We start from the raw sequence: 117087 nt of genomic DNA, 5'->3' as shown, positions 1-117087 counted from the left end.
CCTGGGGATCTACCGAAGAGCGAAGCAACGGATGGGAGAGCGCGGGAAGGACCCCGACCTATCCGGGGTCTCCCGCCTCGGGAACTGCCCGGGAGGAGCCGCCTCGCGGGGCCGGCGGGTCGTGGCTGCCCCGCCGTCCGGGAGGCTGTCCCCGCGCAGGTGGCCACCGCGTCGCCCCCCCGGGCGTCCGGCAGGGCCGCGCCCTCGGGCCCGGATCCTCCCTGCAGGTCCCGGGCGGCCGCTCCTACACCTGCTTGGGTCTGTGGCTTTAACGTGGTCCTAATCGTGAGCCAGATTCTTACGATTTAAATCCACTGTAATCCTGGCACGCCCCTTCGGGTGCCTTATTCAAGTCTAACTCAGTGCCTCGAGCCGGACCCTGCCCTGGGGCCAGCTTCCCGGGGCATTCCGCACTCCCCTGCCCCCCGACCTGGCGGCCCTGTCCCCTTCGGGACGCGACAGGGGACACCCTGCCTGGGCTGCCAGCGGGGCCACTGCGGGCAGGGGAGTTGGCACAGTCCCCTCCCTGGGCCTGCCGCTGTCGCTCACCGATGTCCTGAGGGTTCACTCGTATTGTGGCTTCTACAGAAGGCGTGCTTTTGAGCACCTTCATCTACCTGAACTTGCCCACACTGGTCTCAATAACCCGGAGGACCTGGCTTTTCAAAAACCATTTCTTCACCAAAATAATTCTTAGATGTCTTGGAACTATCCAGAAACTTGGTAAAAAGAAAACCTGGTTAGCAAACCCTGCTCAGACTAAATATTTCTTAGTCTTTTTAAAAGTTATTCCCGCCCGGCTGGGCATGGCTCAGTGGTTGAGCGTCAACCTAAGATCCAGGCGATCGGGGTTCGATTCCTGGTCAGGGCACAGGCCCGGGTTGTGGGCTGCAGCCGATCAATGACTCTCTCATCATTGATATTTCTGTCTCTCTCTCTCCATCTCCTTTCCTCTCTCTGAAATCAATAAAGATATATTTAAAAATAAAATAAAAGTTATTCCCACTTGATGACGTTTCACCTAAAAATTTCAGCATCACAAGATTGGGTTTCCTTCTTTGGACAGGTTTATAACTTGCTACAAGTATATACATACCTCATTTCTCGCATTCACCAAAAATTGATGTAATGTTTTTCATGCTCACGGCTCCCTTTGTAGCAAGAGCTACAAAGATGCAGAAGACAGTCCCTGCTCTCAAGTACCTACCAAACTAATTAGGGGAAAATGCAGAACAGTTCTTCATGTGTTTAAAAAAAAAAAGGCCAACTCCCCATGTCTTGAATCTTGGTTCAGTGGTGATATTTCTGAGGGAGCTAAGGTGATAGCCAAGTGTGTGACATCCTAAGCTAATTCAGAGTAAGAATAGAATTTTGGGAACGGAGACAAGAGTGTCTAACGTGCCCCTTAGTCTTTCTCAAACACTTCTCTCACCTGTCTTGACAGGACTCAAATAGCACGCAGTTCGTGGAAGGGTCTCACATAGGTGTCATCTGTGCAGCTGATGGAAAAGGCAGCTTTTAGATTCCAGATGGCCTGTGGCAGTGTTAACAGTGTTAGGAAATTTAAAAAGCCAGATATGTATTTATATCCTGTCCCATTCCACAAAGGATTTGTGGAGTGTCACAGTTTAAAAACCGATGAATGAATGAATGAATGAATGAATGAATGAATGAATGAATAATAAATAAATAAAGCAAGCTTTCATTTTGGTCCTCTGAGAAGCCTACAGAGAGGTGGGCTAAAAGAGCGGTTATTCCCCTGGAAGGTGTGTTGGCTCCAGTTTGTGTGGATACTGAGATGGGAAAGCTGTGTGCCTCTTTCTCTCCTCATGCCACATGTAGTCAGGGTAAGGCTTGTGCAGCCCACTGACTGGAAAAATATCCTGCCCGGGGGGGCTCAGCCTCCCCAGGGTTCAGGGCTCAGGATCTTAGCTCACCTCTAACACATCCACAAGTAATGTGTCAGCAGGCCTTGGCTTGGTTGGAAAGCTTGAACACGCAGCACTGAAAGGATAAATTTGCCCTATAAAATAAAGGTCAGGGGTTGCGAGCTGTTCACTTTGACCTTAAAGAATTCTGTGTGGCTCCTCTCATTCTAGTAAAGATCTGACTTGGAGTGTGAATCAGCAAATGTACTGACGAGGTCCTCACCACGAGTCCGTCACTGAGTCAATGTAGGGGATGCTCCTCCTACCCTCCACAAGCTCACTGTGTGGTCTGCACGTCACAATAATTGCGTCCCACTAAGCCAGCAAGGACTGGGAACTAAACAAGTTCCAAGTAGCTTAATGCATCAGTCTTCACTACTTAATGTTGGCCCCTTACACACTGAACTTGGTCCTCTATATTACTCGACCTGATAAGGTAACAGTCAGCCATGCAGAGGAGAATGCTTTTCTTTTTAATTTTCACCCGAGGATATGTTTTTATCGATTTAAGGGAGAGGGAGGGAGAGAAACATCAATCGGTTGCCTCCCATATGCACCTCTACCAGGAATCAAACACGAAACCTGTTGGTGGTCTAGAGGATGCTCCAGCCAACTGAACCACCTGGCAAGGGCAAGAATGCTTCATTTTTTATTAACCATAAGAGAAGGGCTTTCATGCTTAAAAACTGAATCTGGCTGTTTAGATGGAAGGGAAAGCAAGTCTAAGATACACTGCCCTGTTTTGTGTGTGTTTTTTTTTTTGTGTTTTTTTTTTAATGTAGGACCGGATGCTCTGTGAAGGCAAGGATGCTCAGTAAATATAAATGGATAAATTAAAGAGTGAATGAGTGATTTGTTGTATGCAACAGGAGACCAAGCCTGTTCCTTCCTGGCTTTGAGGAAGAGGCAGAGCAGTCCCAAGCAAGTGCCAGCAGCACACTGTGTGAGTCATCAGTACATGTCCTCTGGCTGAGGAGTTGTGGCACCCTCCCATCTTTCTTACTAACACAGCTCAGGCTGTGTCCTTGGTGTCAATGCTCCCAGTTACCATGCCCGCTGTGAGGAGGCCACATGAGAGGGTTCTAGCCAACTGCCTCTAAGTAGAAAACTTTGGGGAGCTTCTGGAAAGATGAACAGGGCCAGACTCCTCTGTAATGTTTCCCTTTGTTCCTACTTGGGATGCAGGCACTGTTATTAGAGCTACAGCAGCCACCTTGCAACCATGAGGGTGACTTTCATAGTCGGAGACAATGGAGAAGAAAGATAAGAGTCAGATCCTTCTCGGCGTTGTGGAAGAGCTGCCTGGCTCTGCCTTTGTCTGGACTTCTTGTTATGTGAGAAAAATAAGTCCCTTTATGCCACTGTAGTTGGGTATTTTGTTACCTGTAGCCTCTAAACCAACTATTACAAATCTGATTCAGGAACCAAAAGCAAAAGATCTTACATTGTTCCAAACTGTTTCTCAATAAGCACAAAGAACGTTTTGTTGATCAACAGTGGAACAGTTATGCCTACATCTCGCTTCCTCCCCCCCGAGAAAAAATACTAAATTATGACTAAAGATGGGATAGATTCTTGAGGAGATATCTATTAAAGGAACACATCTGAAATGGAAGGAAAATAAGAGCTTATCCTTTGGAAAATAGTATAAATGGCACTTTGAGGCTATTCCAAGGGATCCTTGTCAGTGTTAATTAGGGTAAGGGGCCTGCCATTCAACCAAGAGCTTTTGTGGGCAAAATATCTTTTCCCAGAACCTTTTTGAGCCCGAGGGCTCTTATCAAAAGTGTTGTAAATGAGGTCAGTGGAGCCCAGCTGGGGAGAGCGCAGAGAGCCACAGAATGCTGGGCAGCAGCGATAAGGGCTGGCGGAAAGAAAACACCCGCCACCCACAGATACGTTTTCCAGTCCCACCCACAGCACGGATGGTTTTGTCCTCAAACCTGCATTTTCTTCCGCGTCTCATCCTATCACCGATTCATGGATTCTGAACAGGAGGCCCAGCGTCCCTGAAACCGATCCCAGGTTTTGGGTTTGGTCAGCGACTTGAAAACAGGGACTGTGTCCACCTTGCGTTCCCCTGTGTCATCAGCACCCAACACTATGTCCTAGCACAAAATAACAGGAACGCAAGACGTAGTCGTCAATTGATTGAAGTTCAGTTTTTGATCATTTCTAACGTGTGGTTTTTTTTAAATGTGCAAAGACGTGGTTAAATAGGTAATCTTAAAAGTAGAAAGTGGGAAGAAACAGTCTCTTATATGCTGAGCTTGCAAAACTAATTTTAAGGTGGTAACAATCTCATGGCATGAATTTTAAGGTGTTTTTTTGTTTCTTTTTTTAGAATTTTGGATATCTGCACCTTTCAATAGTGCACATGAATGATTCCTCCATAATGTTATTCCAGAGCATTTATAATAACAAATATTAAACACATACTCCCAAAAAACAGTAATACCAGCATGAGACCAGCTAGCTGTGTGTACTTCAGAGATGCCCATGCTGATGTTTCCAATCAGTAGGGACACCATTCGACTCCCTACCTGGGTGTAGAATACGGTTTAGAGAAATTTGGTGAAGAGAAGAGAAATATGGCTATATTTTGTTTTCAGGGGAGGGCGCTGCTTTTATAAGATACAGATGTGGTATTCTGCAGGCAGGGGGAAAGACACAGGGAGAAGCAATTGGAGATTCGGGAGGGATGGGAGGAGGGCGGTAGAGAATTAAAAGCACCAAGGAAGGGCCAGGCTTGACCGCAGCTTCAGCGGGTCGGTAATGGTGTGGAGGGAGAAAGATCGAGATGAGTTATCAAGGAACGCGGAGGTCTGGAAGACTGCCTGGGAGCGTGTGACCATGTGCCACCAGGCGGCGAGGACCCTGCGGAGGTTCCGGAAAGACATTCCCCAAAAAACAACTTTGCCAAGTACCAAGTGACATTTGCCAAACCAGCCTGCCCGAGCTGAACTTCAGGGAATCTCGGGACAGGTTATCCTTTACAATTACTCATCTAATTAAGGCAAGCAAAAGCTAAGGATCACGCTCACCACGGAAATCAGAGGGAGGAAAAACCACCTCTGGCCACACAATGTAACACTCACCTGGTTTCCCACGCAGTGCAAAAAAACCATTCCTAACAAACCCGGCTCCGTTTTCAAATAACTTCTAGATCTACAAACTTGGGGACGAGATTTACGGTTTACAGTGAAACAAAGAAATGCTGGCGAGCTGGGAGGGGCAGCGGTGTCGTCTGTGGGTCAGAGACGGAATGACGGGGGGATTCCATCTCCACGCGGAGCCTGCCACTGACTCAGGGGGCGACAGGGCGAAGGAAGTCACGTACACACACGCACGTAACTACGCACTCCAAACGGGCCGGGCCTGAGCGAGCTGCCTGCTGTGATTCTATCAGTATTTCTTTGGGGCTGCTGCAAATCGGAATGGAGACACTTTCCATTCACATACAGATATACTTTGTCACAAGCTCTCCAGTCAGGGTCTGGGCTCGAGCTCTGGGGGGATCAGAGAGCTGCTGGGGTTCTGTGTTCAGTATCTCAGATCCAGACAACCCTCCCTTCCCTGCCCAAGCTCCACTGTCCAGCCAGGAGAGGCGAGAAAAAGGTGAGACACAGGGAAGAAGGAGAAGCCCCGCGGCCACTCTTGGTGGATAGAAGGGTGGCGGCCAGGACTCCAGGTTTCAGAGGCTCCACTGATCTGAACAGTCAAGTCCAGTCCTCAGACCTTGGAACCAAAGACTGTGTCTTCTTGCCCACAGTCCAGGGTCTCAGTGTCCCGTCAACCTACGCAAGCTTATCCTGCAGGCCTTTGCTTCGGTATGAAAGGTTAACCACGGCCGGCTTGCCCGAGTGACCTCTGGCTGTCACGCCCAGGCGCTCTCACTGGACACGGCTTGTTTCTCCATTTTCGAGATCTGGTATCCCATGTATGTCGAAAGACCAGGAGTAAGGCAGCCCGCATATAATATGAATAAAGAGCACTGTAAAAATGTCAGATGCTATAAATATAATATCATGATAGCTGAGCAGCAGCTTGGAAGCCCGGGCCCTTCTCTCTTCCCTCGTGGCACCTGGATCCTGAGTGTCACATGTTTCCAGAAGAATTCCAATCATGGGGGACTTAGAAACTCCATTTATTGATTGGGGGGGGGAGAGAAACATCGATTTGTTGCTCCACTTACTGATGCAGCCCTGGTTGATTCCTGTATGTGCCAGACCGGGGATCAAACCCTCAACCTCGGCGTATCAGGACGAAGCTGCAACCAACTGCACTACCTGGTCAGGGTCAAAACTCCATTTTATTTTGAAAATAACACCTCAAGTACTTTTTGAAACTCTAACGAGGTAAAGCTTATTTTGTTCTCTCACATAATCCCTACTGAAGGAATCACTAATCTATCAAATTTTAAGCCACATGTTATCAGGAAAATACTGTGAAAAGTATCTTGCCTTTTGCCACGTCAAATAAAGAGGAGATTGTTGTTTTTTTTTAAAATCCTCACCTGACGATATTTTTTTCTGCTGCTTTTCAGAGAGAGAGGAAAGGAGGCAGGGAGGGGGGGAGAGAGAGAAACACTGGTGCGAGAGACACGTCGACTGGCTGCCTCCCGCATGCACCCCGACCGGGGGCAGGGAGCAAACCTGCGACCCAGGTACGTGCCCTTGACGGGGAATCGAACCTGAGACCCTGCGGCGTGAGGGCCGATGCTCTAACCACTGAGAACATCGGCCAGGGCAAGGAGGAGAGATTTAAAAAAAATATATCCACAAATTCCGAGATTGTGAGCAAATTCACTTTAGATGCTGAAGTCTTTCAGGAACAAGGGGACCCACCGAGCTGATGGTGTAAAGACGACAGACGGTACAACTGGACGGAAAGGACTCCGAGAGGCTGTCTTCTCCGTGACCTTTCACGACCCCAGCTTGCCCCTCCCAGCCCAGGACCAACGCAAGCTCCTCTCTCCTTTGTTCCTCGGCACCTTATTAAGGGACGTGATGTGCGCCCTCAGCCCACTCATGATTCTTCTCGCTCGTGCCCCGATCGTGCGCTGTCCCCAGTGTGACCGCACCTGCATGCAGCCAAGAGCCACGCATCCGGAGAGCCGGGGACAGGCCGAGGCACGCTCGGAGGCTTAGCCACTCGACCTGCCCCCTGAGGAATGCCTGAATGTTTGGCGTGGCGTCTGAAGGGCAGGAGAGTGGACTTCAGAAGCCTGATGGCCCTTCAGGAGGCTCCAAGGAACGGAATTTGAGTGAACAGGCAGGAGCTAGGCAGCCGAACTCGAGGGCCACTAAGGAGCTGACCCTCTCCAAAAATAAAGAGCTCTCCCAGAGTCAAACGGGTTGTGTCCTGAGACAGTTCCCTTTCCTGAGAGCGGGTCGTGCCCAAGTCTGGTCCCCAGTAGGTGGCTCGACGAGAGCTCGGGACCGCTTATCATCAAGAGAGCCGATCCTGTGTTGTGGCTTTCAAGTTCATGAGGACATTCGCTCGTCACCGCAGGCGCAGGGGGAGCTGGGGTTCAGTGTGCGGGATCAGGAGCACCCTTCGAGCAGGAGAAGTCAGAGGAGGTTTCAGTCCAGGGGGTGGGCTCTAAGCGCAGCCTGGGAGCATCCAGGCCAAGTGTTCACACAGGAGCAGCAGCGTGTGCAGAACTAGGGGGAATAAATGTACAAACGGCAAGTGGCTGCAGCAGCCGGTCCAAGGCCCGACTCTGAAGGGCCCTAGGACCGCACAGCGGACCCGGGACAGCGCAGCACCGCGTGACTCCGTTGCATTGGTGTTGCAGACCCCCGTGACGTGAGACAGTGTGGGCTTCGGGGCGATGGAGGCTGCGAGAATCTGAATTGGGACAGTGGGACAGTGAGCTGAGAAGGGGGACAATGGGAGGGAGGAGAAAATTATTTTACAGGCAGAATCCACCAAGCGGAGATATGGGAAGCAGGATCCGTTCAATAGGACTCAGAAATTTGTTTGGAGTAACTGAGCGGGGGAGGAATATGTTGCAGAAACAAGAGACGATTGAGAGTTTCATTTTAGCCCGGCTGGCGTGGCTCAGCAGCCGAGCAGAGGCCTAGGACCCAGGAGATCGTGGTTCGATTCCTGGTCAGGGCACAGGCCGGGTTGCTGGCTCGATCCCCAGCAGGGGGAGTGCAGGAGGCAGCCGATCAATGACTCTCTCATCATTGATGTTTCTCTCTCTCTCCCTCTCCCTTCCTCTCTGAAATCAATAAAAACATATTAAAAAAAAAAAAATTTGATTTTAAAGAGTTTGATCTTGAACATACAGACTTAGAGGTAAACGCAAGGACATCCAGTGGGGACAGTCTGAAAATCCCCAGAAACATGGGGCTGGAGCCCAGGGGAGAGAGAGAGGCTGGTAATAAAAAAGCCAGGAGTCAGCCTGGACTGGAGCCTCTCCACCCAGGATCCCTCTTTTTCCTTCCTACCCCACTGTCCCAACCATGAAGTTCTCAAGAGAGCCCCTGATCACTGTTGCTTGATCCATAGACAAGAGCAAGACAGGCTAGCTTACCTTGTTCCTAGTTTTTTTTTTTTTTTTTTTTTTAATTTAAAGACAACTTCCAACATATATAAAAGCAGACACACACAATAGCATAAGGACCCCCCACACTTGAACAATGATCAGTTCAAGGCCAATGTTGTTTCAACTCTAGCTTTATCTATGTCCTTCCCTCCCATTTTTTTTAATCCTTACCTGATGATATGTTTTTATTGATTTTTAAAGAGAGAAGAAGGGGAAGGTGGGGAGAGACAGGGAGAGAGAGAGACGTCGATGTGAGAAACATCAATCGGTTGCCTCGTGTACGCCCGCCGACTGGGGGTGGAACCTGCAACCTAGGTTTGTGCGCTGACTGGGAATTGAACCTGCAACCTTTTGGTGCACGGGACGGTGCTCCAACCAACTGAGCCACTCGGCCAGGGCCAAGCAGGTGGTTTTTTATTCTCCATCTCACCTCCCAACATCACACACAGTGTAAGTTCTCGGGAAGTCTGCTGATGGAATGAATTTTGTTACAAAGAGAGTCAGTACCATTTAAAACATAAGAGAAATGGATGGACAGAGAATCAGGGTGGTTTCTGTAGAGCCTTTTCAAGTCAAATCTGTGCAAAATCTGAGACGGATTTCATAAAAGTAATTCAGAAATGTGGTCATAATCAAGCCGAGAAAACTGCATTTCAGTTACCTAATATTAATGGGATGAGAGATGAAGGCTGCCAGCTTGAAGCCGCAGCTATGGCCCTTTTCAATAAACGCTATGATGAAAATGTACTGGCCTGTGCTTTCTTTCATCTCAAAGCAGAGCGGCATGCTTTCGAGAAGCCCTTCGCAGATTTTAGGGGCACTGGCCTCGCCTGGGGAACCTCTTACAGGTAGCTAGTGGTGGCCAAGGTCTGACAGGACACAGTGCCGATGCTCCTGCTTGCAGCATGCAAGCTGTGCACTGGTGGTGCCCAAACACGGCTTCCCACCGGAACCCCGGGAGATGAAAACACTACTGATGCCAGTGTCCTGTCCCCAGATACTTTAACTCTTCTGGGGTGTGGCCAAGGTGTCTGGAATTTTAAAAGACCCTCAATGGACCTGGATGTGCAGGCCAGTTGGGGAACAACTAAGGCAAACTCAATACAGAATTAGAGTCCAGCCCTGGCTGGGCAGCTCAGCTGGTTAGAGCATCGTCCTGGGAGGCCACGGTTTCGGGTTCGACCCCCAGTCAGGGCACACACAAGAAGCAACCAATGAATGCACCAAAAAGTGGAACAACAAATCTATGTCTTTCTCTCTCAACTCAATAAATTTTTAAAAATTAGAAGGGATTAAGCAAAAATAATAATAAAAACGTCATAGACACAGACAATAGTGTGGCGATCACCAGAGGGGAACGGGAGTGAGGGGAGGCAGGGGAGGGCGAAGAGGGGATAAATGGTGGTGGAAAGAGACTTGACTTTGAGTGGTGAACACACAATACAACATACAGATGGTGTATTAGAGAACTGTACACCTTAAACCTGTGTAATTTACCAAGGTCACCCCAATAAATTCAATAAAAAATTAATAAAGGAATACCTTACACTATTAAAAAAAATTAGATTCAAAAAGCTGGATCTGAGTTCTGCCTCTGCTACTTTTTGGCCGGCTGGGTTACCTTGGGCAAATCGGTTCCCCATCCATTGGTTTCTGAAACTTGCGAGACCCAGGCCCAGATCTCCAGCAGTCCCCCTGGAGTCCATTGTCCTGGGTTTGCAGTGAGAAGCAGGCTCCCCAACCACCCCCATTCTCTGCAGACATTGTGAAGGCCGGAGGTGAGTGGTCACCTAAGTGTCACAAAGTGTTTTCACAAGTCCAGGTGGAGATTTCCCACCTCACTCTGGGTCGTCTGAGGGCTCACGTGGCCGGCTTAGGATGCTCAGCCCCTGCACATTCCACAGAAAGGGCTGGTCCTGAGCAGGCTCCTGGGAGATAAGCTCCTAGCTCTGGAACTCTCTGCCTGATAAAGGTCTTTGAATACCAGGGACCTTGGACTTCACCAGATAGCTTAGGTTGACAGTGTGTGTATGACAAGGGCTCTGGGTCACCCTGGGTCTCTCTGACCCCTGAGAGGCCGAGACCATGTTGCTAAGGTCGGTCCTGTAGGTGCTCTGTGCCCACCGGACTGACTCTCGACGGAACCCGGACGCCAAGACTCAGAGGAGCTCCCCTGTTTGGAGGCACCGTTTTTGCACTTCCACTGAGGGGGACACCTGGAAGCTGGTGCCTGGTCTCCCAGACTCTGCCCTACACACCATTCCCTCTGCTGATTTTCATCTCCATCCTTTCGCTGCACTGTGCTGTAACTGTAAACATGACAGCTTTTCTGAGTTCTGAGTCCTTCTGCCACACCTTGGAACCCAAGAGTGGCACTGGGAACCCCCAGCAGTGGGGCCAAGAAGGAAACGAAAATAGCTACTTTTGGCCTTGGATGGGTAGCTCAGTTGGTTAGAGCATCATCCTGACATGCCAAGGTTGCGGGTTCGATCCCCAGTCAGGGCACATGCAAGAATCAACCAATGAATGCACAGATGAGTGGAACAATAAACTGATGTTTCTCTCTCTCTTCCTCCCCTCTCACTGAAACCAATAAATAAAAAAATTAGTTACTTTTGCAACTCATGGTTACAGTATTACTTAAAAAACCTCACACCTCCAGAAAATTAGGTCAAGATAACAAACACCCATCACACAGAATAAATAAATGCACTTTGTGATATTTGCTCCTTGATTTCCTTTTTTGGGTTAATAAAACATAATAGACGCAAATCAAGTTTTTTTACAGCCTGCCCCAGTCGTGGTCCCTGTGGCAGTCACTACGCCGAGGCTGGTGCAGTTTCTCGTCTTCAGGTTTTTATATTGTTTTATTCTCTACAGATCTGCAGGTCACCCTAGCACGGGGGCCTTGCTAGCCTCTCTGCATCACTCCAATTTTAACAAACAAGTTGGTGTGTACTTAAATTTCAGCTCCAAAACTGTGTGTTGGGTGGTACTTACTGGGCGCCAGGCATGAGTGGACACTGTGGGGTCAGTCGGCTACTCTCATGGGCCTTCTAACCTAAGGAAAGAACAAAGGCCTGCTGAGTTCAGCCAGTGCTTTCCGAAAGATCCTTTCTGAATATTCCCTGTTCCCTCCCCGGGGAGGGAATTAGGACCAGGCCAAGGGCTTCTCAGGGCTTCTGGCCCCCTGTTCAGAGCATCAGTGTCCTGGGCTGGTTCAGACTCCCTGAGGGGTGAGTCTGCAGCTCCACGGTGGGGAGAAGCGATGGCTTCCTCCCAAACTCGGTCATGAAGGTGTAAGTCACCTGCTCCCTGAGCATCAGGCTCAATGATCGAATCTACTGTGTCTGCATAGAGGTTACGTAGGGGCCCGCTGACCTGCCTTGATAAATTAGTGTCTTCTAGGGCTCGCGTTTTCTTTTCTTTTCTTTTTTTAAAAAAAAATATATCTTTATTGATTTGAGAGGAAAGGAGAGGGAGAGACAGAAACATCCATGATGAGAGTCACTGATCGGCTAGCCCGCAACCCGGGCCTGTGCCCTGACCGGGAATCGAACCCCAATCGCCTGGATCCTAGGTCGACGCTCATCCGCTGAGCCATGCCCGGCCGGGCTAGTGCTCGCTTTTTCCATCTACAAGAGGAGGTGGCTTGAAAACAACAGATAACCTCTCACAGGACTAGCTGGCTCAAAAAGACCAGATAACCTTTCGAGTTCGACTCTCACATTCTAGGCCTGAAATTCCACGGACCTCAAAACAGCAGCAACTCTAACAAATCTTGTGAATCTCTACAGCCTGTGGAAGATGAAGATTCTCCCCAGAAAGGTGATGGGGTCACCAAATTAATGCCCTGTCTGTATTCTTAAAAATATTGTCTTTAGAATGTAAGGGGGGGAGGGGGAATGGGTCTGATACGTGGACTATTTTAGTGATTCTGTCCATGCTGCTGTGAGCAAATTTCGTCCCGTTTGCAACTGACCTGCATTCAATGAGCAGCACTTCCTGAGCACTTCCTAAGCCCAAGGCAGTGTGCAGGTGGAAAGGAAACTGAGAAAGGGGTGAGGGGTGAAAGAGAGGCACAGAGAGCGAGCAAAGGGAGCCACAGGGGAAATGCCTTCCAGGGTGGAAAGATCAGGAGGTCTTCATGGAGCAAGTGGCATAGCAAACTGATTCTTTACAAATTAATATGTTTGTACTGAGCCTTGACTCTGTGCCATGCACTGTACATCGGAGGCCCCGGGGCACAGTGGTGAGTGACAAACGAAGCCAGGGTCCTCATGCGAAAGGGGACCCCAAGCAAGCACCCATTACGATCGCCTGCGACAGAGGTGAATGGAGTCACAAAATCTTTTACAACCTGATGGCAGAGGAGATTTATGTCACTAAAATAAAATAAATGGGTTAAAACAACAGGCAAAGATACCACAGGAACTGCGGAGGCGAGGGATACGGGAAGCTTCGTATTTCTCGCAGGAGGAGCGAGAAATGTTCAATGTGTGATTGAACAACTGGTCTGTGGCAAAAGGACAGGGCAGGATTTGTCACGTATGGAACAATTGGATTTTCCATTTTCTTGCAAAGCGGAATTTACTTCCTTCCCTGAAAAACCATAATCCACAGGGGAGTAGAGTAAACGAGACATAAACATAAACATATCCCCCCCGAAGGGCAGTTGGCAGACAAGGCCTCCTTTAGGAGACGCGCCAGCCAACGTCAGTGAAGTCAGATGACGTGACTCACCGCCTTTCCGTTCACGAAAGAAAAAGGGGGAAACCCGGGGATGGTCGTGGAAACTCTGTAATGGCAAAGGATCCACAGGCAAAGCCACTGACCCAGAACCTTTTTCTTAAGCTCCAGTCCGTAAACAAAGACTGTCTTCTGGGAACTGTCCTTTCTTTCCTCCCCTGAGCTCCCCGTGGGTCACGGATTCCATCGATGAGATCCTCAGCCGAGCCCAGAGTCACAGAGCAGAACAGGGTGGGTCTGGCTCAGTCCCCTCTGCTCTACCAGAGGAAGCCAACCCGTCAGCTGCATCTTTAATCTAATTCCAGTGCCACGAGTCTGGCCCCCATCCACACAGCCCTCACCTCTATTTTCTTGAGGACGAAATGCTCGCCCAAAGAAATCAGTTGAGAGCCACTTACAAAAATAGCACTTTACTCTGGGTGCGAGGGGGAGAGGGTCTAGGACAGGGTAGGATGGGCTTAGAGCAGGTAATTCCATCCCTGACTGCTCAGGATAATCACCTGAGGTGCTTTAGAAACTACTGGGGCTTGGTTTCCCCCCAATAAATGATGATGATGATGATTTCACTGGTTTGGGGTATGGTCTGGGCATTAGGACTTCAAAACACTTCCTTCCTTTCATATGTATCGGGGCTAGGCATATCGACTTCTGACATCCTAAGGGCCACTGTGGGGAAGACGGTTCTGTGAGGCCCCAAGGGTGAAAACTAGTGCTAGGTTTGAGCTCAGCATGGGGAAGACCTGCTCGTGAGTTTTGCTGAGCTGATGCCTCACAAGGCAACGAGCTTTGCAGCTTTAGCAGAAATGCTGTGGGGAGTCAGAAAGGTGGGGCTTGTCCCAATCTCTGGGTGCTAGGAGTATGGGAATCAGAGAACTCCCAGGCCAAGGGGCAGAGTTAGAGATCAGATACACAGTATCGACGAAGAGGATGGACTTTGACATCAGAGCTAAGTTCACATCACGGCTCCGTCCCTTCCTAGCCACTTACGTGGTCACCTTAGTCAAGACAAGCACCAGCTTCCATGTCTGTGACGTGCAGAGCAGCGTCCTTGCCTCATCGAGATACTGTGAGGGATGAATCATAGCACATTTAGCGTCAGCAAGTGGTACCTGTTGAATTTATTACAAGAAGTCTTTGGCCCGGGCTGGGTCGCACAGTGGGTTAGAGCGTCATCCCGATACACCAAAGGCTGCAGGTTTGATTCCCGGTCCGGGCACATACAAGAACCAACCAGTGAATGCATAACTACGTGGAACAATATATCAATGTCTGTCTGTCTGTCTGCCTCTCTTCCTTCCCCTCTCTCTCTCTTGTCAATAAAATATAAAAGAAAAAAAATCTTCACCGGTTGCTGACTGCCTTGTACTCAGCTGACTCTCAAACTTGGTAGAAAATTTTCTCTTCCTCTCTTTTCAAAAACTCCCTCAATTTCAAAGGCATTTGAGGGCAAGGAATAGAGGAAATGAAGAAATAAATAAAATAGCTCTCTTGGATTAAACATCAGCCTCAAGGCAGGAAGGAAATGGTGACTGTCCTGTGTGTCCTCCCGGGGTCAGTGACTTCATGCGCACTGGAAAGATTGCCTCAAATTGGGTTGCTGGATTTCTCCCCATGACCCAAAAGAGTTGGGCAAAGAGAAGAGCTACTCGTCGATGCCAAGATGGCAAATATGTCACAGATGATGGCTTGCAAGGCTCTGGGAATCAGACAACAGCACGTTAGTTTTTATATTTCTTTCCCCCAAATATTTGACAAAACTGTTCATCAAGAAGCCGTCAGGTTGAAACACAGATGTTGGTGGTAAGGAATCCCGGCTGCCGTCACATCTGCTCCTTCCTGGGAGTTTCTGAAGTTCAGGGCTGGCTGGCTCAGTGAAGCTACCGCCCGGGGAGGGGGGTTTTATACGCCGCAGGGTCTACAGGTTGCTGTGTAGACGCCAGGGGGCCGAGCCCACCTTCAGGAGAGCAGAGGACAGGTTTTCTTCCCATCGCCTGGGTGCAAATGTCTTCAGTCCATTTTTAATGCAGGTCTCCCACTGGGTGTTAAGTAGGAGTCGGTCAGGGCCCTGAAGGGACCACTCTGTCAGAAACGGAGCAGGAACGGCTCGCCCAGGTGGGGGCCAGAGAAGGCTTCCCACAGGGGTCATTTTGAAGGGTCATTAGCCAAGGGGTGGGTGTCAGAAGCTAATTGCTGCAATGGTCAAAGGCATGAAAGAGACAGGGCAGTGCCTGTGGGTGTTTCCCAGCTACACAGGTGGGCGAGCACGAAGCAGAGTGACTGGTGGGGCTGTAAAGAAGGCTTTGAATGCCAAGTAAGACAGCAGGGACTCTCCTGAAGGGGGACCATGAAAGGTTTTAGGGAGAGACAGGGTCAATCAGATGTACATTTTTAAAGATACTTTGTGAGGGCCTTGGCCGGGTAGCTCGGTTGGTTAGAGTGTTGTCCCAAAATGCCAAGGTTATGGGTTCAATCCCCGGTCAGGACACATACAAGGATCAACCAATGATGCATAGGTAAGCAGAACAGCAAATCGAGGGGTTTCTTTCTCCTTTCCTCTCTGTCTCTAAAATCAATCAATAATGACAAAAAAAAAGATGTGGAGCAGAGAACGCGCTGGAGGCGTACATACCACGATGAGCCAGACCGTTGGGGTCTGCGCACTCCCACCGAGCCTGTGGTGAGGACACTGTGAGGCTGACCCACTGCAATGCAGCCGGGACTTCGATGAGCACAGCCCTTCCGACTGATGAGACTGTGGTCCTCTGGGCAGGTGTGGTGGCTGAACAATGGCCCCCACAGATGTCCACCCGCTGATCCCTGGAACCTGTGACTATGTTACCTTACATGAAAAAAAAGACGCTCTTGCAGGTGTGATTTTAGTTAAGGATCTTGAGATGGGAGAGTCTCCTGGTTTATCTCAGTGGACCTGATGGAATGACAGAGTCCTACAGAAGGGAGGAGGGAGGTCAGAATTAGTAGTAGCAGCAGTGACATCGGAAACAAGATGACAAAGGATGCAAGGAAGGGGCCAAGAGCCAAGGATGAAGGTGGTTTCTGGAAGCCGAAAAGGCCAGGAACAGACTCTCCCCACAAGGACTCCCTGACGGAGCCAGCTTGCCGACACCTTGGCTTTAGCCCCGAGATGGGTTTTGGCCTTCTGACCTTCAGAACTGCAAGAGAATAATTGTTAACAGCCTTCAGCCACTCTGTTTGTGGTGATGTATTACGACAGCCCTAGGAAACTCCTACGTATTAGGTGCATTTTCCAACATCGCTCCACAGGCTCAAAGGATCTCGGAAAAATTTACTGAGGAATGGCCAGTGGAACCGACGATCCGTCCACTCTTTTGAACAAACATCCTCAAGTAATAGCATGCTTCCCTTTTCGATTAATCAGGCAAATATTTATTGCAGCGACAAGCATCAGGCACTGTGATGGTTAAAATGTGGAAAAACGTGTGCTTTTTTGCAGGTAGCTCCCAGGTGAGGAATGAAGCCCAAGTGAGCCCACAAACCTCAGGAACTAAGGCAGAAAGTGAACATCCTCAGAGGCTCCCAGTGCAATGGTGGGTAAAAGGGGGACGGCACCTGTGGGAGGAACATCAGGGAGTTGGTGGAAATCTGCCTGGGTTTTGGCTGCTAGAGAGCGGGGGTGGGACCGAGGGGGCCCTGGTGGAGGCCTGGAACGAGTGAAGGCACAGATGCAGAAATGCATTTAGTGTTGTGGATTGAATGGTGCCTTGTATCTACTATGTATAGGAAGGAACAAAATATCTACAGGGGTCTGCGCTATCATTTTCAGGCATCCACCTGGGGTCTTGGAACAGCCCCTGCGGATAAAGAGGGACGAATGTAGCCCTGGCCAGTGTCGCTCAGTGGATTGGGCATCGTCCTGTGCACTAAAAGGTCTCTGGTTTGATTCCTGGTCAGGGCACAGGCCCAGGTCGAGGAATCGATCCCTGGGTGGGGGTGTGCAGGAGGCAGCTGATCTATGTTTCTCTCTCTCTCTCCCTCTCCCTTTTTTTCCTCTCTCTCTCAAAAACAAACAAAAAAAAAACTATTAAATAAAGGGCTCATGGGAAATAGAGTTGAACTTGAAAAGGGGGGTGGGGAGGGACAACTGTACTACAAACAGCACGCGCGTCTCCTCTTACCTGTCTTCTCGCGCACGAGCAGGAAGCTCTCGGGCAGGTGCTCGGAGCAGCGACCGCTGAGTCACAGGTCTGTTTGTTCATCGCTGACGTGCGGAGATGTTGCCTCACTCTCCAGAGCCGCTGTCCCGCGTCCAACAGCAAGAGGAGTTCCTGTTTCCTCTCATCCTCAATCGCAGCTGTGTCACCAGACTCAGTAAATCTGAATTACACAGTTATATCCTGTTTGAATGACTAGTGAGGCTCGGCCTCTCCTGACACACCTCGTGCCGTGAGTTCCTATGAACTGACAAATCAAACCCTTCGGTTATGTAGCCAAGGAGCCGTGTTTCTCATATTGATTTTTATGAAAGCTTCATATATTCTGAACACTCCCCGAATATACTACTTTGTTGGGAATCTATATTGCAAACACTTTCTGCCACTTTAGGGGTTGTCTTTTCTGTTTCTTTAAGCCAGTTTTTTTTTTAGTGAGTTTGAACATATCGGTATTGTATTTCATCTTTTGTGCTCTGGGTGCCTCGTTTAAGAAATTCCTCCCTAACTTGATTTCATGAATCCATTTTCCTAGGTTTTTTTTTTCTAAATGTTTTACAGATACGGCTTTTTAACATTCAGCTGTTTCCATCCACATGGGATTTTCCCCTCTCGTATATTGTATTCTGCATATTGTGTAAGTTCAGGACAAAGTTGCTTTTTTTCCTATGTGCTTTCCCCTGGCACCAAGTAACAATCTCCTTTCTGAAGGTGTATTTCTAGGGTCTCTGCTGTCGCTGGTCCTACATGTAGGCCTACTTCCCTCTCGCTGCACTTTTAATTGTATGGCTCCCAAGTGCCTGCCGGGCCGAATGCTCCACTTTTCTCCAAGACCTACCCCAACTCCAAAGGTAGGGCCCATTCAGTTACAAAGTTGGCCTGGGCTAGTCACTGTTCAAAGCAAAGTCATTTTTACTGCAATGAAGTTTTAAAAGGCCGTTACATTCATTACACATATACACAACCGACTTAATAACCGTTAGTCATCGAGAACATTCAAGAAATACAAACGAGGATTGATCCACGGCACAGTTCACAAGCAGGGGAAGAAAACTGAGCAGAGAGATGATTAAGAGCCGAGACCGTCCACTGAAGCTCGTCCGTGGAATCTCGAGTCTCAGGAGGAAAATGAGATTGTTACAAGAAGCAGTCGTCCTGTTACGGCCACCTTCCCAGTCAGCACCCAGCTCTGGCCACGAGCCCCAGGCACATGTGACAGGGACCCCTTCACGCTGCCAGGGACCCAGGCAGTGGAGGAAGTGAGGACAGCAGGAGGCCCCTTCGGACACTAGACCGAGTTTGGGTAGAAGAAGGGGAGGGGGGAAGACCCCCGGCCAGTCAGGACACAGTGACCTAATGACAAACCCATATTACTTGGTAAAACAAACAGTGTTTCTACCATGACCTGTTACTGCCTACAGCTGTTAAGTAACCGGCTTGGCCTTGCTAATGGGACAGGTCCTCGCTGTCACTGTTAGCGAGCAGGTGGGTGAGAATCCACTGTCCTGTCCCAGCCCGAGTGCTGACATGAACAAGCACATCACTCGATGCCCGGGGCCTCCTCTCTTGGCCAAGGCGAACAGGAGCTCTGAGAGTGGCAGGGGTGCTAATCTGGGGAACACACAGCCTCTTTATGGTCACAAATAAAGACGCCTGGCTTTCAGTCGCCCACAAACCTTCACCTCCCAGGACCAGTGCTTGAGTTGGGCTGAGTTTCAGTGAGAGGAAGAGGCGAAAGGTCCCGGGAGCAGACCGTCTCCTCTTCACTTCGCCGCCCCCAGTGCCCAGCACAGACACAGGCACACGGCAGCCCATGGCCAACGGGTCAACCTCATGAGCCACCTCAGAAAACCCCCAAGTACCCTCCAAAAAACAGAAGGAAAAACAAATGCAAAAGCCCCTGAACTTCCCAACTTACAAGCTAAAGGCCACAGTCTGGTTTCGTGCCTTTTTTGGAAATAATTACGCCCACTTGGCTGGGCCAGCTGCAGGAGGTGAGGCAGAGGGGGCCCAGCCGGGCGGCACAGGGAAGCTCTCCTGGGTCTGGTACTGCCAGGGTGGGTGGAATTTCTGCCTCCTGCCACCTCCCCCCAAGCCAAAGGCTACTGAGGGAGATGGGACGCCACCTACATCTGAACTAGGACCACTTAGCCCCATTTACAAAGGATGAAAGCCAAGACGCCCTGCAAACTAAAGTCAGGGTTAATTCTGAGTCACGCAAAGGTGCTGCTGACCGAGGGCATCCCACCCACCAATGGTGGACTTTACAGGTGCAGCTCCCCAAGCAAGCTGGGCCCAGGGGTTGCCGGACAGGGCTGGCATGGGGCTCACCCCCTAGACTATCTCCAGAGCCACTGAGCAGAATGCACTGCACCCCCCCACCCCCAGGCTGGTCCTGGAAGCCACCAGCAGCACAGGACAAGAGGCCTCAACACCCCCCTTCCCACTCACAGCTCCATACAAGGGCCTCTGTGACTCCTAGGCAAGCCTCCTGCAGGCTCTGGGCTGCATAAGGTCCACTCTCACCAATGGAGGAAGGAGAAACACAAGCCCTTCAGCCTGGTGCCCAGACCCTTGGCCAAGCTTCCTGAAGTCAGGGTGCTGCTGGGCAGGAGGGGGTGGGGGCCACACATTGGGGCTCACAACATACCCTGGACTGGAGATACTCACCCTGTCCACACACAGCAGACATGGGCACAACACAGCCCACGTCACACTGCACACAGTACACGTCCCACATACGTGAGGCACACAGGCCTGCTGAGCTGAGGCAAAGGGTCTGCGTCCACCCGTTCCCATGCCCCTCGCCTCCAGCTCACAGGACACAGGCTGTGCTTCCTGCTCCCCTCTGAGCCCCACCCACAAAAGACAAAGGCGAGAAAAAACCTGGTCCCAGCTTCCTGGGCAGGCCTGGGGTGGGGGTGCTTGGGCACTCTGGGCTGTAACTGAACATTTTATAAGTGAAAATTGTCTATGATGAGATTATACACAACCAGGTTTTAAGGACGCAGTGGCCTCGCCTCCCAAGGACACACAGATACGACACAATAAATACAACTGACCCCCAACGTCTACCAGGGCTCCAGTCTGCGGCTGAGCAGCCGTGGCTGCGGGTTAGAGCTGAGCGATGCTGTGCCTGGGGGCGTGTGGGGGGTGAGGCGCTCTCTGCTGGGCAGTCCTGCGGCAGGGCGCGTGGGGCGAGGCTCAGCCCCACTCACGTGGGCATCCTTGTCACAGCCTGGGTGGCTCTGTGCTGCGGAAGCCTCGCTCTGCCTGAGGCTACTCAGAAAACGGCGGGAACATGCCCAGGTCGGCGAAATCTTCGATGTTGTAGTTGCCGGTCCCCTGGGTCGGGTCTCCTGGCATGGGCAGCATGTCCTGCAGGGAACATACAAGGAAGCCGCAGGGGAGGTGGGCACCTGCACGTCCCGCTTACCCTCCCGGTCACGTCTCTAATGGGGGAGGCCGGGAGTATCCCCACCCCAGGGACACTCCGCAGGGCTCCTCAGTGTCTGAGACCCTGGGAAGCTGCTCTCTCCTGGGGGCTGTCATTCCCACAGGTAAACACGACTGTAGGTTACAACCTTTGTCTGTTTAAGGCTGAGCCAGGACACAGAGTAGACAAGGGCCTCACTGGAGGGAGAGCCCAGCCTGGCTCCGACCAAGTAAGCACGGTCCATGGTCAAAATGCAGGAGGAATACAGCAAAGGGGGGGGCAGAGGAGGCCTTTGGGGGTCAAGGCCCTGTGTATGGGGACGGTGGGGCCAAAGTCCAACAGGGTTAGACTTCCCTTTTAACAAGTCCTTCAAGTTCTCTAGGCCTCAGACTACCCATCGAGACAATGGGAGTGGCTACATTTTAACCCCTTATGGCAAATTATCCAAAGCAAGTTCTGTTGACTTCTCAGGCCATACTCTAGGAGAAAAGAATTCTATGGACAAATAAGTTTTGGAAACAAGGCATACTTTACGTTCCTCCTAAAAATCCTCAGTCCTCATTAGTATAAAGGCTCTGATAAGTCCTGCAGTCCAGAAACTGAGTCACTGTTTAACCAGTGTTTCACAAACTTACTGGACCAAGAATTCCTTTTAGCATCATGACCATGAAGAGCCAGGTCTGGGAATTCCGTCCTGCACGGCTACTGGGAGGCAGTAAGGATGGGCAAGGCTGAGCTTTACAGAGGGAGGAAAGGGGCGACCACTGCAGGCCAGGGGAGGCCAGACTCAGGCCCAGGCAAAGTGCTTCTCTGCATATTTAAAAGGATTCTGTCCTTTGGAGATCTGGCATGACATCTGGGTTCTAGACCTTTGTCTATGAAGATACTGCTTGACCTGGTGGAAAGAGCGTGGGATCAAGGTGGGGTTGATCAACAGCTGGACCTTGAGAAAGGGGATTAGGATCCTGGGCATCTCAACCCCTCCCACCATGTGCCTCCTGCCCCATCCCTGCTTTACAGGGCAGGCCTGGGGCTCTGGGCATGGCAGGGGCACCTGGCCTGCTAGGAGGTGCTTCTCCCTCAGGCAGACTTGGCTAGGGGCAGACAGTGGATTCAGGCCCCCATTTGGAGCCTTGTCCCTTTGGGAGCTTTTCTGGCTAAACATGGAGTCAAGAAGACCCCACGGGGGCGGGGTCCTGCTCTGCAGGCTGCTGGCCATGTCCACTGCAGGTGTACAGCGCCTGCCTGACACCAGGGGCGGGCCAGGAACATCTTAAACAACGGAGGCTGCAAGGTGCCCAGGTTTCCTCAACCGGGAAGACCTGAGCCTTCAGCCCTCGACCCTCTCGTCAGGGCCACGACTGGGGCGAGAACTCAGGGCGGCCACAGCAGCAGTGCCCCGGGGGAAAGGAAGCAGAGAGAAGGCGCGGGTACCTACGAGAAGGCGGCGGTCGCTGGATTTACCTGGAACACTTCAGTCTGACCGGGCTGCTGGTGCGCGTGCTGCTCACCGCTCTGCTGGCCGTGGTGCTGGCTCTGCCACTGGGACCAGACTTCCGAGGGCCGCCCCTGGAACTGCCCGCTACCTTGTCCACTTTCAGCTAGAAGAGCCGAGGGACAGGACACCATCACCACCGTGGGGGAGCTTCCTAAGCCCCTCCCTTCCTGCTGGGGCCTGGATTGTGCCCCCCAGATTCACATGCTGAAGCCGTAACCCCCAGGATGTCAGAATGTAACTATATTTGGGGTTAGGAATTTTATTTTATTTTATTTTTTATTATTTTATTTTTTAAAATATATCTTTATTGATTTCAGAGAGGAAGGGAGAGGGAGAGAGAGAGAGAAACATCAATGATGAGAGAGTCATGGATCGGCTGCCTCCTGCACGCCCCCGACTGGGGATGGAGCCCGCAACCCGGGCATGTGCCCTGACCAGGAATCGAACCCTGGTCTCCTGGATCCTAGGTCGATGCTCAACCGCTGAGCCACGCCCCGCCAGGCTGGGGTTAGGGATTTTAAAAAGGTGATTAAGGTAAAATGAGGTAACAAGGGTGGACTCTAAGCCAATAGGACGTCCTTAAAAGAAGAGATTAGGACACAGACAGACACAGAGGGACAACCATGTGAGGACACAGAGAGAGAACAGCCATCTACCCGCCAAGGAGAGAGGCCTCAGGAGGCCCCCACCCTGCCGACACCCTGATCTCGGACTTCCAGCCTCCAGGACTGTGGGGAAGTAGTGCTGGCTGTTTAGGTATCCAGTCTGTGCAGTCCCAGCAAACTAATGCAGTCCCCTCGAGCTCCATGTCCATCTCTGCCTCCCTTTCCCATCAAGCGTGTAAAGCCATCGAACACAGCAATTTCTTGCCTTTCAACCTTCCCTGCCATCACTCCACAGCCCAGCCTGCATGTCCAAGCCCAGCCCAGCAGGTATCCGGGGCTCTCATCCTAATTTCTCCTGGGCATCCGCACTGCTGACCACCGTCTCTTTGCAACTGCCCTGACTTCTAGAATGACATCTGAGGTTGTGGCCCCACAACCTCCTCGGCTGCCCCCTGGTTCTTGTGTGTGTCTTTGAACCTGCACATACGCTAAAAGCAGGGCTCAGAGCCAGGCCTTGCCTTTTATCAGCAGATAAGACATGGAGGCAACAAACACACACATTCTCTCATCTGTCTTCCTCTGTGGCAGCAGGGACAGGGGCTGAGATCAGAGGAAACTCAGCCCTCTATTTTACTCTGGGGGGGGTCCCTGAGTCTATTAATTACAGATACAAAATTGCAGAGTAAGAATTCTTAAATGCCTGGGAAGGAAAATGCTCTTTTTCCATGTGTGCAATTAACTGGGTGGCTTTAGAAATGGCATAAACTAGTCAAGGAAGGAGGAAAGGCCTTAGTACTTTTGAGCACTATGTGCGGGCACCATGCTAGCTTCTTTCTATATATTATTTCATTTTCTCTTCACTCCGACTCTAAGAGATGGGTCCATTGCCCACTTTTCAGACGAGGAAACTTGGGCTCAAATATCTCAAGAAATCTACACATAAATGTGTGTGTGTGAAATTGCCATTTCAATTTTTTTTTTTAAGGAATAGTTCACTGATTTTGTAGAGAGAGAGGGAGGGAGAGAGAGAAACATTGATTGGCTGCCTCCTGCATGCCCCCTACCAGGGATCAAGTCCACAGCCTGGGCCTGGGAAGACTGGGCAACAGGACCTAACTGAAGTCTCCTGGAAGAAGTTATGCCCAATGACAGGTGAGTTCACTGGCTGCTCGATGGAAGAGTGCCAGGGGAAAGCCCTCCTTCCAGCCCCTGCGACTGAGCTACTTTCTTTCTGACCTGCATTCGTGACCTCTCTGACTAAATAGTGGGCCATCAGCACAACATAATCTCTCCTGGATGCAGAGCATTGTGGGTCCTCAGGCGAAACCTCGGCCCGGACTGACCTGCACCGAACAGGGGATGCGGGTGGCCTACCCCACAAGCTGCACCCACAAGCCTCTTTCTGGAAAAAGCCCCAGTGGATGCTGGAGGGATAGCTGAGTCCTATGGAGGGACAGACAGGGGTCAGAAAATGCTGCAGCCCAGGACCTCGGGTTGAGGGGGCAGAATGCTGCTCTGGGGTTGGGGGGAGCTTGGGTGTTTGGGCTCAGCTCCCTACTCCCCAGGATATGCCCCCTGAGCCCCACTCTTGGATGTCACCTGGTGTTAGCCCTCGGAGAAGGTGGAACCAGCTCAGGCTTCTTGCCAGAGAACAGGTCCCTCAGCCTCTCCTATGTGGAATGGACCCTCGGCAGGGAGATGTGCTCAAGGGTCTCATGAAACAAGAGGAGTGAGCAATAGCCCTGGCCGGGGAGCTCAGCTGCTTAGAGCTTTGTCCTGATACGCCAGGGTTGTGGGTTCAATCCCCGGTCAGGGCACATACAAGAATCAACCAATGATGCATAACTAAGTGGAACAGCAAATCGATGTTTCTGTCTCTGTCTCTCTCTCTCCTTCCCTCCCTCCCCCTTCCTTTCTCTCTGTAAAATTAATTTTTTTTTAAAAGAGGAGTGAAACAGCAAGGGCTCCTGCTCCTGGGACACGAAGCAGAAGGTGGTTACTTAGCCCTTTATGGCCTGAGGTTTTTTTAACAGAGTTAGAAAAGATGAACTTACACGGGACAGGATCCCTCTTTTAATATTAAAAAGAGAGAGAGCTCTAGAATATTTACTATTTACACAACTATTCTCTAGTTTTTCAAAATAAGACTATAGGATTTGTGACCTGGGGGTCCTGAAAGTCCTCGTGAAGGGCCACAAGGGTTAAAGTAGAATTTAGATGACATCAATGCAAGGCCTTGAACCTGGTAGCCTCAACCCACAAAGCCCAGGTCTAAGCAGCCAGTCTCTTAGGCAACCACGGGGCTCCTCAGAGCCAGAGAGAACAGGTGTTTAGAAACCTTCAGATCCGGTGCCAGGATGCTGGGAGCGTGGGCTCAGCTCTCCAAACTCGGGATGTTCAGAAGACATTTTTGCGCACTCTCCCAGAAATTCTTGCCCCCATTTGCCACCTACCGAACCCTGGAGTCCTGTTGGCCAGACTGGAGTAGGCATTCCCACTGGGCGAGGAGGTGGCCGGGCTGGAGAGCGGGCTGTAGGAGGAGGGGTCAGCTGGGTAGGTGTGGCTCGTTCCAATCCCAAAGGGGGACGACTGCGTCTTGCTGGACTGAGAGGGCATTTGCTACAATCAGGACAAAGCGAAGAGATGGGGCGCATCGATGGCAGGTCCCCGCCCTGTGCCCCAGGTTAGTCACTACCACCTGAAGATATGGTAGCAGTGGCAAGTACCTGTTCTGGGATGACGGGACCCCCATGGCTCTCTGGCCAGCTGGGCATAAGCCCGGGATCAGACCAACAAGTACGGGCCCAAGAACTGCAGGACTTGAGCCCTGGATCTTTGGGGCAGGTCAAAGTCACCCCCAGTACTACAGACACCTGGGTCCTCTGGCTTCTGGTTCCAGGGCCTCAACTCCTTGAATACTGCCTTGGCTCGTGGTCCTGGGCAGCCGGCTGTGCTCAGAATGGTCAGCTCCAGCTCAGAGCCAGGACGTGAAGACACCACATGCAGGTGCTCTGCCCTCCTGGCAGCCGTTAGCAGCGCCCTCACCGAGGCCCGTACCTGTCCGGGAAAGGGTGGCCGACTCCCTGTCCATGGCACCTGACTCTGGTTTAGCTGCCGGGAGATTTGGGACATGTTCTGGCCCGTCGAAGAGGATGACTGTATATCGTTCACTCCGGGCACATGAACCACTGAAGAGCTGGAAGAAAATACATTTGCCCTGAGACCCTGCCCAGCACATACCCCGCCTGGAACACCTCCTTCTCTGCCTCCCCCCCCCCCCCCCCATGACACCCAGAAACTGAGAAGCCTCTTAGAATAAAAATCAGCCCCGGTTCTAACTCGCTGCTTTGTGCTCTGGTTAATCTGTTCCTTTGGGACGCCTGCAGGGCTTAAGGATTCAGGAAATAGGCCGAGGGCTGTCAGTCTGTTCACTTTAAACAGAAAGACAAGCCTGTGAATAGAAGACGGACGGGCCTAAACCTAAGCACACCGCTGGTCACCTCTTTGCCTCCCTTCTGTGGACTTTCGATTTAATCCAATGAGTCTTTATTAGGCACCCAAAGTGTGTCACCAGTGCTCCCTGCACGTCCTCTGGCAGGCTCAGCCTCGAGCCGCTGTCTTGCCCCTGGGCACACAGCATCTGCCCCTGGGCACATCCTGCCTGAGATTTCCCAGCTATGCTCACTGTATTAACAAGCTCATCACAGATGGGATGGTGGGGGAAGGCTTCTGTGTTGGCTCAGGCCGTCCCTCCCACCTCCCTGACAGCCCTACAGGGCAGCGTGGGGGGCGCCTGTGAGCCAGGCAAGTGGGAGGGGGAGGGGGCCAGTCACGGAAGGTGCTGGAGGTGGTGGGTCTTCAGCCAGGTTTGAAGAAAGGCAGGTTACTGACCCCAGAGGAGAGCGGGCACAGTGTTATTCATTGTACTACAATATTTTTTTCTATCTATGGATTCATATTAAAATAGGGAGGACCCAAAACGTCACGACATCATAACCATCTCTTGGACTTTGCTCAGCCTTCTGGTGACCTCTCCAGGCCATGCTCCTGTTTCCTCAGCGGGTCTGGGAGCCAGGCTTCCTCAGTGACCTAAAGAGGCCCTGGAGGCCAAGAACCAAGCCTGGGAAATCCGACACCCTGTCTGTGCCCAAGTGGCCCTTCAGGCTGAGACCCCAGGCATGACGGGCCAGTTGTCCTCTCTTCCTAGGACGAGGCTGTGACTTCTGGGAACCAGGGGACAGGGCACTTCCTGCTGCCTTGTCAGGTGTTGACAGCTCCGACCCATCCAGCTCTTGGCTGGAGGCCAACTCAGTCCCTTCTCCCTGGCGCCTTTCACACCCAAGAGAGTAACTGACACCACATATCCATGGCGACCCACGGAGGGTGCAGGGCAGAACCAGAGTCACCAGAGTCCTCAGCCCAGGGCCTGCAGTCAGGAACTGTGGACCGCACACAGAGCCCAGCTCTGAGATGGGAGGGGGCATCCTTGGCCCCTTGGCCCCTGCCTGGCACGTACCTGAAGGCCTTGCCCGAGTGTCCGGCGGGGAACGGGCTTCCTTGGGAGTAGATCTGCTGGCTTCCTGCTGCAGAGGCCGAGCTCATCATCTTCTTCTCCGCTGGGGAGAGCAGAGCAAGGGTCACATGATGCAAGGGTTCCCCACCCTGCAGACCACATAGGTGGTGGGCGCACCTAGGCAGGCACCAGCAGGGGGCACTCGGCTGAGCACTCATCCCTGGGGCCTTCCTGCACCTGACAGCTTCAAGCTGTCCACCCCCCTGGGCCAGGACACGGGCCATCACCCGGGCCAGGACACGGGCCATCACCCGGGCCAGGACACAGGCACTGGCCTGAGCCAGGACAAAAACTCCCGGGAAGGCAGGCCCTTTTGGGAATTGGGGAGATGAAAAGAATTAATGAAGTTCTTCCTCAGACACTATTCTGCCAAATCCTTCCCACCCCGAGGAGGGGGAGCCCCGTGCAGAGCAGTGATGAGGACCGTGGGCTCTGACGCTCAGCTCCTGGGCTTGAAGCCTGCTTGCCAGGGGTGTAGCTAAGGATGTATAAAAATGAATCTTTCACATCTTTATTACTTTGATTTCACTTCGCTCTGTTTGGGTTCCATCCCATTCGGGCTGTTATCAATCAGGAGTCCTTGAACATCAACTTACTTGATCGCTCTCGATAGCTCACTTCTCCTTCTGAATACTTTGCAATTTGCTAACAATTTCCTTGTCTTTTCTTGGAAGTGACTTGGAAGGCAGACTACTCTCCTTTTCTCTTACCCTTTAGTGGTTATGCTTAAACACCCTGGAGGTGATATTTCTCTGCAAACGTCAGAGATACATCAGTGTACACTGATGATGAAAAATTTTGGTTTAGTAGCATGAGTCCAAAATGTGCCTGGGTCTTGTTGAATTGATTGGATTGTGGCTTTTTTATTTATTGATTTGAGAGACACACTTTTAAAAACGATTCTATGCAGGTGGTGGGGTAGTGGATCATTTTTATTTCCCTTTTTAATGCATATTTTTGTTTCAAAATGTGGTCTTCTCTATGTTAGGGATTAAGTAGAGATTTTATTGTTATTTTTTTGCACAAGGGCATGCCTTCTGCTTAACGAAATGAAAGTGTGCTATGGGAGCTCGTTTATCCCAAAAGTTCCAGTTTTGATGATGAGATGTCAGAGGCCCCAGGTGACTGATAAGGACAAGGCCAGGCCAGGGGTAAACAGGACCCGCCCCCTTAACCCCACCCTGCAGCAGTTAGTGAGCACTTACTGTCCTTGGCCCTGTCCCCACAGGTGGCTATCTTTCAAGGGCCAGACAGTGACTGTTAACCCCACATGCACCACCTCGGCTCATCCAGACACTTACATGCTCCGATCCCTGCAAACATCTCAGCAAACCGGGGGTCCCTCTCCTGGGAAAAGATTGCATCTGCCTTTTCCACAGACTTCCCAGCCTCGTGCACACCAGCGGGCAGGTTGGGGACAGGAACCTGTTTGCACATTAAGATGCAACAGCACCCCACGTGTGAGGCTCTGACCATATGCCTGCAGCAGCCCCCCCCCACTCCTTTCTCCCTCCCTCTGGAACCGCTGGCCTGGCAGGCTGACCAGAGTGTGGGGTGGGGAGCTTTTCTACACACGAAAACCAGGAACGAACAGGGTGGGGTGTGAGCCAGAGATCACAGAAACAGAGTCACACAGATGACTCACAGAAATAAAATAATCAACATACTCTAAATATTGGGAAACGTGAACTTAGAGTTTAATTTTTCTCATTGATTTGAGAGGAAGGGAAAGGAGGAGAGAGAGAAACATTGATTTGTTGTTCCACTCATTTATGCATAACTGGTTGATTCTTGTATGTGCCCTGACCAGGGATCAAACCTGCAACCCTGTCATATCGGGACGATGCTCTAACCACTGTGGCTCAGCTGTGCATGAAGGAGTGACAGGTCCCTGGGGGACCCAAATCTCTGCACAGTGTGGGTGAATGGAGTGATTGTACCTGCTGGGCTGAGGGGCTCAAGCTAATGGCCTGATTTAGTCCCCAGTCCCCTGGGTTGGAGACAGTTCCAGAAACTCACCTGTGATAAGTCGTATGAAGACAGCCCGTCTCTCTGGTGCACTTCCAACTCAGCCTGCTGCTGCTGGAGCTGCCTGTGGGACACGAAGTCAACAGTCACCATGAGAGGGCCGAACCAGACCTGCTGTCCCCAAACACGGTGGGCAACCCCTGTGGGTCTCTGCGTTGTTTTCAATTTTTATTTATTTAATTTAATTTTTCATTGAAATGCTCCGAATCAAGACTACACACCCTGAATTGTAAGTTTAGGCTGCTGCTACATAGGAAATAAGTTCTGAGTTACGACTTTGTTTTATGCAGGGCAGAAAGACACTTTAAAAAAGGGGAAAAGAGCTCAGGCAAAATGCAGAAAGGCAGTTGGGTTTAATGCTGAGCGAACATTTGCCTGTAAATTGCTAGTTTACATGAGCTCATCTGACCTCCCCATGGAGCTCCGCCGTGGTGACTTCCACCCACATTAAAACTAAGAGGTGCTTCTGCTGTGAGGCAGGTGTGGTAAAGGCTGGAGCCGTCGGGGCGGGAGTCTGCTCTCATCCAGCAGACGAAGCGCCTTCCGTCGGGGAGCAGAAAACAGGTCACGGGCTCCGCTGCAAACCCTGTGTCTGACACCAGCATCTCCATCCCACAGCCCTCGGTTCCGTGGCCGTGATGAGCGCATGTGAGCAAGTGCTGACCTGCGGCCACCCTGTTCTGGGAAGAGGCCAGAAGAGGTTTCTCGGGCATTTCATGGCAACCGAATAAAAATAAACCTTGGTGGGCTTGCAAATTCCACTGAGGGAGAAACACGCAGCTCGGGAGAAAGCTGACCGACAAGGGAACCTGGTTCCCACCGCAGTCAAGTGCTGCCCCCCATGAGCTGGGACAAGGGAGCTGAGAGTGACAAACCCGACGTGTCCAGCCCGGCACAGAGCACAGCCCTCAGGTGGGGCCAGTGTAAAAATGCTGTTCCTGTCAGGAACAGCCCACCGTTTTATCCCTTTAAGGGTACAGACCCCCCAATATGGGCACACTTCAAAGCCAGCATGGGACACGGGAGTCTGTTGTTTCCTGGGCTTCGTCCCACCTCCCTGCTCTGGTCACTCAGACTTGAAGAATCCTTCCACTCAGCAGCTTCCCACAAATGCCAACCACTAAACATTTCACTTCTTCGGACGTTTCCTTCAGTTGACTGAATGCGGGGTGGGGGTGGGGGTGGGGGCTTGAATTACCTCCCCCACTTTCCATAAGGAGGCTGCCTACTGCTGGGGAAGGTCAGTCACGGCTGAGAAAGGGCCGGAGCGCAGCACTCGCGCTGTGACTGCCCTCTGCTGTCCGCAGCGAACACCTCCCATCTTCCCAGCCAGGAGCCCTTTGGGAACAGGGCGCAGGCTGTCCCCAGGACACCCTGAGCACTTCTCTCCTGTGGGGCATCAGGCACAGGTTCAGGAGCATGGACGGGAGGGAGGAAGTGAGGTGGGTGGGTGCACAGGAGAAAACGGGCAGGATCATGAGAGGAGGCAGCTCTCACTAACACCCAAATTGCGGGCATCAAAGAGGGAAAGTTCTAGAACAGTGCCCATGGCTATGAATGTGAGACGATGTGCTTGCCCATTTCCACGGCTCTGGCACGGGCAACTGCCGTGGCCACCCAGGGGCTGTGACAGATGGCACGAGCCTGGGGACACGCTGTGGCCTGAACAGGTGCTCAGCACATGGACCAGCCCTTCCCCCTTCTCTCTGTGGCCTCCCTCCTGGGGCCCCCTCCCCACACCTGGCTCCACAGGTCAGTGAGCACCCGAAGCCCCGGAGGGAGCGGCCCTGCCCCTGCAAGGGGTCATGGCAAAGGAGGAGAGGAGGGGACTGAGATGGACACTCTCATGAACAGGAGGAGGTCCACACCGGCTTCTCAGTTCACTGGACCCACCCAGAGTTAGAAGAAAGCTGGGCAGTGCACTTCGGGAGCTCAAGAGAGACCTGGGGCAGCCTGTAAGGGACTACTCAACCAAGACACTACCCAGCAGCTGTGGCGGGTGGCAAGTGCCACTGTGCCAGCACTGACCCGACAGACCCTCCTTCCTACGCACCATCCACCCACGGTATATGAAGGCAAGGCTCTGTCTCTCCATGGTCACAGGGGAGGTGGTGAGGCTGAGAAAGGGAAGGGGTCTTGCCCAGCAGGAAGCTGGGACTGACACCCAGGTCACCTGTAGTCTGAGAGACCCCATGTGGACCTGTCCGTCCAGTCTATGCTCTGAGGCCAGGACCAGGGCCAAGGTCAAAACTCAGAGGGTGGGAAGGAGGTTGCTTTGTGGGGCCCAGAGGGAAGCTTGCCACCCAAGGGGCTGGGCTATGGCAGCCAGGAGGCAGAGCGACCACCTGCAGACTCCAGGCTCCAGTTACAGGGACACTGCCTGCAGATATGAGGGGCATGTGGCGGGTGAGAAAAGACCAGTCTCTGGGAACACGGAAGATGGCGGTGCCAATGACCAGGACGGGGGGTCAGGACAGTTCTCAGGCCCCCACAGGCTGCAGCCCCCAACACCCTGGGCTCAGGTCCAAATGCTCTGCGCACTTGAGCATCACTTTGACTTTGTTTGTGCTGCTCCTTGGGCCTGTATTTCCTCAAGAATAACTGCAGACAGGAGGCATGACCAGCCCGTGGCTACGAGTGGACCTATTTCATCTTCCCAGCAGCCCTACACGGGAGGCCTCACCCCATTCCACAGCCAGGACATAGGAGCCAAGGCTGAGCCTGGTCTGTGCTCATGGCTGGCCATGGGAAGCAGCAGGGACCCGGGGAGGAATGTGTCAGCCACTGGGCAGTGGAGAGACCACATGTCCTCGAGGTGCCCACCCCCAGGCCCTAGACTCTCACTCCTCTGCCCGGGCTTAGTGGGACCAAGAACCCAGGCACAAAACTCAGGACATGGGAGGAGGAACGGGAACCAGGGCACCTGGGGCCAACTGTGCTGAGGGGTCTTCACCCGGCCCAGGGTCTATGGACCAGGTGATGAGGAGGGGGACGGGAGGGAGCAGTGAGGGGACCACAGTCCCTGCTCAGTGCCTGCCGGGGGAGCGGCTGTGGGGAAGAAGGCACGTACTTGACGTTGGTGTTGGTGCAGATGAGGTACTCGATCTCGTCCGAGTAGGGGTTCTGGAAGGTGAAGCTGCTGGTGCGGATCAGCAGCCACTCCCGGTTCTTGGTGCGGAACCGATACATGACCGACAGCACCTGGCCTTTCAGCTTCACCACCTGCGAAAATATCCAGAGACAGAAGTCAGCAGGAGGAAGGATGGTGCCAGACAGAAGGCCCGAGGCCACCCCAGGTGGGTGGTCGCTGCGAAGGTCAGCAGGAGCTCAGGACCAGGCATCGCTGAGACACTGCACATGGGTCCTTCTGCCACCACTGGGAAGCCAAGACAATGTCTGTTTTATATCAGGGCTTTTTAGCTTTTACCAATCAGATCAGGAAAACTGTAAGTCGGACACAGCCTGTCCTTGGGATATAGAGGGGGTCCTTGAGGGAGGTGGGGTCTGGACATGCAGTAGACCAGGCGGGTAAGATGCCGTCACATGAGATGTGGTAAAAAGCTTTATTTGCGCAGAGTTACATTCCTCAGGTTGCAAAGTTTCCTGCCCCTTAAATCAGTCTTGAAAAAGTGCAGCTGGGGTTCCAGTAGAGCCAAAAGGAAGGCCAGTGTTCAGAGCTTCTGTTCCATATTGCGGCTGGGTCCAGTTCAGTGGTCAGGCTAATTAAAGTCCATCAGCCCATTGGGTGGGTCCCACATGGCTGTGGGCCATGTGGCCAAATGCAGGGGATGCACTCATGAGAGCCCCAAGAGAGCCAGAGGGCCAAAGGCCAAGAGCCGAGAGAGTAAAAACCAGGAGAGGAAACTTCCTTTCTTTAAAAGTTTAAACATTTAGGCTTTGCACCCTTGCAGTGACCATGCCTATTCTGGCCACTGACTTGCTCCCAGGTGTGACCGACTGACAGACAGGTAGGCACCTTCCCATGTCACTCAGACCTTACTGGGCATTCGTCCACATTGCCTTTGTCCAGTTCCTTCCCCCACTGATCAGCAGGGAATAGACCTAAGAGTGTTAAATTAGCAAATCTGTAAAAATGGCACGCCTATATTATTTAGTCTCCCTTTTACTCCTTTCCTGTCAATAAGGAGCAGGTTATTACACTGGTATCACAGGCATCACATCCAGGCCTCAAGAGCAGGCTGGAGCTAGTTCAGGGGCGACATAAGACCTGAGACAGCAAAGGCGAGGCTGAAGCCTGGCCTCGCACGCTCTCCACGGTGACGGAAGGCATCTGAGCACAAAGGGATGGGAGGGACCCTCTTCCGTCTGACTTCTAGGTAAACCGTGACGGGGATCTGGAAGTTGGACTCAGGTTTCCGGGTCCCAGGCGGGCGTGTGGTCACCACCAAACTCACATTCCGCACGCACTTGATCTGGGCCATTCAGTGCTTTTGTTTACATCCAGAGTTCAAGGGCCGACCCAATTCCCTCCGCGATTTTGTAAAAATAAGCCACTTCCCTTTATCAACATTGTTGCCCACCCTGCTGCCGGTGGCTGGAGCCCAGAGAACACAGGCTCGGGGCCCAGGCCAGCGCACTCCGGGATGTCCCACGGCTGCTGGGCCGCGGCCCGCTGATCCTGCGACACCAGCCAGATCTCGGCTCTGGGGAGTTTCTGCTTGGCCTTCGCCTCCCACCTGAGGGATGGGGTGGCCGCTCACAGCGCAGGAGTTACTGAAGCTGGATGCCAGGAGAGATCAGATGTCAAATTCCTTCCTTTCCTTTTCAAAACCAACCAGGTTCTGACGGCATCGGTTCTTTTCTTTCCTGGGGCCAAGGGGGACGCCGGGGCCCTCTGAGGAATCTGCTGTCTCTCTCATCACAGTTGACCTGGGCTCGGGAGGTACCAGGTGCTCCGAAGATCCAGGGCAGTTTATGCAGAAGGGTTTTCCATCGTGCTGACACATAGTAGGTGCTCAGTAAACAGCAGCTAATAATAACGACGATCACAATGCAGTCACGGGGGAAGGGTTTCCGCTGAGACTTTCACCGTCACCCTCAATTCTCTCCCCAAAGCATCGCTAGCACAACAACGGCCTCCTCACGCTCCCTTCTCCTGCGATGACCCCGCTTCTGCCAACCTCCGGCCTCAGCACCCCTCACTGCGCAATCAGAACAACCGCCAATATGTCTTTTGTTCCTGTGACCTCCCACATTTATCTCTTCTGCACACCTGGGCGGCCAAAATTGTTTCTCGAAAACACTGCTCCACTTAAACTCAAGGGATCCTCACTGAAGTGACTCAGGAGAGAATTTAAACTCTTTGGCATCTGAGGTCCATGAGAGCCCGGCCACAGCAGTTCCACTTGACCACCACCGATACCCTCCCCACGAGCTGGCCATCAGCAAACACTTATCACTCTCCCAACACACCACGTTCTTTTGTGTGTGGTGCTGCCCTTCAGTCCAGATGTCCTATGATTTCTTCCACACTCATTCATCAGGAACCATCCCCACCCCCCCACCCCGCCCCCAGGAGACTGGCCTGCCTCTATGTGACCCCCCTCCATCCCCTGTTCTTCTCTATGACTTTGTAATTCCTTCCTCACGGGTCTGTTCTCCCCACAAGGCTTCAAGCTCTTTCACAGCAACGCCCTGACTGCCCGGCACATCGTGGGGCCGACACCCTGCTGGCCACATCCACGCGGACCCAGCTCCTACACACCCCGTCAATGGCATCGGCGGTACCTGCTGAAAGCTCTCGCGAAGATGGCTCTGATCCTCGGAGTGGCAGAATTCCAAAATGTCCTTCCCTAGAAGATCCTACAGAAAGAAAGGCGCTTTAATAATCCCACACCCCACTTTCATAATTTACATATTGCTGTTAGACAACATTGTTCATTTCCACTCTCGTCTCTAGCTCACCCCATCCTAAGAGGGGAAAAAGTAGATGAAAACTTCCCCCTGGCGCCACCATGGAGCTGGCGGCTGGACTGAAGCCCAAGCCCCTTTGGCATCGTCAGCTCCAACGTCTAACTCTGGTAAGGCCCAGGTCTGCAGCGTCAGAATGAGATTTTATTTTTCTTTGCCTTGGAGACGCAAATGGCAATGAAGATATGTCAATAAACACAGGAACGAGGCAATAGCAAGAGAGCAGATGTGTGGCCCAGGAAAACCAAAATTGTTTAAACGTGGAAACTGTAGCCCTCCTGCGGCTGGAGAGACGCTGCAGTCATAAAATAACTGTGCTGGTTAAATGCCTGTTTACTATCTCCCTTCACTGGCCGTCTGTGTTTTATTCAAAGGACCTCGCATTAACCCAAAACAAAAGTGTCTTTCGAAAGGACACCAACCACAATAAGATAAACCACCAAAAGGAAACTTCTAATGTTTCTGGAAAGTGGTCCAGTTGGAAGTGTCTGAAACAGGCCAAGGACCTAAACTAACTCCTTGATCTGGACCCAATCGGCAAGTGACCCGGGGGTGGGCGGGTGGGGCTGACAGTGACTGTGGGCAGGAAGTCTCATCTCTGTGCCAAGAACCATCTAGATGCTTGTGGGAGGTGCCAGTGGGTAGACAGATCGGGCTGGACAAGCACCACCATCAAAGGTCATGGCAAATTTTTAAACAGAGTCGTCTCTGTCATTCCATCCAAGACCCTCATGAATCTAGAGATCTTAGAACTACACGAATGGTTCCACTATTTCAGCTTGGACGGTTTCTAGTTCTAAAATATACATGTAATTAAAAGACCCCGATGGATGTGTCCTACACTTTGCTCCTCAGAACAAAGACCTTTTTCTTTCTCTTTTGTTTAAATGCTTTTTATTGGGAATTTTAAATTGAGACAGAAAAGCATGTATCTCATAAAAGTGAGATTATCTTACAAAACCATAATATGCTATGTTATACCTAGAGTTTCAATAAAATCACCCAATGGTCCACGCACATGAACGTCTCCTCAGTTGCCTCCCACATGTGGGTGACACCCACTTGTCTCCATGCTGAGGACCAATGAGGGCTCTCCCATCGCATATTGTTACTTTACATCTTTGCTTTATCTTAATCTGGAACAATCTCTCCTGTCTTTTGTGTTTCTCATGACACCGACTTTTTTTCTTCTTTTTTTTGAAAGGTCTAGAACAAAGACCTGAGAACATGCCCCCTATAAAATCGGGTTCCAGCCTGGCCGGCGTGGCCGATCCAGGAGATCACAGTTCAATTCCCAGTCAGGGCACATGCCCAGGTTGCGGGCTTGATCCCCAGTCGGGGGCGTGCAGGAGGCAGCCCATTAATGACTCTCTCATCACTGATGCTTCTGTCTCTGTCTCCCCCTCTCTCTTCCTCTCTCTGAAATCAATAAAGATATATTTTTAAAAAAAAAGAAAAAAAAAGCAGGCTCTAAATGCCTGTGAGAAACAGGGGCTTAGGCAGAATAAAGTGGAACCTTGACCTCAAGACCTTTCAGTCTTTCACGTTCATATGCGTTGTCAGCTTCCAAGAAGGAAATTTCCTGTGTGGTGTTGATCGCAACGAACCCCTGTGCACGGAGCACCGTCACTCTGCTTTGTGGGAATCGGGTAGATGAAGAGAGTGGCCAGAGCAAAGAGTGGGGGATCAGCTTTAAGGGGAGCAGCTGCCTCCGACATCCGGCCCTGCTTTGGAAGAACGATGCTCCATCCAGGCAGGGACACGGGCTTCTGTGCCGTGCGCTCTACACCGTGACCGTGTCGTATGTCCAACAAAGGAAATGAGGACTTTTTGAGGAAGTTCGATCTTTTACCAACGGCCGTGAGCTCAGAAGGACCTACCTGGGGTTGGTAGCCGATCACACTGATGCATCTTGGATCCACAAAGGTGATGATCCCGTCCGCGTTGTGCCGGGACAGGAATTCCGTGGGTACCGACATCCCGCTCATGTCCATGCACACGGGAGAGCTGGTCACCTGGAGGGAAACCCATGCAGAACAGGTTGTGACAGAGACAGAGAATGGGTGTAGTCCACATGGACTGAGGTTCACAGATCCTTCCACGGAGTTAGCACCATGAATCTAAAATGTGCCAATAGCCCGGATCACCCTTAGACGAACGGTGACAGAGGCCACGACGCCCCTTCCATCTCTAAGCCTCAGTTTCCTGATCATTCCGTGGGAACAAGGGAGCCTGTACTCTCACCGGGTGGTTGTGAGGCTCCAAAGAGCCTGCACGTTAAACACCAGCACACGGCCTGTGCTGAGAAACGTCAACACTCTCCCCTCTTCCCACCTGCCCTTTACCAAGGGTGGCAAAGGAGTCCAAGCAACTGGTCAAAATATTTAGAAAGTCAACATCTGCGGACGGAATTTATCCAAGTAGCCTTTCTTCACCCGTCTGCAAGGAATAACCCATGTTTATCATACGTGATCGACACGGCTTATTCATCTGTCTGAAAACGCTGAGACCTGGGGAACTGGGACATGAACAGCGAGGGTCCTGTGCACCGCGCCCCCCTCCCATAAGGGGAGGCGCTCAGTGTCACGGGGACAGCGAGAGCTGCGCTGACGGAGCCGTGACTGTGAGCCAGACACTGAGTCAGGGCCCTTCAGACATATTATTCAGCATATTTAGTGTTTCTACAAGATTAAAAAGACACACTCGCTGCCCTTTAGGAGCTGTGGGAAGGGGCAGGCACTTGGAACTGACTCTCAGTAAACAACCATGGAGAATGAACCCTATGCCAGGAGTGCAGGGGGAGAGAATGTGAATTTTGACTGAAACAGCGGAGTCATTTTAGCTGGATTTCAAAGGAGTAAACAGGAAGTAAAAAGGATTTTGAAAGAAGAAAGGGAACAGGAGAGGCGGGGCAGAAGAGCTTGTGCACGGGGGCAGAGGTGGGGATGTGCACCCTGGGCTGTGAGAGGGGGCCGTGTGGCCTGGGAACAGGGCAGGGCGGGGGCGGGGATGGGAGTGGTGAGGTGGTACGAGGAGCTCGTTTTGTCCTGCAGACCACGAGGAAACATCCAAGGTGACTCAACAGGTATGATGTCAGCAGGGTTCAACTTTGCAGTAAGTGGCACAAGAATGGGGGACAGACTGATTGGGGCTGCGGCGAGGAGAGAAGTCTGCAGCTCCCAGCTCCCAGCTCCCAGCCCCATCTCTGCTCCCAGATCCAGCCTCACCTTATCCCAGAGTGAGACACGGAACCTGCAGCAAGCGCACAGGTGCGCAGAAGAGGTGCCCAAACCTGCAGGCTGCTCGTGGTCATGCTGAGACCTCGCTGAGACTGAAAAGGCCACGAGGTTTCTCACCTGCAGTCTCCCGATCGCCACCAGGCAGTATTTACTGCCTTGTCCCACATCGGCGTCCTCTTCGGGTATAGTCATTCCTGAAATGAGAAATGCCAGTGTCACGCACAGCATGCCCACGATGAGTGGAAAAGGGGTGAAGGTGCCCGTGATCTTACTCAGGTGATCGGAAAAACAGATCCACCGTTGACCCCTTGGGTCTGGGATGTGGGCCAAGGAACCAGCCCCCCTCCTACCCCTCTCTCTGCCGGATGTCCTTTGATAATTTCATGGTGCATTAGTCACTTGCATGTGTGGGCGAGGCAGAGGAATTTAGGGAAGACGAAATGTAAATGATTCGGTCATGCATTTGTAAAATGTGGCCAAAAGATTTCATTGTAAAAGAAATTTCAGTAAGAACTGTGGGTGGGCATTGCAGGTTATGTACATATTGCACTCACCTGTCAACAAAGAGACAAATAAAGACCATAACAATCACTGTGCTGTTACCAACTGGTTCTTGGAGACAGGACTGGGGTAGGAAGGGACCCTTGCCTTTTTTAGTTCATCACAATATACTTCAAAATTTTTAAAAATGGGTTTATGGGCCCTGGCTGGGTGGCTCCGTTGGTTAGAGCATCATCCCGATATGGCAAGGTTGCGGGTTCGATCTCCAGTCAGGGCACATAAAAGCAGCAGCCAAGGAATGCCCAACTAAGTGGAACAACAGATCAATGTGCCCCTCCCCCCACGTCTCAAATCAATCAATAAATTTTAAAAACATGAATAATGGGTTCATGGGTTAATCTTATTTCATTTTTCAAGATTGTATAGGTCTTCCACATTTCTGAGGATGGATTTTGTGTAACAATGATGATGATGATAAAAAGGGGTGCACGATGCTGTGGCACTTATAAAAGGTGGGCTCCCCGCACCTGGGGAATTGTCTCAGGATGCCAGGGACACGCTGGCATTGCTGGACAACTCAGGCTTCAGAACTCTGCCCCGAGCTCCAAACGGAGAGAAAATGCACCCGATGGCAAGAGAGGCTGGATCCTAAAATGTCTGGCAGGGATGCAACAAGCCTTTCCAAATAAACAGCCACTAAATCACGAAAATTAACATGCGCCTCCTCTTTCCTGAAGTTGTAAATGAGCATTTTCTGTGTAAACTTGGACTTGGAAGATAGCGCTTCGTTTCCAGTAAATCGTCATCGGTACACAGAGTCGGCGAAGGGGCTGTAACAGGAGAGCCGCACCGAGGAGCAGACGGATGTCGGGAAGGACCGAGGGAGTGGGACAGCCCCCCCTCACCCTGGTGACGAGAGGAGGGGGCCACTGCCGGGCTGAGGCCGAGTCACCTTCCCTGACAGGGGCGGGTGCCTCTCCATGGAAAGCCGCGGGCGGCTCTCCAAGGGAAACAACAGAACACAGATCCTCTAACCCTCTCTGTGCCTTAGCTATTGCATTGCTATTTTCAGCTTTCAGGGACAAAAAGTCCAGAGATACAATGACATGCCCCATTGCCTGGTTTCACATCCCCCCCACCCCCGTTTCCAGCTTCTAGAAGCCAAATCCTCACCTGTGCACAGCGGGCACCCAGAAGGTGGGCTGCGTCTGGAGATCCACCTATCACCTACCCCTGCTTTGGGGCTTTGGGGCGACACCATTACTTCCAACTTCCCATCACAGTACTTTTGCCTGGGACACCTGGGGACTTAGGAGCACCTGGGGGCACCTGGGGCGCCTGCGGGCTGGCTGGCACCTATAACTCCTCCAGGACTTCCCGTGTCACTCGTCACTCACCATAGCCTGGCCCTGGGTGGCCCTGGGCTCTCACCAGCATCGCATCTGGCTCCTCTCCGCTCTGCTCTTCAGGGTGCGCCTCCACCTGCCCTCGCCACCTCAGGCTGACCAGTTCCCAGCTGAGCTCCTTCTACTCAGCCCTTGGGAACTGCACTGTTTGCAGACGAAGACCCACGCCCTTGGCCATCAGCTACCTCTTGTGGGCTCTGTGTTCCGGCTGCTCCTGTCTCGAAGGCCCCTGGTCACCGACCCCTGGTCCCCTCCCCAGTGCCGCCTCTGCACAGCCTGCTGCTCCTGGCGCTCACGGTGTCACCTCCCCACGCCCACGCCCACGCCCACCACTCTTTCCCCTCCTCGGACCAGCATTCTACATTGTCACTGCTTTCATCTCGCCAAAGCACGGCCTTGGCCACATTTGAGCCCCTTTTGAAAAAAACCTCAAAGGCTCCCCCCGGTCACCAACTTCAGGGCCGTTCATTCTATCTGAGACTAGTGAATTCTTGCTGCGAAGCGCATCTCAGAACCCATTTTGGTGAGCAGCTCATCCAGTGAGGAAGGGATACAGGACACAAAGAATGCGTGTGGATACAAGAATAAAACAACTTTCTGTTCCAGGTCCCCGAGCACTCCCGCCCATCTCTCCCTACAGCACACTGACGGCCACGGGGCCCTTTTAAAACATGGCTTGTGGCCTAACCACACGGAGCCACGGAGAGGATTTTCCTGAGCACGCCAGCTGAGCGCTGTGGGCACCTCACAGAGGACTTTTCTTTCTATTGGAAACAGCGGTGACAAGATTTCTCCAGTTCCAGGAAAGAGTGCTTTCCAGGGGAAGCATTATCATGTCTGAAACCAGCACTGAGAGAGGACAGTCTGTGGGGACAGGGTGGCTGGACAGTGACAAAGGGGCTCGGCTGTGAAATGACCAGAGGAGGCCCGACTGAGAAATCCCGACGCCACCACCGACCGACCGCAAAGCCTCAGCCTCCGTGAGCTTCGGGAGACGGGAATCAGGACAGTGTTGAGCTGTGACATGGGAACAGCGGTCGCCCCACCCCGTAGGGCTGCACGAGACAAGAAAGTATCTGCTAGGCCTCCAGCACGGGCCTGGCACGTGGGGCTGTGTTCACCGTGATGCTAAAAGTGCGTCCAGGGCCCTGGTTGAGACAGGTGGCGTCACTGCACTGCCGAGTTGGCCTCCTGTGGCTGCAGAGCTCCACCTGGCCACAGGCTGCTGTGCGGGGTCTGGGCTGTGGTCCAGGGCAGGGGTCGGCGAGATGCGGAGTCCTATAGGGCTCAGGTTGTCCTCTACGGAGAGGAGGGGCTGGCCCGAAGGAAGGCGCCATGCTCTCTCACTCTGACATTCCGAGGGTCCCAGCACCAGGTCAGAGCCTGGCTGTGAGATCGGCCAAGTGGGACATAGTTTCTGAGCACCTACTAAGCGCCTGACTTCCTGACAGGGACCAGGCTGCTTCTCTCACGGTGTTCGCAGCTGGTGGGGGAAGGACTGTCATAGTGCCATATGGTTAGTGTTAGGGCCGGGGAGGGGCACTCGGCCAGGGCTGGACGCCAGGGCCGGGAGGGGACGCTTCCTGGCAGGGACAGCAACATTTATCGAAGTGATTTTTAATAGGGACAGGATAATTCCAGCCATTCTAGCAAGATTTCAACAATTCCCTGACCGGTTTCACAAGCTCATTGGCCCTTCCTTCAATTACCTTTTCTTTGGGAGCACTCTTCCCAGCCGGGTCTGAAGAAACCCGAGTAACAGAAACAACACGCACACCAAGTGCAACTAGAAACTGCTGTTTGGGAGGAAGCTCAGTACTGGCTGGAAATGCTTCTTCGTGCTTCATGGCGGGGGGCAGGAGGAGGGGGGTTCACGTTCACCCTGCACAAACCCGCAGGGAAGGTCCTGGTCCAGCCGTGCTGGGTGGAGTCTGACCTGGGACTCACATCCTCACATGTGAATGAAGATATATTTTTCTGCATTCCGCCAAATGTAGGCGGAGAGGGGAAAAAAACACCGCCTTCTGCTACGAGGGATTCGGGCCACTCGTTCACAGCACACTTCCAAAGCCCTCCCCGAGGAATACTAATAAGTTTTAGGCACCAAAATATATATATATTTCTTTGGCCAAACACATTTGGGAAACGTAGGTAAAACAAAGATAAAGAGGTTTCATCGCCAGAGGTCTCTGCAGAGAATTAACTGAACTTGTGACTTGGGAGCAGGGTTCTCCAGCAGGGGAATCCAGACGGCAACATTCCCCACATTGCTGACCGTGGGATCCTCCTCATGGTGCATCTCTGGGGAGCTGTGATCTCGGGAGATATTTGGGGAAATGCTGCCTGCAGGTATCTTGCATTGCAGGGTTTCTGCGGGTGACTCCAGAAGAAACGGGTCCCCAAAGCAGAGCTCTGAAGTACAAAAGGTTCTTTTGGCTCAAAAGAGCCTACGGAGACCACCTGAGTAAGTACCTGTCCCCATGAATCACTGCAGCAATGATGGCCTGAGAGAAGTACAGGTGAGTCCCAGAGCAGGATGGGTTACCACTAACAGGCCAGCAACGGCGAGGAAATACTCAGGTGTAGGGTTTGGGCAACATGGGATCGAGGAAAAGCCGCTGGGCCGCAACTCCGTGTGTCTGAAGGAAGGGGACCTGTGTGGAAGGGTCCCCAGCAGGACCTCCTGATGAGCTTAGAGCTACTGTGGCCTGAGATTAGCACAGAATGTGGGCAAGTCACCAGGCAGAGCAAAACTCCATTGCCCAGGAGGGGTTTGGTGGCAGAATGCCTGTGCATCCCATCGAGTTCCTTGTGACCTCAGTCACCTCCCCACCTCACCCCTGGCCCTTGTGTCCAGGCAGGTGAATGTTGCCTTGCTCAGGTAACAGTAAAGCCAAACACTCCGCTTCTGCCCTGTTATGGCCTGAAAGACCTTACAAGAACCCAAGTGGTCAATGATGAAACCGTCCTCAACTCTCGACAAGGGACAGCCACAGGGTGACCTCTCTAAGGTGAACCATGGGGAAAAATCACGAGCATGTGAGAAAGAGACGAGTGAGTTAAGGAATCATAGCAACCTTCCCTGTTCAAAAAAGCTAAAAAGAAAAAAATTGGCTAAATTCAACTACTTAGCGTGGAGACAATATTTACGAAAAAGGCACAACCTTAATCCAGCAAGGAATGAGTCCGGATGAAAAGTGTCATTGCCAAAAGAATGACATCGGGACTGTGATGAGAAGATTGGGATTGAGAATCTCCCCAAGGATTTGGAAGAAATTAAGAGACAAACTCTCCGGGGCAGGGAGAACAGGTCCAAGAAACTGAGATGGAGCTTCCCGGGTGTCAGCGGAGCGGGCTGGGAAGCAGCTGCCACTTGGAAAAATCTGGACAAATTCCCCCCCCCCCCCCCCCGGGGCGGAGAAAGCCTCGAGCCTGCACCCTGAGGGGGCCCGGCCGGCACCAGGTAAAATGCATGGGGACAGACCCAGCCTCGACGTACCTGAGTGAGCATCTGAATCCCACGGCTAAACCCAAACCGACCTACATGAGTCACAGTGGGAGAAAAGGAGGAAAGCTGGTCTCGGCTCGCTCCACCGCACCGGCTCCTGGCGGCAGCGGAGCTGTGTCCCCGCAGCCCGGCGGAGAAGCCCTGGCCCGAGGGGTCTCCTGCAGCTGCACGAGTGCCGCAGGGGGAGCCCGTCACACGTTCAGGGGACATGAGGTCAGCACCCACTCACCCTTCCCGAAAGGGATTATTCAAGGGGTCACCCTGGTGCTGAGACATGAGCTAAGATGTGGAGGACGCGTGGGGCTACGGCCAGTGCCTGCACCTCATTAGGGCTGAGGACCCTACAGCGGGAGGCGCGTGAAGGACCTGTGGCGGAGCCCACGCAGGGCGAACAGGCACAAATGAAGCCCAGTCACTCTCACGCCTCCCTTGTTCCCCTCACACCATTCCCTATGCCTCCGAAGCATTTTTTCAACCAAAATTCCTGCCTCTTTTTTTTTGGTTAATCCTTACTCGAGGGTATTTTTTCCATTGACTTTTAGAGAGAGACGGAGGGAGGGACAGAGAGAGAAACGTTGGCCGGCTGCCTCCACACTGGAGGCCCTACTGGAGCCGGGGATCAAACCTGCAACCCAGGTACGCGCCCTTGGCCCAGAATCGAACCCATGACCCTCTGGTATGTGGGTCAACGCTCTAACCCCTGAGCCACACCGGCCAGGCTTCCTTCCTCTTTTCTACATTTACGTTTCAGCTCGAATGTTACTCTCAGTGCCTGTTAGGCTGTCAGTGAGGGTTGGCCAGAGTGAGCGATACGGACGCCAATCTTGACACTCCCAGCAGCTGGAGTCTCCCTCCTACGTGCTCCCCGAGTGTGTGCCTCTGTTATGACCTCTGACCCGGGGCTCGGCAACGACCCGCACATCTACCTGTCCCCTCCAGTGATCGGTGAGCTCACGGGCAGGCACCAGGCGGGACTCGCCCTAGGATCCCTAGAGCCCAGCAAAGTACCTGGGCCGTGGCAGGTGCTCAGAGGTGTTGACTGAAGGGAACATCAGAATGGCGTCACCCTGCCCCAGACCAAGGAGGCCGGAACCCTGCCCACCTCCCTTCTCCACCTCAGAAGCTAAGGTCATGATTTCGGTGTCTCCCCAGGACATCGCAGCGGGGCCCTGAGCGGGAAACGAGGCCTGCTGTGCACAGGCATTGTGGGCCAAGGGCTGGAGACAGCAGGGCTCCAGGCACGGCTTGTGGGTTGGTGGCCTCCACACAGACAAGCAGCTTTTGGAGATTTTCAGATGAAGGAAAAACAAACACACGATGTTCGACAAGCCACTCTGGATGAGCTCATGGCAGGACTGAGCTGTCTGGTGAATTAGGAGTGCTGGCTTGGCCACTGCCGATTCTAGCCCAAACCCCGCAGTTTGGCCTCTGGCGCACTGGAGCAGCAAAGGGAAGAAAAGCAGCAGGCTCACCAACGAGAAGGGACACGAGGGCGCCACCAACCGGGCCCCTTCCTGACCCAGATGGTGCCCGTGGGAGGTAACATGCTCCTGGCTCAGTGCCACTCCCCTGGGTCAGCTGCTGGCTGTCCTGGGCAGACCCATCGCCAGTTAACCAGAGATTTTCCACGGATGTTTAGCGGATGATCCAAGCAGATCAGATTGTGGTTACTTGAAAAGAGGCCTCTGTCATGGGAGCGACTTCCGGCTCGAAGCTGAACGTCAGCCTGTGAAGTGCAAGGTGCTGGGCAATGACTATGGGCCGGAGGCCACTAACATCTTCAGAACATCAGAGTCTCCTGGGGACTGAACACACACCTCACGAAGTATAAAACACAGCCGGTCACGGGTGATGTCTTCTCTAGTATGCTAAACATAAGGTATTTATTTCTTCAAACTAAACCCATTAAGGGTTAGACAAGGGAATGAACTCTCCTTGGGGCTCCTCTTTTACTCACACCCCCCACATGCTTAGAAGGAAACCTATGTAATGAACCCCATAAAATGCTGTGAGGCTGCCCTGGCTGGTGTGGCTCAGTTGGCTGAGCGGCATCCCATGCACCGTGAGGTCAAGGGTTCGATTCCCGGTCGGGGCACATGCCCAGGCTGTGGGCTCAATCTCCAGTGGGGGGCGTGCAGGAGGAAGCTCACCGATGTTTCTCTCTCATTGACGGTTATCTCTCCCTCTCCCTTCCCCTCTCTATAAAATCAATAAAAAAATATTTAAAAATAAAATAAAATAAAATGCTGTGAGGCTAACTGGGAGGCCACAGTGTGACAGGACGGGCTTCTGGACTATATCGGAATACTCCGTGATGTTTACTTTTAATGTGCAGTCCGCTCTGCTATCAGACTCAGGAATGCGCACGCGTGCTGCAGGTGGGTTGTCAAATAATCTTTTTACAAGGCCCTTGCTTGCTCCATAAAGCCTGCCTCTTTTAGTCACCTTTAGAAATGTCCAAGGTCGCCTGCAGATATTTTTAGCAACTCTGGTGCTTGGGAAACTTCATGCTTCCTAAGCAAGTCATTGTTTATAATTAAGGATCCTGAGCTCATGAGCAAGCCGGGATGGCATTCCTCATGGACTTTTACAAGCCTTCGTTGAGGCATTAAGGGAGTTACGGCCCCAGTGCTCCAAATCCCATGACCTTATGGTAGGGCAAGAGTGCCAATGACCTCATTTCAGCCCCCGCATTGCGGCCGGAGGACGGTCTCTCTACCATCCTAAAAGATCTCCGGGAAAGTGGATCCTATAAATGCCTTTGGAGATTCTGGCAAGAAATTCTTTCACTGATCTATCCCCCTAGGTCAACTGTTTCTTCTGTCTAGGCAAGAGCCCCTTCCTTCTTTCCTTTATTTCACCCCTCCATCCGTCCATCCCTCCGGTCTTCATAAAACACATACTAGGTGCCGGGTCAAGCTAAGCACTGGGCCGAGAAAATTCACGAAGCACGAAGGTCTATATGATCAGCACAGAGAGTGTTCCGTGTGCGAAGAACGCACTTGCCAATCAAGAAACAGAATTAACAGGGAGCCTGAGCTCCGACCCTGCCAGAGGCATCCTGTGTGGAGACAGGCTTGTTTTCCAGAACCTCCACCTTTATAAAACACAACAACTAAACGCAACAAAATGAAACCAAGAAACAAACAACTCGTCCCCCAACCACAATTTCTAAATTCAGGGCAAACCTCTCCATCCAATTGTCTGGAATGCTCTCCAGAAAACTTAGGTTGATTTCACACAAATGTCATTGTCTCTGACTATGAAACTCATGTAAGAATTTGGAAAACGCAGGAATAATCTAGAAAAAAGGAACCAATAATCTACTACACAGAAATAACAATGATGAATATTCTATATACAATGTTAGTGTGTAGACCCACTATTCATTTATAATTTAAAAATAAAATTGGTGTCCGGCTGGGCCTGGCTCAGCGGTTGAGCATTGACCTAGGATCCAGGAGATCGGGGTTCGATTCCTAGTCAGGGCACATGCCCGGTTTGCGGGTTCCTCAATCCCCAGTAGGGGACGAGCAGGAGGCAGCCGATCAATGACTCTCTCATCGTTGATGTTTCTGTCTCTCTCTGTCCCCCTCCTTTCCTCTCTCTGAAATTAATAAAGATATGTTTAAAAAAATAAAAAATAAATAAATAAAAAAATAAAATTGGTGTCCTGGTGTTTATGTTGTATAGCCTGCTACTGTTTTTAACACTTCTTGGTACTTTGCCTCATTCCTAAGTGGGCGCTGAAGCAAGCTTATCTAATGGTTGTCCGGAGTTCTAGAAATAGATGGTTCCAGGCTACTTCGAACCAGTTTTCTATCATTAAAGCTTAGGTGAATTCAGTTTTCCTTAGAATAAATTCCTAGAAATGGAATTCCTGTATATTAAGGAATGCACATCTTAAGGCATTTAATACACACAAGAAAACTATTTGACAGAAGGTTGATGCTGACTTACAGTCAGTCCCACCAACAGTACATAAAAGTGTCCATTTTTCTGAGCCTTACCAACACCGTGTATTTTGTCTTTTTACTTTTTGCTTTTGGATAGGTAAGAGGAGATGGCATCAAATTATTTTAATTTGTAGTTATGCGTAATAGGAGACTGGGTTGTTCCCAAATGCTTAGTGTGTGTGTTTATATACAGGGTGTCCCAAAAAATCTATATACACTTTAACAGCTGATAGCTCTTACATTTTGAAAACGAAATATATTTTAATAAACGCTGCCTTTAAAATTATTCAAGTGTGTACACATTTTTTTGGGACACCCTGTATGTGTGTGTGTATTATAATATACATACACACACACTTTAATACCCTTTTCATATCCTTTGCTTAATTTTCCCCATGGAGTTAAAATCTATGTTTTGGCCACTTTCCTCTTTTGGTTCAAATTGTCCAAATTGTGCCTCCTGGAGTTAACCTAAGTAAGATGAATTCCTCCTTCATGTGACACCCCCTCAAATACTTAAAGACAGAACTCATGTCTCTCTTTCTCCAAGATAAACACCCCCGGCTCTTTCTACCATTCCTCTTGAGGCCAAGTTTCCAGGGCGGCTGTTGAAGACCTAATGCGTAATAAGTCCCACGGCCCTGCCGCCCTGTCCACGCGACAGTGTGCAGAACCCCGTGCGACTTCCGGAGACCTTCCCCGAGCCACCTCTGCAGACTCTGTGGATGTCGCCCCTGCCTGCACCCTGGGCCCGGCCTCCTCCTGCTCACCCACAGGACGCTATGACTTAGTCTTACCATGATCGCAGAATTGCTCGTGGGATGTTCTAGGCGTGGAGCCCAAATAAAGTGGTAAGAAAGAGAGCACATCAAGGCCAGAAGCAGGAAGAGGAACTTGCGTGGTGTAATGACAGTGATTAATTCGAATGAGGAAAACATTAAGAAGGAGACGGTTATCTTGGAACGGGGTCCCAACAGGCAGTGCCGATGCAGCCTGGTCGGGGGCCTCCTTGGACCTGGGGGCAGGTAGGGACTCTTCCCTCTGTCCCCAGTGCTGACTGCCTCATACACTCCTGCAGTCACCTGTGTACCTGCTGGTGCCCCACCCACACGCCCTTGTGAACACAAGGGATTGGCCTACATCTGGTGCCCGGCAGCCTTGCCCAACACCTGGCAACTGTGGCTTGGCGGGGACAACGCTCTAACCAACTGAGCTACCCAGCCAGGGCAAAATCTGCCATCTTAATGTGTACAGTTCAGTGGTTTTTAGTTGCAGAGTTGTGCAAGTATCATCACCAACAAATTTTAGAACATTTCTGTCACCTCAAAAAGAAACACAGTCCATATGAGCAGTCATACTCCATTTTTCACCTGGAAACCACAAACCTACTTTCTGTCTCGGTGGATTTCCCTATTCTGGATGTTTTGACAAATAAAGTCAAATAATGTGGCCTTTTGAGTCTGGTTTCCTTCACGTAGGGTGTTTTCAAGGTTCACCCACATGATAACACGAAACAATACTTCACTCCTTTTTATTGCTGAGCCGTGTTTCATTGCAGGGAGAGATGACGTTTCATTTATCCATTCATCAGTTGATGGGCACATCTGGGCTGTTTCCATTTTTGGCCAATACGAATAATGCTGTTATGAACATCCACATACATATTTCTTCTTGTGTTTTCGACTTTCTTAGGTACATATCTAGGAGTGAAGCTGCTGGGTCCATCATATGGTCACTCTGTGCTTAACATTTGGAGCAACTCAGACTGTTTTCCAAAGCAGCTGCACCACTTTACATTCCCACCAGCAACATATGAGGGTTCCAATCACTCCAGGTCCTCGCCAACACTTGCTATGGTCTATTTTGACCATCCAAGTGAATATAAGAGGTACCTTGTTGAGGTTCTGATTTGCGTTTTCTCTAATGACCTGGACAAAACTATCATTTTAAATGTCAGCTGGATTCTGCAGAGTGCTGTGGGTGACAGACCACAGAAACGGCTCACAGGGGTGTTCAGTTCCCTGGAACACACACGTACACAGGTTCTGCTTACCTGCTGGAGGCCAGGCCTTGATATATCCCGTGCAGTGGACCACAGCATACTGGGCTTCCCCTTCTTTCACAGGGCCAAGGCCATTCCTACAGGAAGAACATCTGTGAAATTGCTTTCAGCCCCTGAGGTGAGGCAAGGACACCGACGGCTCCTTCCATATCTAAGCTACTAGGGTCACTTGTTCGCCTGGTGGTTTCAAATCTTGACTTCCCACTACCCTGTTTCTCCTCTTTCCACATGGTCTGAAAGTCCAAAATAAATTCCACCCAACTCCCTTTCTCATCTCAGCTCTGGAAACCTGATGTATGGGGTCTCCTGGTCCTCTCTACACTCAGCCCCTCTACAAGTTCAGCTACTCCTCAGCTCAGTGCATTCAGCTACCTGCCAGCACAGCCCAGAAACACCCATTGGAAAGCCCTACTGACCTGAACCTTTTCCTCATGGTGGTTAATCTGCTCAGAGGGAGGTGGTCCAACGGAGCATTTCCACACCTAAGAGTCGACAAATACATTAGAGTAAGTGAAGGCCACTGGTGAATTAATAAAACATACAGGCTACAGACCAGGAGACGGGCCTTATCTGATGCTAACACATGTATCTGGGCGGGCCCTAAGCCGATTTCCTTCCAAAGTGCAGAAGCAGGCGCGCATGGCTCTGAGGTCACACGGTCACTGCAGGAAAGGAGAGTGGGACCCCGTTGGCAAGGTGCATGGAAATGGTTTCAGGGCCCAGCCCAGAAGCTAGGGACCTACAGAAAGACTCATGGAGATGCTGGGCAAACTCGGTCCTGCCGTGAAGCCGGGTGGCTTTCAGGAAGCAGGGGGAGGGGGGTGATGACAGCAGCGGTGTCTCTTCAGGCCTGAGCAGACACATCTGTGCAAAGCAGATGCTGCCAGCTGATGAACAGAAGCATCTTCCTGGGCTTTAGTTCACAGCTGGGGAAACACCCGTCGCCTGCAACGTCCTGGCACCAGGACTAATCAGACAGCCGCAAGCCTGCTCACGGCAGAAGACAGAGTGGGGACACAGGGAGCGACCGGAACAGAATCAGATTTTCCTGTGGACCCTCCTCGGGGATGCGGGGGTGTCTCACCGCCCGCTCTGCTAGGACCCTTTCTGCCTCGCTTCTCAATGACCCGCTCAGCATCCCGGCTCTGATGGCTGCTCGGTGTGGCCACAGGGTACGTGCCTTTCCACGTCCCAACTATATGACGAGTGGTGCCCTGGCCGTCTTAATGTTCAACACAGCAAAGAGACGAGTTAATTATGCTCTGAGACCTGGGACAGCTGCCAGCACTAGTGTGGTGGTCACGGATGGCAGGGGCCATCTATGACCTGCTGCCCAGGATGCTGGCGTGGCCCTCTGCCCGACTGTGCCCAGCGTCTTGCTGACACTGAGCTGCTTCAGTTGCAGGGGAAGGTCGTGCCCCCAGCAGACGGCAGTGCTGCTCACTTCACAGGTAAATCCAGGAATGTGGGGAATGAGACAGCTTAAAATGGGAGAAGGAAGGAGGTGGTCCTTCCAGGACAGACCAAGGAGTCGCAGGCTCATGTGCTGCAGTCAAGAAGAGAAAGTCACCCGGGTGAACCCGAGGTGGCGTGAGTGACCGTAGCTGAGCCCACTGAGAGTCTCCCTGGCAGACAGAAGGGGGTAAGCCCACCACAGCCACCGGGTGGCCCACCGCTCGCCCAGACAGACCTCATCCTGCAGATGAAGGACCTCCGCGAGCCCATGCACATCCGCATGGACGACTGCTGCCCTTCCTTCTTGACCGTCCCGGTCTTCAGGTCCAAGATCCGGCCTAAGAGAGAAAGCAGGACACACACATAAGCCTCTGCCTCTGACTGGGGGGGGAGGGTGCAGGTGCGGGGGGGGGGGAGCTTTCTGCAAATGCTCAGCAGATAAGCCCAAGCAGGGCCGCGCAAACTGCTTGTTCCTTGGAATTCCCAACATTCTTTGGCAGGAAACACCCGGGGCGATGAAATCTGTACAATCCTAAACGCCTGTTTCCTTCAAAGGGCAGTCTACACTCGCCGCCTCACCTCAAGCCCCTTCGATGGCCTTCTCCCCGCTACTTCACGGCATGCCGGAGACCGCCAAGGTCACCAACAACTTCCTCAGCGCTAAATCTGAAACACGTTGCCCCTCTGTCTTCCCTGACGGCTTTGCCGAGCCTCCCATCTACCCCTCATGCCCCAGAGCCTCGCTCGGCCAACTTCTCGTCTCATCCTCAGCGTCTCCTATGTGACTTTATCCACGTAAGGTTTCGAGGGTCACCTCTGAGTGCTAAGGACCCTCCATCTTCACCTCTAGCACCAACCCCTCCACCTCCTCAGGCCCAGACCTAACCTGCCAGCCACTGACTGTACACCCCAACGGCTCCTCCCGGGTACCAGCAGAGGTAGTTTCATCCTCAGGGAGCCGGGGCCAGAATTCCAGATGTCATCTCAGAGCCGTCCTCTCCCTCACCTCCTGCACACTCAGTCTCTGTCTCCCCATCTCTCCTGTCTCGGTCATCGCTGCCCACTTGTCTCTCCCCAACGGGGACCCGCCAGCTCTCAACCTCCAGCATCCCTTACCTTCAGTCCACAGCTCATCTTTCCCCGGGGGCCGCTCTTGCCTCCTCCCCCGCAGCTCCCTCTGCCTTGGGAAACCCTTCCCTCTGCCTGAATAACTCCTTATTGTCACAAGGGACCCAAGGTGTCACCTTGCCATCGTTTCATAAATATTTATTAAGCACCCACAATATGCTCGCCACTGATCTAAGCACAAAAAGCTAAAAAGGCACCAAAGGCCATTATATTCCAGCTGGTGAGCAGGTAACAAGAACCAAAGGCTGGGAGAGAATGCATGGTCAGGTGGATGCATGGTCAGGTGGATGTGTGGTCAGGCGGATGCGTGGTCAGGCGGATGGGTGGTCAGGCGGATGCGTGGTCAGGTGGAGGTACGTTCCAGGCACAAAAATAAAGCAGATGAAGACAGTGGCCAGAGACCCGCCCCTTTGCAATAAGTAGTTGAATGGGTTTCTATCATTTGAAATGCAAAGGGTCTTGAAGACCTGTTCCCAAGCCCCAGCTCCTAGGGCTCCAAATGCAGGGGAGGGAGCAGAGAGAGCAGGTGTGCAGCGCAGGTGGCCACCTCCCTGCCTCCACTCCTGCAGCTCCCTGCTTCCTGAGCCTGGCTCTCTCTGCACCCACTGCCCTTCCAGCTGTCGCCTCAGCAACCACAGCAGCAGCCTTCCCCTCCCACGTCGTGGCCCAGGGCTCTGCAGGGCGCTGTACAAACAACAGAGCCACCATCATGCTCACGACATCTTTAACCAGGACGTGCTCACGACTGATCGCACGCCTTTAAAAAAGACATGTGCACCAGGATCAACTCCACCGAGAGGCCCAATGCTCGGTCTGCAGGGAGCTCGGCATGGGTGGGCTGAGGGGGAGGAGCCCTGCTGCCCCAGCTTTGACACCTGTCTGTCTCTCTCACAGACGGCTCCCTTTCACAGCCCCTTTAGTGTAAACTGTCACTTGCTTTATCCTTGATAGGATGGCAAAGGGTTTCAGCTACGACGGGGCAGAGTTCGTCAAATTCACAGCGTGCCCTGAAGATAAAGTCCTAACTGTGGAGCACATGAGCTGCAGAACATGGACATGGAAAAGCAGGTTTCTGCCATCTGTGGCTGTGACCCCAGGGGCCAGGGCTTCAGCTTCCCTTCTCCGAGTGCTCCTCCAGTTTCCTTGGGCTGAGTGAACCCCTTCCAGGCTCCTCGGGAAGGAAGGCACGCTTAGCTTTCTACAGCACGTGTGCTCCCAGAAGGCTGTGTGCAAACTGGATTTCTGACAAATTTGGCAGCAGCAGAATGTGTGAAGGCCCCGGCGGTGAGTCCCGGTATGATTGGCCAGGAGTCACTCTCTATCCACTGGGTGTTGGGTGTACTTACGATGGGGCTTCGGGTAGAGAAGTACAGAGGTGTTGTTACTGACACCACAGAGCCTGGGGTCTGGGTTCCTAGGGCTGGTTCCTAGGGCACTCCGAGACGCACCATCGACTGAGGCCGATGCAGACTCCTCCAGAGACTCCCCACACCCACCTTGTCTGCTGGGTTGAGGGGATGCATTCGCCTCCAGTTCTGTCACTGGACTGGTCCCACCACGAATTCCATCCTGCTCTTTTTGGCTAGGGCCAAAACGAGTGCCACCCTGGTCACCTCTGCTCTGTCCTCTTAGCCCCCCGCTCCTGTCCTTCCTAGTGTGCCCTCTGGAACGTCCACTCTGGGATAAACAAACTCCTCCACCCTCAGCTCCTTACAGGAATTCCCTGAGCTAACACACCAGCCAGACCTACAGCTCTTCGGGGAGGAAGCTCTTCCTCCCACATCCCACGTGCCAGGGTCAGGGGCCCACGGTCCTCACCCCAGGGCCCTTCCCGGCCAGTCCCTCTCTCATATACCCCAGCTCCTTCCACGCTCACAGCATCTGCACTATTATTCTGAGCAGACAATTTACTGTTGATGGCTGGCTCTTCCCAGGTTTTCAGATGGCAAATAATGCGGAGGCAAATAACGGTGTAGAAAAAAATATCCACACCATCTTAGGATAGATTCCCCAAAATGGAATTACTGCATCCAACGAGAATAACATTCTTAAGTGGCACTCAACACACTGACCAATATTCAGTGTTTCCGCTCCACGAAAGGGACAGAATTGTAACACATCTTCAAGGGTTTTAACTACACCTTTTGGAAGACCGCTGAGAAGCATGAAATGCTTTAGAACAGGAATTGGCAAAAGATGACAGATGGGCCTGGCCTGGCTCACTAAGTTCTTTAAATATGTGTATGGAACGCAACTCTGGCCATTCGTTTACTTACTGTCTGTGGCTACTCTCACACCACAGAGCTGGGTCAGTGTGCAGAAGAAGGTACAGTCCCCAAAGCCAAAGGCATTTACTATCTGGCCCTTTACAGAAAGCTTCTGCTGACTCATACATTAGACGAATGATTATAAAGATTCCGATAGTGACAGAGCATATCTAGAGGGTCCCCCTGTAACTGCTCTCAGTAAGGTGGGGGTTTTTGTTTTGTTTTTAATATTTCTATTGATTTCAGAGAGAGGAAGGGAGAGGGAGAGAGAGAGAGAGAAACATCAGTGATGAGAGTCACTGACTGGCTGCCTCCTGCGCGCCCCCTGCTGGGGATCAAGGAGCCTGCAACCCGGGCATGTGCCCTGACTGGGAATCGAACCGCGACCTCCTGGATCCTAGGTTGACACTCTGGCCTGGCAGTAAGCTGGTTTTTAAGTATTATTTTGGTACTAATTTTTTTTTTTTTAAAGAAGAATCAGAAGTTTGTCTTGGATAAAATCATCAAGGAAGGCTTTGTGCTCCTAAAACGGCTCCCCAGGCTACCACAGAAATACAAATAGAAATTAGAATTATTTCATCAAAGGAATCCTTGAGAAAACAGGAAACATTTTATCTTGGTTTTAAAAAGGAGGAAAAACAAGATAGCAAGGGATGAAAACAGGAGAAAATGATTAACAACAAAAGCCAAGCGATGGTCCCAGAGATGGACAATATCTGATGTTGTTCCAAAAATGTGTGGCCCCCCGAAACGCGGGCCCAGAGGTGGGAAGAGACTCTGGTTGCTGTTCCAGTGACAAAGTGTTCTCATTTCCCAAAGGCTGACCCCAGCCATTTGAACAGCTGTGCACACAGGAACACCCACCCCCCACGGCACAGGAATCCACGCCGTGCACACGAGGCCCACGGCTGAACAAAGTCCAGAGCTCGCGCTGCGTCCACAGAGCCTGGGAGAGAACAGGCCTTCAGCTGGGGAGGGTAGGCGCATGCTCTCCAGGTTCCCTTATCTCTGGCAGGCGTTTGGACATGGCTAAGGTACGAGTACACCAATTCTCAAATTGTAGCCCATTTTGTTCTCAAACCAGAAGAGGAGGGCCCTGGATGGGCAGTAGAGTTCCCTAGGGATGTCTGTTGCTCTGCCTGCCCAGAACCTCCCCTCCCCACCACATGCTCCTGTATTTCTTTTTGATGAAAGTCAAAAAAGGGGCTGCCACCTTCTTACAAGGTCCCCCCCTCCCAGGCCGTAGTGATTGGCTGAGGGTTGGGCGCCTGGCACAAGCTGGGCAAATCGTAGTGCCTCATCTCCCCTCCGTCCACAGTGACTGGGTCTCTGTGCTTTGAATCTCTCTGACTTTCCCTTCCATCACCAGATGAAATTCTTTGCTTTTAAATGGATTATCTGATCGGGTCAGACCTACTTGGATAATATCAAAATTTTAAGGTCAACTGACTTGGGACTTTAATCACATTAGTAAAATCCCTTCCCAGAAGAACCTAGATTCTTGTTTGACTGAGTAATGAGGGGGGGACCTTGAAATATATTGACCACATGGTCCCTGACATTGCTGCCACCTGAGCAGGTGACCTGCCTCTCTTCCAAGATTACAAATTCTGTGCACACAGCTGGCTGTGGCTTGAGCCCGCCCATGTACCCCAGGCCAGGGTGCCTCCCACACAGGGGGTGTCCAACAGCTCTGCCCTGAATCCCAACCACCTGCTGTGGAGGTTAAGCTGTCAGGACTGCGTGGTGGCCAAATTACAATGACAATGTAGGACTAGGGCTTCTCTCCGTAAGCACCCCTTGCCCCCTGCAGCCTTGAGCCTAACAGAGCATCTTCCCTGGGCAGCAGGAACCCTGAGCAGCTACCGGAAGCCAACCTCCTGACGTCTTCTCAACAACCGAGAGGCAGTACATGCACGTCTCCTCTAGCAGCCTGGGCCCCAATCCACTAACATATCTCTTTCCCGGTTCTGTATGGTTATCCAGGCAAGAAAAGGCTGGTGACAGCCAGGCAATAACAAAAGAAACCAAAGGCTCATGGCCCCTGACTAGGGCTGGCAGGAGGCACTGAGCAGGATGGCCAACTGCCCAACAGACACTCAGAAGGAGCCTTTCTACCTAGCAGTCTGGTTTGCATGTCAACCCTTTGTCTCCCCACCCTGCCATCTGGGGAAGGTGCTAATGAGAAGCTAACGAGGCGAGGAGGAGCCCGAAGCTGCACAGAGCATCGGAGATAATCATCTCAGGTGCGATTACAAGACCAAGACTGGGACGTGTGGGGGGAAGCCAAGGGCAGAGAGCCCAACATGGGTGACAGGCGGCATCACCCTTCCCACCCCAACTACTGGGCCCCCACCGCTCGCCACAGCTCTCTCCAGCACTCACATTCCAAACGTGACACAGAGTCACGGGAGCGCCGCGTGCCGAGCCTGCTGCTCTGCTATTCATTAAAAAGTCGTCACCCCACAGTCGTTCCCCGCCCCCAGGCCGGCACCTCTCCTGCTATTTAATCTGTAGACAAAAGTACAAATTCTCCATCCTGTTTAGAATATGTTGGAGTGTGATTTAAAGAAATACATTCCTCTTCGGGGATCATGCTACAAGAATGCAAGCAATGCAGGCCTGAGGGCTTTCAGTTTAACGGTAACCGATTAACCTTCCTCCCCCCACTCCCCCTTCTAATGGAAAGGGGCCAGACGGACATGGAGTTCAAGAAGGCAATCTGGGGCCATGCCTTGCCTCGCCTGCAAACAGGTAATGAAATGACCAAAAAATACAAAAGTAGCAGGAATAATCTACATCCATGCAGAAAAATAGTGGAAGGGGCTTGCACAGATCAGAAATACTGAGGGATTTCTGCAAGAAACAGTGCATCGGGGGTTGGATGCAAGTGTATATGAGCTGTCCTACGGTTCAGCAAATACACAGGAATGGCCTGCCTGGGAAGGAAGTGACAGGATCCCTAACAGAAGCCTCCAGAACTGCAAGCAAGAAGGAGACCAGGGAGTCAGGAAGCAGAGAAGTGGCCCAAGGTCTGGATACGCAGAGGCCAGAGGCACAGCTCTCAGGTCACTTTGACTTACAGCAGCCAACCTGCCGGCTGAAGGAGAAAGGCTGCTTCTGGGGGTGGGGGGTAGGGTTCCAGTTAGAGCAGTGGATCATGTCCCTGCCAACCTAAGGCTGCCATGCCCAGTGCACAGGCCCAGTGCGGCCTGCAGCAACCTCACAGCTCCCCCCAGGCAACTGGGCCCCCAATCTAAAAAAAAAAAAATTACATTTCAAAGAAATTACACTTGGACCCAAACCATCTCAAATCTTTATAAAATGTTAGGGACTCAGATTGAATAAAAAAGTGAGGGAGGGGGGAGGTTAGCTTAGTGCACCAGGAGATTCAGTTTACATCAGAAGAAAGTCACCTGAAACATCAGAACAGATACCACCCCACTCCGTGAAACACATTCCGAGAAAGACGGCGATATCTGAAATACCCCATCTCAGCGATATTTGAGAGGATCTTTCATAAGTGAAAACAGAATCACCTGAGACCAGGAAAGATTGCTTTTAGATGAAAAACATGACTTCGGAATTGAAAACCCAGCGAAGGCAGTAAATAGTGACGCCGCTGAAAGCTCCGTCGCCGAGTCAGGAGAAACCCTGAAGAAATTATCCCAGAAATCACAGAAAAAGAGCAAGGAGGTGAGTGTGATAAGCACATAGCTCACATTCCAGGAGAACGGAGCCAGGGGATCCATCACGGGGGCTGCAGAACAGAGCGGACAGAGGAGACGCGGGACAGGCGGGCACAGAAATGCTACAGGGACGTCTGCTCCCAACCAAGAAGGAGCAGCAGGGGCCAGACTTCAAGTCCCTTCTTAAATAATCAAATCAACCCACAAAGGATATGGAACAATAGTGCTCACAACACTGGACATCAGACAGTGAAGGACAATGATTCCTGAGATGGGAAACAAACCAGATGAGCTCCCGCAGCCCCCCCCCCCCCCCCCCCCCGTATGACCTGGTAGAACACAGCTGCAGCCTCAGGTGCCTGCACAGCGACATGCGCTGAGTGCACAGCGGCTGGATCAGGCGAAGCCGTGCAATCTGCCTCCATGGAGACTTGGTGGTCAAAGCCCTGGAGCTGCCTCAGTCATGGGCCAGGCTGCTGCCAGTCCTGGGAGACAGGCAGTGGAAGGTCCGGCCTGGCCCTGGGGCCCCGGACATTTGCTTTGCCAGCCAGTGTTGGACAGACCTTAGCTGCTCTTGTGGGCAGGCCTGAGGGTCATCATCTGCCCAGGGGCTTCCTGACTCTGTCTGCAAAGTCCACGCTCTAAACCCACCGCCACCTGGCCGTGAACGAGTTCGCGTGTGTGCATGCATGTGAACGTGTGCATGTGAACATGTGCGTGTGTGTGTGATCAGATTCCCAGTCCTATCAAACAATGTCAGCTGTGCTGCTTAAAAACAGTGGCAGGATGACCCAGACAGGGACTCCCCACTAAGCACAAGGACATCACCTTTAATTAATGTGGACGCAGCCCGTCTGCCCTTCGGATGTTCAGAAAGGAGCCACACACCCACTTTCTAGGCATGTTGTGGAGGGGGCTGCATGACTGAGAAGGGCTGGCCTGGGTCACTTCTGAGGTCCCCACAATGTGGAGCTCTTGTTACTCTCGGTCCTCAGAATACGTGCACTCAAGGTCAAAGGATGACACTGCAAATAGCTCACTGGAGAGTAATAAATGCTGTCACCACAGACAGGAAAGCTAAACCCCATCATCAGACCGCTGCCCTAGTGAACGGCTGCAGGCCAGGCCGCGCGCCTGAGTATAATAAAAGAATCCGCAGAAATAACGGAAAAACTGAATGCACATGTTTTGCTCAATTAGCTTCCACTGAGAAAGCAATAAACAGGAAAGATCGGTGCTTCGCATGCATTTTCATTTAACCATTTGGCATGAGTCATGACATTTCAGAAAAAAAATGTGTCTTTTTTTAGTGAAACTAAAGGAAACTATTTTAATTTCCCTGATCATGCTGAGGTTTTTGCAATCAAGTTATTTTTAACCAAAGCATTACAAAATATGACCATCACGTGAGAATATTCCTGAAACCCAAATCACACCAGCAGGAAGAGACGACTTGAACGACTTGACTTGTCTTTGGAAATGTTCTAAAGTACCCCAAAGAATTAGTATCTGCCTAAAAACACCACTACTAGGTTATTTTTGTTACAGTTGCTTTTTATAGATGTAGAAAAAGGACTGTTTATGTCTTCAGCATCAAAGTTAGGACAAGAGATTAAGAAATCACGACTGTTGCAAAAAGGGCTTAATAGGCTGTAGCTGCTCATTTTTCAACCGTGTTGCTAACTGATTACATTTTTAACATTTTTGTTTCTTTTTTATTTTGATCTTGCTGAAATTTCTCTCCTGGCCTCAACTGATGGGGCTGTGCTATTTTATCGAGATGCAGTCATTCTCAGCCACTGAATCACACTCGAATAGCCAGGGTTGCTTTCAAAAAATACAGATGCCTGGTCCTGGCCGGGTAGCTCAGTTGGTTGGAGTGTTGTCCCGTTACGCCCACGATTCCAGTCTGATTCCCAGTCAGGGCACATACAGGAAGCAACCCATGAATGCATAAGTGAGTGGAATAACAAATTGATTGATCTCTCTCTCTCCTTCTCCTTCCCTCCTTCCCTTGCTCTAAAATTAATTTTAGAAATAAAAATTAAATGTACAGATTCCTGGGCTTCACCACAACATTATGAAATTCAGAGAAACGGGCAGGAGCCCCAGCATCAGCATTTTTTTAAGATCCATTAACAGTCTCGTGTGCACCGCACTGTTTCAGGGACTGCGCTTTTATCTATTTTATACTTAATATTTTATTCTTTTTCTTAAAAAAAAAAAGGACTCCCAATTATATAAGCTTCATATCCCACCAAATTGGACAGGCCGGGAATTTTTCAAAATTATTCACAAAGCTGCTGTTTTTGAAGTGCCCCTTGGATGTTCCTCATTTAAGAAAAGCCGGGATACGAAAAATGAGAATGCAGAGAACAGATCTTCGGAGGTGATTGTTAGCATGACAAAGAAACACTCTCACGGCTCTTTTACACGGGTATATGGGTTTAAAGCAAGAATCAGAGTTCTCACGTCTAACTCGCATTTCTAAGGGGATGGAAAACATGTATGTGGATCAACTCAAGAGAACTTAAAGCTCGTTTTCTCCCGTTACCAGGACAGGCCCACTGCTCTCAGGGTCTGGGAAAGACTTCTCCACGCGGGGGGCCCTGCTCCCAGCTTTTCAAATGTGCTCTCTGACTCAGCAACAGCGCAGCTGGGCAGAGGCTGCAGGGCTCCCTCCTCTTACCCTCTTACGAAGAGGCCTGTTGTGTAGCCCAAGGGGGGAGTCCAGCTGGTTGTGCATTAATGCAGTGAGCACAGGACTCACAGTGGTGGTGCCTCCCTGACCCCAGGAAGCCCTTCTGTGGTGGAGGCTGCATGCATCTCAGTTACTTGTCTCCCAGGAGGATGCCCACACTGAGGGAACACCCATAACCCGGTGCCATGACTGGGCATCATCTCTGCCAGCCTTACCGAGCCTGGGGACGCTTCAGTTATAGCCCCTTCCCCAAGAAGTTGTTACTGTGGACGTCACAGGATAGGTCCTCACACATGGTGGGCAAGGACAGATGAGAAAGCGGATGGTGAGGGAAGAGGGGTCCAACAACAGAACAGGCCTCTGGAAATGCAGGTTCAGGGACTAGCTCCAACCATCAGAGTCCTACACCTGGAGACTGATTCTGCACCTGAGCCGGCCAGGTCCCTGTCACCGCAAAACATGAAAGGCCTTCCCCTGTCAACAGGGCCCACATCCTAAGACACGTCTCAGTGGAAATAAAGCAGAGCAAGATGGGCAGTCAGGAAACCCACTATCTATACCAATGCTGACACACACCTTTCAATGATTAAAAAAAAGTAACAAAAATCTTTACAATTCCCAAACACAGTTATTAATATGATCCCGTATGTCATCTTGGGCTTTGATGCAGTCCTGTAGGGGGTGCATGACTGCATTTACACAAGGGGAAACTGAGGCCAGGGGAGGTCAAGTCGTATATCCAAGGTGGAGAGGGCTCACGGACTGTAACTGTCACCTGGTCCTTCTGCCTCCAAGTGCAGGGGCACGCACACACGCACACACACACGCGCACACACGCACACACACACGCGCACACACACACACACACACGCATGCACAGAAGAGAAATTTCAGCAGAGAAGCCCGCCCTGCAGCCAGCATCTGCCACGTGTGCGGAAACGACTGCGCAGGCTCCTTTATCTGCTGGCACCCACAGCGATAATGAACCCAGCAGCCGGGGCTGGAAATCTGTCCACATTCATGAAATATCTTTCAACATAAACCACGAGAGAAGAACATACACCGCTCGGCGGCACGAGCGTGCTATGCGTGGAGCGAGGCAAAACAAGGCAGGTTGTCTAAATATTTCCACGGGATCTGAACGGGCGCCAGAGAAACATCTGGAATAACAACAAGATCGTTGTAGGCTGCGGTTTCCAGCAGAAAAGTCACAGGGAAGATACGGAAAATAACGAGCCCTCGACGCTCGGGTTTCACTCTCACACGCTCTCACCGAGCCCCACACTACACGGTCTTTCTCATGCCTAAGTATTTACTACATGATCGCGCCATTTCCAAGGGGCCTAAATCACATAAACATGCTTTTCTTGCCACTAAACACTTTATTTATATTTCAAACAGCACAAACCCAATAACAATGTTATAATAGTTGACTCAGATAAAATCAGCTTTTTTTTTTTTTTTTTTTGGCCATGTTGACCTGTTACCTAATATGGCAAGAAATGGACTGCTGAGTGACTTGGGCTCCCAGCTTCTGGCATCAGCCCAAAGGCTGCGCTCGGGCACTCCAAGGGAAATAAGCTATGGACCTGCAAGTACACTTTTCATGAAGTTACTGTCGTGACTGTAGAGTGGGAACAGATCATCTTTTTCCAGCACTGATACCACAGGGGGGAACAGCACAGTTCATAGGACCCCGGCGGGATCGGTCACCTGCCCGACATTCTTCTACTGAAGGACTCAGTGGCACGGCTGAGCTCAGGACAAGTGTCCTTGGGCCCTTGTGCTAAGTGTTAGGTAGAGACCAGCTGCCTCGGGTGGGCTGGGACTGAATGGTGACAACCATCAGCTCTTTCCCGGGCACACTCGTTCCTTAATGTGACGAGCAGAGCTGGCTGGACCGGCTCCCTGGTGGCCTGCTCTTGTGAAAACGGCTCTCTGTGCCCAGACCTCGACCCAGCCAAACACTGTGATCCAAGGCCCAAAGTATCTCTGGACTTGGGCGAAGCGCTCGGGGAGCTGGTGGAGCTGACCACAGCGGACTGGGCCATGTGAGTCATGCATGGGGGGGCTTTCTGGCCACGGCCCTCGGGGACTGACCTGGCTCGGGCTCTCCCCCAAATTATCACAAAGAATCTGGGCTGGAACCCATTAGGAAATGAGGTTGGTTCATTCAATGACAGCCGGGAACGCCTGTCAGTGATAAGGGAAGGGAACGGCATATCCCAGCTGACCTCCCTGTGGCCATACAGACAGGTATTTGTGGAACAGATGAATGAATGATTAACTGAAATACTGAGTGGATAACGGATGAGATGGAAGGGGGGCAGTGAGGAGTCGGCCCCAGCTCGAATCCTTTCTACTGCAGACTTCTCCCCAACACTGAATCAAAATGCCGCCCCAATTCTCCGCAGGGAGGAAGCGTTGAGCAGAAACAGAGCCACAGAACTGCAGTGCAGGGGGAGCGGGCCCAGAAACCTTGTGTGGAAGTATCTGAGGATTCGCCTTTTCCACACCCATGTCCCAGCTAGGGCACCTGGGCACCTCCTGCGCTGTGGGGTGCCTGTGGTCACTGACAAGCATCTCCAGTTCCTCCTCACTGGGGTCAAGGCTTTCCAGAGGTCAGCAGCCACAGGCGGGGCTTGGAGACGCCATGAAGACACAGAGAACTCACTCCTCCGTGCTTCCTCGGGGGGCCGGCTGCACTGCTAGCCCTCTGATCCCCACGCCTTGGGCGTATCCAGTTATAGGCAGAGGTTCTGCCATCACCTGGAAAGCCAAGGGTGTCTCCTCGGCTCCCTCTTTCCCCACGGTGAGCTGGGCTCAGTTCACTCCAAGATCCACAAAAATTATTTCTGCAGCCTCTCTCCCCACCACACCCTGATCCGATCCCTGGCCTCCTTTGTACCTGACACTGCTCCGTTTTCCACTCAGTATCGCTGGCATTCCGGGGCAGGAGCACACCCACCCTGTCCCGTAAGGACCACCTCTCAGACCACCAAGGCTGCTTCCCCAGCCAGTCAGCCAGGGCAAACCTTCCTCCTCTTAGTGACAGCACCCGACTGCCTCTGGGGGAGCACCTCTCCCCAGCCTGTGGGTTCATGTGCCCTGTGTGGAGGCTGCCTTCGCACATGCTCAGGTGGCCTGGTCACTGGAACTGGGCTGGGCAGGTGCCCTGAGGGAGCCAGGGGAGCCCATCCTGGGATACTTGCTGGAACCACAGGGGAAGGCAGTCTGTTCCTGCTGTAAATATAAGCCCAGAGCTGCTAATAAACCCTGTTGTCATGAGGAGAGCCCTGCCCGGGAGGGTGCAGTGTGCACCCTAAAGAACTGAAATCAGGGCCTCGAAGAGATACCTGCCCCCCCCCCCCCCATTCACAGCAGCCAAGACATTGGAAAACCCTAGTGCCCACTGACAGAGGAACAGCTAAAGAAAGGGTGGTACATGCGCACAATGGAATATTACTCAGCCCTGAAAAAGAGAAATCCTGTCATTTGTGACGATATTGATGAACTTAGATGCCACTATGTTCAGTGAAGTGAGCCAGTCAGAGAAGGACCAATACTGCGTGATTCCAGTTACATGAGGGACCGAAAGCAGTCAAACTCACAGGAGTGGAGAGCAGAACGGTAGGTGCAAGGACTGGAAGGTTGGTGCTTAAAAAGTATCAAGTTCATTATCAGGATGAGTAAGTCCTAGAGACTGAGCTACAGCACTGTGCCTACAGTTAACAATTCAGTAACGTGCACTTTAAATGTGTTAAGAAGACAGACCTCATGTTCTTACCGCAAAAAAGAGAGGGAGGAAGGAAGGGACAGAAAAAAGAGCCACAAAAGAACACAAGGACATTTTTGGAGGCGATGGCTCTGTTTTTCCCTTGACTATGGTGGGTTGCACCCCCTCTTTCTGGACCTGAAGGAAAACATGCCCAGGGACAGGAGGGTTTGAGAAACCCTAGTCCCACAATCAAAGGCTTCAAGTCATTCCTAAAGGTTTTTATTACAAGTTTTTATTACATCTTTTTATTATACAAGTTTTTATTACATGTTTTTATTACACTTTGGCTGGTTATGAAGCCCTGTTCTGAGCACCAACAAAACCCCGAGGGCTGTCCTAGAGGCAGCCCTGCTGCTGGGGGAGCCACACCACATCTCGACAAGCCCGAGAGAGGCCTAGTCATCTCCTCAACCCCAAGGACACGGACCCACTTCTCCAGTCCATCTTGTTCTCATATGAGGAGCCCAGCCAGAAGGATAGCTCAGAGGCCTGTCTGTTCACTGTTCACTGTCCACTGGCTCTTCTCTCCAATATACTAGCTCTGGCTGCCACGGCCACCATCCATCTACTGTCCACTTCTGTCCACATGTGGGCTGCACTGCCCCTTTAAACTCTGCCAGACACATGGAGACTTCCCATGGACGGAAGTGTCCACCCAACTCTTTGAGCCACTTAGCTAAGCCCCTGGCCGGAGCCCTTGACCATCACTTCCCCGCCACCTGCCCCAGCTTGGTCTCCTGATCTGGTTTCAAAAACCCACATCCTGTGGTCAAATACAGAAAGTGGGGCACGAGCCAACAGTCCCTGGATGATATAACTTCCCTTTCCCATCCCTCCCATACAGCTAACTTGATAAGGTATGGTCCTCAGGACGTCTATGTGGGCTTCTTGGGCGCAGCCCAGGGCACGTCTCTGAGATGTTTTAGTGTCAGTTTTACACGCACCTGGAGCTAAGGGCCAGGTCACATCACTGACACAGGACACACAGAGATGAGACAAAGCCCCTTCTCCCTCCCTTTTATACCAACACTGAGAATGTCACCACTATCGTTCAGAAACACCTGTACATCGGCTGCGTTCAACCACATCTGACTTAGTCTTATCATAAGAGTGATGGGCTGGATTGTGTCCCCCCAAAGCCACATGTTGATGCTCTAACCTGCAGGACCTCAGAACGGGACTGTTCTTGGACCCAGGGCCTTTCTTTACAGAAGCGATTAAGGTTTAAATAAAGCTGTGTTCCCATTTTTATTTGGTTTCTGTTTTTATCTGTCACTCACAAATATGGGAGTGCTGTGCTGCTAACCCACTTTTCCCCATAAGCCCTGTGGTTTTCACTTCACAGTTTTATATACTGCAAAGTTTTTTGGTGTGTGTGGTTGTTTTTTTTAATAGCATGTATGTTGTTATAGCAGAACTGTATGCATTTAACTGTTTCAATAGGGAACCTCATCTTAGGTAACTGAGGCCTGGGCAATAAATGCCTCTGACCAGGATCACAAATAGTCACAAACATGAGCCATAAACCGCATTAGAGCATGTCGTTCAGGCTGATCTATCAACAGCGCCTCCCTGTGGCAATCTCTCTAATTGCAGGTAAAATACAGGGAGGGAAAGAAGTGATGAAATAAAAATGAATTTTTACAACATGATAGGATAAATGAAGCCGTTACATGAGCCAAGTCAAATATATCCCCTCACCTCCAGGCAGCTTCTTACCTGCAGCTTCCTGACTCGTTTACTAAAAGCAGTTTGTCTCCGGTCAAACAGTCCCAGAGGGGGGAGCCACACTGACCTGTCATGGAGTTTTCTGAGGTGCACAGCTGCTCCCTCAGCTTCTCCACGTCATCAGGATGCACCTGTTCATACAGGGTGCTCCCAAACCACTCCGACTGGGGTTGGTTCAGAACAGGAGTGACAGAGTCAGACACATAGATCACACGCCCTGTCTCAGCCGCCACGACAAACAGAAACCCATCGGCCGCCTCCAAGATGAGATGCTTCAGTTCCTGGGAAGAAAAGTTGGTCATTAGGAAAAAGCAGGCCCCAGCCAGTTCAGTTCTCTTACTGGCAACCTTTGGTTTTCATTCACATACCTGTGATAACGCACATAGTTTTGGAAAGTTTGATTACTTTTTTAAGCATTTATTAAAAAAAAAAAAAAAGTATTTATTTACTGATTTTAGAGAAACAGAGAAAGGAGAGAAAAAACACGCATGGACTTGCTGTTCCACTTCCTGATGCATCACTGGTTGATTCTTGTATGTGCCTTGCCCAGGGATCAAACCTGCAACTTGGGCATATTGGGACAATGCTCTAACCAACCGAGTGACCTAGCCAGGGCTTGGTCACTTTTTTTATTGGAAAATGAATTTTTTAACATGCACAGAACAAAAAAATGAAAAAGAAAAAGGGAAAAATAAACCAAAAACATAAAAATAAAAAAATGCAAGGAGCCATACTAGCCCTGAGATACAGTTACTCTAAACATAGTTAGTCCTGTCATAACTAGTCTTCCTCAGGGAGAGAGGAAACTGCCCTCGACACTCGGGGATAAGAGAACAAGGAGTGACCGCCAGACAGTGCTGGGCTGTCACAGGTGTGAGTGGCCTCACCTACATATTCAAACTGCAGGGATGTCACTGGAGCAGAAGGAAGGAAGGAAGGGAATGACAATAGGAAAGTGAGACCACCGACAGACAGGGGCCAGGTGACTCCCCACTCGCCATGCACCACCCTGCCAGGGCACCCCGTCCTCTCTCTTCCTGTGCTTTCTGAGCTGAATGCTGGCACTGGGTATAAGAGTGTCCCCTTACGTCTGCATCTCTGCCAAACTTCCAGAACAATCTGACAGCTGACATCTCGACAGATTCTCGGCGTAACCCCAGGAAGTGGCAGGCCGTCCAGCATTGTCCCTGTCACTTTACCCAGAGAAGAGGGTTAGTGTGCCAGCCCTGGGGCCACACTGACTCGCCCGGATCATGAATGGCAGTGAAGGCAGGAAGGAAGCTGCTTGGGATCAGAGAATGGGCAGCAGGAAGCCATCGGCCCGAAAGGGCCGTTGATGGAGCCAAATCAACTCGGTTAACGTGGGATGTCTTTTCTCTGTGGTGCCTGAAGGCAGCTCAAGAGTAGCTGCCTACCCATGTCATTCTCACACCAAGCCAAGGGGCCCTTTCCTGCTCAGGACACGGGCTCCGTCCCTGCCGGGGCTGAGGAACTAACTCTGCTACCTGCACTCGAGTCCGCAGGTGCGCCTCCCACCACCTTGCACACCGACCAGGCCCCAGGGATCCAAGCCATCCTTCTGGGCCAGTGGTTGGCAAGTGCTCTTGGTGGGAATCCTTTGTTCCAAGATAATCTTACGTCAAAGCCTCTGCAACACAGAGGAAGGGCCCTCTGCATGTGGCCCTGACCGATGTCTGTCCCCAAAGACTAGAATATGTGGACCCGCTGGGGAGCGGAACCTGGGGAGCTTTGTAAGGTTCTCTGACTGGGTCTGAATTCTAACACCTTCTGCCTGGGAAACGAGGGCGGTGGGCTTTGAAGGAAAGGTTTACTTTGTGCGTTTCTCTTGCTCTGCACTTCTGCTTTGTGTGTGTCCTAGATGCTTACTGATCTCAAGGACTGGGTCAGCACTTTTATTTTCAGTATTGCGAACATCCTCTTGACGGGAAGGACTGTGGAAATGGCACAGGATGTCTGGGAAAGCGGAGGATTCTGTCACTGGGGGAGAGGAGGCAGAAGCTGATGAGTTCATTTATGTTTTCACAGGGTCATCCAGTTTGCTGCACTGTGGAAGGGTCTTAGGGAACAGAGCCTCATGCTCATCACAGATCCCTTCTCTTACCACCCTCTTCCTCATTTCTGTCTTCCGAGAACATGTCACCCGCTACCAAGGTCCTGTTCCTGGAAATCAGAACCGGCCTTTGCTTCCATTCTCAGTTAAACCAACACACTGACAGACTTATCAATCAATTGCCTCCTGCACATGCCCTGAGTGGGTACTGATCCCACAACCTAGATATGTGCCCTGACCCGGAATCAAACCCATGACCTTCTGTTGCACAGGACGGCGCTCCAACCCACTGAGCCACCCAGCCAGGGCTATGCCTTTTGAGTGATGCCTTATTAAGGTCCACAGGAGACGTGAAGGCAGGGGATGCAAAGCTTGGAACCACACCCCGTTGACGGGAGTTTCCTGGTAGACAGTAAGGACAGATGCCTTAACCCTGGGCCCCGCTTCCCCACATAGCTCATCTGGTGACCCCACCATGATGACAAGGGGGGGGACAGGTACCTGCTCTGTGAGGAAGGAAGGCTTGTAGGCGCCGTCGGTGGACTTGTTCCCCGTGCCCCGCATGGACTTCATGTGCGACACGGCCATGCGCAGGATGGTCAGCTTGTCGGGCTTGCGGGCCAGCGCGCTGCAGGTGGGGACCATGTCCGAGAGCTCAGTGATGTACTGTGTCATCTTGTTCCGCCTGCGCCGCTCAATCTCACTGTGGTTCTCTCTTCCCGGAAGCACGCGGTCAGGAGGAGAGGGAAAGAGAAGCATCAGACCGGGGTTACCGGCCAATGGCCCCAAGTGGCACGTTGGCAGCACCAAGTGACCGAGGAGCAGCGAGCCGCTCGTGGCGGCTGGGCGCGCTGCACACGCACAGGGTAGAGCGGCTCCCCGAGTCCGAGCGAGCCTCGGTCTGTGTGTGGGGGACACAGGCTTCTGCGGGCGCCTCAGTCTCATCTAAACGTCCTGAAATCTCCCCACGGTTCCCATGAGCCTGGGGACTTTGTAATAAGATCGAGAATCCAAACATTCCCCTTCCTTCCGTTGGCAGGAGACAACCTGAAGCTGACTCCACATCCCTCCCTGGACAGCAGCCACAGTCACCGGCAAGGCCAGCGGGTGGGGGGCAGCCTCAGGCATGTCCCCAACTCGGAGCAGCTCCGTCAGCTACCCTACGCAGTGGAATCAGGTGGCGCAGGCTCCTACAAACTCAACCTAGGGGAAGCCTGTCTCTTATTTTTAATGAGTGGGGAAAGGCAGAGCGCAGGCCTGAACTCTACGTCAAAACTGACTGAGGGGCTTAGGAGACCGTGGCAGGGAGTCTACAGTGTCTGTTTCTCACGGATGGGACCTAACGCAGCAAGTTCTTTGTCGCCCTGCGTGGTTATTTCATCACTGACAGTGACCCTCAAGGTCAAACCAACATCATTCCTCACATCTCTTCCGCTTTCTGTTCCGAGACCCCAGGAGCCAGCATTTCCTGAGTCAACATGCTATGGAATGTTGTTATCTCAAGGGGGATTCTGACCCAGAGACATCAAAAGCCAGTTTCCTCATCAAGGGAGGCTGTGTGAGGTGAGAGCCCTCGGGGACCGGGGGACAGGGACAGGGAGAGAGGTGCCCTCATTCTGGGGTGAGCTCCATGTTGACAGCAGAGAGCTCCCTGCTATGAAATGTGCCCTAGAGAACAGGTGAGTGTCCAGGCTGGGGTTGTGCCTGCAGCGAGGGAGAAACAAGCCACATTTCTGTCATTAAATCTGTGATTTGTCTGGGTTAGAAACTCGGGCATCATCACAGGGCCAGTGCTCTCCATCCTGTGCCCCCCCCAGAGCCAGAGTGGAAGGGCAGAGGGGATGCTCAGGGAGCGAAGTCTGTCCAATGACGAGATGTTTATAGTGGACTGGACACCCGGGAAGCCCTGGGATTATACCAAGAGGCACATTCCTCTTGGGTTCAGGGAAAGTCTGCCCAATCCACACCCATGACACAGGTCAAAGGAACCACAACCAAAGTAACTGCCATGGGGATGAGCCAACTGGGGGGATTAGGGCGTCCAGGGCTTCACATGGACACTGTTCTTCTACAGATGTTTGAGAAATTTCTGAGGCTGTCAATCCAAACTGTGGGCGTGGGTGCCGGAGGAAGGTCCCCGTCACCTGGGGCAGGTTTGCAAGTCCATCCACAGCCCAGAATTAGGAGTGTGTGGATGACAGGGACAAGCACCCAGGCCCTTCCATAAGTAAACTGAGTCCGGATGGGGATTTTGCTGAGACTGCTGGAATGGTTGGTGCCTTTCTCTCAATACCGCCAAACTTCCTACTATAACTTACAAAACGAAATCAGAAAAAATTAAAAAGAGTGAGCCGTGGGGCTAGGCCAGCCTTCTCCTTTGCAGCTGTAACGTATGGAACAGCTCTGGCACCTGTGAGCCAGTGTCCTCTCTGTAAAGTGGCCGGTACTCAAGGTAGAGCCTGTCACGTGCCCAGTGAATCACACAGCTCCTAGGAACTCAGAGTCCAATTCTACATTCTGTATCCAGCACAGAACCACCCAGGTTTCTTATATTTCTCTTTATCTTCAGTGGTAGAAAAAAAGGCCTTTATACTGACTGTTTATTTAACCTTGAACTCTAAGTCTGTCTTTTAAAAAGAAACCCATTAACATCAGCAGTCACTGTTTTGAAAAAGCCAACAGAGTGACTAACTTGCTACTTGACCGTTGACAGTACAGGCTGGGATGTGGCAGGGCTGCTACCCCTTTCCTGTCACTGGCCCAGAACAAGGGACAGGAGTGGGGGTCAAACCACAGGCAGTGGCTTTGTCAGGGACAAAGGACATCTGCACCTGTGTGTATCCCAAGAAGCTGATGGCTGGCTACTGGCTTCTTTAAGGAACACGAACTCACCTAGAAAATTTGCTGGGACCTTCGCCATCTTCATCGTCAAAGTCCATTCTGAAAAGTCAAGGTCACAGGTCAGCATCATTACAGGTGGACATGTAACTGGGGACAGAAGCAGCTGGCACAGAGGGAGCTACATTTGGTGAGACAGCTGTCCAACTGTCCCCACCCTCGGCCGAGCAGGAAAGGGTACCTCTGGTCATCAAACACGTTTGGGACTAGAAAAGGCGGTGGGAGCAGCATTAATTGTATGGTTGGGAACATTTGCAAAAGTGCTGAAACTTCAACTAGAATCCTACAAGGGATCCCTCAAGCTGTGTTGGAAGGCTCCACGCCCCTGGTCTCCCCCCATCGTGGGGATACTGCTCCCCCCACATCACTTACTCTGCAGGGAGACTTCCCTTTTACTTAATTTTGTGGCACATTAACAGAGTAAAAAAGCTCAAGGGGTTTTGAAAACAGCAAGTTTTAAGGGCGATAAAAGGATGCTGAGGAAAAGAAGACCTACTGCTGTCTGCGCCACGTGGCGAGTCCACGTGAAAAGGACATTTGGGGCCATTCTGCTATGAAGTCTGGGCCCAAATAAATGGATGTGGAGGGAGAAATGATCGTTTGGAGCCGCAGCCACTCGACGTGGCTGTCTGCTTGTTGAAACTCACTAAGTAAACACAAAGATCCCCACTTTGCTGGGCCTCTCAGCATAAACATAAAACAAAAAGTCTTGATGGATATTTGTTTAAATAATATCCCAAACTCTCTGCAAGAGCCCAGTCCGCTCTGGTGTCCTCTGAGTTGACGCTGAAGATGTCAAGGGCGAGGGGGACTTAATTAGTATAAAGAGCACTCGGCATCTTTGAGAACAAAATAAGAATGAATTCAGATGTCTTGGCTCTTGGGGACATCGTGGGGAGGAGGGGAGCTCCCTGGGGATAAATGTCTCAGAGCCGCTGCACTCCCCGCGACTGAGGGACCAACTGAGGCACAGTCCCCACAAATCCCTAATCCCGAGCAGAAGGCAGGCCAGGGGGCCTGGCAGCCGGGACAGAGAAGGTCCTTGTTGGAGCAGCTCGGCAAAATAATGGGGTGTGTGTGAAAGACCACAGCTCCAGGTGCAGAGCCGCTGGCCTCACAGGGACACAATCCCCACCCCAGGTCCTAAAAATGGGGCTCAGTGTGTAATGGTGACCAGGGGAGGCACAGGCCCCCCAGGCCCCCAGGAAATAGCCAGGCCGCGCAGGAAGAGCCATTCTGCACAAGCACATTCCTAATGAGATTAATCGGATTCTCTAGGTTTGGGGGTAACTGGGGGACGTAGGAGATTAGACAGGGCAGAGGAGCATTTTCTTATTTAAAATGGTATCACGGGTTTGCTTTTGTTTTGTTCTGTGTGCAATGGGTCCAGGGTTCTCATCTGGGCTTCAGTCTGTTTGGGATGACTTGAGGGGACCCCCTGGTTTCCAGACACAGGGCTGCATCGGCTGCTGGGAATAAAAAAATAAAGGAGTCAGATACCTGGGAGGGAGGACAGTCATGGTCACCAAAATACCTGCCCAGAGAGGGGGAGGCGGCAGGGACAGACGTGCCCCCGACAACACAGCTGGGGCATCCAGGCACCAACCAGCAGCTGCAGAGTCTATGGCATGGGGAAATGAGGCCCGCGTGCATGACTTTCTAAGTGAAGCAAAGCCATCAGTGCTCTGCGCGGTAACTAAGCCACCACTTCCCTGTCCTGGCAGTTGTTACATCTGGGTTCCCCACAGCCGCGGAGCCACACTGCCACCTGGTGTTCATAGCGCATGAGGGTTACCGACCACCCCTGGACTGTCAAAAACATTTCAGGGTTCAGAAGAAGATCGCATTTTCAAAACGCCTCAAAGGATGAATTCAGGCAAGCATTGGACCGAACTGCAAGTGGGTGTGGGAGGCACGGTTATCTTTAAGATGCCTTTGAGCTCTAGCTGAGATGAGTGAGATCACCAGCTCCTGTGAGATGCAATTCGTCAGCCTGCATGACCTTTTGGGAGATTCAGGGTGTCCAGCCAGCCTGATTTTCCTGGACTGAGAGGATTCCTGGGGTGCAGTGCCTGAGTGCTAAAACTGGGGCAGTCCCGGGCCATGGCTGGTCACCCTAGTTTTCATAGAGATAGCTCTGTCCTTTGCCTAGACCACCGCAGAGCAGACAACTGGGGAAGTGAGCCACACGGTGGCCGTGACCCCCACATGGCCTCAGGGTGGGCCAGGTCCACCCAATTTGGCAGAGAAAGGAACAGCGCCCGGGGTTTCTCAAGGCCCCTGGGAATGTGGCAACCAGGATTTGTCTACGGGAAATAAGGGACCACGAGGCTGTGCCTCCCACCTGTGCATATGATCACACACGTGGGCAGCGATAGGATTTAGTCATCGGAACCGCATAATGTGGGGGGATCCCAGGAGAGACAGCAGGACACAGACATCTGTTCACGTCCTCAGGATGACCCATGGCCCCACAAGTCTCAATGCTTATCGGCCACACAGGAAAAAAATGCAAGCCCAGAGGACACAGTACCTTCCACTTTAAACAGGACCACAAGAGCTATGCTTATTTCTTCTGCTATGAAAACCCTAATGAAATCACCCATTTTCTTACGTCTTTTATCGTCTCTATTACATGGAAGCACCTGGATAATCAAAGAGAAACCAAAATATGACTTCTAAGTGCTAAATGTGACTTTTAAGTATTCACTCGAAAGAATTCGGTGCAAGGAGTGGATGACGTAAGCTGTCTCCGAAACGTGGGTCGCGGACGCATGTCACCTTGCTCTTCCTGTCAATCAGCGCAAAGTCTTACCTCGATAAAGAGCCGTGAAAGGCATTTATTTCTGAGCCTGCACTTAGCTAAGAGTGAGGAGTGTGATTCTCCCTAACAGGAACTGTGTAATAATAACACCACTTCATCAAAAATGAGTCACCAAACAGAGTTCACTTATGCTCTTAGAAGAGGCCATGACAGTAGGGCTGGACCTGGAAGGGGAGCATCGGAGCCACCCTGGGCAACCTGAGGCTCCTTCGAACAAAGGTGACGTGACAGGAGCACCAGCAAATGCTCCTCCTTCAGACCTGGACAGGCCGGGGCTCCAGCGATGCCAGCGCATAAACTCTGAGTTACCGAGTGCGGGGTCTGCTTACGTAAACACGCCTCTTACTTGACCAGGGCCCAGCAGCTGTGGGGTGGGACGCTGGTCTAATAGGTTGCAGACAATTCAGAAATAGTTTTCCTCAGAAGGCTGGCACAGGACTCCAAGGCAGGGGAAGGGCCTGGTACGGCCTTGCCTGTGGCCTCCACCCTCCGTCACTAAAAGGTTGGCTCAGGGGTGGGGACAGACTTCTAATCACTGCCCCTCCCCCCTGACTCAGCAGCACCGAGTACACCCCTGCGAAAGCCACCACCCCTTGCCACCCCATCGCCAAAATCAGGGAGGTCTCTGCAAAAACACAGCTCAGGTGACCTGCTTCTGCTCATGTCTCCACATGTGGAATCGCTTCTCAAAGAATCCGAAACTTGTGAACTTTCACCTTATATCCCCACAGCTGGCAGCGTCCTGTCCGCAGCTTGCTGAGATGCCCGCAGGGAAAGGGAGAGTGTTAGGCCCAAAGCATCCCCAGCACTGGGCGAGGCTTGCACTGGGAGGATGATGGGTGGATGCCCTGGGAATCTGGGACACTTCCCTCCACCAGAATAACAGGTCAGAGTGCAAGGACCAGGCGGGGAATAGGGGCGGGAAGAAGCCCCTGCCTGTTGCCATGCCCCGTCCCACCCTCCACACCCCTTTCTCTCCCCGCCACCATGTCCCTCCAACCGTGCCCACATTCTCAGAGAGAAGGGGGTGGGAGAACACCATGCAGCATGGGAGATGGCAGGGACTGAGCCAGGGTGCAGAGTCGGGGCCCTGAGTGGGGTCACCGGCGTTTTGATGCCTTTGACCTGTCGGGGTCTCCTGTGTTCTCAGCGGAGTGTGCAGGCTGTGGTCAGGGGAGCTTGTCGAGCTCTAGAACAGTGGTGGCCTCAATCACAGGATCCCAGCAAAACATGCAGAAATACCAGCTGCAAGAATTACTATGGAAACAGCCTGGGAAAAACGGAGGTTTCTGTGCTTAGACACAGAGGAGACGTCCCTGCATCACCCTCACGGTCGCTGGGCGGCTCCCTCCTCTGATGGGGAAAAGGGAGCAGGCATGTGGGCCCCAAGAAGGAGGCCAGCTGAGGAAGAGCCCCCAGGAGGGGGTCGGCATGAGCATCTGTATAAAGGGTGCATCTGTTTAAAGGGCCCACACCGCATACTCCGGGTGGGGAGCATGTCCTCTGTTGCTCTTCCAGTTCTAGAATCTCTCATTTCTTTTTTTGGTCTTTTGCTTCCTTGGCTCTGTCTCAGCCCCTCCAGTCCCCTCTGCAGCCAGTGTCATGCTGTGATCAGTACAGAAAGGGACAGCTGGGAGGACTTGGCAGTAAGGAGACCGAGCCCATGGTTCAATCGTCAGCTCAACGAGCCAGCAGGAGTCAGGGTCTGGAGGCCAGGCAGGGGTCAGGAACACGGAGGCCAGGAGGGAAGCGGCCTCACCCCTGCAGCCTCGCCCTGAGCAGGGCACAGACCCGAACACGCCTGTGGGAGGTGCGGCAGGAGCTGCTGGCAGAGGCTCAGAGCCGACTCCCTACACCCTGCACATTTGGGGCTGGGCCTGAGCATCTCAGGAACCCTAACCCTAACCCAGCCCACCTCCCTCATCAAAGAGCCCCCTACTGCTGGCCTCTTCTTAAAGAGAACTGAGCACTCACTCCATCAGGCTCTGTCCCAAGGGGGATGGAGAGAAGCTGGGGAGCATTTAAAACGATTTTAAAAGACCTGGAATCTTTTTTTAAAATCAGTAAGTTGATACGTTGACAGCAACCTGGACTCCACTGAGCTCAGCGCCCAGCTGGCAGGAGTCGTTAGTTAAATGCAATGGCTGTGTTTGCGGTTGGCCCCAGGGGCAGGAGGGCTGCTTCTGATGACACAGTAGATCTGGGGACTTGCCCCAGGCACCCACCTGCTCACTACAGCTCTGCTGGGTCCCTGTGAAAATATGGGTCACAGTGGGTGGAGAATGGGGTAGCCTCAGAGCCCTGGGAGGGTGCTCGCTGACTCAGGGAAAAGCCATGTAACCACGACGTTCAGTTTCTCAGCCTTGTTTGCCCCCCACCCCACCCCCTGCTCAAAATCACCATCAGAATCTTAACCCCTCCTTGGACAAACGCACCACATACACATCACATTTTTAACAATCTAAAATTGCAATGCCAAGTATGCTTTGTCATCCTAACAAACTCCATTCCAGATCTCCACATATAGCTTCCCCACCCCACCCGCCCTGCAGGCCTTGGGCCTGACAGGTATCGTCTGCTATCACTGGAGGGCCCTGCGCTATGTGAACCAATGTCACCCCAATACATTCAATTTTTTAAAAAAAGAAATTGCATTAAATGTATAAACTGATCTCACTTCAAGAGAAATGTTTATCAACTATTTCAATGAAAAGAAAGTGGATTCAGTGAGGGAAAGGGGCGGGGTCATTTACTGAATCTGCAAGCATCAGCTCTGTTTCCCCTGCAGGTTTCTGTGGGCTGGGTTGATTCTGAGCTCTGAGCACAGCTACAGGCAGGAGGCACGCGAGTAGGTGCAATTTGGGCTCTGTAAACTCAAGAGGGAAGGTCTCTCTGGTCCTGCTAGAACTTACCATGTTATCAACCATCACCCGCAGAGCAGCGCACCATGGAGCCACCCAGCCTTCAGGCTCCAATGTGGGGAAAGGAAGGATTCCTGCAGGCCACTGAGCAAAGATTCTTGCTGCCCTCTGGCGGGAGCCCAGGGGCGGGCGGATGGAGGAGCCACTCCCTTGGAGAGATGTCCTGAGCAAGGCCCAGCAGGATCCCAGAGCTCACTCTCCCCACAAAGACAAGCAAACAGAAGTCCCCAGCTGGGTGCTGAAGCCCCAAACACTTAGAAGCCAATCACACGCATAGTTAGGGATCTTGCTAAATCTAAACAGGGTGCAAACCGCTGAGCTCTTCATCTCCACGACAGGGAGAAACAGTATTTTCCTAACAGGTCAAGAGTGTTACTCGACATGTATGAAGCCCAATTCCTGGCAAGGGTGAGGGTGCTTACCCGGAACGCCGCTTTCCTCCGCGGGCAGGCATGGCCCCGGCCATCCTCACCTGTCCAGCGGCCGCCATGGGCGCAACGGGCAACGTCACCGATCCGGGGATGTCTGAGGCCATTTCTGGAATTCAGCAAAAACGAGAGGTTTTGTCAATCCAAGAAAAGCAAGAAAGCTGCCCAAGGGCACCAAAAACACCACCTGGGAGGAGCCCAAGGAGCCGGTCCCGGGGCTGCCCCAACTACCATCACCCAGGTGACTCAGGTGAGCGCCTCCTGTCTGGGCTCCGCCTCTCCCCTCTGGAAAGGATACCCCCCAAGCAGTATTTCGTTCAGGTGGTTAAAAAGAGTTAGCAGCTTTCAGGAGGGACTCCTGTCTCCTGGTCACCTGGAGGCAGATAAGACATCCAGGAATCCAGGCACATGAAAGAGCCACGCCTGGTATCAACTACTGGCAACCCAGATGGGCAAACCCACCAAAAGTCGCCAGTCTCCAGGGCAGCATCCACGGGTGCCCTGCCCTCACCCTGGGCATTTGTGTCCAAGCAGAGAGGCTGCTCTCCACCCTCAGTTGGGACTCAGAACCCTCATGGCCCTGCGTTCATGGTGAGGGCAGGAAGGTCCAGGGGCCAGAAAAGCGCCACTTCAGGGTGCGCAGTGAGCCAGTGACAACGACTCCACCACCAGGCCTTTCTGGGAATAACTACTAATTTAAGGGTTTAGAAAGTCAGGTATTAGCTGAAGCACCTCTCCTGTGTGTCACGATCTTATACGTAATTTTTTATTAGCTAAACACTTTAACAAAAAAAAATTTTTATTGATTTTTTTTAAAGAGTGGGAGGGCGGGGAGGGGGCAGGAGAGATTTGTTGTTCCACCTACTTATACATGCACTGGTTGCTGCTTGTATGTGTCCTGAGCCAGGGTGGAACCTGCAACCCTGACGTATCAGGAAGACGCTCCAGCCAACTGAGCTACCCAGCCAGGGCTCAGTTAGACACTTCTGAAAGCTCGTTGAGGCAAATGTTCACTTAAGCATGCGAGCTTTCCAAGCAACCACGGTTTAACGGTGTCTCTTTCCCACTTTGTGGAGGGTTCCTGACCTCGGGCACCCTTGCTCAGACCCTGAAAAGGCAAGATCAGTATTCAAACAGCCTCTCTGGGTCTGGTCGTTGTCCTGGGAAGGACTTTCCAAAGTGCTGATCTTTCTTAGCTCAACTCTTACCCGAGGCAGAAGGGAAGCAAGAGTCCACAAAAATAGTTTTGGATGAGGCAGTGTGGGAGAAACACGGGCATCTGGGCCACCATGAGCGGAGAGCGGGGCCCGGGGCATGCCACGGGGCTCGGCTCTGCTCTCTGCCTCCTTCTAGAAATCCGGGGGGACCTCTGACAGCTGACTCGCAGTCATGCCCGAAAACATCAAGTTTAATAAACACATTTTAAGGTCAATCTAAACGATCCCACTCAAAACATGTAAAGGATTTTACAATACCAACAAACAAAGTCTAAATTTAGCTACTCTGTGACGTTCACAGAAATTGGAAAGTGACTTCAGTTGTTTTGAGCCGACATACACATTGAATTAAAAAAAAAAAAATCCCTTTCTTAAAGCGATCTTCTCCCCTTTAGACTATGACAGTGCTGGACAACTGGACAATTAACAGATCACCTCGTAACCTTATCATCGGCTTCCTTTGGATAAGAAATCTGTATTTTTTCCTGAAACAGAGGCTAAAACATATCAGGTTCGTTAGGTTCCTAAAAGGCCCAAAACAATCCCACAGAGCACCAGGCCCTCGAGATCCTACAAGAGAAGGGTTTTGTGGTCAGCAAGCCGCCCCCCTTCTTGGAGATGCCAACGTCCATTAAAAACATCCTGAGAGCTCCAGACAAGGACACTCCTTAACTCTGACGTAAAGGTCCTCAGCGCGGCATATCGTAAAGGTCCTCAGCGCGGAAACGTGTGGAATTTATTATCTGCACAGCTCATGTACCGTGCAACACGTTTAAGTATTTTATAGCCACTACCTCACTCCTGCCTTTTGAGTCCAGGAGAGTTCAGGCTGGAAGGGACCCTAGTCATAAATGCAAACGTACAAAGGGCCGCCCCTTCCCTGCCCCCATCACCCCCCAGGGCAGAGGGGGGATGGCCCACGGAAGGCGATGCGTAGTTAGGAAAAAATGACACTCACCCATTTTTATTTGGGGAAAACAAAGACCTCAGTTGTTTTTGTAATGTGAGTTACAGAAAGGAACGCTCCACACACACTGTGGCTCTGGGGCGAGGGTTGGGGAACACGGGGTGCCCCATTCTGCCCTCCAAGGGGGAGGGAAGCAGAAGGACAAGGTTATGTGACACATGCAGGTGCCCGCGTGGCCCAGGGCCAGGCCCAGCCTCGCGGTCACATCAGCATCTTATTCTGTCCCTTGGTAAGTGACGTCCACGATCCTCACCCTGAGCCCCCATGAGGTGGAGGGCCCACCACGTGGGAAAAGGTGAGGCATCTCATGGAGACAGAACCGTGACCCCATTCTGCTGCGGAGAAGGCCACGTATCAGCATCGAATCAATCCCCCAAACAGGTATGGGGTTCTCAATCAGACAAGAGGACATCCGCCTTGTGGGGCAAGGGCACTGGGGCCCTCTCAGTCTCACCTCGAGCTCTCCTCACCTCCCATTCTCCCTGCAACCTTCTGCCGTCCCATCACCCCGCCAGGGAGCCACCATCATCACAGGGGTCACTTCTTGTGAAGGCAAATAGTCCCTTCCCTGCCGCCACCCTCTTTGTGGGTTCAGCCCCCCATGGCCCCATCTCAAGCATCCTTTCCTGGTTCCTCCGCTCCCTCCCACCCACCTGCCACCCACCTTCCCTCTCTTCACCAAATTCACTCTTAACAGTCTTTTAGATTAAGCTCAAATATCACCGTCCCAAAGAATCCTGTCCCTGACCATCCCCACCCTCCGAGTCCCCTTGGCCAGCTCCCCCGCCAGCACCGGACCTCAGGCATCTTACAGCCGCCTCTCCTCCATCCATTCTCTGCGCCGGTGATGTCATCCAGGCCCTTGGCACCAATACCATTTCTTTGCTGATTCCCAAACCCAGGACCAAGTCCTGCTGTGGCCTCCTAGAGGTCTCCCCATCCTCTGGCTTCAGGTGCTGGCCCTTCTCACGGCCTCCTTGGTCTCCCTGCATCCATTATTTCTTTCCCATCCATTCTCCACACAGAAGCCAGATCTGACCAGTCTGGCCCTTGCTTATATCCTATGGCTACTCTTTGCTCTCAGCACAAAGGGGGAGTCCCTGCCATGATCAACCAGCTCTTGTGTGGTCATGCTATTGCCCACCTCTCCGGCTCCAGCTACACTGCCTTGGATACGCCACGTTCCCTCCCACCCCAGGGCCTTTGCACATGCTATGTCCTGTGGCAACCAAGCTCTCTTCCCTCTCTTCACCAAATTAACTCCTAACAGTCTTAGATTCAGCTCAAATATAACCATCCCAAAGAATCCTGTCCCTGACCATCCCCTTCCCTACCCGGTCGAGGGCTGGTCCCCAGTTAGCCATTCGTATTGTACCTGTAGTGCGCTCTGAATGAATGAAGGTCCCAGTGATCCAGGTGGAAGATGACAGAGCCCGAATGACAGAGCCGAAAAGAGGGCATTCGGGAAGAAAGAGATGATGTCAGCGCCTCAAATACACCATGTGTCACCGTCAGAGCCGAAAAGGGAAGATTCTAAAAAGCCTGGTCACCTGACCCTCCTACACTGAAACTGCATGAGGCCAAAATATTCTGGAGGAGGAAGACAAGTATGGTTGGGTCGGCTGCGTATCAGACCTGCCGCACCATGTGCTGGGTCCTGGGGACTGCGGCGGAGGAGAGGCAGGGCATTTTATATTGTCTTCCTTCCGTTTATTCAGAAGGCTGCAGGCTAAGGGAGCCTGGGGCTAGTTCTGGCTTCACCACTATGTGACTCAGTGTCTCCATCTATGCTCCAAGTAAGAAATGGGGCTAATCAGGGCATTCTTTCCTCCCACAGAGGCTGCTCTAAGAAAATGGGGTTCTGTTTCCATTACAAGCACACTGGCGAAGTTCTCATTTTGAGTCAGGAGTTATGCTAGAAACCAGTCAGTCAAAGGTGAAAGGCCCCTGTCCTGCCTCTGACAGGTTCAGTCTTCAGTGAGATGGAGACATGTAGCTGGGTAATTTCATACTGAGAGCTGCCTGCTATGTGAGAGACTGGGAACCACTGGGAGCATCCGGGAAGGCTTCCTGGAGGAAGCCACCCCCACGCTGTCCTGGTAGTGCAATGCAGAAATGCATTGGGAGGAACCAACCATGATAGTAAAGGTGCCCTTTTCCTAAATGTATTCCTTGGATGGCTCCAGAATTTCCGAGTAGACTCCTTCATATTCTCTTGTTCACATCTAGTCACTGGAACCTTCTGGTCTTTTACCCCCAACTGCAACTCTACAAGCTCTAGAATCATCCCACACACCTCAAATGCCACCCTCTTGTACAGATCTCAGCTCAGGGCCCCTGATCACAACCAGTGACAACTGCACAGACAGACAGAAATCTCTCCATCCACAGCAGCCAGACCCCAAATGCAAATAAACCCCCAGGAAACACTGTCTCCCAGTAACTGCCGGTCTAACACAAAATTGCAATGAGGTTTCCAGCTCCTTTTAACCTCGCTACATGCTGAGGATCTTTAAAGCTTCACCAAAATTCAGAAAATATTATCTGACTTATGATGCGGCTCCCGGCTAGAGCTATTTCACACGACAAATGCAGACATATTGTGTAGAATTCCTAGGGTACAGCAAAGGCGGCGAAAACTGGGGTGTGTGTGTGGGGTGACTGTGAAACTTGCGAGGATTACAGATGAAAGGAACGTGCATGTGAGGAACTGAAAATACATTTTATACCCCCTTAGACTCCTTCACATGAATCTAAATAAGAAAGGCCTCCCTTCATCTTCTCATTGGGAAAAAACAACAATTAATGACATGCAAACTTTCACAACGCAGTAACATATAGTATTTTAATGATGATCCGAATGAACGGAAAAAAAAACAAACAGAAGGTTCCCCCCCCCCCCCCCCCCGTAGGCGGGAGGGGAGAGAGGGAGGCAGGGAACCCAAGAACACTCTCCCTTACAACAATTCTTTCCACAGAAAGCACATCAAATGTCACGGCCCTACCTTTTCAGGGAGATGAAACAGAGATCTTTCTTCCCTGTGACCAACACCTTCTTGGGAGGATCTGTCATCCGCGTAGAAGGAATGTCAGGAGCCTCTGGGCGGAAACAAGCCGCATTTGTATTCTGCTCAGAAAATGTCATCGCAGATCTGTTTACCTTAACTGTGGGCCATGATTCAGCCATGACAACTGTCTTGCATACTGATCAATTTATTTGCAGCAAAAATTCCTAACGTTAACTGCTTAGGCTCTGAAAAATCAGTGACTTGGATTTCCAATGCAACCACAATATACATTTGAAATCTCTAGATTATCACAGAGGCATTTCGGGGACAGATCAGAAAGGATTCCTCCTGATGTACAGGGGAGGGGGGTGTCTCTTCCCCTTCTGGAAGGAAGGCAGGGCACAAGGTTCCCCAAGGCTCTCCCTGGGCTGGGATTTTTGTAACACGGTGAGCAGAAAAATCATCAGATGGGTATCCAGGGCACTCTGACCCCAGATCCTTGCTAGACTTTAACCAGCTGTGTATCCTCTGTAAGGCGGCACCATCAGGAGGCAGGCTGGGCGGGGGGTGTCTCTGCAGGGCAGGAGGTGGCAGACATGGGGAGAGGTGGCCGATGGACCCAGGAAGAGAAAGAGGCCAGGTCCTGCTTCCACCAGCTCTGGACACTGAGACGCAGCTGCATGGAACGGGGACCAGTCCCAAGGCTGGCCTCCAACTCAGCTAACCACGCCAGCTTAGGCAGAGCCCGCCGGGGTCTTAGCACCAAATTCCCACTCGTGTCCAAGCCCACCTTGCTGTCTCAAGTCCCAGCATCCCTGCACAGAGCTTTATAAAATGGGTAAAAAAACATAGAGCCAGCAAGAAGATGTTAGAAAGGCACGGAGGGAGGCTACTGCTGAAGTGATTAATCTGGAGGAAGACGACAAGAGTGAACTCCACACTCGACCTGGCCCCTCTGTGAGAGGTGACACACAGGCCCACATGTCTAACCACATAGGGGGACATCCCCTACAACTTGAATCATGCTGGAGTCAAATCTACCAGCCAGAGACCATCAGAGCAACATGGTCTCAGCCACACAGACGACAGGCCAGGACCCCCAGGCTGGGAGTCCCCCTGGTCCCCCCAGGTCCATGGACAAGCTGCCCCCAGGCTGTGTCCCATCAACCAGAGTGTTCAGGCTCAGAAGCCCGGAGACGGCAGGATGGAAAGGGTCGGTGTGGGTACTGGTGGGACAGCTAGCAAAGGGCTCAGAGCTTTGCTTTCACTCCTTTAAAAATACAAAAAAGGGACATGGGATGGTAAAGGCTCCGAATGCTACACTGGAGAGAGCCTGCTCATGAGACAAAATACATCTGCTTGAAGGAGTCCCAGAGGCAGGAGGAGAGATGAAACTTCGCACATACACGTGAGTGTCCTTCCTGGACAAGGGAGAGGCCGTGGCTGGTGGCCAAGGAGGGAAGAGTCGGGAAGAAATGAACAACTCAGAGGCACGTCGACCATCCAAACAGTTTGACATTGAACAGGTCCCAAATGAGCGACAACGTCTGACGTGAAGAGAAAAGCTAATAAATTATGGAAAACACCAGCAATAAAAATCACTCGGCCATCAAATAACACCATTTCAAAGAATAATGTTACGGGGAAAGACTCAGGGCAAAGAAACAGAGCAGGAGACAAAACCCCATGTGCAGCCATATCTTCGCCAGGGACCAAAGTTCAGTTTCAGCCGCAATGGGGGGTGGGGTGGGGGGGAAGCAAAAGTAAGTTTGCAGTTGTGAGTATGCGAAACACAGAGTTTATGCTTTTATTATTATTTGTTATTGTGTTATTTTCCACACCAACATCTGTAAGCTTACTTATGCCCCAGTCTGTATGTGCCCCAAACCTACCACGTGCGTTATCTGATCGAGTGCCCTGGCCCCGGAAAGGACAAGCTGTGGAGTATCTATTTCAAGATGCTTTCTGCCAGTCTTCTACTGTGTGCAGAAGAAACCTCAATAAGGTTGATTTTAAGAATAAAATAAAGAGATCATTTCTGGCCTCCCTGAACCCACACTCAGTGACCATATGAGCACACAGGTCACCATCACACCCACACCTACAGTAGGTCAACGTCAACCCTGCAAACAAGGCGTGATCCTACGGCTCAAGTCCGAGTGTTCCCTTCCCTAAGTAAACACGAATTCTGGATGAACTAGGATTGGAAACATCCTGTATGCAGGATACGTCTCAGTTGTCCCAGTCAGATGACCCATAAATATAAACATATCATTGCACGGTGCATGCAGTGAGTATAATGGGTGATAATCCACAGCCATATGAAAAAAGCTCTTCACTGTACGTGCAAAACCGACTATTTAAAAGTGTCAAGCCCTGGCCAGGTGGCTCAGTTGGCTGGAGCTGGTGGCATGGTCCCCCCACCTTGAATAGCTAATTCTCCAGTATTTCTTTGCTGGAATCTCACCTTTTCCATCTCTTATTCTGCCTTGTTGAGGAGCTACCAAGAACCCACATCTATCTCAGGAAGAAATATAGATCAGGAGAATCTCCTGAACCAGCCACAGGAGGTAGACAACCCATCACATTGGCATCTTTTCTCTTTTACCCGCATGCCCCATACATGGTATTCCTGTCTGTTTTAAAATCTCCATTTGTAAAGAGCACTTAATTCGGCCCGGCTGCGGTGGCTTGGTGGCTGAGCATCGACCCAGGATCCAGGAGATCGCGGTTCGATTCCCAATCAGGGCACATGCCGGGGTTGTGGCCTTGATCCCCAGCAGGGGGCGTGCAGGAGGCAGCTGATCAATGACTCTCTCTCTCTAAAAAAAAAAAAAAAAAAAAAAAAAAAGTTACTTAATTCAATCGAGCCTGGTGGACAGACGTGGGAACCTGAATACGAACAGGACCCTCAGATCATCCCACAGAAATGCTATTGAAATAGCAACCTTCATAGAAGATGGTGGAAAAGAACCGTACCCATTGGGATCTCAAATAAAACAGCCATTTAGGGAGCTGTCCCTGCAGAAACCAGAACGCCTCATTGACACCTAGTTCACGCTCCCCAGGACAGTGGAATGAGGGAAATGAGGACCCAGGCAGGGTGAGAACTGGGAGGTCAGGCCTCTGCCACTCACCCCCTGCTGACCATCTAAGCCTCCATTTCCTCACCTGTGAAATGGGGCTACTAAGCCCAACCCTTAGGAAGATTCAATGAGTTCATGGGCCCAGAAGCCCTGAACCAAGTGAGTGAGTTGGCAGTGGGCACAAGACTGGCTTAGCTTCCTCTGTGGATCTCAAGGGTGGTCCAGGGACCAGCAGCATCGCCATCAGCTGGGAACTTGTCAGAAATGCAAATTGTACCCCCTTCAATCCCACCTACTGAAGGAGCCTCTGGGCCGGGCGAGCCCCTTTCTGGTGGTTCTGGTGCAGGTGAGGTTTGATGGGCAGAACTGCCTGTGTGAGGGCGCCACCTAGTGGTGAACAGGCCTAACAGCCCTTCCTCTGTCCCAGCCAGGGTGACCCAGGGAAGCGGCCCTTCAGGTAAGCACAGGCAGGCTGCCTGCGCTGTTCTTTCTAACCACTGTATTCCCGGCACCAAGGACCATGATTAATGAAGGGAAGACAGGTAATAAATATTGCTGAACGGATGGATGAAGGCGAATGAATGAACCTGGACAAAGGTGGTGTATCTCCTCACTCCCAGACTGCTCAGTCTTGGGACTCAGCCTGAGGCCTGGAGGGTCAGTTGAAGAGGGAGGAGACGGGGGCACTGAGCTGTCATCGGCAGAGGCAAGTTCGGGCATCCAGGCACAGTGTCCGAGATCTCCGTAGATGCAGGCCATCAGCAGGGGACCCACTGGTCTGTGCAGAGGATGGGAGGGGCCGGGAGGGAGAACTGTCCCTGGGTGATGGGGCCCTTCCGCTCCCCCTCTGCCAGGGAGCACAGGGGGACAGAGGAGTGGTCCCAGGACACCACTGCCTGCGCTCAGGGGGCAGAAAGCTAGTGAATGGGAAGAGGTGGTGAGGACAGTCACAACAGAGCAGGAGGAAGCAGCCTGAGTCCAGTGGGGGGGGGGGGTGACCCAGGGCTGGGGTGGTGGCAGCAGTTGTGTTCATGTTAACACCTGGGGGTCCGGGCGACGGGGCCACAGAGAGCTTTCTACATTCTTGCCACTTTTCTGTAAGCCTGAAATTACTTCAGCATAAAAAGTTACCGAAAACAAAAAAGTAACTTGTGGTAGACATGCCTCTTCTCTTTGGTTTGCAGTTTGGGGATTCGGGGTCCATTTCATTAATTCCTTCAATAAATATTTATTAAGCACCAATGATGAGCCAGGCCTTGCTGAAGGTACTGGGGACACCATAGTGGGGAAAACAAAACAAAACAAAACAAAACAAAAAACCACTCCCGGCTTTGGGAGAAAAGCAGCAGCTCAGAGGTTTCTGGCAAAGCCCCATCTCACTGGGACATCTGGAGCTCGAGAGGCTTTAAACTCAACATATCTAAGACCAGGCTCATCATGATCTCCCGCCACCTCCCCTCAAGTCCCCCCCAGTGTTCTCTGTCTTGGCACTCTAACCCCCCAGGGACAGAACTGGGGAGGGGGCCACCCTGCCTCTCATCTACCAAGTGCAATCTGTCAGCTGGCTGCATCGGGACTCCCCCCTCAGCAGCTCAGGGCCCTGGAGGTCCACTGTCCCCGCCTGGCCAGCCTCACTCAGCAGCCAGAGCCCTTTTCCAAACCCGCCTCCCATCACATCACAGCCCGGCTCGCTACACTTCAATGGCTGTCCTGTTGCATTTGGAAACAAAGGCCCCTTTCTTTCAGGCCTTTCTTAGCAACACTTACTTCAAGGATACCCTCGCCCACGTGATTCTTTAGTAAATGGCTGACTCTCCAGCCACACAGTGAGCGCCCTGAAAGCAGAAACCACGCCCGGCTTTGCACACCACTGTGTGCACGCAGTTGGCATTCAATTAATATTTGTTTAATTAGGTGGATAAGCAATTAAAATAATTAATGTCTGGCTTGGGCCAATGAATGGAGAGTGGTGCCATTCACTGCCACAGGGGACAGAGGGGACAGAGGAAGTACCGGAGGTGTGGCTTCGCAATCTGTGGGATACAGGGGTGCAGATGCCCAGCAGGCAGCCGGAAATGGAGACTCATGGTTTGTGAGGCTGACTTGTCCTGAAATGAGCTGTTTGCCCCCAAACCATCCCTTTCTCTGCCTGTCAGAAGGAACTGGTGGAGTCAAAACTGTCTTCTCTGTAGCACACAGTCACCAGCATAAAGTTGTCCCCACGCTGTCTGTGTTAGAGACAGGCTGAACACACATGTAGCCAGCCTATCCGACTCAGCACCCAGCTACCCGCCAGCACTGAGGGTGGCGCCCTTTCTGAGCCAGGCCTAGAGGGTGCTCAGGGAAGTCTGGCTGAACCCAGTTGGAAGTTTTTTGGGTGTGAAATACTTTCAGAAAGAGAGCACACAGCTGTGATCTTTGATCACATTCGTGCATTTTATTTTTGGGGGGATGTGTAATCCACCAAGCATATCAAATGATGGCAAGTGATCCCAGACTATGCCTCGTTTCAAACTGCTGATGTGATAGAAACATCAACGCGGCTCCGAAAATAAGAACAAAAAAATTCTTGCAGTTCTGTTATTTCACATTTAAATTAACTTGCGTCACGGATATTCATCATTATCTGAAAAGTCTTGTCTTGTTTTTAAAGCCACCATGTAGCTTTCCTATAGTGCACAGTGGTCATGAGGGTCACCCCTTCATTCTCTGCCAGCCGCCCACCCCAGAAAGTGTGTGATCCCTTATGACTCTTTTCTCTGCTAGGCTGTAAGCAGCACCATGGCAGCGGCTGTACTGATTTTGCTCACCACTGTATCCACAGAATCTAGCTCAGTACCTGGCCCATAGTAGTTGCTCAATAAATACTGGCTGAGAAACAAATAAACCCTTTTTTCAGATATCACTGCTTTTTTTGGGCAGAAGCCAAACGGTTCACCATGGGGCTCCCTACACATGCCTAAAGGGAAAACTTTATATAGTTTTTTATTGGAAAGGAGACCATATGTTTTAGGTACAGGTGGTCAAACAGCAAAGGTGATTTTCCTTAATGCGCAGTATTTCACTGATTCTAAACGTATGTTGTTTTTTTTAGCTTCACTGAAATGGAGGCACATTTTATAATGGATACTGTGACAGAGTTGAATTGGCAGCATTTTTTTTTTCCTGAGAAGTCTCTAAAACAATGTCTTGCAATGGATGGGCTCGAAGATTCCACGCAATGTGGTCTGTGGAGAAACCGGGCCTGTGTGTTCAGCTGGTTTGGAAGCACAGTGTGCACCTCCCCAAAGCTCTAAATCCAGCCCGTGTTCTGGGGTGCCCGTCTGAGTCTCCGAGTGCAGCAAGGAGGCAACTACTGACGGATCATCAAACTTTCACAACTCTGCCCACACGACCCCCAGCTGCAAATGACCCTTCCTAAATTCTCTACAGGCCAGAATCTCTGAAGCTACCTCCCGGCGAGGCCTCCCCTGGGTCCCCATTGTCACATGCCCACACCTAGTCAATGTCCAGTTCCCTCTACCTGCTGCTACACAGTCGGCCCGGACGCCTCTCCTGCTGACTCCCATCTCCCCGAGGACAACATTCTTCCTCACCTTCTCACTGCCTGCATCCGCCGCGCACACTGCCAGGTGCCCTGGGACCTCAAAGGTGCTTAGTGTTAGCTGAACTGACCCAAATGTACCCTCCATCCGAGGCAATTCGCCCAGAGAACCTACCTGTACTATACAATCATTTCCAAACTGATGTGCCAAAGGCCAGAAACCTGGGAAAAAAGACAGTCTAATAACCGATTTCAGAAATAAAGGAGAAATTCTAAATCTCTTAAAACATACCTTTGAAACACCCATGATGTTTTTCTCTCATCGATGTTTCTATCTCTCTATCCCTCTTCCTTCCTCTCTCTCAATATCAATAAAAACTTTTTTAAAGGCAGTCCCAGCCCTGGTTAGAGCATCACCCGATATGCCAAGGTTTCGGGTTCAACTCCGAGTCAGGGCACATACAAGAAACAGCCAATGATGCATAGATAAGTGGAACAACAAATCTATGCTTCTCTCTCTCTGTCTTTCTCTCCCCTTTCTTTTCTCTCAATCAATCAATCAATCAATAGAAATTTTAACTATGCAAACCTAATTCATTACTCTGCCAATACTCTTCTCAGAGGATGCCCAGATAACACACAATTCCTAATGGTCCTTGGTCTGCATTTGTACCTGATCTAGTCATGCTTCAGTCACAAAAGACTAAGGTGGCCCTGGAAACACAGTCCCCTCCTGCTCTGTGTCATTCCAGCTGCAGATCCCCTACACGCGTCAAGCTAATTCAAACCCTCGGTGTTTTATATAAATCAGAAATGCTTACAGTCACCCAAAACGGAGGTGAAACAACACAGAGACACGGAACGGAAGGCGCTAGGACTCCATTCTCTACTCTAAAGGACACATGCGGTCTCTGTCCAGAAAGGATGGAGAAAATCAGCCACTACACAGTATCAGAGACCAATGCACCTGGAAGGAGGGGGGTGTCAGAGGCCACAGGAGATGAGCCCCACACCCAGGACCCTGTAGAAGATGGCATGAGGAAAACATCTGGGAGCCAAACCCTTCTGTTCCCAAAGACACCCCCTCTCCCCCAGGGTAACTGGTAGGATCCCAACCTAAAACCCAAACAGGGGACCTCGGTGGGGTAGGTTAGAGGTGTAAACCGGGCTCATGTCACTTGAACGACACGAGAGTGTGAGGACTTGAATCTCACGTGTCACCACCTAGGCCCAGAGTGAAAGTGAGCCTGCTGGTGCGCAGCAGGCAGCTGGGAAAAGGGACCAGGGGTAGGGTGGGGTGGGGTGGGGTGAGGTGGAGAGGTGACAGGCTGTGACCTTTGCACACTGGGCACAGAAGAGCCTCAGAAATAAATGTGGGTGCCTCCTAGTCCATTTGCCAGTGTTTACCAAGCTCTTACTCTTTGCCGGGACACAACATCTGGGGAGAGGGGTGAGGCAGGAGGGGGAGGCATTTGCAGAAGCAGCACCATAGTGAGCTCTGGTGACAAGCTCGGGTGCCCTGTGTGCAGTCAAATCTGAAATCTCTCTGGGGCTCTAACCCGTAGCTGTATCCCTTGAGATTCTACCTTTTCTCCAAGAAGTTAAGAGATTTGCACGGGGCAGGGACAACACGCCCCACAGATCTGAGTGTTACTACAGGGGACTGGTTCAAGAAGAGATGATGGAAAGAGAAAAGGTGCCACCTCAAGGAATTTCGCTGGAGAAGTTATCACCAAGCTCAAGATCTCTGGTACCTCTGCCAAGAGAGAAAAGACAGGGACATCACTGTCTGCGAATCGGGCCAGGGGGTTACCCATTATAAAAACAATCCCGCAGCCGCCCTGTATTTATTCCGTAGCTCAAGGGGCAACGGAGTGGACAGAACGGCTTTGAACAGATGGAATGGTGTATATATGTTATGTAAACTGCCTCTCTGACTTTATTCCTGTTTCCAACATAAACCTATATTGGACTAAAGTATCTTCATTTAACTTGCTTTATCTTTTTCCTAACGTCGTAACACTTAAACCTATTGATGTTTAAGCAGCCGGAAGGTTGAAATTGCAGGCTACAGTTGAAATTACAAGCAGCCCTCGCCCGTTTAGCTCAGTGGTTAGAGTGTGGGCCTGAAGGGTCCCGGGTTCGATTCCGGACAAGGGCACGTACCCCGGTTGCAGGCTCGATCCCGGGCCCCAGTTGGGGCTCGTGTGGGAGGCAATCAATTGATGTGTCTCTCTCACATCAATGTCTCTCTCTCACTCTCTCTCTCTTTCTCTCTCTCTCTCTGAAAAGCAATGGGAAAAATATCCTCAGGTGGGGATTAACAAAAAGAAAGAAATTACAAGCAAACCAGTAGGGCTGGGTTTTCAAACCAGCCACGGTCCCACTCAGGGTTCTGGACGGGGAATCCCTCGTCTGTTCTTGCAGAGACTCATTGTTTGTTATGGAAGCTCCTTCCTTGGGACCACTCAGGCTCCTCGCCCCATGCCTCCCGGGACCCCTCACCTCCGTGCCCCCTTGGCCTCCCCCTTAACCCTTACCCCAAATCTAAGCAGTGCCAAGTCTGCGCCTCCCCTGCCCACGGGGCTGTTCTTTATTCTGTCCCAAGCAGGGCTGCTAAGTCTCACCGAAGGCACCTGCCCCCGGCCTTCCTCACCTCGACACCGCGGACAGGTGAGCCCTTCAGAGCCATGGCCATGTGACTTCCCTTCAGCACCACTGAGGACTCCGCGTGGAGGGAGCCTGTCCTTCAAAGCCCTCTGAGCCCGGCCACAGCCACGCGCGTCCGTGGAACCCAGCTGCTCCCTCTTCCGCCCCCAGCGCCCCAAGGCCTCGCTGACATCCGCGCTCAGAGCAGGTCCACCTGCGCTCACCTGTCCCTTCCTCCCGCAAGTCCCCTCCGCCCTGGCTCCTCACAGTCCAACAGGCGCGGTCTCCAAAAGCCTCGCTGACCACTTCAGCGGGAAGGGGCGCTTCATCCACCCCCCCCCGAGGGCTGGCCTCTGAGTGTCCCTGCCTCCTCCCCAGGGACCTGGCGCCAGCCATGCCCACAGCAGTCCCGCACAACACCCAAACCTGCGCGCAGCCAGCCGCGGCGTCCCCCGCCCACTCTGGGCCCCTCTGGGCAGCCCGCCTCACAGGCAGGGCATCTCCCGGCTACAGCTGCGCAACAGGTGACTGTTCCCACCTCCCCGGAGCTCTTTCCAGGCTCCAACTCTGCGGGGACGAGCAGCGGCCACAGACCTGTGGATCCGAGGGCGGGACCCAGGAGCCCGAGGGTGTGACCCGGACTCGCCGGGACGCTGCGGGCTTGGGTCGCTGCGCACAGGAGACGGGACCCAGGGCGGCCGGTCCTGAGGGCGCCAAGGACGGGGCGGGGCGGGCAGAATGGGGCCACCCTGCCGGGTCCCAGCTCCAAACTTTCCTCCAGCCGGCGCCTCCCCCGGGTCCCCGCGCGCGCGGACCGAAGCCGGGCCCGAGGAGACGAGCGGCGCCGGGCCAGGAGGAAGGCGGCATTTCGGAGCCTGAGCGGGTCCTGGGTGGCCCCGCGGGGTCCGGGTACGCGAGGCCAGGTCGCCGCCCGAGCCGGGCCGGGCAGCGGCGGGGATGGAGACGCGGCGCCGGCGCCCAGACCGCGCGCGCCCGGTGACAAGCGCCCCGCCCGCCGCCCGGCCCGGGGCTGCGCGCCCGGCCCCGCTACTCACCCGGGGGGTTGACGGCCGCCGGCGTGGCCATGTCGCGGGAGGGACGCGGAGGCCCTGCGCGCGGAGCCCGGGCGGGCGCGGCCGCGCCACACAAAGGCCGGCAGCTCCGCGGCCCCGCGCCGCCGCCTCGCCGGGTCCCGCCTTTGTCGCGCGCCGGGGGGCGCCCGTCCGGCCTTAGCACCGCGAGACTTGGAGCCGCGGGCGGCGGGCTCCCCGCGCTGGGGGCCGGGCTGCGGGGCGGCGCAGGTGCTGCGGGAGGGACCGCAGCGCCCCCTCGCGCACGCGCCGCTCAGCCCGCCCCACGCCCACTCCCGGGGCCCGCGTCCCGGACGCGCCGGGCTCTGTGCGCCCCGCTCCCCGCCCGCGGCCGGGGCGCAGCGTGGGCATCCGCGGGCCAGGCGGCCCCCCACTGCGCATCCGCGCCCCGGGGCTCCGGGCGGGGTCCCTGAGGCCCGGCCCCCGGACCACCCCGCGCAGGCAGCGGCGGGGGCCTGGAGGAAGGAGGGCGCTGGGCTCTGCCTTCCCCTCGCCTTGGGCACTACATGAGCTATTTGTTGCAACTGCCTGACCGACACAACCCCGTTGAGGGACTTTAAAAGCGGCGTAAAAAGGTTTTATCTGCAGGTTGGGCTGCAGGGAGCTCGGAGGGAGTGTTTTTCCTGCCAGGCCCGGGGATCCCTGTGAGAAACCGGCACCGCAGTGGGAGCCCCGTGAAGGTTACCTGGGAGAACGGGTACATCTCAGGTGGGACCCAGGAGGGTAAGGTGGCCCCTGACGTGGACATGCTTGCAAAATCACCAGACTGCCCCAGATCCTTCCAAAGCAGCACTGGTGGGGGAGGGGGAGAGGGACAAAGCTTGGGATGTATTTTCAAATAAGCATTGTCTTCGGGCAGCGTTTCTCATTATTGATCTGACTAATAGGCGCTTAATGATATTCATTTGTTTATCGATTGCACAGGCTGTGTGCAACGCACCAAGCTAGATGTTGGGAGACCAGGGAAAGAAAGCCACTGGGTGCGCCCCAGTCGGGGTGGGGAGGGGAGCCAGATACACTCTGGCCTGAAAGGAGCACACATCTGCCTTGGGGCACTGTGGTCACTGCTGAACGAATGAGGGCAGAGTTGGCACGACCAGGGGAAATGAAAATTAGGCTTTGAAGAGATTAGCAGGATGTGGAGAGGTGGAAAAAGACATTTAATTAAAGACTAAAAGTAGGCCCTGGTCGGGTAGGTCAGTTGGTTAGAGTGTTGTCCCGACACAGCAAGGTGTGGGTTTGATCCCTGGTCAGAGCACATACGGGAATGCACAAATAAGCGGGACAACATAGCAATGTTTCTCTCTCTCACTCTTTCTCCCTTACTCTCCCTCTAAAATCAATTTTTTAAAAAGCATGAAAAAAAAAAAAAAAAAGACTAAAGCGTGTGTGCATCCAGCAACAGGATAAGCCAGGCCCAGGCAGACAAGAGACTGAGACAGATCAGCACGGAAATCAACTGGGACCCCCATCCTTGTGTTATGTAGACGGGCCCTGGCTTCCCCAGCGTCAAGCCAAGTGAGAACTCAGCCTCTGCCCCACATGCCCCAAAAGGCAACACACTCAAATACCCACATGCACTTCATTCACAATGGATGTGCCTGACGATTTCTTAAGGTAACTGCAAGAAGAGGTTCCACTCACTCCCTCCACATTAAGGAAGGTAAAAGTGCACCTGGGATGATCCCGCTCCCCAGAACAGTTCCATTTCTGGCCCTGTAGCCTTGGCAGTTGTCTGGCTGCCGGTCTACAACAGCACCCGGCATCCCAGCCCCCACCGCCCACGGAGATCTTTCTATTCTATTTCTCACACCCTTCCGGAGTAAGCAAGTTCTTCTCCTTGGTGTTTACGAATCAGCCACCCCCATTCAGCTCATTTGGGTATTGTCTATTGTCTCCAAATATATTTCTAATATCCTCCTTGGAGTTTGTCATGCTGTGGTTTTCAGTAAAAATAATAAACACGTCTGAAGTTTAATAGAGGAGGTGGCTCACTGTCTCCCCCAATGACTGCACCTCAGAGGTACAAAGGACCTTTGACCCTATCCAGTTCAGCCCTCAGAGTTTGCAGATAGGGAACAGAGGCTCGGGGTAGAGAGGTGGCATTCCCAAGGTTATACCCCTCAGCAGCGAGGCAAGACTTCAAACTGGGTCATCCACGATGCTGGGACTTGGTGGCTGGGGTGGGGGTGCAAAGGGATGGAGGAGGGGCTGACTGGGGCAGTCACTTTCTCTCTTGTTGCTCAGTGCTAAATAGATAAATACCCCAAAACACCGATTGCGGATGAAAGCCCCACTCCTAAGTTAATAGTCTAAAATGGCAAGGTTAGTCATTGTTGAGTACCAAGGGCGGGTACACAATACAGCGGGCTCCTGCTAATTATGAGAGTTAGTAGACTGTGACCAGTTAACAGGCTCAGGAATGCCACTCAACCTTTAAACAACCTAGAGCTGTTTTATATTCCAAAGGAGGATATTGAGTTTGAAGCTGAGATTTGCATTAAAAAAAAAAATTAGCACAGATCCACTGGGCCCATAGCATGTGATTCGGGGCACGGGATGACCGGGATTGCCAGCCAAGGTACTAAGAGGGGGTGGGGGAAAGGAGTCACCTCTACTCTGCTTCATATCCCCCCCTCCTGCTTTTTTTTATTTTTATTGATTTGAGAGAGAGAAAGGGAAACATTGATTTGTTGTTTTACTTAGTTATGCATTCATTGGTTGCTTCTTGTACGTGCCCTGACTGGAGATCAAACCCACAATCTTGGCGTATCCTGAGGAAGCTCTAACCAACTGAGCTACCCAGCCGGACCTCATATGCCTTTGATAAGAGACAGGACTTCCCTTGTATGATGTGTAATCAGTGAGGAATTTTTATCTTCCCTGAACTTTGAGCAAAGCCCAGGCATGGAAGTGTGGCCTTCCTAGGAAGTTCGGGGTGGGGGTGGGGGGCGGCAAACAGCGGGCTGCTCTAACCACAGGGGTTTTTTCTGCCATATACTCTGTCTCCTCTTGACCCTCCCTCACTCCTACGTTCTTTCTAACCTCTTTGTCTTAGCTGGAGAGAAAGGCCTGTAGGTCTCTATTTAATCTCCAATGCCACCTCCTTACCTTTAATTCAGCACAGGTGACAAAGGACCCCCTCTCTCTGTCTGGGCAGGCCCCCCTTATTCAGTAGGCCTCTCCTTTACTCTTAGAATCATGGACTTATATCTGAGGTGAACCCGATCTTAGTTCTATAAAAAAGTCGCATGCTGTGGCCTTCGAAGCACAAAGCATGGGGGTTTTGCTCTGTCACTTGCTCTTTGGCCCCTGGAACTGTGTCACCCTCTTCAGTCTCACTTTCCCCGTCTGTTGACTGTGCCTGGTGACAGTGAAGATTAAGTCGAATGTGGTAATAGGTGTGTTCCACTACAGTGCTGAGAGAGAAAGGAGGGAGGGGAAGACACAGTCCCACCTGTGTGTCTAACTTCCCAGGGAAGGCATATCAAACAAGCTGATGGAAAAGCTAAAAGCAGAGGTTTCTGCAGAGGTGGTGATGCAGGATTGAGGGATGTGTCACAGAGCCAGGCACAATTGGTGTCCTGCTCCCCGTGGCCTCTCCACAGTCCACTAGGGTCCTCACATTCCCACAGGTGAGGAGACAGAGCAGCACTGGCAGAGTCTAGACAAACGGAGGCCTGGCTGAGGTCAAGGAGGCCTCAGAGTGTAGGACTGAATGCCCAAAGGTTCAAAATCAGGGCCGCAGATTTCAGCCCCCCAGGGCAAGGTCTCCTGAAGATGCCTTAGAGTTCACCAGCCCAGTGACCACTCTAGCCACCCAGAGTGGCAATGAGCACGTGTCTGAGGCTCCCTTCTTCCCCTTTCCAGGCTCTCCCCCACCACCGGGACACCATCTGGGAAGGAGAAATGATTATGTAAAAAACGTTTTCTACTCTGCTCAACACGTGTAAGCCTTCATTTTCTCTAAGTGCACGAGAAAGATTTCAGTAGTGATTATAACAACTCACCTATGTGCAGAGCTTTCTGACTTTGAAATCACAAAAACACCCTTATTTCACAGGTTCGAGTGTTTTGGATTTGGCCTACTTAGTGAAGAAATGCCGCAGGTGTGAAATTATTCAGATTTTAATAGATAACCACGTTCCTGGGTGTATTAACCCATTTTGGAAACCACCTTCACAAATAATTTTTTTCCCCCAGACTAATAAAATTCTCTGGATGTTTTAGCAGTTAATGCTAAAACTGTGGGCCCGTGGCCTTTTCTTATGTTATATATAAAGAAGTGATTGTTGCTTAAAAATGCCGGGTGAATTAATGGGGTCAGTTACTGATTAATCTCTCTCTCCAAGATGTATTCTACATTCCTCTGGCGTCCACACTGGTTACCGATACAACAGGGCTAGACCAAGTTCATTATCCAACCAACTGGTCTGGGACCGCTCAGTCATTAGCATACAAATTACCGCTAACAAAGGACAGATGACAGGCCTCCCCTTCCTGTAGGTCACACTGTCAAGGCAAACCAGTCATGCTTCTGTTGAGGAACCTTTATTTGGGGAACATGCAATCTAACTCATCGAGGGGTTAGATTTTGGGCTTTTGACTATCTACCTCCTTGAAACACGGTCACAGAATTGTAGAGGTGAACTTGAAACACCATCTAGTACAAAATTGAGAGGTAAACCTTAGGAACTGCCTAGATCTCCCTGCTTATCAATTAGGAAATCAGGGTTAGACATGGAAGGGATGGGTGCCTTTGTAGCATGTTGGGCGAGGTAGGGGAGTTACAAGTTGCAGGAAAGGGAAGCAATCACCATTACTCAAAGTATAACATAAACACCCACCTTCCCGGCTGGTATTAGCAGGAAGTCTGGTCTTTCACAAGATTTTCCCTCCCCATCTCTGGGGATCCTCGAGGAATTTGAATGTACCATAAGTCTGTTTTGGTTTCCTCTTGCCTCCCTGCAACATCTGGTTCAGACTTCTCTCCAGGTCAGCACGTGTCTCTGCCAGTGACTCTGCTAGATGTCCGATCTGCGGGGCACTGCCGCCCAAACCCTGGCCAAGTCCTGGTTAGCCTTAGGGTAGGCTTCTGCCAACCTCATTTAGAAAGGGTATTTCCTGGCTCCTTCCTATCACCTGTGAATGGGCCCAGATCCCGGGAGTATCTCCAGCTCTTAGCCAGCCTGTGCCACACTTTCATAGCTCTGTGCTTGGCATCACAGTGTCAACGTCGTTTGTCTTGGAGCTGCCGGATGCACACAGAGTACTCACACACAGACGGTTGGCTCTGTGCTGAGTACAAGTCATCCTGATAATCTCAAGCCAGTCAAAATGACTTTGGGAACAGGGAACCCGTGTGCCCGGGTTTTTTTCTACTCATGGGACCATTCGCAAATTGGAACAAGGGACTCTTTCTGTCTCTTTTTAAGGAACACTCATGATCTGAGACAAGACCTGGGCCTCAGGCCTTTTCCTGGCATTTCAAAACAAAAAATCAAATATCACGTCAACATGCAAGATAGTGAGAATGTCTGTGTTGAGTCAGGAGAAAAAAATAGAACAAGATATAAATTCGAGTTCAAGGTGGCGTCGGGTGAGACATAAGCAGAATATTCTGCTTCTGCTCCCTGCAGTGTCCCCCCAAAACACTGGGACCCACATACAAGCACACGTACTGCTGTTTCAGCTCCAATGGCGGTGGCGAGGCACATACACAGCTTGAATGCTCGTAAATATGCTCAATTATTCCAATTAAGTTGTGTCTAAGCCAACTCAACCCCGAAGGGTGCTGTCCCTTTTTATCCCGGGACAGTCAGAGAAAACAGACTTCTAGTGCTACTTTCTTATTTTTGCTGAAGGCAGAATGTACAATAAGGGATATCAAACCATCATCACATCGCGCATAGACATAGTACTTGACAATAGGAAATTAGGTAAATCAAAGCCAATGGTTTCAGCCCCACAGTTTATAATTAGACACACAAAAAAGTATGGTTCAAAAGCTGTCAGATGCATTTACTATAGTTGTTTCTAATCTATTAGGTTGGAATTGTTGACACCAAAGTGCTTCAATTCATCTTCACATTCACACGAGTCAAGTTTAAGCACATGTTTTCGAACATAGAGGTTTCTCGGCGACCTTCTGGGCTGAGTGTAGCTGCTCGGGTGCTTTTAACAGCCAAAGCTATAAACCCCACTGTGAGAAGTTTTCCCAATGAAAAAAGACGGCCATGCCAATGTCAAGAGCTCTGGACCCAAAAGGCATAAAGTGGACAAAAACCTGGCGGGAGTTTTGTAGGCTGAGCTCATCCTGTATTTTGTACCAGAGTTTTCCTGGGAATTTGGATTTACCATCCCCAGCTGCCTCTGATCAGCCGATTGAGGCAGTCTGCGAGTATTGGGCATTTTATTACTAGTGGCAGGAAATGTGATGTTTGCGACAGTTCAGCAGTTGACAGGTAAGAGACAGAACACGTGGACGACAGACACTAGAGGGACAACAAGCACAGGTGTTGGTTGGCATCACTCAGTCCTGCATCTGTCACTTACCTTGTGACCCTAAACAATTTGCTTACCCCCTGCAAGCCTCCGTCTCCTCACATGTAAAATGGAAGCAATGACATTGAGTTCATTGCTCTATCACGGGACCATTTGGGACAGTATTGGTAAAATGTGGAGGCCACTATGGGGCTAAGATGCAGGTGATTTGTCGAAGACTTACCCAAGGTACAGACACTGAGAAACCCCTTGAAGGATCACAAAGTTCCTCGTGCCCATCACGGAGAGCAAGTACCAGGACAGGCTCATTCCCAGCTTTCGTTCTGAACTGCGTGTCTCAGTCGACGCCTGGTGCCTCATTCCATCTCGGTTTTGGTCTCCGTGACCGTGGTCTGATTATCGCTTATATGTCCCTCCACCCTTTGGTTTGGGGGTTCCTTCCACTTCCTTTGCTGGCCTACACGGTACTGTTCTACTTCTTCCACCCCTCCCAGCCTGAAGTCACGCTTCGTCACTTGGGCCTCCCCAGCACCTTATCTGCACTCTTCCAGTGCTGCTTATATTTTGCAATTTCTTTTCCCATCTGTGCAACGTGAGGTGTTTCTCTCACTGGACTGTGAGCTTCTTGAAGGCAAAGGCTGTGTTCCCATGTTTGTCCCAACCTAGAACTTGACACTGTGCCGGTGGCCTTTCCCAAGCCATGAGTCACTTTCCCTGAGAACGCCCCTCACCGGTGGAGGGCGAGGCAGCTCTGCTCCAATTGTTGGGGTTCAAGGAAGACATTTAAATGCTGTGAGTCCTGCACCTAGGGAGACACAGAAAGACTGATGGAAGAAAGATGAGAATGAATAGATCACTTAGTGAGTTATATAAATGTCTAATCTCAATGTTATAGGTCAATGGTAATTAAAAAATAAAAAATATTAAAAAAAAAATAGGCAGGAAAAAAAGAGAGGGGAGACAGAGCTGTGTATCTGAGGGCTTTCCAGGTCTTGGTGGCAGGCATTTTAACAAGCCCTCCAAGGGATCCTAATTACTCAGCTCTGAGAACCACCAGGCTGGGGAGTGGTGATGAGCATTGGGTCCGATTCATGAAATGAGACAGTAAGTTTAAAAATTAGAAGACTGGAAAGCAGCTGGGATTGCAATGCAAGACGGCAGACTTCAGGTTCAGGGTAAGTCTTGAAATCTGTGCAGGATTGGCTGACTTTGTGAACCCGGGTTGCAGGGAGATGCTAACTAAACGCTGCACCAGATCTCATCCCTTGTGCATGGCTCACTGAAATCTGCAACCCCCACCCACCCACCCACCCGATCCATTCATTCCCTGAACAGTCATCTCCAGGGTCTTCCATGATCCGAGGGTTCTGTCTGTAGGAAAAACAGAAGTCACCTTCTCTAGTCCTAAATAATTTGTGCTCTGAAGGGAAAACAGTCCAGCAATATACAATTATGACACCGTGGGATGAGAAAGGGGCGTGGGAATAACAAGTGCCACCTGAACTCAGATGACGAAGGAGCCACTCACCTACCTGCCCTCGCTGGGCCAGCGCTCATTGAAAATTGTACCATTGACTCCTTATAAATAAGCCCACAAGCTAAGATTCTTTCACTATGTAGAGAAGGAAACAGAAACTTAAGGAGGTAAAATGAGTCTTCTACGGATGCACAGCCTCTAAGTGCAGGGCCAGGCTTCAATGCAGGTTTTCTGGCTCATTCCAATTCTGTTCTCTGTGCAGCTGGGGCCTTTGCCCAGTGCTCTTCTGTGGCTTGTGGCATTGTTAGCCAACAGGACCACGCGGAGCCTTCTGTTCTTGTTTGAGCAACTCTTAGAACAGCACTGCCTTTCCTTATGAAAGCAGCAGTCCGCTTTTGTGAGAAATGCAGAGACTTCTTTTTCAAAATTAAATCCGCTTTTTTTTAAACGATAAAAGAGCTTATGCGACATAATGTCTTTATCTGCTCACTGGCCTCGGATCTGTGACAGGCAAGACTGGAAATGGCCTGTGTGTGAAACCCAGCTCGAACCTTTTACCAGCTGGGTTACCTTGGACGGGTCCTGTCAACAAGCTCACAAGAATCCTGAGGATTTCACAATGGGCTCCCAAGGCCGGTGTGAGCAGACACAGAGCACCACTGCTTGGCTCCTCGACGGGCTAGATTTTTTAATATTTTTCCTTGAAGCCCTGTTCTCTTCCTTATATTCCTTGTCCCTGTGTCATGGGTTTCTCGAAATGGGCCACCTCTGACCCTCTGCCATTTCTGCTCTGGCCTCTGCCCCACCGCCTGCTCCGGGTTGGGGTGCTTGGGGCGGCCTGCGCTGGACCTTCCTGGTCCCTCGTTTGCTGCCAGCTTCACTTCTATGAGCAGGAGGACCTGGCACCCTAAGAAATGAATGAAATCAGGACATATTTTATTCATGAATTACATTTCACAGGACTCTCCCCGATTGTTTCCAGGTTCAAAGGGAAGATATTGACCCACGGAAGCTGCCTGTGATCGTAAAATGCCCTGGAGTTCGCACAAAGAGTGGAAGCGCAGCCAAGCAAAGCGTCAGGAAGCTCGGGGTGTCTCCTTTCTCAATGGCTGCGATGTTGTCCAGGGACGTCCCTGAGACGCAAACCTCAGGGGCCAAAGGGGTGAGAACAGAGTTTATACTTCTGTGTCGTGGAGAAAAGCTGCCAAAATGTGATTAAGGTTTTTGAGTTAGAACTTAATAAAAATGCCTTTGCTATCGGTTTCCATGGTTGTCCAGTGAATGGTGTGAATACAATTATGGGAAACACAAAAGGCGATTCAGAGCGCCCCAGGATGGGAGCCGTATTCCTTCTACTATTTCCTCCTGTGGTTTTAGGCCAGGGACCGGCTCAGGAGTCTGGAGACTGCTGGAGGGAGCCTTTCCTTCCGATTCCGGAGCAAATTCTTTCTAAGTAAGAGGACACCTAGGTCTCCAGGAAGACAATGGTCCTCACTAATGAGCTTACCGCTCCTTCGGAGACAGCTGGCTGGAAGAAGACAGGGGGAAGGTCTCTCAGGCTCCTAGATCTCAGCAAACCCTCTCATTCTGGGGCTTGGTGGCCCTGGGGAAGATTCCACTGCTGGAACCATTTCTCCTCTGGGCCGCCAGCCAGGTAAGTAGGTCCTGTCCACGACCTGTGGTGAAGATATGCTGGTGGTAAAGGTCAGTGGTGGGGACACGTGAATTCAACTGCCACCTGTGCCTTACGTCCCCCTGGGTTGGATCCCAAATAGTCACTCCTCTGATCCAGCCAATGTCTCCAGTGACTGGGTGGGGACAACTCTCTCTTCTCCCACCTGCCCCCTTTACGAGTCATGTCCCCTTGCCTTCAGAGACGGCCTGAAGAGTTCCAAGTTACCTAACATCTCTGTGCCTCAGTTTACTCATCTGTGAAACAGGGATAATAGGAGTAAGTACCGTCGTTTGTTGAGAGGGTTAAGTGGCTAATATGTAAAGAGCATATTCGTTGAACTCTAGTTTTCTAAACCCGACTGCCCACCGAACACCTTCAGGTACGTCTAAGAGGATCTTCACCTTGTCATGGCCAAACGGGACCTCCATTCCCCACCTCCCACACCTGCTCTTGCCCAGGGTGCTCTTGCTGGGCTGCGGTGCTGTCATTTATCCAGGTGCTCTGGCTGGATCTCTCACACATGTACACACTGCCTTCTGATAGTGCCAGTTCTGCTAGTCCCATCAGCTCCTGAGTCTGGCTGGAGGTAACCTGTGCAGGCGTCAGTGGCACCCGGCTGCGCAGGCCCATCCCAACGCGGGCCACTGGAACCCACAGGCAGGAGGCTGGGTTTGGCGGTTGGGGAGGCGCTTCCACTGTGAGCCTGGCCTCTTCCTCCTGTGACCCACTGTGACCACCCAGATTGCCAGCTCCCATGGCACCAACCGCGCAGAGGTGAAGCCAGGGGCGGCTGAGAGGGAGACCCAGAGCCAGACCCCAGCAGCTCAGACTGTAGCTGCCCAAGAGGCAGCACTTATGATGAGACAAGAGGTGGATGGTGGTGGAGGGTCGTCAGGTCAGTGTCCTGTGTGGTCACCCAGGGCAGAAGGGGGAGGGGTGGTCACATCCCTGCCTGGATCCGCCCAGGGAAGACAGAACCCAGAGGCCACACTGGGGGTGGCCTTTCTCTCCAGGATGGAGGCATTGCCTGCACCACCCTCTGAGAGCCTCCCAGGGTACTCACCTCTATTTGGGGGCCACGACCACACCGTGCTCCTCTCCAGCTTCCCTCACGGTAAATCCTTCTCCTTCACCCTCCTGGTCAGCTGTCCAGGGGAGTCAGACCCCTTGCTGCCCCACTCCTGCCCATCAGACCATTTCCTGCACCCCTCACCCCTCACCTGGACTCCTAGAGAAAGTTCTCTTCCTGCCTGGGCAACGGTGAGCCAAAAGTATGATCTCCAAGGGTTTCTGTCCCTCCTCCAGTCTCAGGTAGTGTCCTGGCCTCTCCTGGTTTGGGGACTCTTTGGTTTAGGCCTGAATTCCTGGGACCGGCCACCGACAGGTGCTGTCCCACAGGGAGAGCTGGGATCCACCACCTCTCCCAGAAGAGCTGGGCTCTGAGTGAGCTGCAAAGCTTTGGGTAGGTCTTGTGTGATGTCAGCGCTGACATAGCTCAGTTCCGGGGATCCAGCCTGAACCTAAACGTGGCAACAAGGAAACATGGCAACTGTTGAAGCGAGAACTGGGGGACAGGCAAGGAAAGGTTCTATGATTATGTAACAGAATGACTTGGAACCTTCCCTGCTCTCAAGGAGAGTCCCATCCTTTGCGGGGTTCCAGGGAAGAGCATACTGGAGTGGGCTGTCGCTTTCTCCCAAACCTCTCCTGGGACTCTGTTTAAAACTCCTCTCTCCAGCCCTGGTCACCAATATCTGCTCTGAACCCCTCTCATGTCTCCTTTGCCTCTGAGCCTCCTCCCAGGCTGTTCCCCTGTCTGTCCCCATGGTGAGCACGCAGTAGAGAGAGCTAACTGGCCATGCTCCTGAAGTTGATCCCTGCTCCACCACCTCCTGACCCTGTGCTCTTAGACAGCAAGTCAGCCTCCCCCTGCCTCACTTGCTCATCTGCAAAATGGACAGGACTCTATCTCCTGCCAGCAGCATTCAGAGGCTGAAGAGGACCATCCACGTAAAGCATTTAGAACAGCAACTGTGACAGAATCAGAGCACGTGATGGCCATGGTTACAGTTTATCCATAGGTCACAGCTCGCTGAGGGTGCCCAGACCAGCTGATGTCCCCACTGTGTGCCATCAGAAGTCCCATATCCCTGTCACTACACTCCTCTAGATTTACGAAAGGGGCCCATTCACACATCTGTCTCCTTAAAAATGGACAGTAAGCAGCTTGGGGACCGACACCAGCCTGGTCTCATGGCCATAGTTCCAGAAAGTCGGAGAGCACCTGGCACATCATAGGTGCTCAATACACTGACCTGCTCCTGCTCCCGGCTCAGCACAGGCTCACTTGCTTCTCACCTGCACTGTCCACTCCTGTGGCCAAGGGGGCTGCTTCTGATTCAAAAATGAAAAAGGGCCTACTTGGGGCTGAGTCCTTCCTGGGAGAATCCATGTGATTACTCAGATGTCCTTTCTTCTTTGGTAGTTTCTTTTTTTTCTCTGGAAAAAAAAAAAAAAAAAGCCTTGAGGTTGCCTGGGGTGCAGGTGGGGGGCTTCTTGCCAAGTGTTAGGCGTTCAAGTCCCATCCGTGAGCTGTTCTATGACAGTGAGGCATCTCAGGGTGAGGTTGATAAGACCTGCACTGCAGGAAACAGGAAAACAAGACCGGCCTTGCTGGTTCTCTTTGGCAGCTCCTGTTTGTCTAGAACAGTTGTTTGGGAACAGAGCTGGGAGGGGTGTGGAGCTTGAGCGACAGGGGCCCCTTTCTGGGGTTCTCAGGAAAAGGTTTCCTGGGGCTTCGCCTGTGAGTTGGTTTGAGGTCGTCTGAAGTGAGTGTCAGACCCAGAGGTAGGAAGTGACCTGGAGACCAAGGAGAGATCCGTCCATATCCTAGAAGTGTGGACAGTCCTGGGGGCTGAGCACCTAGAAGGACCGCAAGGGGAAGATGCTCAGGGATGACATCCAGGGACAAGTAGACAGAGGTGTTCTGAGTTCTAGGGACGCACTCAGCACATGAACAATGGACCCTCCCAACACAGGGCATGCTGACGATCCCATCATTTAGCCCATAATTTTTCTTTCTCTCTCTTTTTTTTTTTTTTTACTTTTTAAATTTATCTTTATTGTTGAGAGTATTACAGGTATACCATTCCCCCCCCCCCCCGATTGATCCCCTCCACTTCCCTCCCACCCCTTTCCCAGGCCTTCACCCTGTTATTAACTGTGTCCATGGGTTATACACATAACTTCTTTGGTTAATCTCTTCCCACCCTCCACCCCCTTCCCTCTTTTCTCTGAAATATGATTACCTGTTGTATGCGTCAATGTCTCTGGATCTATTTAGTTCGTCAGATTCTTTTGTTCATTAGCTTCTTCTTAAAGAAGACCCTTCAACATTTCCTGTAGTGCTGGTTTGGTGGTGATGAACTCCTTTAGCTTTTCCTTGTCTGAGAAGCTCTTGATCTGACTTTCAATTCTAAATGATAGCTTTGCTGGGTAGAGCAATCTTGGTTGTAGTTCCATGCTTTTCATCACTTTGAATATTTCTTGCCACTCCCTTCTGGCCTGCAAGGTTTCTGTTGAGAAATCAGCTGACAGTCGTATGGGTGCTCCCTTGTAGGTAACTAATTGCTTTTCTCTTGCTGCTTTTAAGATTCACTCTTTGTCTTTAACCTTTGGCATTTTAATTATGATGTGTCTTGCTGTGGGCCTCTTTGGGTTCCTCTTCTTTGGGACCCTCTGTGCTTCCTGGACTTGTAAGTCAGTTTCTTTCCCCAGGTAGGGGAAGTTTTCTGTAATTATTTTTTCAAATAGGTTTTCAATTCCTTGGTCTCTTTCTTCCCCTTCTGGCACCCCAATAATACAAATGTTGGGCCTCTTGAAGTTGTCCCAGAGGCTCCTTATACTATTTTCATATTTCTGGATTCTTTTTTCTTTTTGCTCTTCTGGTTGAGTGTTTTTTGTTTCCTCATGTTCCAAATTGCTGATTTGATTCTCAGCATCCTCTACTCTGCTGTTGATTCCCTGTACATTATTCTTCATTTCAGTTCCTGTAGCCTTCATTTCAAATTGGTACTTTATTATGTTATCGATTTTCTCAGTTATTTCCCTAACAGTCTGCTTAAACATCCTTATAACCAAAATTCTGAACTCTCTATCTGTTAGCTTGCTTGGGTCTATTTCATTTAGTTCCTCTTCTAGAGATTTCTTCTCTTCTTTCCTTTGTGACATCTTTCTTTGCCTCCGCATTTTGTCTGCTTTTGGGTGTTTGTTTCTATGTATTACGTAAAGCTGCTATGTCTCCTGGAATTGGTAGAGTGGCTTTGTATAGTAGGTGTCCTGTAGGGACCAGTGGCTCAGCCTTCCCAGTCACCTGAGCAGGGCCTTCTAGGTGCTCCCCTGTGTGGGCTGTGTGCACTGTCCTGTTGTAGTTGAGCCTTGGTTGGTGTCCCTGGGAGGAATTGACCCCCAGGCCTATCAGCTGTGAGGACCAGCTGCAACTACAGCCAGAGAGCTGCTGTGCTGGAGACACCCCTATGGAGCAGGATTTACTTCAGTGGAGCTTTGGTGTTCACCAAGTGTGCCCCTTGAGTGTCACTCGTGGATGTGGTAGGGTTGTAATCCAGCATGGTAGAGTCTGATCACCAGGTGCACTGTCTCTGGGCCTCCTGGGAGGTGCAAAGTCAGCCTGTGCCAGTGCCTTGCCCAGGGCCACCCAGCAGGAGCTACACAGAAAACCATAGTTGGCTGCTACTTGTGCTGGGCTTGGAGGTGCCCAGGAGAGGCCAAGCTATGAGCCAGTGCAGGCTGCCCTAGTGCCAGGCCTGGGGTCCCTTATCAAGCCATATGGGGCCCACTGCTGCTTGTTTTAGAGATTCTAGGAAAGTCCTAAGCATGAGGCTTGGAAAAGCCCCTGGAAATGGCCTGGAAGAGCCTGCAGGTGGGGAGGGGCGGGGCCTCCGGGAATCACGGGGCGGGGCCAAAGGTGTGCGTCAGGTGCTGGCGACTCAAACATGGCGCCTGCCTGCCGGCTGTGTGCAGGGAGGACTCCACAAAGGAGCCATGGCCTCCGCCTGCCCTTCTGCCTGGGAGGAAGCCGCCCTCCAGCTCTCGCCCGATTTCAGGCAGGTTAGTTCCTCCCGAGTGTCCCAGGTCCCTTCAGGCTGCTCCCGGCGCTGGGCTCAGAGGGCGCGTCCGAGGGAGTCCCTGCCGGGCCCTTTAAGAGGAAAGCCTGGGGCTCCCGCAGCCTCCGCGACCCTCAGGGACAGTCCCCGCTGGTTTCACAGCCCGGAGTTGTGGGGACGTCTCTTCCTGGCCTGGAGCCCTGGGCTGGGGCCTGTGTGGGGCTGGGACGCCCTCCCTCCTCCTGGAAAACTCCGCCGCCGAGATTCCCTCCCGTGTTTACCCCGTGGCACCGGGGGTGGGCCCGCGGCCATGTCTCTGTGATCCAGCCGCGACCGCCCATGTCTGCGCCCCTCCTACCGGCCTCGGTGCTCCTTCAGCTCCCTGGTTGTGGGGCTTCTGTTCAGCCAGATCTCAGGAGGCTCAGAGTGATGGTGGTTCTGTATTTTAGTTGTGATTTTGATGTGGTTGCGGGAGGCGGCGGGTGCAGCTCTTACCTGTGCCGCCATCTTGTTTTTCCTCTAGCCCATAATTTTTCAATCAACTCAGAATGGTCAGGAAAATAATTAATGATCTTACTGGACTTGGTAGACTGCAATATCCCTCTTGTCCTTGGCACCTTATAGGAGCTGGTCGTTTCAGCGTAAGGATATAAAATTCGCACTTGAGTTTCACAGAAGGAAGACTAATGGCCTCAAATAAAACAAACTATGTACTTCTAAAAGAAACTTACTCCTGAATTGCTCTATAATCTTCAAACCTTTTCAGCGTTTGAATGAGAAGCTCTATTTTGTGCTGGCCTCTGTTTGAACACAGTGCCTGTGAGATGAAGGAGGGCTGAAATGACGTCTGAGTCCCTGACATTTAGGCATCCTGTGATTTTTCCATCTAGACAACCTGAGCTTTATGTTTGTACATTATTGATCACAGAATTAGAAACCAAAGGAGAAGCCTTAGGAGGTATGCATTTTTATAGCACACAGCTGGAGAGAAACACACAGGTTTATTTAAAATGAGATGCATTTGCTCAAGAGAATACATCCAAGTTCTCTTATTTGATTAAAAGATAAATGTCACGCCTGAGTTCTCTTAAATTAGGTCTATTAAGCTGCAGACCATGCTCTGAGTGCATATTAATGTGCTGTCGAGTTTTTCGTTTTATTTAATATCACTAGGAATAAATGTGATGAAATCACACTTAATATTTCAGTCGATGGCACTGGAGCTGAGATTGGGCAAGCTAGCTGGAAATTAAAAACTACAAAGCAGCCCATGAATCACTCTTATTGGGGCACAAATCATGTCTTTTCAATTTTCTGTTTCCTATCTCAAGTGAGTATTGTGCTTTTGAAGTATTCCTCTCTGTGTTCAAAATCAGATGTAAAAGACTGAATGGCTGTAAAGGCCAAATGACCGCACTACCGTTGACCGTCACTGTCTGTCACTCTATGGCTGTTGAGCCTGCCTTTCTTGGTCATGGAAACAGTTTCCAAAGAAGAGCATGGTATGCTTGGAATTTAACAACTTCCAACGCAGAGTGTCCTTGCCACACGGACAACAAGGCACAGATAAACGTAGCTGCGTATTTTTATCTGCTGAGTTTATATTTTTAATTCCTAACCCATTCAGTTTGTCTTTCTGACAAATTTAACCTTTCTTTCATAGACTAGGAAATGTCTCCAGTGGCTTCCCATAAATCAGTTCTGCTGAGCGCAGTATCAAGGTTGAAACTGCAGGAGAAAGTTTAGGAAAACTCACATTCATTCTCCACCTCATTTGACACCAGAAATTGCTTCTTATGATACAGCGGAATCAGTGTGGCAGGGGATCATCCATTACTGATAATTCATGGCACAGTACAGGAAGATTTTTCACTGCTGTCCCTCAGCTATTCCAGCCGGCCAAGGCTAACTGCATCTTATCTGTAAACCTGCGTGAGCAGGATGGGAGTCACACAGACTTCAGATGTTGATGGGAAAGTGTGCAGGAGGCAAGAACCCAAGGGTGAGTCCCCTTGTTGCCACTAATCCAGCATCAGGTGATGCTGGGACAAGCCCCTCCACATGAGTTAAGGGAGAAACTGTCTGGCCCCTGTTTTGATGGAAAGGATGGATAGGTGGGTGGATGGATGGATGGATGGATGGATGGATGGATGGATGGATGGATGGATGGATGGATGGATGGGTGGATGGGTGGGTGGATGGATGGATGGATGGATGGATGGATGGATGGATGGAAGGAAGAAAGGAGATAGAACCAGGGACTCCCATCCCATCAACATGGAAACTCCAAACCTTTCCTGTTCTTTAAAGAAGTCCTGGCTGCTGCAACTTACAGGGGAGTGGAAACAGCATGACCGCCAATGACAAGTTGTATCATTCTGTTGAAACTTAAAACAACAGGGCCCATATGGGTAGGAAATTATTTTTAAATGACTGAAATGTCTAATTAGCATGATTTATGTCTTGTTCATACTTGCACCCAGTGGGTGTTATATGAATATTTGAATACTTGATGGCTGATTAATAGAAATTGCTATGGCCTCTCATTTTTTTGTTTGTTTATTTGTTTTTAAATATATCTTTATTGATTTCAGAGAGAGGAAAGGAGGGGGAGAGAGATAGAAACATCACTGATGAGAGAGTCATTGATCGGCTGCCTAGCCTGCAACCTGGGAATGTGCTCTGATCGGGAATCGAATCCTGATCGCCTGGATCCTAGGTTGATGCTCAACCGCTAAGCCACGCCCGGCCGGGCTGGCCTGGCCTCTCATTGTTGAGAGGGGTTCAAACCAATTGCTTTTTTTTTTTTAGGTTGCCAGTATATGGAAAAAGTAAAATAGTGTCAGAGTAGGTTGAGGAAAATTATAGTATACCTTAAATGTTTACATGAAACACCGTGGGTGGCCTTCAAGGCCCTTTCAACCCCTGACAAGGTGACTAAGAGAATGGCTGGGACTTGCCGAGATTCCCAGCACCTTTTGTGACAGCCCTGGGTCCAGTGCACTGTCCTCCTTGTTCAGCTAGAGGGCAGGCGGGAGGTGAGCAGGGCTGCCTGGGATTTCACAGGGGCTGAGAACTTGCAGGATCCTGCAGGCCAGTGATCTGAGCCCTGAGAACACAGAGGGAGAAGCAAGCTTGAGAAAAGCCTAGAATAACAAAATGCTGAAGGATTGATTCACAAAATAGCGATTTCTCCCCATGATTTTGTGTGTTTTTTTTTTAAATTTTTCTGAATATTTAAAAATAAATATAATTATAAATTACATAGCAAATATTTTTTCCCAGTTTGTCATTTATTTTTAAACTCTGTTTCTGGTGTTTTTTTTCATAAATAAATTTATTCACATTTTCATAATCATATCTGTCAGTCTTTTCCTTTATGGTTTTGTGATATACTTAGAAAGGCTTTCACAATTCCAGACTTATGACAAATACCGATATATCTACATAATTACTTTTTGGCTTCATTTTTTCCTTTTCTACAATCAATAATGGATAGATTGGGAATTTATTTAGGTCTGGGGAAGTCAGTAGACAATGAGCTCCCATTAATTACTTTTCAGTTATTCCAAGATCAATTTTTGGGAAAGATCCATCTATTCTATCAATGTTGGAAGTGCCACCTTAAACACCAGTTTCTTATGTTCTTATCATTTCGGACCCTTCCCATCTCTGGGCTGGTAACACTGTTTCAGGGACAGCTGCTCTGTGATAAAGGCAGTGTCTGCAACAGAGGCCCTGGAGGCGGGGTGCCCGCAGGCCATTCCTGCCCACCCCACCTTCCCTCCGTGTGACTTTGGGTGTGATACTTATCCTACTGGGGCCCCATTTCCTTCGCCGTTAGCAATATTAGTATTTGCATCACAGGGCTGTGTGGACGACAACACGCACTACTACACACAGAGCGCTTCCTTCGGTAGGAGCACCCGTCGGGGTTGCACTTCACTTACCCTCAGGTGCTTTCTTTCATTTTGATGCCCGGCGTGGCTGCTTCCCTTACACTCGCCTTTATCAGGGTTTTGTGGTCTGTCCTCGCGTTGTCTTTCCACGTGACACCTGGAATTATTGTGTGAAATCAAAAAGAAAATTCTCCTTGGAATTTGATGGAGACTGTACTGAATTTACAGGCAAAGAGGATCTGATAGGGTGACATCCTTGTTTGAGAGTAAGGATCCTGCGTCCACACATTCACCTCTTCTGCGTCCCCCGGGAGAGACTAGAAGTTTCATATACACAGTAGGACATAGTCCCTGATGAGTTTATATTCCTATTTACAAATGGTTTTGCTATGAGTGAGAATGGGATTTTTCCATCCACATTTTTAAGTGGGCAGCAAGCACAAGAACACTGCTTGTTTGGTGTGTTTATCTGCTGCAAGTAGTAATTGTTTCTCTCCTGCTGGCCAATTAAAACCAAAAAAAGCAAAAAATTAAATAAATACATATGAATATATATAAATATATATTTAATATATATTTATGTTATATAGAAATATATATTTTTATATAAATATATATTTCTATAGAATATATTTCTATAGAAATATATTTTTATATAAATATACATTTATATAATATTTATATAAAATATAAATATATATTTTTATATATTTATATATTTTTACTTTTTATTTATATATATTTTATATAGTTATAAATATATGTATTTTAATAGTTACATATATTTATATATACCTATATATATTTATAACTATATATACGTTTATAACTATATATATAATTTATATATGTTTCACAAAGGCACAACTTCAGCATTTCTGCCCCATGCTTTCTCTCATTGGCGCCGCCCAGGGTTTCCCCAGCGGCCTCCTGGTCTTCATCCCAAGTTCAGCGGCAACGCCCGCCTGGATATTCAGCGTAATGAAGGCAGAGGCGTGCGGCGAGGCGTCTGCTTTTCCGTGAATGAAGCAGTTGAAGGGAGCGCCGGGGATCAGAGCCCCCCGCCGGCGGCGGCGCGGGGGGGGGGGGGGGGGGGCCGCGGGGCGGTGCCTGCGCCTGCCCGCCGGCCCCCCGCGCGGCCCACGCCCCGCCTGCCTGCGGGTGAACTTTCTCCTGCGCTTCCGCTTGAACGGCATCCAGCTGCCTCGCCTTTAAAATGCCAGGCCGGCCGCGCTCGGAGCCCCCTCTCGGCGGCTGGCCCGGGCGCCCGCACCGCCGGGGCGCTGACTCAGCCGCGGCCGGGCCGCCGCGAGACCGGCAGGGCCTGGCAGCGCCCCCTGCGCCCCGCGCCCCGCCCGGAGCCGCCGCAGCCGTCCGCCGGGCCCGAGGCGCACCGCAGCCTCGCCAGGTAAGGAGGCGGGGGCTCCGGGGTCCCGCCGGGTGCCTGCAGGCTGGGGCGCAGCATCTTTGGCGCTGCGAGGGAGGCGCGCGCATGCGGGGGTGGGAGGGCGCGGGGGATCCCTGGCCGCAGGCAAAGGGTCGGTCCCCGAAGTGTGGCCGAGACCCCTCCTGGGGGCGCTGCGCCCCGGTGCGCCCGGTTGGGGTGGGCGGGCAGGTCGCCGCAGCCCTGGGCCGCCCGGGGAGCCTCCCTGGCCCGCGGGCGCTGCAGTGGCCCAGGCTGTGCGCCAGGCGGGTCCCCGCACCTGACGGCCGTGCAGCTGTGTTCAGGCTCCATCGCGCTGCTGAGCCATCACCTCTCCTTTGGGGGCGGGGGGATCCTCGGCCCCTCTGCCACCGAGGGGTTTGAGCAGCGTGAGTTGTCAGGCAATCAAAGTTAGAAATTGTCAAGTTCAGTGCCTAAAATGCAGTTCCTTCTTGCGGCTGACAGTCACACAGAGCCAGCCAGTTTTTCTCAGCCTAGCCGATGAAGGTCACAGTGGATGGAACTTCAGGGAAAAGTTCTGTCGGTGGCTGTCTTTCTAAACGTCAGGTCTCGGCGAGATTTTGTTCTGATGTGCCAAGAAAAGCCCAACACACCTTTCAAATAATTCACCCCACATTCGTGGAGAAGTGGAGAATGGCTCTGGGTGATTATTTTGGGGAATGTATTCTAGAACTGGATGTTATAAGAACCTCTTCTGCCCAAGGGAAAGTTCCAAGAGGGAAAGACGGAGGTGATGCACCTTCTCCCTAGATGGTCAGTAAGGTCACCGCCTGGGTGGCCTTGGGCCCTCCCTCTCTGGTCTGTGGTCTTTGCCAACTTGCAAAGCGGATTTAGGACATCATAAAGCCAAACAGCAAGGCCTTAGAGGTGATTTACAAATTGGATTTGGATCAAGGCCCCATTTTCAGGGATGGCTCAGCTTAAGATACACACCAGCTTGGAGAGCACATCCGAAGGAACACCATGCAGGCAAAAACGTACCTTTGAAAAGCTGTTCTGAGACCAGTGACTTCACATTTATCCAAAAGACAAATTGTGGGCTGGCTGCTCATTTATTCCATGCCATCTCCGCATTTGTATGGTCTCGTTACGAACGATTACTTTCCCAACCACTTTTTTCCAGTAGCATTTTTTTTTAAATTTCTGAACAAAATGCAAATAATGAATGCATGGAGTTTAATGTGTCTCTGAACTCAAATGGGTCTGGAAAATAATGGCAAATTTCTAGCCATGATATATTTAAGATGTAAATTTAAAATAAACAAGATTGTGGTGGAATAAGTTTTTTTTTTTTTTTTTTTTAAAAAAGACTAGAAAGCTCACTTAGCCTGCGAAAAATATATAGTTCGGCTAGAAGCTGCTCAGTGAGTTTATAAGTTATGATGGAGAGAACCCAATATCTTTCCAGTTTATTTCCTTTACCGAGTTAATGAAAGAGGTAGCCATTCTGAATAGGCTAGACTGCCTTGCTGATCCTTCTCCAACAAATATCTACACTACCAGGCCACACTTTTACAGCACACACTCAAAATCTGCAGTCCTAGGGTGGTATGTGGATCATTCAAATTCAATACTATTTCCATGATTTAAATGGAAAATGAAATGGCATCAAGGAACTGTCCTTAAATTATTCTATCTGGCCACAATAGAGAGAACAGTGTTTATAAAATTGACAGAGTTCCAAGGCTCTGAGGTCAGTGCTTCTAACAAGCTCTGATGGGGAGGAAGACCATAATGCATTGAATTTTGGCATTAAAAGCTGTGGAACTGGTCCATGGCATTGAATTTTTTTTTTAAAGAGAACTGAAGTCCACATTAAAATTTTAAGAGTGACAGTGTTTCCAAATATGTGAATTGTTTTGGGAGGAAATATTCCTGAAGCGCATCACAGCCTTCCCACAATCAGAGAGCTGGGTGACGGGAATGGATGTGTTTCCCAGCGACACAGGACCAGCACTGTGACAGTCAGTTATCTGGTGTCCAGAGGGGAGAAAGCACCCTGGTGTTCCCAGGTGGCAGGTCAGCATTTAGTCCTGGCTCTGCCACTGCTCAGGTGACCTTACCGAATTGCCCTTTGGAGATTCAGATCTCTCAGTTTAAAAGCCAATGCTTACTATATGCCAAGCATTTTATATATCAATGTGATTCCCAAAGTAACAATTCTTATCCCCATTTTCCCAATGAGAAACCTGATGATCAGAGAAGCACCTTGCATTACCCCAGGTTAGTTCAGGATAGGAGAGCTGGAGTATTCCAAACTGGACTCATTGGATTTTTTTTGTTAATCCTCACCTGAGGATATTTTTTCCATTGAGTTTTAGAGAGGGTGGCAGGGAGGGGGGCGGGATGGAGGGACATCAATGAGAGAGAGACATATCTATTGGTTGCCACCCTCATGCACCCCAACCAGGGCCGGGGATTGAACCTGCAACCCAGGCGTACGCCCTCGACTGGGAATCGAACCCTCAACCCTTGGTGCACAGACCAATGTTCTAACCACTGAGCAACACCAGCCTGGGCTGGGCTCATCAGCTTTTGATGCTCTGTGCGCATCTCTGATATGAGGCAGCTCAGAGGAAAACACTCTGATTTAGAGTCAGCGCCCAAACTGATCACCAGTTCTGCTTTGTGAGGATTAGATGAAGTGACATCGTTCACAATGGGGGCCGGTAATTGGCCTCTCCGCATTTGGTTATTGCCTGGGAGCCCCTACCTCTTCCTGAGACTCAGGTTCCTTGTTTGTGAAGTCAGGGAATTATTGCCTCCTGGCTGGGTTTTTGGGAAAATCACAACTGACGACGCATACAAGAGAGCTTAGCACACAGTAGGTGTTTTACAAAGTCCCCCTGCACTTCCCCCTCTGTAGTCCACTCCTGCATCCACCGTGGACAGATTTCCTCTGAATACATGTCGCTGTGGCTGGACATTCCTGGAGGGTGCCTGCTGTGTCCCCAGGGACAATGACACTGCCTGCCTTCCAGGTGGAGCCCCTGGGAAACTTATCTCAAAGGACACACAGAAGGACAATGTCCCAGATGGAAGAGATCAGGTGGTTACAGCTTTGGCTTGAGCCTCTCTCCTCCTGTCCTGCCCACTGGCTGACCCCATGACAAAAGAGGGAATGTGGTCCTGGAGTTTCAGTAAATGATTGGCCTCAAGGCACGTATAGCTTATACTCTATGCTTGTGGGAGTTTTAATAATTTTTATTCTTTAATTATTCATTTTTAATGTTTACATTATTTTTAAGTATGTTATTCCACCCCATAATACATCCTTGTTTTCATACAAAGCGGGGCAGCCCACCAGCAACACCACCCTGGGCCGCACTCCCATACCCTCAGTGGTGTG

General features: G+C 51.4%; 1 protein-coding gene across 2 annotated transcripts; it reads right to left on the bottom strand.

The window, feature by feature from the left end:
• Positions 1–20607: 20607 nt before the first annotated feature.
• Positions 20608–93683, bottom strand: ARNT2 (aryl hydrocarbon receptor nuclear translocator 2). Of its 2 annotated transcripts, none has more exons than XM_087829115.1 (19): positions 93581–93683; positions 78049–78163; positions 71876–71923; positions 69485–69698; positions 66980–67193; positions 51857–51959; positions 50583–50648; positions 50158–50243; positions 38851–38927; positions 37375–37509; positions 35312–35386; positions 32634–32785; positions 29555–29627; positions 28837–28960; positions 27479–27578; positions 26020–26158; positions 25416–25566; positions 22324–22460; positions 20608–20801 (listed from the first exon to the last, which is right to left on the bottom strand). In XM_087829115.1, the coding sequence occupies exons 1-19, from the start codon at positions 93609–93611 to the stop codon at positions 20703–20705; spliced, it is 2139 nt and encodes a 712-aa protein (XP_087685241.1). In that variant the 5' UTR covers positions 93612–93683; the 3' UTR covers positions 20608–20702. The 2 variants fall into 2 exon arrangements, with proteins under 2 accessions (XP_087685241.1, XP_087685240.1); XM_087829114.1 differs by having other exon boundaries at positions 20609–20801; positions 25416–25581.
• Positions 93684–117087: the final 23404 nt, after the last annotated feature.

The sequence above is a fragment of the Miniopterus natalensis genome, chromosome 22, assembly GCF_054644295.1.
Source record: "Miniopterus natalensis isolate mMinNat1 chromosome 22, mMinNat1.hap1, whole genome shotgun sequence".
NCBI classification, from domain to species: Eukaryota; Metazoa; Chordata; class Mammalia; order Chiroptera; family Miniopteridae; genus Miniopterus; species Miniopterus natalensis.
Note: the sequence above shows the minus strand (reverse complement) of the source record. Positions and strands in the feature narration are given on the sequence as shown.

Coding starts and splice junctions, on each gene's coding strand:
- ARNT2 (XM_087829114.1), bottom strand. CDS start 93,611: ATGGCCACGCCGGCGGCCGTCAACCCCCCGG. Junction 71,924..78,048: donor GGAGGAAAGCGGCGTTCCGG/GTAAGCACCCTC, acceptor TTGACTTTTCAG/AATGGACTTTGACGATGAAG. Junction 25,582..26,019: donor GGCCACCCTTTCCCGGACAG/GTACGGGCCTCG, acceptor TCCTGATTGTAG/CAAATGCCCTCTCAGTCCAG.